The sequence below is a fragment of the Sebastes fasciatus genome, chromosome 1, assembly GCF_043250625.1.
Source record: "Sebastes fasciatus isolate fSebFas1 chromosome 1, fSebFas1.pri, whole genome shotgun sequence".
NCBI classification, from domain to species: domain Eukaryota; kingdom Metazoa; phylum Chordata; class Actinopteri; order Perciformes; family Sebastidae; genus Sebastes; species Sebastes fasciatus.
In genome coordinates this window covers 3,226,979-3,348,874 of record NC_133795.1, presented here as the reverse complement: position 1 = coordinate 3,348,874, position 121,896 = coordinate 3,226,979, and the positions used below count along the sequence as shown (strand labels likewise).

The following is a 121,896-nucleotide window of genomic DNA, read 5'->3' as shown; positions in this document are numbered from 1 at the left end:
ACTCAAGGCTTCAGTCCACAAACTTCGTCCACTTCTTATATACACATTCTATTGTTAACCATGAGAACTGGATACAGTGTTGGAGGCGTGGCCCCATTCATTCCCATCAGAGTTGGTCAGTGGTGCATGGAGCCAAAAAGTTCAACTTCCTGGGTATAAAATTACCCAGATCATCCGCATCTATGGAACCATAGCAAGCGCACTACCGTTTCCTTTAACCCCGCCTCCCAGCCACTCAGCATTGGACTCGCTCACATGAACAACAGCATGGAAATAACTCTGGATTCAGCTATTAGTGAATTTTACAACTTTTGTTGATTCACCAAAAAAATTAAAAATCTGCTGAGTTACACACGTCTTTTTCCCAATGTAAGTTTATGGGAAAAAGTGTTTTTGGGCCCAAAGGCATCACGTGACGACAAGGGAGTTGTAATTACACGGTTTGGCCACTACGTCAAATTGGCTTTAAAGTCCGGTGTTCTTCCTGGGGGGCTTTGGTCACAGCTGGTGAGGGCCATGAAATCAGTCCAAACAGGTGAACAGCCAGTCAAAATCCAGGTAAATCCAGTTTATCAGATGCCTTTTCTTTTGCCGACGTTTGCAGGGACGGTGGCTCTGAGTGGTCAGACAATCCTGTTTTGCCTTTGACAGATGCGGAAATACACAGAAAAAAAAGGAACCTGTTCTGAAAACTTTAATGACGGACTAAAGTTTTGGTGTCTGTTTGTAAATGTGACGGATACAACGTGAGGTCGTATTTGTTTTTAAACTTGCAACAATTTCAGAGAAAAATGCATACTTGGTGTGCGAAAGGCCTTTATTTTCAGAAATCTGACTCTAAATTTTCAGAAAATAAAAGTTCTGACTTTGTTTTTGCCTTTGAGGACTCAACCTGAATCACTCAACCTTGATGCTCAGTCACCGGAGATATGGAGTACACATTGTTTGAGCCTTTCTGTTAACGTTGTACCTCATCATCTGGTGAGTCAGTAATATAGGACTGAACTATGAAAACCACTTTTGTTACACAACCTATTGTATCCTGGAGTTGTATATTGTGTGCTGCTAGTTGAGTTATACGTGTAGATGGCTCCACAATGATTAATCGGCTTCACTTCAGTTGGATTTGACCTTTAGGCTCATTAGATTGAGGACTTGGAGACTTGAAATGCTTTAAAAAGGAACTCATTTCCATTTTTTGGATGTGTTAAAACAGGTAATAGACAGCCAGCCGGCCAAAATCCAGAACAGGCAACATAAGAAAGCAAAAAAACAGGAAGAGATGAGACACAAAAGGCTGCAACTCAGAGGCATGAAGCACATGGCAACTTTGACAAACTGGCCAGGAGTGTATGGAAAAGGGCCGGTTATAAATTGCAGGACTGATGAGGGAAAGTGGGAACAGGTGTGTAGATGGGCGGGGCAGTCAGGTGACGTAATGGGGAAAGGAGGGAAAGTCTGAGGGCATCTAGTGGATGAATGGAAAATGGCAATAAAGAGGCCTTGGGAGTATTGGGAATGTGGCTGAAGAGAGGGACAGAGAGGCAGGATGAGCAGCAATATACACAAGAGAGGCAGACATTGTGATAATGTGTTAATTAGTGAGCTTTAGAGGTGTTGGACAGACCCAGGCCAGCTGTATCCCCAATGCTCTATACCAATCAGCTCCTCGCTCTACCTCCATATTTAGCATATAGACACGATGGTAGCATCTATCTTCTCATCAAACTCTTATCAAGACAGCAAATATTGAATTATTTGATTGCTCCATCGCAGCTACTAAACAGACCTTGTGGTAAGATTGTTAAGTCACCCTACACTACATTTCCAAAATCAAGAATGAGCTTTCAATCTCAATAAAAAAAGAAGCTCTAATCTCTGTTTCAAAAACAGTGACAGTGCTCAGGGAGCACATTTTCTTCCCAATTCAATTCTTATTTATTGGTGCTTGTCGGCAAGGTATGTAATCTTGTTAAATGGACCAATGCAGTAAATTTACATGATTTAATTGCTCAAAACGTTATACAGTAGGTACAGACCTCAAAGCTTGTCATATACCAACCACAGTCTTGTGTTTCACCGTGGCTTTTTCAGTCTTTTTTTTTTTCGGCGTCTATATTAAGGTTTTTTTTTGTTGTTGTTTAAACACCAATATATTTTGTTGAACTGTTGTTTTTGTCTTTTGCACCACCAACCAATCACATCGTGTAAAACGGGTTGAGTTGCACCTATATTTATGAAACAACAAAACAGAGGTTCCGTAGTTTGAAACAAGACGGCAAACTTTATTACTCCTTTCAACCTTGACAAAGGCAGCGCAGACCAGATCCACTCCTTCTGTTCTTACTTTCTACATTAAAAGGCCTAGACATATAATATTCGCAGCCGAGTATTTTGCATTTTCGTGTCGTTTATTTGTCACGCCCCCAGTGTGTAAAGGCCTTTAAGGCGTCCTTCACAACCCAGCTCAACCCCGGGCAGGGTATTCCAGACGTCCCTCTCCCACAGCAATGCTTTCCGGTTCTTCCTGGGGGACCCCGAGGCGTTCCCAGGCCGGACGAGATACAAAAACTCTCCAGTTCTGGGTCTACCCCGGCGCCTCTTTCCAGTTGGGCGTGCCCAGAAAACCTCCAAAGGGAGTCGTCCAGGAGGCATCCTGATCAGATGCCCGAACCACCTCAGCTCGTCCCTTTCGACACGAAGGAGCAGCGTCTCTACTCAGAGCTCCCTCCGGATGTCTGAGCTCCTCACCCTATCTCTAAGTCTGAGCCCAGCCACCCTACGAAGGAAGCTAATTTCAGCCGCTTATATCCACGATCTCATTGTTATAGTCACTACCCAAAGCTCATGCCATAGGTGAGGGTTGGAACGTAGATGGGCCGTTAAATCAAGAGCTTTGCCTTCTGACTCGTGTACAAAACCCTGAGACACTTGAACTCCCTTACTTGCAGCAGTGACTCACTCCCAAGCCAGAGGGCGCAATCTACCGTTATCCGGCAGAGAACCATGGCCTCAGACTTGAAGGTCATGGTTCGATGAAGCCAACAGAACCACATCATCTGCAAAGAGCAGAGACGCAATTCTGAGTTCCCCAAACTGGAAACTCCCCCCCCCTCAGCATCGGAGACCGACGCACGGGGTACCCCTCTTGCGTTACTTTTGGACGGACCAGGGACGGCATGTTTTCACAGGAAGTTAGGTTTAGGCAACACAACCACTTAGTTAAGGTTAGGAAACAGTCGTGGTTGACATTAACTTCACTGAATAACGACTCACGTGGGCTGACGTCTAGAGTTTGTTTGACCCATCCACCACCCCTACCGCCCTTAGCGGACTCTCACATTATTAATACTACGTCAGTTGCTCTGACCGTCGAATAACACCGTGGGTGGGTTTACATCGGAGTTAGTTGAAAGCCCGGTTCGTCGCATACTGTTGCTAAAGGGTGCTTCCGTGTGTCGGTTTCCAATGCCGAGGGGCATTTCACACGAGTGAGAACGGGTTGACCTCAGCGACCTCTGCCAGGGATTTAGATAAGTCTTCCCCCAAGTCTTCTAAGTCTTCTGCCTCCTCCATGGAGGTTGTGTTGATCGGGTTCAGGAGTTCCTCAAAGTGTCTTTATCTATCTGGGTCCACAGTTCTCCTCCACTGCTAGTCCAGGTCCAGGCATAACCTGTTGATGGTTGGAGAATTTGTGTCAAAATCTGCATGGTCAGGATGAATTTTTGAGTGTGTCAATCTAATGTCACAAGATTGTAATACGTGTTGACGTGCCTCTTGCCTTTCATTTCGAAAAACTAGTCTGTCACATGTCAGTCTATAGATTCTGTTCCAGACACTTTCTCAACTTGCTAAGAGGGAATTTCTCAGGGAAACACTGGGATACTTTCTTTTCCTTTTCAAGATGAAAAAATGTTGGCTAACGGCAGTTTGAATCCCAAAATAGAAGTGGAGCTTGTATCTGAACAGATGCACGTGTGCGTCGTTTCAGCTACTTTACCACAAGAAAAAGCTCACGTGCTCGTACGTACACGCACTGGAACACACTCACATGCACACAGACACACATTGACGGGGGAACAATAGACGTAGAGGGGACACCTGCTCGCCTGATACAGCCTCCTCCTCCTCTTCATCCTCTCTCCCTCTCCTCCATTAGGATTCAGTTCAGGGTTCGTCTCCGTCTCCGTGAGTAGGTTAGCCATGCGTGTCATGGCGGAATCCAGTGAATGATAATGAACTAAGCAAGTGTGTGTGTGTGTGTAAGGGAGGAGGTGGCGTGCTTGCTGTATCACTCCCTCCATCCATCCATCTATTCCTCCTCCACCGCTTCCTCGTTGGCGGTGTGTCGGCTGGAAGGACGGCCCCCGTGCTCTGACACACTCGCATACACGCAGACACACACCTCCGCGATGTGTCACTACCCATTCCACCTGCCTCTCTTCCCGTCATTCCCCGCTCTCCGCTCCATCTACCTACGCTTGCTCTTTTCCCTCCTTTTTTTTTTTGTGCTCTCTCTCAGTCTTTCTCTCCAGCCCTCCTTGTCCTCAACCTCCCCCCCACCCCACCCCTACGCTGTGTGTCACCGCTGCCGGGGAAGAAAGAAAAATGCTCCGGCCGACAAAAGTGAGAAGAGAAAAAGGGAGAAAAGAGTCAAAGAGGAGAAGATAGCGAAAGCTGGAGTGTGATTGGAGCGCAGCGATGCCTCCGTCCACCTTGAGCCAGACTCTTCTTTGATGGAATACACCCCGGACAGCGGAGGGCAGCGGGAGGGAGAAGAAGAAGAAGAAGAAAAAGTAGAGGACTGACAGAAGAGGACTGAGAAGGCAGGACGACCAGCGCTCGCCTCAGGAGGGTACGGTGACACAAAACAAAAAAAGAAAGAACCAAAAAAAACATATGCTCTTGCCAATCATGTATCTAACAACTTCAGCTTCTCTGTTCCTTTTGGCGTTTTTTTTTTTTTTTTTCTTCATTTGGCTTTTGATCTTCTTCTCTCTCGCTCTCTCTAGTACACTTTCTAGCTCGCTCGCTCTCTCTGCTGAGTTGTGTCCACAGGCTCTGTTTGGGATTTGGACTAATTGTGAAACTATTCTCCGGACTCCGGAGCGGAGAAGAGACTTTCTCTTCTCTCCATTTCTTTTTCATTCTAATTAATTCCCCCACTATGCAAACCCTCAAAGAGCCTCTCTCTCTCTAACTCTGACTCTGCCTCTCTCTACCTCACTCTCTGTTTTCTCCCCTCTCTCCATCTGTCTGCCTTTGAGAAGCAAATAATTGGATGTGGAGATTGGCTTCTCTGTGGCTGAGCCGGAGGATTTGAGTCTGCACGGCACTTCACTCACACACAATTACACACATACACCTGGAGCTCTGGGTGTGTGTGTGTGATTGTGTGAGTGTGTGAATGCTGGTGTGAGCTGGACACAGATTGTTTGTGTCGTCTTTAGAAGGATAAGTCTGGTGCTATTTTATTTTTTTTTGTTGTCGTGAAATCTCATGAAAAAGACCAAAACCAACAATCTGTGAGTGCGCCTTTTAGTACTTCACAACTTTTTTTTACTCTAAGCCAAAAACGAAGAACGAAACAAAAACTTACATTTTAAAAAAAAGCTAAATAATGTCCTTAAACAGCTGGGCACTGTAGTTTGTAGCAAATATGATTCAAATGGGGAGTAAATACTGCTTTTTATTAGGTACTATTTTCTGCCGCGGATGAATACACGTTTGATGCTTCGGTGAGTTTTTACAGGTGTATGTCGGATTGACTATGAAGGGACATGTCGGTGTTTTTTGACAACAATTTGGCACAGAGAAATAAGATATATGAGACTTTGAAGAAATACTTCTAATTATTTTGGATAAATTATTGTTGGTTTTGGTCTTTTTTTCAGCTTTGAATCTGTAGCGTAGTGACTGACCTTCTATTCAAGTTACGGACACGAACTTCAAAAAGACTCTTGAAACAAGACGCGTTAAAATATCCTTACAATACTGGCAGAATCTTTTTACTTGTTTTACTGAAATACGGTTTTAGGACTCGACAAAAATGAGTTTTTTTTAGAGTGCAAAGCTGAGTGAGAATAAACTGAAAGAAAGAGAGAAAGAGAGAGAGAGAGAGAGAGAGAGAGAGAGAGAGAGAGAGAGAGAGAGACCTTTGAAGAGATTAGTGGCAGAGGTATTTCCCTGGAGAGACAGAGAGAGAGACAGAGAGAGAGTGTGAGGGGTTTCTGGCACAGCTTCACCTACTAGAAAGAGACAGAGAGAGAGAGAGAGAGATGAAGAGGACGAAGAGGAGGCTTGAGCAGCTTCTGAGACAAGAGGTGGACATGAGTTGTGTTGTAATGCTAGCGAGGCTACAGGCTGGAGGACGCACACATCAACACTTTTAGAAGAGAGATGTAGAGCCGCTCTCGATACACTTTCTGCTCCGAGGCAGGGCGCCAAGTCTCAAGTGACGAACCGGAGACCCTCCAGAGCCTTCACACACACACACACACACTCACTCATGGTCACCTTTACACACTCAAGACACACACGTATACACAAAATGGAACAAGAGGGACTCCATTGGGACCCTTTTCACATTTTTTTTTTCCAGCCACTTCTTTTCTTCTTCTGCTGTATTTCATTATTCACCCCGTCTCTCTCTCTCTCTCTCATTCTCTCTCTCCTCTTCACCTTCCCGCCCAACCACACATCTCCCTCCTCCCTCCCTCTCCTCCTCATTCTCCTCCTCCTCTTCCTCCTCCTCCTCCTCCTCCTCCTCCTCCTACTACCGCTGCTTAGCTCCATCCAGTCCAGTCTCATTGTCCTCACACACACACCTCGCCTCCCTCCGAGTGTGAGCGTGCACGCGAGTTGTGTGTGCATGTGTCTGCTGTGTGAGGACAGCCATTTCTACGCCACAGCAGTGCAGCGGAGCGCCGGGTTCCACTCTGAGGTGAGTGTGTGTCACCTCCTTATCTGATAAACACACTTTTTTTTTTTTCCACTGCTTGTAATTTAGTTCCTCTTTAAAGTGTTGTTGCACTTGTGGAGGATGGTGAGGATGGTGTACGGAGAGCGTGTGTTGTTTTGCGCTAACAGGGGTCAAAGGTGCTGGCGGTGACATTTGAATGGAGGTAGGATTGGATATGGAGCTGCTGAAAATGTGGCTCAGGCTCGTCCAGACTGCTGGTGTGATTGTGTGCGTGTTGATCCGTGTGTGTGTGTGTGTGTGTGTGTGTAGCCAGAGGGTGAGCTCGGCTCAGTCTGTACGTGCTCTGCTTATGAATTGCTAGTGACCACGGCTTGAGTCTTACTCCCCACTAGTTCACATTGAGCCTCCCTCCTTTGGGTTTTTTCCCGCTTTCCCATCTATCTACTTCTTCCTCTTTTCTCATTCTGTTTGATTTGACTTCAGTGACTTAATTGGCATGCCTGCGAATAGAAAACCACGCTGCCAACGCCGTGTACCAAATGCAAATGCTCAAACAACCAGCCAACAGTATAAATATATATATATATATATATATAAAAATTCTCTCTACTTTCTTTCTTTCTTTCTTTCTCTCTCTGTCACACACACACACATTCCACGGCAGATTTAAATATTCCCCGGCGGGGTTGGAGGGTGAACAGAAATAGATCTAATTCTAAATCAGGATGGAGAGCTCGGCTCAGGCAGCCTCGCCACCCTCCCTCCCTCCCTCCCGTTACAGCCAGCAGCTACAACACTCGCACTCCAAAAGAAAAAGAAAAAAGTTCAAAGATTAGCTGCAAATTTCACCAGTGGAATTATAAGAGGAGTGAATATGCTGCGACAGTATGAAACGCTGCCAAACCCTCCACACACTTTATGGCCTCGATGCTGGACATATAGGAGGCGTGAGGACAAAAGGGCGCATCAGTTTGGGAGATTTTTTCCGAAAACAAAGCAGCTTGCAGGAATTATCAGTTTTGCAGTGCATGCGCCACCCACAAAATAATACTAAAAATAAACACAAGGGATGCTGAAGTGCCTGATTTGCTTCATAGTTTACTTTTTTTTGAAGATGTCAGGGAGTTTAAGCTGTATGGATTTGTCTGTTGCGGCTCTTGGCTGCTACAGTAGCTGGCTGCGCTGGAAAAGAAAAAAAAAAGCAGCCGGATTAAGCCTCTAAGACTGGAGTTAAGATACAGATCTGGAGTTGATGAGCTCTCCTATAGCTGCCTGTCTATCTGCCCACCTGTCTGTCTGTCTGCCTGCCATGTCTCCAGAGCAGCGATAGGATAGGTCATGGCCTGCCAGCTGCCTCCAGCGGTCCCGCGGAGGGATTGAAAGATGGAGATGTGGAAAGGGGGTGAAGCAGGAGGAGGGTTGGTGGAGGGGTAGAGACAGGGGAGCAGGTTGAAGGAATGTGTGTGTTCATATGTCAAAGTGTGAGTTTGTGGCGGCAGTGTGAGAGATAAAGCAGGATGGGGCGGAGGGGTGTGGGGTTGGGGATAAGATGTGCTGAAGGCTGGATAAGCAGCACCTGGCTGGAGAGAGAAAATAAAAGATAAGGATGCACAAAGAGTGTGAGGGTGGGGGGGGGGGGTTGCAGAGGTGGGTGAAGCCTCCAATATCTACCTACAGACAGGACGGACGTCACATCGAGACCCACTCATCCTTTACCTCCCTCTCTCCTCCGTCTCCCTCACTAACCGCCCTCTTCCGCTCTCCTCTTTCTGACAATGAGCCGACAGCAAAGAACAAAAGAAGACATAATACATGCAAACCCTCCTCTCTCTGCAGTCAGGGAGGAGAGGAGGAAGAGGAGGAGATGGGAAAGAGAGAGGGATGAGTAAGGCATAACATGTAAGGCGGTAATCAATTATATAAAAAAAAATTAAATTAAAGAAGCTGCAGAGTCGTTGTTCCAGAAAAGACAAACTTTGAAAAGACAAATAAGTGGGTGAACTTTGTGATGCAAAATGTCATTTAGCACGAGTTGAAGTAAGAAAGTATTTCCACTGACTACTCTCTACATTTCACACACTTAGATGAAGATCTTCTTCTGCATTGTGAATTACGTTTCAACGTATTATGTCGCAGATTACGTTTGTTTTTGACGTATCACAAATACAGATCTAATGATAGTTCGTGGAAGTCCGTGTAGGCAGGAGGTCGGGACTTTCTACCAGGAGACTGTTGGTGCCCCGTGTGAAACCAAAAGTCAACGTTAACGTGTTTTTATTTACGTCAGTGGCGTAAATGATGCAACAAACGTAGTAATTTTAAGCCAAACCATGACGTTTTTTTCTAAACATAACCAAGTAGTTTAGTTGCGTTTTGTTTTGTTTCAGTTGACAACTAAACTGCGACCGAAATCCCTCAAAATGTAATTGGGGATGCAGTTTAGTTGTATGGGAATGTCATTTTTGGTCGCTCGAATAATAACTTCACTCTCTCATAAGCAAAGGTGAAAGTAGCGTGACGTTCTTGTAGTGCCAAGAAAACCTCCAAATGAGGAGATTGGACATTTCCTTCTGGATAAAAAGTGTTGGAATTTCACAAAGGAGACTGATTTGCACATTGGTTTCTTTTAACAACCTTTCACCAAGATCTCTCCAGAATTTGAATCAAGTAGTTTTAGTCACCTAAAGTTAACGAAACTTTAATGAAACCTAGTTCATTAGAACTTGGGTTTTATTTTGTAGCTCTGGTCATCGGTTGTTTAGTCAACACATTCTCACTCCAAAAAATACCGCTGCTTGGTCAGCGCCCCTCGGCGTCGGAGACGAGGTACCCCTCTTGCGTTGCATTTGGACAGACCAGGGACGGTGTGTCACTACATGCTTGTTACATTCATAGTGTCCTTTCAAAATAAACTTCTGTTTTCACAGGAAGGTTTAGGCAACACAACCACTTAGTTAGTGTTAGGAAACGATCTTGGTTGACATTATCTTTGCTGACTCGCAACTCAAGGGACTTTCTCAACATCAGCGCCTGCACCGAGCGTGACTGGCTGGAAAGAGCTCACATGAGAAGAGATGCGTAAACACAGACATCAGATTCATCTGGAAATTAATTAGAATAAGACGACGCAGACTAAAAACAGCTACTAACTGTTAGCCTCACAAAAAGGTCAAATTATCGTACGTTATGGAACTTTTGGCATTATTGATCGCACGTCTACAAAATGATAATTATCGTACATCGTACATTTTCAAAGGGGTCCCTTGACCTCTGACCTCCAGATCAGTGAATGTAAATGGGTTCTATGGGTACCCACGAGTCTCCCCTTTACAGACATGCCCACTTTATGATAATCACATGCAGTTTGGGGCAAGTCATAGTCAAGTCAGCACACTGACACACTGACAGCTGTTGTTGCCTGTTGGGCTGCAGTTTGCCATGTTATGATTTGAGCATATTTCATGCTAAATGCAGTACCTGTGAGGGTTTCTGGACAATATCTGTCATTGTTTTGTGTTGTTAATTGATTTCCAATAATAAATATATACATACATTTGCGTAAAGCAGCATATTTAACCCCTCCCATGCTGATAAGAGTATTAAATATTTGATAAATCTCCTTTTAAGGTACATTTTTGGACAGATACAAAATGTCTGATTCATTTGCGATTAATCATGATTAACTATTTTAATCAATTGACAGCCCTAGTAAAAACTAAAACAGTTCATGCTATAGATGTAAAGTAGAGTAATTGTATTTATATACAGTTTTAAATGGCTAATTCGTGCATGCTGGTATTAAAGTATCTACAGGATTGCTTGGCTCGTCCCGTTAGCCGGCCTCGCTTATTCAGCCTACTTGATAATTAATGGTTGCTGTGTATTACACATATTAGAGACCCTCCCCGCCCCCCATACACACCCATGCAGTGATCACACTCTGGTGATGATCTCAGCTGCGGTAATTAAAGAAGTGTTAGCAGTGAGTGAATAAAACATGCATCAATCCCTCTTCCCTTCATTTGAACTTCCGTCCCTCCATTCCGTTCTCTCCTCTGGTGTTATTTCTCTCCCTTCTCTTTTATCTATTTCCCTCTTTTTTTATTCTTTTAATCATCCTCCTCTCGTCCTCCTCTTCTTCATCTTCTCGTTATCTCGTGTTGTCCTCTTTTTCTTTTCTTCCTCCGCCTCCCATTATTCTGCTTCTTTCCTCTCCTCCCCCCCGTTTCCCCTCTTTTATCATTGTCTCCCTCCTCTTACTCTTCACCTCCCCTCTCACTCCATCCTCTCCTCCTCTCCTCTCCATCATTCCCCAGAGGTGAACCAATGTGTGCAAGCTGTTGCAGCAAGGGCAGTGCACACAGAGCTATGGGATGATGAGATATACAGTGTGTGTGTGTGTGTGTGTGTGTGTGTGTGTGTGTGCACACTCTTTCTAGCACACACACACTCGTAGACACTGCAGGTGCTGCATCAAGATAAATGAGCCGTCATTAGCCAATCAGGTCAGCCGGTGGGAGGGCGATGGAATAGCGAGGAGCGAGATCAGCTCGTGGAGGTCAAGCCTCTGACAGGGGAGATGTGTGTATTAATGTGTGTTTCTCTGCACAGAGAGACGGAGAAGGAGAATTCCCTGATTAGATGTGAGCTCTCACTAAGTTTTCTTCTTCTTCTCCTCCTCGCTGCACGAGCTTCCCCTCCCCTCCCCTTCCCTTCATTCCTTTCCTCCATTGCTGTTGTTTTTTCCTCCTCTGGGAAGCGGAGGAGTGCTGAAGATTGTTGTGCTGCCGTTTTGACGGCCTAATTGGTATCTCCGAGCCCGTTGTTTATCTCTTCATCGGCGACTCGTCACAGCGACGGAGACAGAGGTTGAGGAGGAATTAAAAGCTTTTTTTTTTTTTTTCTAGCTTGGAATTTCTGCAGGAGGAAAAAGTAGATGTCATATTGTGTTTTTTTTTTAAGTTCCCCAAAGCACTTTCTCCGGGGAAAAAAACCTATGAAACCAATTAGAGAGAAAGTTAGACTGGTATATATTCTCATTACAGCACCGTAATCAATCAATGTGTGTGTGTGTGTGTGTGTGTGTGCGGATGGGTGTTTGCCCTCTTAACATTTACACTTCGGCTAATGCAAATGGATTTATGCATAAAGTGTTCATTCTCACAGCCAAAGGTGCTGCTGGGAAGGAGGAAGGTAAATGATTAACCCCATGGAAAAAAACTCTAATCTCCCTCATTCTCTCCCTCTCTCTATGAATGTGTGTGTGTGTGTGTGTGTGTGTGTGTGTGTGTGTGTGTGTGTGTCGGGGGCTTTCAGGATGGCCGGTGGCTTACTTTGATCACTAATCCTTTCTCTGGCCTGACTTTCTGTCCCTCGTTCTTTTTTTCCTCTGCCCATCTCTCTCCTCTCTCCTCTCATCTCCTCTCTTCTCCTCTTGCCATGTCTGCATTGTGAGCAGCTTACAGGCGGATATCTAGGGCAGGGTGCCTAACTCTCTCTCTCTCTCTCTTTCTTCTCTCCGTCGTTCTCCCTCCGCCTCTCCCTCTGTTTTCTGGAGTGCTTAAAAGAATAGGTTTGGATTTGCACTATTTTGATATAACTATAGTGCCATGCCCGTCCAGAACGGGCCGATTGGTTGGCCCAAAAAAAGCTCTGCTTGCAGCTCTGTGGAGAACCGCGATGGCTGCTTTTATCCACCGAGCATGACGTTGATTGGATGAACAGTTCTTGAGATATGGGAAGGACAGTCATATAGAAATGGTTTGTTTTTGTGGAACGTTATTTCAGCAAGCCCCCCGGGAAGAGCGCCGGTCGTTTCGTAGTGGCCAAGCGGCGCTACTAGAACTTCCGTGTCCATCACGTGATGCCATTGGGCCCAAAAAGACTTTTTCCCATAGACTTACATTGGGAAAGAGACGTCTGTAACTCAGAGGATCATTTTTTTTAGGTAAATCATCTTCCCAGTACGAACACTTGAATAGCCCTTATTTAAATCATTAGGTCCTAAAGGCTGTAAAACGCACTAATAGCTGAATCCAGAGTTATTTCCCTTCCTCTGTTCATGTGAATGAGACACATTTTCTCCAACACTTTGCCGATATGGTCAGACTATTTTTGAGAAGTCCTTCTTCCTTTTTTTGCGTTGCCTTGCAGTGTATAGGCAGCTGTTGTCAATGCTGGAATAGCAACTTTTCCTGCAGGATATTCTGCCGTTGAATCAGGCTTTCAACGAAAGTACGTGCATGAGCATCTGCATTTGTAGAACAGCCAATAGGAAACGCCCTGTCAAGTTTTAGGTTTAAGTAGTGGACCCAAATGCAGAGACACTAGGCAGACCGATACATTCAACAAAAAGCGAGCTTTAATCTGTTAAGATGGTCTGCTAAAAACAATTCAAACAGGAAATTAAAAAAAACTAAGAATGTAGGCCGAGGAACAAAGTATAAAAGAAAGAAAACACCAAAAACTAAACTCAGAACAAAAATACTGAACTGGGTACAGACTAGATGACACAAGGAACACGAGGAACACTGGCAGGATCGCAGGAGACACAGAGGTAACAAGGCAGGTGAAACTCAACACATGAGGAGCGGCGACAAACTCACAAAGAAACAGGGAACCACACGGCTTAAATACACGAGGAGGAGTGCAGGATGATTACACACAGGTGGAAGAAATCAGGGCGGGGCAGACAATCATAAAAACACGCCCTCTGAAATGACTTGTGATTGGCCAAAGTCTCCCCTCACAGGGCTAGATTTCCTGAAAAGAGCCAAGAAGGGTAGCGTCTAGAAGGGAACCCGCCATTTGGGGAAACTCTCGCGACATGGCTAAAGTTAGGAAGGCAATGATCTGGAATAGTTACGTTTAGGATAGGTCATCGGGCATCAGGAGTTTGGTGAGGGTTACCTTCTAGACACAACCTCCAAGAAGGGGTGCAGAAGTCTATTTTACTCTCAGACCACTTGAACTGTACAAATGAACAAGTGGGTGCTTTTCAAAGTTACAGCCTTTTTCTGTACAAAATTCCATTTCTGTGTTTTCCTGGACTGTCTTCTCGCTAAACTATGACGGAGGGCAGTAACCCTACATACACCAGGGTGAAGAGACACACTTCATTTGGCTAACTATTAGCTTCGACTTAAGACTGGATTTCGTCCTCCGTCCGATTAAAGTCACCAATATTGTGAGAATTGTTAGAAGAAATAGACCTGAAAATATTGTAACCGTTTCCTTTAAACACAATTTGTCTGGAGTGATAATCATTCAGCGGTCTTAATTGTCTCTCTTCTGGTATATCTTCTACGCTCCCCTTTCTCTCTATTCCATCTGTCTTTCTCTCTCCTTGTCTGCTCTGAGATCACTGTGACCTTTCTGTCCTCTTGTCTTCTCTCTCGCTCGCTATATATTTCTTTTTCTCCTCTCAGTTTCAGGTAATCTGTCCAACCAGCTGAGGCGAGAAATCTCTCGGCTGCAGCGCACACACACACACACACACACACACACACACACACACACACACACACACACACTCTCTGTCTGTCACTCTCTCTCTCTCACAGCTCTAAACCCCTCTAAGGCTCCGGTGAATACCTTACAGCATTATTATTCAGCACATTCATAACTTCATAGAGGAGCTCTGAATGGTTGGCCGGGCGGTTGTAGTTGCTAGTGAGACCTCATAATCCCCCCCGCTCTCTGGCCGGGCCTCGTTAAACCGTATTCCCCGCTGGGAACCTGGAGGTTATAATTAACGAACCTCTGGTAGACCTCGGGAGCGCCTCGCTGGCTCTCTGTAGTCCTGGAGTCGCTCCACGAGGGGGCAAGAGAGATGCTTCTAGAGGCCAACAGACGACGGTTATCCGCAGCCTCGGGGACGCTAAGAGACAACTATTCTACTGTTACAGATGCTGAAGCTGCATCCAAACATCTACATTTTTGGACCCTCTTTTGCCCCACAAAAACTCTTAAAATGGCAGTGAGCTATTCTTCATCCCCTTCCAAAGTACCTTGAGGGAAATCATCTTGCCTGCACTGTCTTGTGTCCTGTACTTGCCTGTCACACGTAGACTTGAAGGAGGATCTACTGTATCCCACAATGCAAAGTGCTGGGCCTGCTACAGGCTATGCTTACAACAACAACAGCAGCCAAAAACGTCTTGATTTTTTACATTTGTTGTAGCTATTTCATTACTAAATTCACTTCGGAACATTTTTGAGGCGAGAAATCAACTGTGTAGATTTTAATTATTGGCAGTTTTTACGATATTAGATGATGAATCGAACATTTGCTCCAACGTTTTCGGAGTTCAGAAGCTCCACAAACTGCGGTGACAGCTAGCTAGCGCCTGCCGGGGCTGGTAGCTCACCAGCCGGGCGGTCACGCTCACAGACCGCTATGAGCTGGCTGGAGTTCTCTCTGGAGACCGGTCTGTTGACGAGAGGCTTTTATGTCTTTGTTGACGGATAGTTTGTTTAAATATCGCAACACAAATGTCCATTATAAACTAACAGGATCAAGCCAATCAGAGCAGACTGGACTTTTTCAGCAATGGGTCTTAAAGAGACAGGTGCTTAAACGGAGCGTTTCAGACAGTGGATGAATACAGGTATATTCAGACAGAGAGGATGAGAAAAATAATGTGTTTTTTGAACATTAAAGCATGAAAACATGTTCTAGTAAAAACCCAAAATACAAACATGAACCTGAAATATGCATGATATGTCCCCTTTAATCTCTGTCAGACAAACAAACACAAGCTTTGCCATTAATTAGAACACATGGGAGGGAAGTCCCAAAATACATGAACCTGGAAGTGAGCATGATATGTCCCCTTTAAAAGCCAGTATAACAACAGAACTAATTCTTACAAACTGTCCGACCACGTCTGAAGGAAAAGTGTTTATTTCTGTTGCGAATGGCCACACCTGAAGGCAGAAGAGCTGTGAGGGGTGAGACGCAATGAATCTGACAAATGAGGATGGCGGTGCACACTTTTGTACTCTCAGAACTGTTGCACAAATTAAGTCATTTATGAAGAATTTTAAAAAAGAGCTTTAGGGAGTATTTCAAATCCTTCCTACTTTGTCACACATCTGTGCAACATCAAGGGCCTGCATGTTGGATTGTTGTTTTTGGAAAATTGTGGGACACAGCCCTGATTGTGACGTCTGAACGGAGTGCAGGGAGTTTGTCTTTATACCACTTAACCCACAGAAGTCAGGGCAGCAAGCTTTTCCATCCAAACAAGTTTATCAATTACTCAATTGACAGAAAATAAATCAACAATTTTGATAATCGATCTCAAGTCTCAAGTCTCAAGTCAAACATTTGCTGCTTTTCTTTTTTGTGTTGTATAACAGTTAATTGAATCTCTTCAGGTTTTGTACTGTTTGTCAGACAAAACAAGCCATTGGAGGACGTCACCCTGGACTCTGGGAACCGATCATTGGCATTCCTCATTATTTTTTTACACTCAGGGCGCTTTCACAAGCCAACATTTAGTCTGTTTCAATCAAACTGGTTCATTTGGGCATTTTTGAACGCAGTAATTGTACTCTGCGGAGCAAAACAACGGAGACCACTTGCGAGAGTTGGTCTCGGACCGTTTCCAAGCAAACACTAGTGCGGTTCGATTGCAGTGAGAACATAATCCGACCCAACTGCAGGAAGTGAACTAAAATTCAGACTGCCTGCACGGGCATTTGTTGAGATGGACACAGGTAAACGACAGGTTGACATGAGAGGACTGACTGATGTTTGTTTGACATCCGGGCCAAAGAGAACATACAGAATATGATAAATTAAATCCACAAAAATAGTGAGTCATTCCAGATAAACTGGAGGAGAAGGGATTCATGCGCACAGTAGATCAGAGCCGAGTCAAAGTGAAAAATCTTTGACAGCAATATTTCAAAGTTTGCATAGAAGTGGAAGCTGTCGAGATGTAAAAGATATATTTGCTCCTTCGTGCACGACCCCTCAGCAAATTATTTATTTATTTGGTCTGCTTTAACTTGTGCAGTGTGATGGTACATGTTCACAGCCTCCGTCCTTCGTCACACATCCCAATTCATTGTCTATGTAAGCAGCTGTGCAATGCATTGTGGTAGCGTGGCGGCGCGATGTGAGAGACGGGGCATCACTCATCATTTGCATAAAGTTGAGGTTTAGGCTACTTTATACAGATCAGGGGCGTCCAGGGCGACTCGATGCCTCTGGAAACTCCCGAGAAACTTTTAAACTAACCATTGTTGATCCAATATAAAGACTGCAGCAACTGCATGGAATGGGGTAACCCTCTTGCGGTGATACGAACACCGGTCTCCTGGTTGAAAGTCTTGTGTTTGTTTGACCCGTCCACCCTGAACGGACTCTCACGCTATTAATACTACGTCACTTGCACCGACCGTCGAATAACGCCGCCGGTGGGTTTACATTCAATCATCAATATTAAAGTAAGTGACTTTTTAAAAAAGGTTATTTTTCGCATCTTGCGAGACAAAATGGAAATATCGACGTTGAGTATCGAGCCGTCCTGGGAAGAGGGCAGATATCTCTGGTGCAGGTGGAGTGGTGGTGGTGTGTGTGTGTGTGTGTGTGTGTGTGTGTTGGGGGAATTTGGATATGTGTGTGTGTGTGTGTGTGTTGAAGGGGACAAGCACAAAGCACTGGCCTGTGGAGAAGATAGAAAGCTCCTGTGTGTTACTGAGTCAATAGGCTCTTTGTTCACTAGGACTGGGAGACAGTTAGCCATGAGGACAGACCGAGACTCCAACGCACCGTAGTGTACCTGAACCTGCACACACACACACGTACACACTATTCAAATACCTCAGCCTGACAGGACGGCATTCAATCTCTGTCCACTGTTCCCGCTTTACCTTCTTTATCAGTTTTTTTCCCCCTGACTTTCTCCTCTCTTCCTTTATCTCTCTTTCTATACATCCATCCATCTTTCCCTACCTCTTCATCCCACCCACCCGTTGGCGTCTTTGTGTTGGAACAACAGAAACTGTTTCCCTGTTTTTTTTTTTCCAGCCCTCTCAGTTATCTAGACCGGGGGGGGGGGGGTTGGTTTTACCTGAGAGCAGGACAGAGGGCATTTTGTGTTGGACGAGGGAGCGAGCGGGTAGAATGGCGGCGGCGGGGGGGTGGGTACAAGAATGCAACAGATACAGGTAGAAGCTTTGTGCGGGTACCAGAAACAAGTGCAGGAATCCAGGAGCGGTATTAATGTCCATGTGATGGTAAAAGAAAGAGCTAGAAAAGAAGAACATGGAGACAGGAAATAAAAGAGGATCTTGATGAGATAAGAGGAAATGGTTCGTATGTGGTCGCACAAAGACAGAGTGAAAGGCGGAAACGTGCTGCGGACACGAAGATGTAAGTAAAAACCGAATCTTCAGACATTTCTCCAATTTTTATGAGCTTTTAAAACGTAATCTGTGAATCCTGTGAGCTGCTATGTGCCTCTCAAGTGTACCCCCTACTACATGAAAGGGAGTGCTTGAGGATTTGAAATATTCAAGGCCACTGCAGAGTAAAACTTCTCTTTTACACACCAGTTAGAGCGTCTTGTTGTTGCTTCGTTGACGGGAAATGTTCCGGACGGGGAGGTTTTCTCGGTGGCTACTTATATACTCCATGAGTAGAAATCATGCACATGTCAGCATGAATCACACTCACATACTACTGTTTCTGCTTTGTATGTGTGTGTCCGAAGGCAGGAACGGTATAAATAATGGATACAGTTTAATAAGCTTCCTGTGGAACGTCTCTGGGCTGTTGACCATCGGGATCAGCATTAGGATTCTGTCACTCAAACTCAAAACGGCAACAACACTGAGCTTATCTGCTGCTTTACGCACACACACACACACATGTTCAGCTGCACACACAACATACACGCGTGCGTTCTCGCTCACTCAACGCAAACATGGATCGCCTTATCTCGCCGTCCAAACAAGACGATAACAAATATAAACCACATTGTCTGTTTCCACGGAGGATCTCGATAAGACACAAATCAGCTTATACACACACACACACACACACACACACACAAACCGCGCATTAAACACACACGAGGAAGCAGAGCGAGTTTTCACAGGGATGAGGTTGAAAAAGACGGACTAAAAACAAGGATGGATGACTTTCGACATTAATCCTCAAACTATCTCTGAGTGCCCCGCTCGCTTTTATTCTTAAAGCCTGCCTCTTTATCTCAGTTCCTCTTATCTCTGCATGTCTTTCCAGCCCTCTGAACTTCCCATTCCCATGCTTGTTGCCAGAGCTGTCTCTCGAAAAAGGAGGGATTCCCCTCCAAACTGTAAAGTAGCTCTTTGTTCACCAGATACAGAGGAAATGTGTTGTGTTATTAGCAATCTCGCAGGTGTGTATATGTCTGTTTTGGCCTTTTATCTTAAAGGAGTTCGACATTTTTGGGAAATGATTCACTTTCTTGCTGAGAGTCGGATGAAAATCAATACCTCACATCTGAAAATATGAAGCTCAGCTTAGCTTAGTTTAGCACAAAGACTCAAACCAGGGGGAAACAGCTAGCCTTGCTCTGTTCAAAGGTTAAAAAATCTGCCGAACCGCACCCCTAAAGCTCTTGAATCAACACAATATATCTTGTTTGTTTCATCATCTAACTCTCCGCCAGAAAGTCAATAAGTGTATTCCCCAAAAATGGCGAAGTATACCTTTAAGGGATATACTGTATGTTTCTATAGGCTGTTTCCCACATGCTATGACGGGATCAGACTTGATAATATCAACTGTTATAACTAGGGGTGTAGCGGTACACAGAAGTCACGGTTTGGTTCGGTTTAGGAGTCACGGTTCACAAATGCACAACATCCTCTTGCTGGGAACTGAGAAACATTTTGCCCACTGGCAACTTTAGTATAACGTTACTATTTTCATCATAAAAATAAGGAACATTTCAAATATTTCTGTATGTAGGAACCCTGATCACACATTTTCCCAAAAAGCATCAGGTCACAATAGACTATAAAACTGAAAAGCATCTGTTATGCTATGAAATAAAAAAATTAAAAGTTGCTTTTCCTGTGGTGATTGACACGTCTGGGTGATGCCGTCGAATGTGCGTTAGCATGTGCTTCCATTTACATCCCCTACGACGGTGGAGCAACGCCGACACACCGCCCTCGTCTCATACACTACTCTCTCTCTCCGTTGATGTTGTAGCCGACCGGGAAACCTGCAGACGGGTCTTCCAGCATTTCATTTGCACTCACCGTAGTGTGACTTACTTGCTCGCATGCCAATCAGCTTGTTGTGCTAATCTCAGTTTATGTTACCAATGGCGTACAGGTAAAAGTTTCAGGGCGGAACTCGGGCTTGTGAACTTTGATTTCTGCATTACGTGCATCAATCCACATACCGTGTATTCTGTGTACCGTGACGGTTCGACACAAATACACAAACCGTTACAGCCTTAGTAATATCACAATATCACAATATTTTTGCCTAATCTGACACAGTGACCATCTTGAAAGATCCGTAGTCTGATCCGACATTAGAGTGTTTGTGGACGATACTGTATTATGTGTTAAAATTCACTACGTAGAACCAAACCGATTAGAGTCTGATCCAAATAGTCCAAGTCTAGTATCGTCCATACAGTCATACATTTTGGGCTGCATGCACACAGTCCATGCGGGCGTGGATATGTAAAGTGTAATTTAGACATAGTTTGTCCACCAGAGAGCACTGACAAGTATCTTGGTCACATTTTGAAAAACTAGAATTAAGAAATAATTATCTAAAGTGTCCGTTTATGTAAAATAAAAAAATAATGTTGGTATATCAGTATCCGATTTTTTTAAAACTGAGATTTCAATATCAGTCTAAAATGATTCATTATGGAGCCTTACTCCCATACACTGCTTCATTTAATGTTTATTATTATTGCGAGAGGTCCCGGGTTCAAATCCCGGATGAGCCCCCAATTTGTCATAGACATTTTATAGGGTGACTTTTTATATATTCAAAACGTATTTATATATATTTTGTTGTTGTTAATCGTTGTTATTAGCATACATTTAATTTCAAGTGAAGTTTATTGTTTAAACTTTTATTTATTTATTATTTTTTCAAATGCAATGTAACTATTTATCCTTATGAAAATTTATATTAATGTGTTTATTTAAAAAATTATCAGTCAATAAATTGTTATGGGTTTATTTTAAAACACTCAAATTCCAATATTATAATGCATTAATTGCAGGGGTTACAGTTTGATAAAGCAGAATGAGCCGACCAGGGATTCATTGGTGTTTCTATGGGGATACTTAGGAACATCATTACCTTGAGATGAATGATTAAAACTTTTATGAAAGTATTAAATAATTCAAATTCATTTGCTTTTTCCCTTGGCTAATATCACCAACCCAAAAATATCGGTCTAACCCCTCGTTTGGATCCCACCGCGGTCGGTTCATGCACGGTCGGCGCCACGCTGTACTCGGGGCCTGTGGCTCCTCATTTATGTGTGTATTTGTGGATGCACGTGGGCCGCTTTGCCTCCCTCTCCTTCTCTGTTAACGTTGACTCATCCATTTTCAGCCAGTTAATAATTCAGAGGGGTCTGCAGGCTGTGTTTTCATCTGTCTCATCTCCGCGCTCAGCCTGTGAAAAGAACCCCTAGTAATTACACACCACCAAAACAAGACACTGACTCCGATGGCTGGCAGCGTGGCCGGGGATGGAGGAGGGAGGAAAAAGCGGGTTAGAGCGAGAGGGGGGGGGAGGAGGAGAGAGATCGGAGGATTGGAGGATACACAGGAGACAAGAAGGATACACAGTGGAGAGAGGTGTCTCAGCACTGTTGTAAATCCTCTGCAGGGCCTTGTAAGCTGTCAGACAAGCTGAGGGTGTTAAAGGCATGAAGTGAGAGCTGCACACACACACACACACACACACACACACACACACACACACACACGGCGGCGGCGGAGAGAGAAAAAGTTTACTAGTTTCTATCGGCTTCACTGGCTCGCTGCTGTGTTTTATGGCTTTCTATTCCTATGTGATTTTCTCTGGCATGTCACATAGGGTCTAAAGCCATTGGGTACAGAGTGGGAGATCTGCAGATGAGGATTAGATGGATATATGAAATGACAGAGGAGGGATTAAAGAAGAGCACATGGAGGTTTAACAGCATACACACACACACACACACACACACACACACACACCTACACTCGTCCACACTGCATGGCCCGAGGCGTTTTTGTCTCCGCTTGCAGGCAGCCTGGAGTCTGGCTCAGCTAATTGCCCCCATATGAGACAGGTTGAAGCGCATATCAATCCCTAAAGCCACACACACACACACACACACACACACACACACACACGCATGAATGCAGACACTTTATGTTTGGTGTGCACTTTTGTCACCCACTCTCTCCACACACACACACACACACACACACGGTATCCACTCCCCCAGCCAGACCTGCTGGTGCTGCTGACTCAGGTTGGTATTTAATGAAGCTCTCAGTTTCACCTCGCGTCTCCCTAATCTCAGCGCTCGTTTGTGATTGGCTGCCAGCACACTAGTGAAAAATGTTAACGTTGGGAGTTTAGTGAGCCTTAAGTCTAGCTCTGTGTGTGTGTGTGTGTGTGAGCGACAGAGAGATGGAGTAACTGAAGCGGATGGGAAGAAAAATGTGAGATGAAGAAGAAGCAGAAGTAATGGCGGTGTTTCTCCTCCTCGCTGAGTGACGGCGCTCAATAGACCACCGTGCCAATCTTTACCGCAGTGTATGTGCGAGTGTGTGTTGACTGACCTATTGACTGAACCGCAGTAACTTTCTCTGCATCGAGTTTCTTCCCGAGAGCGCAGCAAAAAACGTTAAAGACGAACACACACACACACGCAGCCGTGAGCATTATCGACAGCTGTCTGCTGTATATCTACCGGATTAGAGTAGTTTTACAGCTGAAGGGCTGCAGTTGATATAAATGATGGTAAATCTCAGGCGATTAAGATTCGAAGCCGTGTATGAGGATACGTTCCTGAGCGTGTAGCCTTCCGGGTTGACCGTGACACCAACGCTGTCAGGATCAGTGCTTTAGTTTGATTCCCTCTGGCACCTCCAGACCGGGTTCCCCATAGCGGCTCCTATGAATGTCAGTCACAATCTGGATTGGAAATTTCAGCTGGGGATGAAATTCATACCTCTCCTGTAGAGTTCCATAGTGGGAGGATTCATTTTAGGCTTCTACCATTTAGGGATCCAAAAGTAAACGTTTATTTTAATGTTAGGTGACGGACAGGTGGAGCACAGGTGGAAAAACTTTGATAAAAAGTCAAAGGTACAAACAAGTGGTCTACCTCCAGGTCTGAAAAGTGAAGCCAATGCTGAAGTGCCTTAAACCTGCATGCTCTCTAACAGCCAGCAGGGGGCGACTCCTCTGGTTGCAAAAAGAAGTCTGATTGTATAGAAGTCTATGAGAAAATGAGCCTACTTCTCTCTTGATTTATTACCTCAGTAAACATTGTAAACATGAGTTTATGGTCTCAATCACTAGTTTCTAAGCTATGGTTATGGTTTATGAAAAGGGGAATGTTAATTGCAGGTCTGTAATGGGATGCAAACACTCGTCTTGGCATGAGACGTGCTGCATGTAAGCATCCACCGCAACCGTAAATTACGAGGTGTGGAACTGTCCAATATGAATGTAATTCTTAGTGATACTGGTTCCCATTGGCAATTCCTGAATTTGATCGACCTCTGATTCATGATTCATGACCAGCTTCTTCTCAGTAGCAATGATGGCTCATGGATATCGTAACATTTAGTGCCATTCCCCAAAACCAAACTGATGGAATAAATTAGACTTTTCAGAAAGCTGATGGCTATAACATAAACCTATAGTTGGCATCATTACATTTTATCTATGCTTCTATAAGGAACATTCATTAAAATATCCTCTGAAATGTTAATTTACAATGTCGGAAAAATACTCCCTGAACTAGATCTCCTGCAGAAGCAACTAGAGCTGCAGCCTTTTCTATTACAAATGAATTATACAAAGATGCACACAATTAGCATTTTCATCCCAGAGCTTTCTCTGATGTGGCTCACATTTGTTATATATTTGGCCCGTCATTAGTCGCTGCTTTGACGGCGAGAAAAACTAGCTCAACAAACTAAGTTGATGAGTACAAGTTGAGTCCAAAAAAGAATGAATCCCAGAGAGAGCAGAAGAGATGGCACACCATTGAAGATGTTAATGTTTGTACAGCTTCATGTTTTATTAAAATATCATCGCTAACATGTTTCAGCCAGAGACCGTCCTCAGAGCGGAGATTTGATAACGTATTGGTCGTGTATGCGTGTGTGTTGATACCACATTTAAATCCCAGTTCATTGGGTACAATTTGAGCTGTACAATAATAAGATCAGTGGTAAACTTTGATGCCTGTATTGTTCTGGGAGGCACTTTAGCTGGAAGCATCCGCCGCACAGCATGATGCGGCAACTGCTGGCTCGACTTGATCACATTTTTTTTTTAACTCTAGGCGAGTCCTTCAGGCAAACTGTAAGTGAAGCAAATGAAGCCAAAAAAGGAAAAATCTTTTCATCATAGAGTTCAGTTAAAAAGTTCTATCAGGAAACTCACTTTGCCTCAGTGTGTGTACAAAAAATAAAAAACCCTTTCTTCTTCTTTGATTCCAGATATCCATTTGTGTTCAAAAGACTCGTGAGCTCACGAGGAGTGTGATGTCTTGGCAGATTTCCAGATGAAGGAGAAACCGTTTTAAAGCTTCAGTAGGCAGAAACTTTTTGGCAAAAATCCCATAGTAACCTTTCAGCATATTGTAATTCATTTACAACTAAACTAGACTCCTGCTCCTCCTCATGGCTCTGTTTTCAGGCTTTAGTAAATCTAGCCCGTGACGGGAGACTTTGACCAATCACAGGTCATTTCAGACAGAGAGCGTTCCTATTGGCTGTTCTCCGGCTGGTGGGCGGTGCTTGATATTTCCTGAACTGTTCTCAACACATGGCTGCCGGGTCACAAACTTTCTCATTTTACAGCTAAACCGTGCACTACAAGATGTTTCTGAAATCATCTGAGGAGAGAAATAGGCATTACAGTAACAGAATATTGATTCATATTTGATCAGGTATGCCTAGTTTGACCGTTTGATCGGAGTTCGCGAGTGATTGACAGCCAGCTCTCAAAGTCGGCAGCTGGATGGCAGACCTCAGATCAGCTCTTACTGCTTGTTTTCCTCCGGTCTGTGTAATCTTGCAGATGCCGTTAGGAGTACCGAAGGACACCGGGGCACATGATTTTTTTCAGATTACCTGTCTCATGCACTACTGTCAGGATATAGTGACCGTTCTATAAAAATAACTTTCTTCATAATCATATCTGCTCCATTTCTGCCCACTGCAGCTTTAACGCCTCCCCCTCTTCTTCTCGTCCCTCTCCCTCCGCAGGTTAACGTGGATGCGGTGCGTCCGATAGGCCATGCCCTTCACCTGCGCCTGCTTCTGTGGCCTGAACGGCTTCTGCCGCCCACGCAAGAAGAAGAAAAAGGAGCAAGTGGAGGAAGGGCAGGGTGAGGTTGAGGAGGCGGAGCGATGGAGGGATCAGGAGACAGTGGTGTGACGAGGGCTGCGGCTCTCCTCACCTCCAACGGGGGTTTTATCCTTTAACAGACTGGGATGCTCATATACAGACTGTCTGATATTATGCATGACGGGGATACAATAACAGGGATGGTAACGGGGCTTCAGGAGAAACAGGCTTTTATTAATAATCCAGAATTCATTTTTGAACCAGATCTTTTCCAATAGTATCTGTGACTGTGGCTACGCATTTTGACGACGGAGTATTAGGGCCACGTTGAGGGAAAAAAATTAATCTGAGATTACGAGAATAAAGTCATAATATTAAGAATAAAGTCAGAAGTTTAAGAGAATTTTTTTTAAATATTTTGATAATAAAGTCATAATATTATAAAGTAGTAATTTGACGTGTTATTTTAGAGGGGAATGAGGAACGTGGAGCATCTTGTAAAGTTATACTTTAGTTTAGGTTTCACAGATAACCAAATACTTCATCGTTTTGCTCATCAGCACCACATTATCATCAGTATCAGGACCTTGAAAAGAAAGTTTATTCCAAAGAAAGAACCACACGGACCTGATGGGGAAACTGCCTCTTTACAGGAGGGGGAAATTACTTTTTTTCGCATAAAGTTATGACTTTATTCTCGTAATATTACGACTTCTGTTTCTTGAAATAGTATGACTTTATTTTCATTAAATTACAACTTTTTTCTTCTAATATCACAACTTTTTTCTCGTAAAGGTATAACTTTATCCTCGTATTATTATGACTTCTCGAAATCTCTGATTTGTTTCCCCTCGATGTGGCCTTAGTAATACTCCGTCGTACATTTTCTACTTTTTAAGCTGCATAAACTCAACAAATGGAATTTTCCTCAACATGAATCAGATTGATGAAAATAAAAGCCTGTGAGCTCATCCCCATTAACCATCCTCTCTGCACTCTAATTCTCCCGTTGGCAGCTAACTGAGAACTGCTTCTGTTGATGTGATTCCCCCCCACCAAAAAAAAATATCTTATCTGTTTGATTCATTTCTTGCCATAGCTGGTGTACTGTATAAGGTGTGAAGAGACGACTAGAAATCCATTATTTCTCTCCGTCACACTTCTCAGCGAGGCCGCATCGCTCCCTTCTCCCCCTTAATCGCAGCTCCACGGAGGCTGAATCGACGGAGCTGCCTCCCCCCACCACCACCACCACCCTCACAACCACCACCCTCACCTACCTGCTCATGTCAGATCAACTTAGTGAAAACTTCAGCCGAGTGAGAAAAGTGTACAGTAATTTCCACAGTCACCCATGGAGGGCTGGAGCCCATCTCGGTGTTCACGCTGAGCTGGGCCCAATCTAAAGCAGAGCAGCTGTCCAATCAGCAGCTTAGCTGGAGTGTGAAGATAGGAGTCAAGGGTCAGAATGAGCAACAAGGTTTTTGTGAGAAGTCCCTCCTCTGATGCCGTGGCGTCTCGGTCTCATTAATAGGCAGACAAGTAATTACAAACACACACACTCTGATGTGATGCAGGCCCATCCATTAATGTCCCCCGGTGGGAGTGGAGTGTCTGCCCGTAAATGCCACCGCGGCGCGCTTCCAGCTGTCACCTGTGCGAGTGTGCGACTCCGAAAGCGTGCGCGGTTGCTTCTCGGTTGCAACAATAAGACTTTCAAACCTGAAACAAGTGGTTAAGAGATCCATTCAGCCTGCTATAGGACTGCCTTTTTTTAGCATGCACATCGACACACACACACACACACACACACACACACACACACACACACACACACACACAGGTCTCATTAGCGTACGTGATTATGCATGGCACGTCCAGTCAGGCAGCGGAGATGTAATTAACCTTTTCCAGCAGGAAACAGATGCCTGGATGTCACACACACACACACACGCACACACAAACACACACAATGACACACACACACACACACACGTCTGCTGTCAGGGAAACAAAGCCAACGTCACGGTGTCACGGAAACAAAGCCCCAAAAGCGCCGCCTGGCACTCTGTGATAATCCCCTCACGCATATTTACATTCAGGGCTTAGAATACGCCTCGGTGCCGCCGTCTCAACCCTCCGCCACCTCCTCGCATCCATCCTCTCTCTCCTCTCCTCTCCTCTCCTCTCCGTCTACCTTTCGGCCTTCAATTACATTCACCCTCTTCCTCTCCTCCTTCTTTTACATCCCAAAACTCTCTCCTTCATCTGTTTATTATCGGTGGATCGTACACGGCCTTGCATGGCGTCTACCGCAGATTAGCGCCCCCCTCCTCCTCCACCACCACCACCACCACTCTCTGTTTCTCTGACTCTGAATATCGGGGATTTCTTCAGGCGGGCAGAAAGCTGCTTTACGACAGATTAATGGACGGCCCTGATTGTGTCTGTCTGTCGGTGTGCGTCTGTGCCTGCGCGGAATAGATTGTCTGTTTACTCATTCTCCCTCTACAAGCGGCGAAATGAGACAAAGCTAAAGCCATTTCACAGTGTAGAGCACCTATTATGATTCAGTGTGTTACGACGCGGCCCTAATGAGAAAGGGAGAGAATGAGAAGGAGGAGGATGGGGGGAGGACGAGAGGAAGAGACGGTAATGAGAGCGAGAGTTGGATACGGACGAGGGGGGCTAATGCTAGACAGAGCAGTCATGCTAATTGGCTACAGTGGATAACTTTCTGAGGCGGGGGATGAGTATGTGTGTGTGTGTGTGTGTGTGTGTGTGGGGAGGGAGAAAAGAACAGCCTGATCTGTCGGCGTTACACTCGTTTAGCGCTCTCTCCATTTCACCTCTTTAATGAGAGGAATATTCGCTCCAGTAATGGCGAAAGACTTGAAATTGGTAACGATTTGTTGCTCGCTCACACACACACACACACACACACACACACACACACACACACACACACTTGGAGGTTGTAAAGGGAGGGAATAATGTCGGCGAGGGTGGGGTGTGCGTTTTCCCTCAAGCACCCAGTCCTTTATGGATCATGGCAATTTTCAGGGATTGTAACTCAAGGACAAACAGCTAAAAATAGAGGGGTGGTGCACGACTCCTGCGACAGCGGGGGGGTGGGAGGAGCTGCGTGTGCGAGGGTGGGGGGACGACGGCGAAAACGAGTCCTGTCGCATTAGATTTGGGTCAGAAAACGAGGGGAAGAGCCGGCGAAGCGGCGAGTGTTGCAGACGGCGGGGAGATTCATCACTCGCTGCCGCTCTCCGTACCTCTCGCTCGTCTCCTTCGACCCCCCCCCCCCCCCCCCCCCCCTCCTCCCTCCTTTCCAGCAAAGATGGTAAACCGCTGCAAAGACAAACGAGAAGTAGCAGCAGAGAAGAAGAGGGAGACGTGAATATGTAATGTGAGCGAAGGAGAGCCTGAACCACAGCTAGATAACATTATAATATTAATATATGCCACTCTAACCGAGGCTCTTTGCTCTATAATGAGTTCATACATACTTTGGACGATCCCAGCAGGGAAGGAACTCTAACGGAAGAGCCTTCCTCTTCCTCTTCCTCTTCCTCTTACTTCTGAACTGAGTCTTTTCCCAGTTTAAAGGAAGAGTTTGACAGAAACATGATTATTTACCTTCCTGTCAAACGTTAGATGAGAAGAACGATGGGCTCCCATTCATTCTTATGGGAGTTGCTTAGTGCTTCAGCCTCGGTCTGGGTCTCATTCACATGAACGAAGGAAGTTCGGCTATTAGTTTACATAGCAAACATACACAATACATTTATTCAAATGTTCATACTGGGAAGTTGAGTTACAGACGTCTCTTTCCCAATGTAAGTCTGTGGGAAAAAGTATTTTTGGGCCCATTGGCATCACGTGACGGACACAGAAGTTGTAGTACCGCTGCTGTTGTTTGGCCAATATGAAAGTTGGCATGAACGACCGGCGCTCTTCCTGGGGGCTTGGACAGCTCCCCAAAAGTGAAGCCAAAACGTCTTGTTCACCCCCTGGTGGATGGCTGCAGTATATCTGCTTGTCTCACAAGCCGTGTTTCCAGTCAAGCAAATTTGATTTGAAATGTCGCAAAAAAAGAAAAGCGAATTAGGTGCGTTTCCATCAACTAGTTTGGTGCGAATAAACTCAGCTACAGCGTAGTTTGGTCAGAAGTTGGCGCTATAGGCTACGTATTGTTGTAATCCACCAGTAAACAGTAGAAGAAGTGGTGGTTACGAACCAGAAACAAAACAAGTCGCCTTGGCCATCCAACTCATCTACGATAGAAAAATGGAGAGAGGTTTCATTGTCCTTTCATGCTGTCCGGAGACAAAGACAATTTGATGCACTGATTCTAATGAACGAGCCAGGGGCCGCCGATGGCTGATGATGAGAGTTTAATGTGCGCTATACGTCAGAATTTATTCAGCAAAGGCGTTTCCATATCCCATTTAGTGCATCAACTCTTTTTTGACAAAGGCAAAAAAAACACCTTATTGAATTTTCATACAGCTAACGTGATACTTAAAATTAAATATGTGAATGGAAACACGGCTACTGAGGAGTTGAATCTCTTAACGCTCGAGGTGCTTTCAGACACCCAAATGCTGCAGCTGCGACTGCCACCCGGTGTCATCGCCTTAACTTTGAATATGCGGCTCAGGGCAGTTAGATTCTTGGCACTGCTAGTACCTTTCTTTAGGGACAGGAACCCACAACCCTGGCAGTGTCGCTGCAGCACCATACAGCTCTTTCTCCCCTCCTGTGCATCAGACTGTTGTCCCTCCATTACTTTCTCCTTCCCTCACCCACATCTGTTCACTTTTCCTAATGAAGGGGAAAGTGATGGTCCCACCAAGGCTAATTAGGAGGACTGAGCTGCAGAGCGCTGACAGACTGGCGATAGAGTCAGGAGGGAAGCGCCGTCGCCGAGCGCTTAGAGCTCCCACCAGTCCTGGAGCGTCGGAGGAAGGGAATGGGGGGAAAAGGGATGCCGGGAGAGGAGATGAAAAACGAGCGTAGAAGGAGAAGTGAGATATATGGCGTAATTGAGACTGTAATGGGTTTTGTCAGAAGCACCTGTCAGGGTCAAGTTAAAACGACTACGGTGAGGGAAGAAGAGAGGGATGAGAGGACGGGAGAGAGGAGAAGGGGCCAATTGGAGTCAGGATCCCGGTGAGGAGAGGCCCTCGTCCATGCCAACCTCACCTGATTGCCAATTTGTGCCAGTCTACAGACATCAAGGAGCCACGTGCACACACACAATGATTTGGGGAGTGCTAACCGACTAAAAGCACCCATACACGTTTCGCTCGCCACACAAACTCACGCTGTCAACCCACCTACGCCGGCTGATTGGACACATCTAGCCACTTAACAAGGTGTCCACGGTGCAGACCTGAGCCGTGTGATTGGAAGATAAAACTGCCGGCGTTAAATATCTAATTCTCCCCCACGTCTAGATGAAAATAAGGTGCAGCGCTGATTAGATTGCAGCCTGCTGTGCCAACCTCGGATCTGCGCCATGTTCATTACCAGCCCTCCCCCGCCCAACCCCAACCCCAACCCCAGCCAATCCTATCTGGGTCCGTGTCCTGCTGCCAACGGCAAATACTCTGTTTGTGATGGAAAAGCAATTCTGACACCCTGGAGGGGTTGAGGTCGATGCCTGAGGAGTGATGAAATTAAGTCGAGTAAAATGTATTTATAAATGGCTGTAGAAGCTGCACCTGGCAATTCAACATGTTGACAGCCCCCCCCGCCCCCCTCGTCGAATGGCAGCGAGACATAACTGATTGAAATTTAGGACCTCAGTGCAGAGAAATTCTGTTAAAGTGGTGTCAGTAAATGTCTCGCTCTTCGGTCCGGAGAGGGTGTGAGGTGATGAAGAGGTTCAGCCGTCATCCCGGGGACAAAGTTCTCACTCGGTGCTATTTAGGATTTTACTTTTTTTTTCAATTCCATAGAAGATGTTTGCTGCCATCAAACATTTTGACACCAGAATTTAATTTAGGCAAACAGTAAAACCTCAACATTTTCCCCCCTTTGCTGATACAGCTTCAACACAGGTGCTTCTTATAAATCAAAAGCCATACATCGGATGTAAAAAACTGTTTTATCGTCGAGAAAAACAGAAGGACAATCAGCTTTTCTAACTATGTCAGTGTGAAGACATGTCCTCTGTATTTGTGGGTTTTAGGAACCTGGGGGAAGGTTACGTTACGATATTTTATAGGCTGAATCAATATATTTTGAATTCTGACTATTAGTTATTTACCCACCAGATTTTTTATTCCGTCAACAGAATCAATGTTCAGTGAAAACGTGTTTACAAGTTTGATTATTTTCAATTTCTCAGATAAACTCAACAATTAAGTGTTCCTTTACTTATAGTCGTCTGGATAAATAAACCATTTAAATAAAAACTTTGGATTATCTGAGAACTGCACGCATGTTATTCACAGATCAGAAAGTCTTCACGTCGGTAAATGAAATGTGCAGACGATGTTAGTGAACGGTTAACTGAATATATTATATTAAAGGGCCACTCAGAGGTTTAATGTTGCACTTCCTTAAAGTCGGGGACATTTTCTCTCCTGTTTGGGTCAAGCTCCAAAAAAGCCATTGGATCTTACAAATTCCCATAATGCAACTCAACAGCGTCTTACATTAGACCCTCCGAACTGCCCGAAATGATGACATCATCAAGGTTTTCTCAGACTTTAGAAAGAGAGCCATGTAATACAATATACAGTGTTTTACTAAACTGAATTTCACATATAAAGTGAATACAGTGTCCCTTAAAATCTAATCCGTGCAATTAATTCAACATCAATATATTTTTTTGAAAGGTTGTTTTTGTCATGAGTACTTTCACACAGAACGCAAATATGCGGAAAAAAAGTGGTGCAATTTTTTTTCGGAATGAGGTTGATTTTTCTGAGCTTTCACACTGCGAATAAAGGCATCAACCAATCATGTTGTGCCGAATGGACTATAGTGTACAACACTAGTCTGAACCAAGATGGCAAACTTTAACTTTATTTATTGCTCCTTTCAACCTTTACAAACGCAGCGTTCTGTTGTTACCTTTCACAATAAAAGCCTTAGACATATACTCTAAGTAACTGTTTACCAGAGGCAAATTCACTCAGAGCATCTTGTGAAAAGGAAACTAAAATAACTTACAGTAGTTTAGACAGACAGACTGTCAGACACTGCTCTGGGTCAAAAGGATCCCGATGGTTGGTCCTCGCCCTGCACGAATCTATTCAAACCTATTATCAAAAAAATGCAACTGATGCAAATTCACATCGCTGCCGGTATGTAGGTTCTGATGCAAAATATTTGCAGGAGAGTTTTTTGCATTGTCATTTATTCGTCATGCGTCATGGTGTGTAAAGTCCTTCAAACAAATGTTTAGTAGTTTTCTGCAAAATATTAGTTTGGTGATTGTGAAGTAGAGATTATGAAATCATCAAGGTGTATTATTATTATGTTTTGCATAGCGACAAAGCAACAAAAATGAGCTGCTAACTGGGAAAGTTGATTTCTGAGATTATTTTTTTTTATATATATATATTTCAGTGTAGTATTTATTACTTTTTTTCTGTACAGTAAATACTCATCAGGACCATTACGGTGACACTTTTGGTTCAGTGCCACCGTTTGGGTTTCGGAGCAGTTTTGCTTAATAGTCTTAAAGTGTCAGTATTTATTAGCGGTGAACATTTTCCTTTAAACCAGACTCAGCAGCAACTTACTCTGCCAGAAACATCCCCACTTTACGTCCAATTTACGAGTTTGAACGCTGAGAATCTCCTGCAGCTGTATCGTGGGCTGTGAAGGTTAAAGGAGCTGCACATCGAGACGGACACTATGTTTTTCTCATCACCTTTAACTTGAATCCTCCAACAACTCTTAACAACTTCTACGGCCGCTCCGGGCGATCTCTCTCAGCGTAATGCTGTTTTTTTTTTATACTTATACCATCTCAAAAATGGAAAAAATAAAATGTATATCGAGCTGTGTTTTCAACTGAACTGAGAAAAACTTTTCTAATTGGCCGGCGGCTGTAAACAGGTCATATCTGATGCCAAATCACCATCATCAATGGGAGATAAAATCAATTTCTCCACTTTTTTTTTTCTCCCCTCAGCCCTTTCGCTTCATCCTTCTCCACCTCCTGTTCTCTCTCACACTCACACTCGCACTCACACTCACAGGAGAGCTGGTCGATACCGGAGCGGGTATTGAGCAGTGGCTGTGGTCTAAATGAGAGATTGATTTCTCGGGGGGTGTTAGCCCCTGTAACCATGGTGTTGAGTCGCCATCAGAGACCTCTTCGCCAAACGCTCATTGATGAAGTGCATGTGTGTTTGTGTGCCACGAGCGCCCGCCTTAAACACCTTTTGATTTAGTTGTGCTCAAGAACAATACTTTTCATTAGAGGCTGATAGCATTCATTAAGAACAATTCACTAATGAGCTGAACACTTCATTCTCCTTGAAAAACAATGAAGCGTGGCATCAAACAAACACACACACACGCACGCAGAAAGACAACACTTGTCCTGATTGCAGCTCGAGTCGATTGTCTAAAAAACTGTTAGTTCATCAGAGCTCCGACTAAGTGAAAACGAGCCGGCTGGAGTCTTTGTTTTTGGGGAAGCTTGAAGCCTTTTTTCTCCTCAAACTGCCAACACGCTTTGTATAGTTTGAGCCGATTCATAACATTTACTGAGCCGCTCGCGTCGTCTGAACCAACACAAAGCGTGTGCCTTCGATCCGAAGCCGAGCTGAGCACATCACAGCCAACCGGCTTCCAAAATCCGCTTCGCTCTGAGCGTCCAGACTTTTGAGTTTTGTTTGACAGGATTTGTTGTTTCTAGCATCTCTCAAATTCTCTCTCATCGGCGCAGTTTGAACTTTAAGGTTAAGAATCCAGAGGGAAGGTAATGTGTCCAACACAGAGAGGTCTAGTGTATTGTGATGCTGTGTCGCCTATGTATATTACACCTCGTCAAGTGAATAGGACGCGAGCGAGCGACAAAATCAGTTTGATTGCATAGTTTTCTACTGAATGTCGAGCGACGCAGCGCCCTTTTTGAGCTCAACTTTTGTGAGACGCCCTATTCATGTTTGAAAACCATGAGGAACGGCTGATTGGTGAAGTTCAAATGAGTTAAGTTATCTATACGATACCTCCTCATGTCACTACAGAAACTTTTAATTAAGGTGACAGCTGGCTGGAGGGAGATCGCCTGAATGTTTCCTACTTGCTGTTGCTTATATTGTATGTCATTTCCAGTAAATATCACAATATTAAATGTGTGTTTTCAGTTTAAAAAGTACAAACGTAAGAAGATAGCGAGTATCACCCACCTTTTAAGTGGTTACGTCTCCAGTCTAGGAACGTGGTTTGTTTACATAACGTAACAGAAAGTTCATATTTCAACAGATTCAGTATGGACGGAGATGTTATTATAAGTAAATAACTTCTCTTCTTGTTGGTTTCTTATTCTGTCAATAAGAAGACACAACAAGGTCGATATTATTCATCATTACAATAAATTATTAGTTCTTTGTTATGATAAAAAATATAGTTATTAGGGCTGTCAAAGTTAACACGTTATTATCGCGTAAACGCAAATTTGTTTTAATGCCATTAGCGACAGCCCTAATAGAGATATCCCTACATACATTTTGGGCTACGGGCTCTAGGGGGTTCAGTGAGCCCCGTGAACCAACGCAAACTGCACCCCTGTTAGCCTTCGTCGCTCGCCAGCAATGCCAGTTTATCGCCATCTGAATGTGCCTATCTCCTTTTACAATGAAGTTTTATATTATTCATATCTCTGGGCCTTTGCGGCGGGGAAGCAACGATGGAGAGAGGAGGAGGAGGAAGAGGAGGAGAAGGGACCTTTGGCAGAGCAGCATTGACGAACAGCTCGACATAGTGAGATACATAAACATGAGGTCAGAGCGGTGGGAGACGGAGAAGGAAGACGGAGAAAGGGCAAGAGAAAGAAAGAAAGTGAGAGTGAGAGCAAAGGGGGGGGGAGGATGGGAGAAATATACTGCATCAGAAAGGTTGTTTCTCATTGACAAGCTCTCACTCTGTTCAGGAAACCCACCAATCAATGCTTCGGCACGGCAGGGCACACACACACATCAACCTGCGAGGTGTGTGTGTGATGGAGGAGAGGACGGTCTGCGTGCTGCAGGAGTGTTTGAAATGCAGAGCACGTCAAGAGTCCTAGGGAGCTCCTTTTTGCAGCAAAGCCTCATTAAATAGACACTTAAAGCAAGGATATACTGCCAGACCACACACACTCAACACCAACACTAGAGATGCACTCAGGCAATGGGAAGTGACACACAAACACACACACACACACACACACACACACACTGAGGCGTCTTCAGACAAATCGAATAGAAATCCCTGTGAAGAAATAAACGTGGAGCAAGTGGAGGAATAAATGCGGTGTAGTAAATGTCCTCCACTCCAACCCCCCCTCATTTCCTCTCCTTGTTCTCCACATGAATAAAGTTGAATCCCCCCTCCCATCTCGCACTAATATTATATTCATGTATATTTGATTGTGTCAACTCTGTGGAGATTGACGACGCTGTATCTTGTGTGCCTTTTAAAAAATGCATCTATGAATAAATAATGTCTGTATCCGCTGATTGAAAAAGCCATATTGCCAGAAAGCCATGATGAAATGATAATGTAATATCTGTCCCTGCGTTGAATAAAGCAAAGCACCCCTTCGTCTTTTCTTTTTTTGTATTATTATTCTCTCAATAAACGAAAGCTCTGCACCTTTACACCGCCTGATGACATCCCTCTTGTATGGTTTTGCAGTGTGTTTTAATAAAGAGAAAGCCTCTTTCTATACATCTGAGTGCCGTGTGGTTTTGTTTTGGGGGATATTAATAAAGAGCAGCGAGCCGTTCCCCCCGAGCGCCTCCCCCTGCTAATTGACAGTGATAGCAGAGACTTGTCTCCTGGGCTGATGTTGGGAGCCTAATAAAGATGCATTACTACGAGGATATGAGAATGATGCAGATCGCGTGTCCTCCTCCTCCTTTTCTTCTTCTCCTCCTCCTCCTCCTCTCCGAATGCAGGCTGATTAAACTGATAAACCGCGCCAAAAAGAGGCAGAGAAGGGGGGATGTAAATAATGAAAGAGGAGCGAGTAAAAGGGAGAGTCGGTAGGGGAGGTGAGAGGAGAGCATTGAGATGGAGAGAGAAATCCCATTAGGAGCAGCTCCATGCCTAATGAATAAAATGCTAAGTTTGATATCGCCCGCTTAATTTCACAAATTCTTAATTGGCGTGACATTTCAAGTTAAAAGCTCTGGCCTCGCCGTGACCCCGTGGTGTCAGACTGTAAATAAAAGCACACACACACACATGCACACTTGACAGGCAGCAGCTCGCCGCTCGCGCTCATCCTCTCATTAGCATAGCAACAGCGAGCTGACCATCCGCAAGGGGATACGGTAACCAGGGCAACCAGAGCTGGCCAGTCCAACTCTGGTAAAAAACCAGAGGCACAAATGGAGCCCTCCTCCCAGTTCTCCTAATGCATCACACAACACTCGCGGGTCTGAGCAAACACGCCGCAATCGTTTACACCCATGGGTGGAAGCAATGATTTGCAATTGTTACCGCAAGTGAGCAGCGTTTTTTTTATGTGCAGCTCGAGTCATTTCACTTTCTGAATCACATGTTGTGGTTTAGCTGCATTTTAAATAGCATCTAATATCTGCAGGCTCTCCACAAGAAAGTTATGAATTTACATGGAGGTTAGAGAGGCGAACAACACTGGATGCACTTCATTTCTTGAGGTGCATTATGTTTGTTGTGGCTGGGTGTTGAATTGCAGTACTTTGTTAAACAAAATGTGTCCCTAGAATTGGATATCAAAGGCGCTGAATGCTTTGACTGTCCTCAAATGCTGAAAATGATCTGTTAAACAATCACAGATGTAAAAGTATCACCAAACAACGACTCTACAAAACATTGGATTACATACAATAAACGTTTTTTACGCCCTCTGCTTAATATTTAATATTCAAAAAATTCCTTTTTGATATCTTAACCTGTTTCTGGCACCTGACAGTGTGTATATACACCGATCAGCCATAACATTAGGTCAGCACAAACTGCTCCTCACTGTGTGTCCTGACATCTTTCTATCAGAACCAGCATTTACTTTTCCAGCAGTTTGAGCTCCAGTAGCTCTTCTATTGGATCGGACAACACGGGCCAGCCTTCGCTCCCCACGTGCATCAATGAGCCTCGGGTCTGACCCTGTTGCCGGTTCACCGGTTCTCCTTCCTTGGACCACTGCAGACCGGGAACATCCCACAGGAGCTGCAGTTGTGGAGATGTTCTGACCCAGTCGTCTAGACATCACTGTTCTGCCCTTGTCAAAGTCGCTCACATCCTTACGCTGGCCCATTTCTTCTGCTTCCAACACAAAGTTCAAAGTTCAATATATTCACTTGCTGTCTAATATATCCCCCCCCCCACTGACAGGTGCCATGGTAACAAGATAATCAATGTTATTCAGTTCACCTGTCAGTGGTCTTAATGTTGTTAATGTTATGACTGATTGGTGTATAATCCCTCCTGTTTCCACCCGGACAGCAATAGAGCCCACCAAAAGTCGTTTCCTGGCGGAAGAGAGCAGTCTATACGTCTGCGCGCGCCACAGCGTTCAGCGCCAAAAGTTGGGCTTTGCTCGACGTACCAAAAAGACATAGTGGCCGACGCTAGTCATCAGAAATAACGTGTTTCAGAGCGCAGTGGTGGCGTTGTCGCGTTGTGTCTGAAAGGACCTTCAGTGAGTGAGAGACGGAGAGAGAAATGGAGAGAAACAAGAGAGTTTATGCTAGATATTCACGTGCCAAGTTTACGCCAGAGGGGGGAAATTATTCAGTTTTCTATCCTGGGAGTTCATGGTAAAATTAAAAGTGTAACATAAAACTGCTGTTGCAGTGAACCAGAATACAGGAAACAGAGTCTCTGAAACTCTAATGTTTAAGGTCTCAAGGTTGGCAAGTATGATGACCAATAATAGAGCAGTAAATTGTGACATGTTGCTGTGAAGAGTTGATTTTGGAAAGGAAAGCTTTCACAAGCATCTTTATTTACTAAATGAGTGGTGAGAGCTGATCTGAGGATGTGGCAGAGCGGAGCTGTCGGCTGGGAAGCAGACTGGTAAAGACACCGGGCGAGGCAGAGAACGGACCGGAGGCACAGGTAAATACTAATGATTCAAAGTTCAGATAAACACCAGGATTACAGAGACCGTAACAAGAAACTGGCCGTACAGCGTTAGTACTACGTTGGTAAACTGAACGATCTGGTGAGACTGGAGTGCAGAGTCGAGGTAGATATACTGCAGGAGCTTGATGAGAGGACGGGTCTCAGATGTGAAGGTTGATTAGCAGCAGGAGTGAGACGGAGAGCCACGCCCAGACAGACACACAGAGAGAACAAACAAGAAACACAAGGAAGGGGTAAACCATAGAAATAAAGTATTACATATATTCTATTTCTACGGGGTGAATAGAAAACACTACGAATGAGGGAGAGGCCAAGCCGGATCAGGACACATGTAGAAACAACACGTTCTCGTCACAACTCGTCACGTACTGACGCTTTATCAGACCCCTCAGAGTCGCTCTTTTAGGTCGCGGTAAACACGTCCTTAATGTTGTGAAGTAAACAAAAATACTTGCATAAGTTCAGGCAACAAAACCACTACAGTTAGGTTTTGGAAAAAACAGCATGGTTGGGCTTAAAACTACTGTTTGTACAGTGAAAATGTGACTTGACATTTTGAACACGGGACCTTTAAGTAACACCACTTCTGTAGATATTTTTACCCAAACCACGATCTTTTACTAAACCTAACCAAGTAGTTTTGTTTCCTGAGAAGACTGAAGTTGATTTTGTCCCATATTGCTGGACATTCGTAGGAAAACGCACAAAAACATGAGGAATAACTTTTTGTAAGATATCATACGAACAGTTGTATGAGGATCCATCGGGGTGTCAGACGGCGAGGGCCGTGACAAAACGTCGGTATTTAATGCCCTGTGTATGTGAGACCGGTCTGGTTCAGTACGTTTGAAACAAACTTCCTACACCTGTGTTGTATGAGCGCATGCAAAGACGTTATACCTGTTGTGACCAGCCGTCTTCTCGATGCAGTGAATTGTACCAATGGTGGATGAAGGTGTGAGCTTTCAGACAGCCTCTCTTGGTGGTGTTTTCACTCCACTGTACACTTGAGAAGTGATGGAAGCAGCTGTGTTCCTTTCTGCATCACTTTTGACAAATGATGTGTACCACAGTATGCTCTGTTTCTTCTGGCCAACTTTCTCTCCGAGTCCATTTTGAACTTCTTTCCCTAAAAACTTCTGCTTTTTTTTTCTCCACACCATTTTTGACTCCGGCTCTATTTTTATCCTTTTCTCTCTCAAGGGGACGTTTCAGCCAAACAGCTCTTCAAATTGAGTGAGACATCGTAATAATCTCTCCACCCCTGTTTATACCCATACACCTCAAATACCGAGTCTGCACTGGCAGATGGAACAGTGTCAATCTCTCGCCGTCATTTGGCATGGAAACCTCGCAGTTTTTTGAAATGCATATGGTGGATCCTGCACAGATGGATACCTCGCGCCGGCAATTTTATTCCACCTGTCACCAGTGTCTATCCCACCTGCCTGACACACACACACACACACACACACACACACGGATGCATGCCGTGGAGCAGTGGAGGCGGCAGCGCTGTGGTTAATTAGAGTTTAACATATCAAACTGCGTTTTTCCCAGTACCTCGTTGTGTGTGGGGGTTAATTGTGTGGGCAGGGTGACTCGCTTGCATCGCTGTTTTTGTTAACTCAATACAGAAACACAGGCTATGTATGGGAGCTTCTAATAATAGAGGCACGGACAGATTGGAAAAAAATCCTCTGCACAAGCAGAATAAAAGTGCTTTAACTACGTCTCTGGTGCGAGCAAAGAGCCAGTTGGAGAGAGGAGGAGGAGGAGGAGGGGAAGTTGAGAGAAAAGGAGGAAGAGAGGGATTGTTTTTGCTCTTTGTGATGGTGAAAAGTGTTGCTGTTCAGTTACGGACGCGGTGGAGGTGATGCAGCAGGCTTTTTTTTCAGTGCATCGTCTGCCTCTTTGTGTGCAGACCCTCTGCAGGCCTCCCAAAGACACAACTCTTTAATGAGCATATCGATCAGGGTTTCTCACACCTTCATTTCCCCCACAGAGAGAGAGAGAGAGAGAGAGAGAGAGAGAGAGAGAGGCAGGCAGGGAGGAGAAGAAAAGGGAAGAGGAAAAAAAAAAAGCGATGAAGCTTTTCTAAAGCTTTAGACTCACAAAGTGGGGCTTTTTTTCTAAAGACCACAGGGGAGTCGGCTTTGTGCCTGTAAAATTCAATTTACCTTTTCACAGATGGGCTATACTGCGGCTGGTATTGAGGTGCACGACTCATAAGCCGCCCTGGATGTGTGTGTGTGCTTCTACGTGTACTGTATGTGCGTGCACACCGTGAATATGCATGCGTGTGTGTGCTCGTATGCTCATTTGTGTGTGTGTGTGTGTGATCAGAGAGTAAAGCAGCAGTGTAAGCCACCCTGGTGTGAACCTGGGTTTTCTCTCGGAGCTCCGTCTCGCTCCAGTCGCTTCTCTGCATCACATTACCTCTCCAACCTCCGCCCACCCAGCGCCACAGACAGAGACGGAGGGGAAGAAAAACATCAAAAGACAGCCAATGAGACCGTCGTAGCAACTTAAACCGCTGGGGTATGACTTCTTTGTTGACTTGAAGGAGAACAGTCAATACTCTACTGTACAGGGTTTTCTTTTTGGGTGGGTTGCTCACTTCAGAAAAACCGTCCCTGTGTCTCCCGGGTGCCGTGCTGCACTTAAGCAAACACCATGTTGAGTGATAATAATACGCTGTGTCAGCGGAACATCCCATTCCGCTTGGTACGCCACCGTAGGACTTTCAAGTGACACTCTGCAGCAACATTTCCTCCTAAAATCAATTCCTCTCAGCGCCTGATAGGCTGCTGGGTTTGGGGGGAAGCAGCTGAGAACATATGCGGACTACACGCTTGTCTGTACTGGTGACTTTACTGGCGTAAGAATGTTGGCTTGAATCAAAAAAGGGAAACTTTCTGAGGGAAAAATAGACCCAGCAATTTATTTGTAGCCCCTTTGAATTTACTTACCATAAAATAAATCTAGATGTAGAAAGGTAGTTGCGTTTGGCACCGGTTTCAACAACCCGTCCTCACTACCAACTCGTCAAAGCCCGCTGTTTGGTCAGCGCCCCTCGGCATCGGAAACCAACACACGGAGACAACCCTTCAGCAACAGTATGTTACGAACAGGGCTTTCAACTAACTCCAATGTAAACCCACCCGCGGCGTTATTTGAGGGTCGGAGCAAGTGACGTAGTATTAATAGAATGAGAGTCCGTTCAGGACAGGGAATGGGTCAAACACAATAACTAAGTGGTTGTGTTACCTAAACCTAACTTTCTGTGAAAACGGATGTTTATTTTGAAAGGATACTAGGCATGTAAAGAGCGTATATTGACACGCCGTCCCTGGTCCGTCCCAAAGTAACGCAAGAGGAGTACCCCGTGCGTCGGTATCCAATGCCGATGGGCGCTGACCGGTATTTGACGAGTTGAGAGTGAGAATGTGTTGGTTTTCAATTTTATCAGAGGATTGAATGTGTGATATCAGCCTCATGGGTTAGAATGGGTCTGTAGCAGCATCATTCACAGCATCTATTCACATGGTTGATCACTGATACAAATACAAAGAGACAACGCTGACCTCTAGTGGCCGTAGTAATTATGACGGGAGTAAAGAAGGAAGTCAGGTGACGTAGTATTTTATAAAGAGCGGCAAAATCTGCATCATGTCCCGTGTGAAACTAAAAGTCAACATTGACTAATGTGATATTTTCTAATAAGCTCACCCGAACCCGCCCGACCCACAGGTCAATCCACGGGACCCGCGGGTTGTGGGTCGACCCTCGCATCATTACTAGACGCAGTGTCAACTCTATTGTCACAAAAGCACTGACCTCTTTGAAAGTCCCCTCTGAGCACTTAATATTGCCGTGGATGTGTTCACATTGTCGTAACTTGAAAGCCCGGTGTGTGTCATACAGACGCTAGGTACCTTGTGTGTCAGTATCGCACGCCGAGAGCGCGTGACGAAGTGTCAGTATTTGACGCCCTGTGAATGAGACCGGGCTGATTAAACATGAGAGGGATCCATGTAATGCTTCCAGCTATAGTCAACATTTGATCCACAGTCTTTAAATACATTCGTAATAGCTAATATCTTTCAGAATAAACAAACCTGCAGTTAGCTCTAGATAGCGGGATGCCTGTAACGTGCTATCACTGATTACTGCTGCTTTCCATTCAAGGTTGAACTCCAAGAATTAATTTATTAAACTCTGACTGAGAATACGAGAACGCCCTTGAGATGTTGAACAGCTTTGCTAATGACAGATTGTGAATGTATGCACAGCAGGTTTCATTTGGTGTGTTATTTCTGGCTGAATCAGTAATGAAGTTAAACATAATAAGAAAAGTGGAGGAAAGGAGCAGGAAGGACAGATGAAGCGGTAGAGGAGGGAAACTAGGAACGCAACAGTGAAAAGGTGAGGATGAAGACGGAGGGAGATGAAACGGAGATAAGATGAAACGAGAGAGAAGCATGTATGTGACTGTGATTGCTCTGTCAGGTCGCGTTAGCGTAGCTGCGTGTTTATGTTTGTGTATTTGTGTGTGTGTGTGTGTGTTTGTGTGCACACAGCTTCTCTTACAGCGTTTTAATGAGGAGGAATATTCTCTCTTCGGCATCCCGAAGTCTCTGCAAACTCAAATATGAAAAGAGAGAGAGAGAGAAATAGTAGTTTTCATACAATTACACCGACTCTCTCCCCGTTCCTCTGGTAGCACCGACACAGAGCAGCTCGGCAGCAGCCACAACACCTTCTTTGACATTTCAGAAGCGGAAAACGAAGAGAAAAAGTCGCTCACTCACGTCGACAGAGCCGACGTCGGAGTTGAAACGCAGTTACAAGAGCAGTGGGGAATCTATTGCTTCTGTCTCTGTCAGTCTCCGTCTCTCTGTGGGTCCACCTGTCTGTCTTAGTCTCACACTTTGTCTCCACACATTTGTGTTGCTATACCTAAAGTACTCGGGCTGGAGGCTACCCAATGTCTGTTCGAATGAAGCTTTGAATGTCTGTCGTCATATTTCATGACGTCATCACCTTAAAAAAAGGGGAAGAAAACGTTTTTTTTGATAGTGTGGTTATATAAATGTAAATATAGTGTTGTTATTTTGGTCCTAGACCGCCCTGTTAATACTGTTAATACAGCTGCTTGCCTCCCTTTGTGTGTCCGTTTTTTACCGCAGTGAAAATGTTATTTTTGAAAGGCTAAACGCCAACAAATATCGATTGAAGCAGATTATTTGGTTAGATAATAAATATAGAAATAACTACATCTATTAGTTATTGGAAATGTTTTGTTCGCCAGTCGGAAACAATCCTACGCAGCCACCACTGGAATCTAATTCTACAAATAGTATAATACTAATAATATTAGTTTGTAACCTAATTTTTATCTGCAACTGTGCAGAAATACCGTGTTTAACATGCAAGTTGCATGCATTAAAATTTTGATTTAGAATTTGAATGCCAACGTTATGAATGAAGCTTCGAAGTACTCGATGCAGCCCTACCTGAATCTTTTAACCAAATTAAAGTTAATACATATAAATTAAAAGTGCTACATGTACAATTTTAACATCAACAAATCACTGACTTGTTGGGTTGACACATTTGTATATTTACAGCCCGTTCTCATTCCCAGAGCGTGAAATACCAAGGCTTTATCACGACCGTCGGCGTGTGATACCACCGCATAAGGCACCCTTTAGCGCCGGTATGAAATGGCGTTCCATTAACTATGATGTAAAACCAGCAGCGGCAACAGTGAGTGCTCCGAGAAAGTGCGCCAGGAGTGTGGTGACTTAGTTTAAAGAGCGAAAGAGACACACCGAGCGGACGGGAAAGGAGGTAGATGGGTCCAACAACCACACGGCTTTCATCCAGGAGACCGCTGTTCGTGTCATGTAAGTTAATTTTCACTTTCCAATCAGCTGTTCGTTCGTGTCCCGTGTTCACAACGTTCAGTTTCATTTTCACTTTGCAAACGTAGTAGTTTTGAGCCCAACCATTGAGTTTCTTCCTAAACCTAACTAAGTGGTTTTGTTGCCGAAACCTAAAGTGACCAAGCGGCGGTATGTGACGAGTTGGGATGACAACGTGTTTATATGTATCATTAAAAAAACAAAACCATTACTAAGGAGATTTGCAACTTCAGTGTCTCATGTTGGGCACTTGAATGTATGTGGTGGAAAATGTTAAATCTACTAAAAGTGTGTTGCCATTGACTTTTTTCGCTGATTTCATGCATACAGTCTCTTTTAAAATTAAACTTCCAATGTAGTTTTACTTACGCAACAAAAGTACCAGTTAGTTAGTTTAGGAAAAGATCGTGGTTTGGGTTAAAATAAGTATCTTTGTTACGTCAAATGAGTATGTTTGTTACGTGACTGCTGTTAGTATGTAAATTACGTAACAAAACTACGGTAAAACAAGTCAACTATCTGTTTAGGTTTTTGCAACAAAAATATTTGGTTATGGTTAGGGATGTTTTAGGTGAACTCTTTGGCTGCCAATAACAAAATACAGTTTAAAAAAGGTTTCGTACTGTAGTGTTGCAGCGTGAATTAGCTCTCTAGCATTTGTAGAGCGTAGTGTCCCACAGACAGCTGTTAATTTAACAGCCCATGTAGATATTTTTTGACTGAACCGTACATGGATCTGCCACAAGTTTGTATTTATGACTTACAAACTGGTCTGCTGGAGCAAACAGTGGGCGCATTAAAGCAGCATGACTCTTCCTGCAAATCACTCCAGGGCAACCTGAGGTTTGTAAATGAGGAACACATAGAGGATAATGAAGTAAATATTGGAGTTATGGACCCACTGTGCAATCATTTAGCTTCAAGGTGTTGGCACAAGGTGTTTGGAGTATTTTTATTCACTATTTGCTTTGGATGGAACTCCAAAAATAATGGATTTCACCACTTCTGCTGTTTTGGAAAAGGTTGAACTACTGATGCAGCTCCAGATTACTCTTTTTTTCACACAAATTTCCCCAGAGTTTCGGCACAAGGATGATATCTTTCTACTCTTTTTAGAGACTGTCCTCGCCAGAAAAACAACTTGCTTAGAATCGTCTATAAATGCTGAAAACAACATGTTTTTCCTAACGACCTCCTGCAGTCTTGTAAAAAATGACTGTCCTCTATCAGTAGCAAAGACAAAAATCGTGCTACGGTGACTTCAACACTGCAGACTGTGTGCCTCGTCTTTGACCAAAAGTCAGTGATGTTGTTTTTTAATCATGAAGGCAATCTATCCCAAACCTTAAACCTGCAGTAGCTGATCTTTTTGGGAAGCAGAAACAAGCTGTAGACACAGTATTGACCCATTCTTATCTCCTCAAAAAGTTTTTATGGCTAACTTGTTAGCAAACAGTTTATTATTGAGACATCCAGCAGATACAGAGCAACATTATCACTCATTTGGAGACGTGTTTTTGTCCACCTGAGGAATAAAAGTCCAATACTCACTCTTTTAGATCTGATTTTGTCTTCATGAACTCCTGAGGTAAACATCTGGCTCGCACACCTGGCATTAGAATGCGTCTCCAGTGACCACTTGTGATCCGATCTCACTTCCCCGCTCCATATGCAAATAAACACAATACAGCAGACGTTGTGGCGTAATATTATACGAATGTCAGTAGTAATATCCTTATCTTACATATTCGTGAATTTTTATTAACATCAAAATATTATATATATATTATTTATTATTATATTATATATTATGTTAGGCAGGTTATTGTCTACCTCCCTGCCGCCGCCACCGCCACCTTTACCAGGCAACAGCAGTGTACGGGGCTTCAGAAGCGGGGATGAGGGCGAGCGAGCTGGCGCCGACACGTCTCTGACAGAGTGATAATAATGCACTTCCTGTGTCTAGTCTGTAGATATGTAGCCTATAGATAAGATATGTAAGTGATAATGTACAGCGAGACGGTCATTGTTGTGAAATAAACAACACGAAGCGGAGGAGTCTTGCATCGACCTGGAGGGGTTTATTTTACTGGCTCGCTGTACAATCAATAATTTGACACAAAAACGGTCTGCCAGAGTCCGACATCAGAACTGCGCCCATAGCAACGGTCTGCTATTCAAAGCAGTGATCTGCTATAAAGAAGTAATAGACCGTAGAACGCCGTGATTGACCAATCAGAATCGAGTATTCAACAAATTGTTTTCAAATTGTAAATAAATTTTAATAAAATAAAGTTGTACCGACAGAATACAGGAGAGCACAGGAGCTGTTTCCACGCTGCGAGGCAGACCAGCGCTCGCGTCCGCCTGTCTATTCACCTGAGGAGCGCAGAGACCCGCGGATCCTCAATGCGTCTTCAGTGCGTCCAGACCTGTACTCAGAGCTGTCCACTTGTGATCCGATCACTCAGGATGCATGTTAATGCCAGGTCTGAACAGGGCCTATGTTCATCATCTAGTCAACATATTGGTCTTATGTGCTGAGCACATATATGCTACAGGCTGTAAAACCAAAACAGTGAGCTGAAAGACAGTAAAAAGCTCTGTAGAGCTGAAGGGAACTGCAGGTGGGAGATAATTTCCCCAACGAGCTCCCCTTTCACACATTCCACTTTTAATATAAAATAAGTGGTATAGCAACTTTAACCCAGTAGTTTCCTCTGTCTTCATCCCACTGATAGGTGTGCCAGGTGAGCAAAGCACTCTGGGTCGTTTTGAATAACAATTTGTCATTTAGTTATGCCGGCTTGTTGCCCTGTTGTGATATCTGGTCCTCATAATGATGGGGGGTACAAAGACATACAGAGGATAGGAAAAACAAATAGAAAGGAGAGCTGCTGGATTTCATTTAGACTTCCTGTCCATTCACCTGTTCTGCAGGCGTTCTGGGAGCACGGAGGACAAAACCTCATCAACAAGAGTCCACAGACATCCAGAGGATGTTACTGGTGGAGCAGGGACACCCAATGGCAGCTCGCGGAACTGCAACTGCTTCAGAAAACCAGATCCTCACTTTGACGCTGATGCAGTCGGGCTGATTTAAATCCTCTGAGACTGAGGTTGGATAAATACAATCACTCCTCAATCTAGACGTAATCAATCTGCTTTTATCAAACTTCTGATCACTACTCTGTGTGTGTGTGTGTGTGTGTGTGTGTGTGTGTGTGTGTGTGTGTGTGTGTGTGTGTGAATATCTGTCAAAGCCGGAGTCTCTCTGACTGCTATCAGAAGTCTGATTCCAGCCCCGGCTGTCTCTGTTCTCTACAGGCTGTGTCAGCCGCTTGGGAGTTTGGGCAGACAGTGTTGTTGCGTAGATATCCAGACACCAGTCCGGGGCTGAGAGGGGGATTCCCTCGGGAGATAAGGGGAGCTTGACGGGTGACTGCGTCGCAGCATGACAGGGGCCAGTCTCCAGCCGTGGAAGACGTCTGGCTGTAAATTGTTCTTCATCTACAAAGTTGAGGGTCAAAAACTAAAGTTGTCTGGACTCACTGAGGGAGAGACATGCTCACATTTTAAACTATTTGTGCTCTCTATCTTTTATTTTAAAGATGTAGACATACTGAGCATACGTACTGTTCATTATATCTTTATTACTATAATCAGCGAATCAAATGACTTTGTGATTGCAAACCACATTCTGAATACGCTGTATAGATGTCCAAATAATGCTCCTAAAATCTAAATAATATTGTCATATCCCACATGTCTTATTTGGAAAATGCTCCATTCGGAATAAGGGCCCTGACACACCAAGACGACGGTCGGCCAGTTTGAGGTCGTCGGTGAGCGTCTATCGGTTTAATTTTTGCTGTGTGTTCCGCACCGTCGACTCTAGTCTGCCCGTGTCGGAGGCTTTTCGGTCCCCTTCGGTGCAAGAAATCACTCAAATCACAGCGAATCAGTGCACGACAAGTGAAACTGAAGTGAGGAAAGCAAGCAAACGAGTAAAGTCGATTGGAAAAACACAGAAGGCTCTTCTCATTTTTCATCTTCATCTCATCTGATCATTCCAACAACACGGATATTTTCACAACGACATGACCAATCTGGAACGGAGCTAAGTGGTGAGTGAGAGTGGTGTGAAAATGGTCAGCAGTCTCCGCTTTATTTCATGCACGTATCATAACAACGGCTTGTATATCTGCCATCCTCGGCCTTAAGGGTCTCCCTTTTTGAATGATGAATACAGACTACCACCGCCTGCTGGTGTGGAGAGTTATTTCCTCTCACGCAGGCGCAGAACGTACGTGTTAACTGGCCGTCGGCTGTCGTCTTTGCGGTGTGTTCGAGTGCAACTTTTTGGCCACAATCAATATATATGTATGAATATGTAAACAGTCAATATATACATGTACACGTGTGTAGAAATGAATACCACATAGCTTCATCTAAACACCATATTTGTATTTTTTAGTGCCGATTCTCTTGTCTTCTTCTCATCGCTGCGCCTGTTAGATTTATTGGAATGTCTCTTCCCTCGTTTCACTGTGGATTCACACTTCCAAGGACATAAAAAGACAGAGTCTGTAATGATACATCCCTCGTCTCCCAGCAAGCAGACAGGAAGGAGATTTCACTGTCTTTCCAATTCTGATGCAATGTCTTATTCATTACAAGCCTATTGCAGCCTTTGGAGTGCCTCCCTCTCTTTTTTCTTTTTCCCTTTTTAAACCCTCGAGGGAAATGCACATCTGATATGGACTGGAATTAAATTATTTTTTTTCAGGAGCTGACAATCTGGTGTTGTGGTGTGGCACGCCTTTAATGCGCTAAAATGGTAAAGCTCCCTATGGAAGTAGGTGCGCGCCGATGGAAACAATTCCCCCGGTGCTTCCCCTCATGCTGGGTGTTTGATTTGCTCTGGTTTTGTACTCTTTCATCCTCCCCTCTCTGGTACGTGGCGTGTACCCCATTCTTCCACCCTCATCTCTGTTTGTTCTGATAACGAGCATGGCGGCGCACACGGCCTGCCCGCAGAGAGACACACAGAGAGCAAAGAGAGAGAGAGAGAGAGAGAGAGAGAGAGAGAGAGAGAACGCTCGCTTTTCATAGGAGACTCCTTGTGTTCCACTTTTTGCCATAATGGCCTATTTGTGTACGACAATCTCCCTCCAACACCTCGCCTGTGATGCCGGGTTTATTTTAAAACAACGCAGAGCGCGCTTCCCCAGATATAGTTATGCGCTCATTGTTTTAATGTGTGTGCCTGCATGTGTGTGTGTGTGTGTGTGTGTTTTTCCGACTATGTGGGAAGCCGACTCCCGCGCCTCTCATCTGTCAGCTCAGCGGGGTTGCTATGGGAACGACAAGAGGGCCGACGGAAGTAATGAAGATGCTCGAAATTGTTGCGAGGTGACCTTGAAAAAAAGCAGGAGCAGGTGAGATGCGCGAGATGCAGCGTTGTCCATCATGTACACCGTCGTGGACTTATTTAAGAGAGGTTGCTGCTCTGAGCCGTTCAACCCACAATGCACTGCGACAAGTGTCTCTCTTGCTCGTCGAGTCACCGAGCTTGAACTTCTTTTAAAATGCTTCAGAGATGAGACGAGCAGATTCTTGTCTTCGCTGGGAGCTGTTCGCTCATAAGCAGCAGATGCTTTCTTTAAAGTTACTGTGAGGAACTTTTAACTGGTTATGAAACAGTCTCAGTTTAATACGGAAGCCTTCATATGACCTATATAAGTAAACCATCAGTTAGAAGACTGGCTATTTCTATATTCTTAATGCTCGTCATCGGTGCCACCGGGTCGGATTCCGGCGATATTAGATGCAGGTTCACCAGAAACTCCTTCAGCTCAGACTCCAGCAGTCGTCGTAGTGTGAGTAACTTGACGTCATATCCGTTCCGTATCCGACTAAACCGTAGCAGCAGCGAGCTGAAACGAGAAAATAGAAAACGTTGGAGGGTCAGCGTGGATACGACCTGCACCCTCACATGTTAAATCCAGCGTGGTAAACACTACACATCCAGTAAAGGATGGAAACACTTTGGGTTTCACACATTGACAGGAAAAGCAGAGCTAGACATCACGACTAAAGCTGCACGCTAACTCTGTCACGGACAGGAAACGTTATCGTATCGCGGTAACGTTACGGTCGAGCCGGCCGTCGCTCTCGTCTCCGTGGTCAAATGGGCCGACGCTACGACTGTAGAGCACCCAGATACTGACATTTATGTTCTCTGCATTGAAACGGCCCCGATGGAGCTGACCATGGATGGATAAAGAGAACGGAGCTGACGGGAGAGCTAGAGACCACCTTGGAGAAGTTACAGGAAGTAGACACGTGTGACTACATCCGTTTTTCAAAATAAGGTGTTATCAAAGGGAACTGTATATATAAAATACATCTATGGAAATCAGATTGATGGATTATATTCACCAGAAGTATAAAACATTACATGTCCCTTATAAATTAAAAATAAAATACCACTAATCTGTGATGGAAATGTCTTTAATGTTTGATTTTTGGGTTGCTAGAAAAAATTATGTAATAAATAATGCCTGACAATGACTGATATATTTTCCAGCCCTTCGCCTACGACCTGCAGTCGGCGCTTCGCCTCGCTGACCTGCTGGGAGCCAACACCGACACCACGCTGCTGGAAGCCCAGGCCGTATTGCTGGGCCCGCTGGAGGGGAAGGGGAACCAGAACCAGGACTGCATGGGGCAGACTGTCAGACCCTGCTGCAGTAAAATGAGAAGTTTTCTAAAAGGGACTCTGGTGCTTGGAAACACTACCGCTTTTGTCCACAGGGACCGCCAAAATCCACACAAAATGAAAGTTCCTCATATTAAGTATTCAAAATCCTCCTTCCATCTCAATCCGAGGCCCCGTTTTTACACACAGGAGATCACCAGAGTGCCGGGTATTAACACTCAGCTTCTAATCAGAGGCTGATGGAGTGGTGTGGCAGCCAGGTGGCGGCTCTTTCTGGAAAATAAAGTGCCATTAACTGATCAAGTAAAGCAGCCGAGATGCACGGCGACGAGAGGCAGCTGTACTCCCTAATGGAGAGGAACTGCTAATAAGTCTGTGTGTGCATGTAGGTGCCTGAGCGCTGCGAGCATGCTGTCGTGTATATGTGTGAAAAAAAGCTACATGCTTGTGTCTATGTGTGTGTGTGTGTGTGTGTGTGTGTGTGTGTGTGTGTGTGTGTGTGTGTGTTGGCAGAGGAAATGAGGAATTGAGGTCAGAGCGAGTGCAGACCTACTTTGAGAGATTCCTGTTCGTTTGTTAATGTCAAGCAACCACTGATCCCACCTCCTCATTGTCTTGTTCAGATTGACCTCTGTGACCTCTGCATGTGTGTGTGTGTGTGTGTGTATGTTTACGTGTGCATGTCCTCGCTACCTCCACACCAATCAACCACAGCACCGTTATTGATTGCGCTGCACTCCGTTCACCTTTCCACTTGTTTACTTGTTTCAGTGATTAGCCTGCCCCCCCCCTCTAAAACAGGCTGAAGCTCATCACGACTGCTTTCCAATGGAAATGAAGGGGGGAAGCGCTCCGGGTAGGAAGGTCAGGGGAGCTGTGATGAAAAGAGAGGAGACGAGGGAACAAGGAAGTGAGGGAGTGAGGAGAGGAGAGAGAGAAGGAGGCGTGAAATCCCATGATGGATTCTGCTCAGCATCCTGAGGATTACAGCAACATCCACAACCTCCGGTGCAGCGGAAGGGAGCGCTGCTGATGTACACCAGCGCTTCTCAAAATGAAAATATCCAGCACTGGAAAGAAGACAGACTCTCTTATAAGATGGTTTGTTGAATATGATTAAATGTCAGGATAGGTCATTTTAATATAACTGCTGTGGTATTGATCCATTTAATCAGACTTTAATCACAGAGTTAACGGTAGAAAACACCAACTAAACCACATCACATTCTTCTAAAGGAATATTTTTGGAAATGTTCTTTTAAACCAAAAGTGTCATTTCAATGTCCTTCCTTTCCTAAAACTATTTTGAATGTTTACATACATACATGTATTTATACTATTATTATAGGTCCCACTTCTCAGCATTTTGTAATTACACTGCGGTTATATATTGTATGTCTTTAAGCCCTAGGGTGCTGGAAGGTGTGGTTCACCTAGATAACCAAAATAAATCAAGAATAGCTCCACAACTAGCAGGTCTATCTGCATGATCTTGGTCTCTATGGATAGGTAAGATCTCAGAGAATTCATCCCCAGTGTCAGTAGCATTGTGACTGTTACTATGCCTGAGAAAACTGTGATGAACCAAAGGGAACATTCAAATTGTTCTCGCCTAAAATGTTTTCTAGATCAGACAGTGGATAAAACCATTATAGCAATGATGCCACTGAATTCATTCAGCAACTCCTTGACTACAACTGAGCCAAAGCAGATATAAATAACACAAAGAACATAGATTCTACAAAGGTTTTAGTGAGGATAGGACCAGGAGGACTCTACATCTGGCACACTTGGATACCCAAAGTGTGCCAAATGGGTTTTCTACCTCTTGAAAGGGAATCTGGCTCTAAAATGCAACTGATATCCACTACAGGAGGCGATGTGGAGCCTTTGGCCATGACATTTACCCTGTACATCATCACATTCTACCATTGTGCATCATCACATTCTACCATTGTGCATCATCACATTCTACCTTTGTGCATCATCACATTCTACCATTGTGCATCATCACATTCTAACTTTGTGCATCATCACATTCTACCATCGTGCATCATCACATTCTACCATCGTGCATCATCATATTCTACCATCGTGCATCATCACATTCTACCATCGTGCATCATCACATTCTACCATCGTGCATCATCACATTCTACCATCGTGCATCATCACATTCTACCATCGTGCATCATCACATTCTACCATCGTGCATCATCATATTCTACCATCGTGCATCATCATATTCTACCATCGTGCATCATCACATTCTAACTTTGTGCATCATCACATTCTACCATTGTGCATCATCACATTCTACCATCGTGCATCATCACATTCTAACTTTGTGCATCATCACATTCTACCATCGTGCATCATCACATTCTACCATCGTGCATCATCATATTCTACCATCGTGCATCATCACATTCTACCATCGTGCATCATCACATTCTACCATCGTGCATCATCACATTCTAACTTTGTGCATCATCACATTCTACCATGGTGTATCATCACATTCTACCATTGTGCATCATCACATTCTAACATTGTGCATCATCACATTTTACCATTGTGCATCATCACATTCTACCATTGTGCATCATCACATTCTACCATTGTGCACAGTGTGAAATCAATAAAGAACAAGTAAATTGTATAATTTTGACTCCAAATGGAGTAGTTTTATTATAATAATGAAATATGATCAAGTAGATAATAACAAATAATATCAATAACAATGTGCCAAATGGGTTTTCTACCTCATGACGTTTACCCTGAGCATCATCACATTCTACCATTGTGCATTATCACATTCTACCATTGTGCATCCTCACATTCTACCATTGTGCATCATCACATTCTACCATTGTGCATTATCACATTCTACCATTGTGCATTATCACATTCTACCATTGTGCATCCTCACATTATACCATTGTGCATCATCACATTCTACCATTGTGCATTATCACATTCTACCATTGTGCAACATCACATTCTACCATTGTGCATCATCACATTCTACCATTGTGCATTATCACATTCTACCATTGTGCAACATCACATTCTACCATTGTGCATTATCACATTATACCATTGTGCATCATCACATTCTACCATTGTGCACAGTATAACATCAATAAAAAACAAGTAAATTGTATAATTTTGACTCCAAATGGAGTAGTTTTATTATAATAATGAAAAATGATCAAGTAGATAATAACAAATAATATCAATAACAATGTAAATAAGATAACAAAAAAAGAATCCAAAGTCAAGTATGTACATTCAATATAAAAACAGTCAAAATATTATAAAGTAAAAATATGTTGATTTTGTAACTAAAATATTGAAATCATTGGCAAACAAGTGTTGTTTTAGTAGCGTTAAGGCCTCGTCTTTTAGAGACAATTCAGAAAGAAAGACAGATACCACAGCATTTAATGAAGTGTTTCAACACACAGCTCAGCAGAACCCAGTACCGGGTCCGTCAGGTAAAAGAGATTAATGCATATATCTGTAGATATTTCTTTCTCATTCTTATTTTTATTATTTACTTATATTTCTCTACATATATTGTGTTGTATATTGTAGCATTATGTACATAATTTACATGTTACTTACTCCTTTATTTCTATTTTCTTTATGTTTATATAACTAACGTTAAGGGATCAATAAAGTATTTCTGTATTTGGCACGTTTCCTCCACCTGTAGATCAGTGGAACGGAGTCACTCATAGAGAAACAGCTCCATAGCGCTACTAGAGGTCCAAAACGTCCACAGGGAACCTTTAATCTGTATAATTTAATTACATTCAGATATTAAAGATGATATCAAAGGAGAAGACTGAGAGCACGTGGTGTGTTGTTGGTGTGAGTGCTTGAGTGTGTGTGTGTGTGTGTGTGTGTGTGTGTGTGTGTTGTCATGGTGAACAGACAGCAGGTGGTCCTGAAGCTGGTGCAGGTTGTTACGAGTAGCTGCTCTTGTAAACATGGATTTTTGAATTCCTCTGAGAGTACAGTAGGAACAGAAGCATAAACAGTAGTCAGGTTTTTAGAAATATGGAGGTCATGGCTCCTTATTCCCCCCCAGCAGAAAGTTTGACCAGACGCCAACCAGCCCAGTCTCCAGGAAGAAATGTTGGCATCGAACGTTTCTGCAAACCACGGATACGTTGAATGTCGACGTTTTTTTTGCAGAGCGACCGTTACTGAAAATTACATGGTATAATAACGAGTTTGACAAGCAAGAAATTCCACTAATGGTGGGTTGGAGAGGATGGGTCAAATAAACACAGGACTTTCATACAGGAGACCGCTGCTCATGTCCAAAAGTAAAACAGTGACTCTACGCTTGTTATGTAATGTTACATAAGAAAGTCTGCCAAGGGCTTGTTATGTATTTATGTATTTACGCTAGTTACAGATCAAAGGCTGCAACAAAAATGGGAGACCAGACGAATTTTAAAATAGTAAAAGGCATAATTTATTTAACAAACTAACAATAAATAACTAAACAAATGTGGAAAGTCAGTAATCAGTAATGAAGGCATGTGAGGCTGTGTGAAAATGTCTGCAGCAGCAAACAAAACCAAAACAGCTGTGCCTGACAAGGACGAGAGAGACATCTGTGGGAAGATAGGGAGCTTTTATATCATCACCACGCCGAGTCCAGGTGTGAATCATTAACCTGATGACACTCCGCCCTGCAAAACAAAGAAGAACCGGCAAAAAGGACCTTGTAACACCTAACCCTAACCCACCTTAACCCACCCTAACCCACCTTAACCCTAACCCAACCTAACCCACCCTCACCCTAACCCTAACCCACGCTAACCCTAACCCTAACCCTAACCCACCCTAAACCTAACCCACCCTAACCCTAACCCACCCTAAACCTAACCCTAACCCACGCTAACCCTAACCCACCCTAACCCTAACCCACCCTAAACCTAACCCTAACCCACGCTAACCCTAACCCACCCTAACCCTAACCCACCCTAACCCTAACCCACCCTAAACCTAACCCTAACCCACGCTAACCCTAACCCTAACCCACCCTAACCCTAACCCTAACCCACCCTAACCCTAACCCACCCTAAACCTAACCCTAACCCACGCTAACCCTAACCCTAACCCACCCTAACCCTAACCCACCCTAAACCTAACCCACGCTAACCCTAACCCACCCTAACCCTAACCCACCCTAACCCTAACCCTAACCCACCCTAACCCTAACCCACCCTAAACCTAACCCTAACCCACCCTAACCCTAACCCACCCTAACCCGGTCATCACACAAACCGTGATTTATTTTTTTCTAACCATAACCAACAAGTTTTGTTGCCTAAACCTAACCAGTTGTTTACCACGTGGCATTGTGTGTTCCTGCAAGTATGATATGAGGCTGAAACGCTGACATTCAAATATCCCGTAGTTTTCAGAAACGTACAACACCAACATTTTTTTTCTGGTGACTGGGTTGAGACAACCAAACTGTACTTGCAATTCCCCATTTTACTGCTTCATGTACTTATTCACTTTTAGAAATCTCCCTACATTATGGTCTAATCGTTTTAAAGCCTTTTCTACATCGTCTGGTATATAATTCCACTGGAGAATACTAAATCCTATTCATTTGAATTTTCTCAGTTATTTTATTGTATTTCTTTGCCTAAAAACAATCCAGTTTGAAGATATTTAGTCTAAATGTATTGCACACTGAGTCCAGCTTTCAAAACACTCACTGCTGTTTAGCTGTTTGCTTTCTATTTCGCTCTTCAGTCCTGATTCATCACCTCTTTGAGGGGCAGACGAGAGATCACACCCGACATCAGAAATATCAGTAATTTGAGTTGGCCAGCCTTGGTGACCTGCTTGGTAAAGTTATAGTCAAGGCAAGTTTATTTATATAGCACATCTCAGCAACAAGGCGATTCAAAGCACTTTACATAAAACATCAAAAGCATCGAGACAAAGAGCAAAAGAAAGACATTATAAAAAGGACATTTAAAAAAAATTAAAAACAGTCATTAAAGATCCAAGAGAATAGAAAATAAGCTTTGTTGGAGCACGTCTTTGAGAAAATAATCTTACACCATGCAGTTTGGACAGTGAAATTACAATTAACCGAGTTCACCAGAATACACTGTAGTTTAACACGGTCAGTTCGGAGGAAACTGGGGTCAGGACACTACTCAGCTCCACTACATCAAGCTGTTCCAGTGTGGAGTGTTACGGACGTCTTCAGGGTTGATTAGGATGTGTGATGAAGCTATTTTGGTCATTTCAAGGTAATCATGATTATTTCTACACGCTGTGAACATACGTGAGCTCGACGGGGTTTCCTCTGATTGACACTCGTGTACAAACCCACTGAGATCAGCTGCACGGATTACAACCAATTAGGCAATAGGTGACGTGAGGATTGCTCTCGAGGAAAATGAACAGTGGAAGAAGAAAAAGTTGTTCTTGGTGGAAAGAAGCCAAGTGCTGCATCTAAAGCAGTGATTTCTCATTTAGAAGAGTTTTGTTCTTCTTTATCTTTTTATTTCTCTCTTATGGTCTCTAAGAAAATACAACTTTTGGACATGCACTGCTGTATCTGACGCTCTGCCAACCTCCCACAAATACAGGAAGCTGAACTTTTATGTACCAACAGTCTGAAAACACTGTTTTATGTTTAGCAAATTTACAAGAGGCCTCAATCCCACGAGAAGCAGAAAGTTAAAATACAAGCACGGATTGAAGACCAACCAGGGAAGGTCATCATTTTTACAGCTCTAAGCGATCTATAAACCTCTAAAGAGAGCAAGATCAGATCATGAAGCATCACATTATTCAATCATTAAACACACATGAAACTTAAAGGGACTATTTGTAAGATTCAGAAATGTTTCTTAACAGCGACACCTGTGGCCTTGAAATCAACGAAAGTCAGCGTCGAGCTCGCGCTTGCTCACTCTAAATAGACATGAAGGAGCATCGCTCAACACAGTGAGGCGACACACGTCAGCTAAAAGCACAATATCACTCTATATTTCAGCTGCTTGGCAGTAATGTTAGCTGACCAGACCAAGGTCTCTCCATGAATCAATGCTGATCCTAGTGTTGGCTTTTCCTGCTCAGCGCAGGCTGAGGCAGCGGGGCTCCTCAACGAGTTACGTTATCGCCTCCCGACCGCAGCTGGCAGCCGAAGACACCGGCACCCGGTCGGTAACGAGATGATAACGTAACTCGTTGAGGAGCCCCGTCACTTTACAAGACATGGAAAACCTCTGTTGGTCTGGAGGAGCTGCAGCAGTTATTTCTACACAAACGTCCACTGAACATTCACTAGATATTCTCAGAGCTAAACTAACTCTTCTGCAGTGTGGAGTGAGCGCGCATTCAAGTCTAGAGGTGGAGCAAGACAGCGAGGACGCGCGCGCTGTCTGAGTGAAGGAGAGCAGGCAGAGGAGACGAGGCTCCGGCCATACGCGAGTGCGCATATGCGAACGCGCATGTGTGCCGACCCGCTACATTTATACGCTTAAAAAGTTACAAATAGTCCCTTTAAGTGTAATTTTAATCTGTAAAACTGCCATCTGAATGATGTGTTTGTCACATCATTCTATAGTTCTAACATCATCAGGGCCTCACATTGTTCTTCTAACTCGTAGCGACAGCTGATATCTCTGCGTACGATATCTGAAGGAGCCATAGTCACCCAGGTAGCTGCCGTGTAAAGGGAGGACATCAGATCCCAGCCGGCCCGTCTGAGTCCTCACAGGAGAAAAGGCAGATCAGTGTCTCTTGTCAAATTACTTTCTCATGTCAGATCGGAACAAAAGCTGTTTGACTCGAACTTGAAGGTCATAACGGAGGAATTTATTTCGTTGTTTCATCTCCGCCTGGGACAGAACAATTACTCCTGTATATTCTAATCTCGCCAAGCATCCATGTACACTTCTGGTAAACTTCAAAGAGTTGTTTGAACCCCCCCCCACTCCCCACCTCCATAACAAATTACCATACAAAAGTCTCCCAGCACACGACGCTACGCTACGCTGAAGCTCTTCACAGATGGAGCTCCGCCGGATGATTGAAGTCGAGCTCTCCTGAATTTCCTCAACTCGCCTCCGTGATCAAAGTGGATGAAGGCAGGCGGTTAGCAAGACGGGCCCAGAAGTGAAGCTCTGCCTGGGGCTTACTCTGTTCGGTGCAATGGGGGAAAGTCTTCTCTGCCTTGTACCCGTCACTCTGCACAATACTATGCATTGTCTAGAAGAGCTCACACATGGCAACGCCTCGGCTCTCTCCAGCTTTACTTTTACCGGTTGCCGCTGGACCGAGTAGCTAGTAGTTTATCAGTGTTTTAATGCTGCCCCTGCACAGACAGATTACTCAGTGTATGCTTCTGTGATAAGCGTCTGAAGTGAATACATTATTAGAAGTGTTTAAAATGCAGACAGTGACAGTCAGATGCCCCTCCTGCCTCGTCGTGATTAGTCCCATCTGAGGCATGAAATGTGACTGTAACGTCCTTCAACATTTTACAGCTTCATATTAGTATTCTGCAACCAAAACATGCTTTTTATCTTTCTTATTTGCATTCATGTATGACCTTTGCTTTACTAAATGTGTCTCTTTTTCTATATGCTGCTGGACGTTCACTCTGTTCTGGAAGTCACACTACAAGGTCAAAAGTAGTGGACCCCTGAACATTATATCTATATGTGATCGTTTAGCATCTCATTTCAAAATCATGGTTATAGAGTGTTACAGGAATTTGTCCTAAAACCCGGAAATTAGTTAGCATTTTAGCACTTCCTGTTCCCTCGTCTGGAAGTCAAAGGGTTTTTAGTTAGATGCCTGAAATAAGGTCTGCGGTTAAAACAAGCTGAAGCGATTTTAACGTTTTGTTCTACGATATAAAATACGTCAATAAATATCCCACTTGTGAATTTTGAAGCCTTTATGTGTCTTAAAAAAGGCTCCAGCGCCGATCGGCAGTGATGGAAACATGACACCCGGGTCGCCGCGCTCATTTTCGCCCCTTTTCCTGTGCGATGCTATGTAACAGTAAATATATAATAAATAAAATCAACATGGATTTAGACAATTAGTATAATGTATTAGCGTACAAAACATTAAACAGATTTTTTTTTAAAGTAACCACTGTAACATTTCCACTGTTTACTAACACTGCTTCTGGTTACTGGACTTTAAATGTGACACACCAGGGAAAAAAACAGAAAGGCCAGTGCAACGGCACGGCATACTCGCCACGGGTAAAGGAGTCTATCGTCTATTTTTAGCGTGTTTTCCCCATGTTTTAAAAACCTGCATATATGCACTAATTTTGGTAGGAAAAGAGTATTCGTGAAGTCCAACACTGATGTTGGGCGATAGGGCCCAGCTCACAGTCTGTGTTCATCCCGAAGGTGTTGGATGGAGTTGAGGCCAGTCAAGTCTTTCCACAACAAAGAGGGCGTTTCTTTATGGACCTGGCTTTGTGCACATGGATATTATCATGTGTAAACAGTACTGTAAATGGACAAACACAAACTGTTTACACAAAGCTGGAACAACACTTGTCTAAAATATCACTGCATGGTTTGAGTGCTAAGATTACTCTGAAAGGAAGAGTACCTCATTCGCTTTCATGCAGAGTTATATGAGAAGATCAACACTATAATCTCATGTCTCTGCATTAACTATGGAGCCACTCCAGTTTCAGAATGAGAATCACCCTCAATGAGAAAGAAGTCTCAAAAGGGCCTGAAGACCAGAGTTTCTGGCTGAATCTGCTAAAATTAAGTTTTCATTAAGGCAGTCTCAGAGAGCCCAGGGTGTGTAATTCCCCAACTTTCTAAAGCTTTAAAGAAGAAAGGGCACCGTCACACCAAGAGGACAAATGCACCAAGCTGCTCTCAATTGTTAATTAGGAGCCATCAGCCCCCAACCTGCTCAACAGGTGATCTGAATAACCTCCAATCAACTCAGGGGAACCGTGACATTCAGCTCAAACAAAGTACCAAAGAGTGAGTAAAAGAATGACGTCCGAAGCTCTTTCAGTGACGGGCTGCTTCAGGATTATCTGACCTAACGTGGACAACCGGTGAAAAATGTCACTTCATTACCAAGGTTGGAATTTAAATTAAAATTCAATAACCTATAGGCTACCACAAAGGTTATATGATAAATTATTGAGTCATTTTTGCGTTATGGTGAAGAACCATTAAATGTATATTTCTTCCCGCTCCTTTTTCGTAATAAGGAAAAGAGAGGGTTGGAAAAATGTAATATTTATTTAAGTTGATTATTTGTTTGCTATATGTTTACTGTTCGTTTTATTTGTTATTGTTTTGTTTTACTTATTTATTACTTGTTCGACATAAATAAATAGAAATAAAGTGAAACGAAATGAATCCCAATTAGTATATGACTGTATGAAAATATTATGCAAGATTGAGCATATCGTTTGTTTTCATGAAAGGCAGAATGTGTCACTTTAAAATTTGCGGCCGCAAGGAATTGTGGGATGTTATTCTCTCTTTTCCTTTAGTAAAGGATGGTCCAGTGTATCCTCTGCTGAAGGAGATAATAAAGGAAGCATTGAAGCTCCTTTCCTTAGCATTTAGAGGATTCAAACAGCTTGTATCACGGCTGCTACTGAGCTACTTCCGGGTCATTTCACTCCGTTAGGAACCTTCCTAAGCAAAAAAAACATTTTGACTGCAAAGGGCGGGTCCATTATTTTTTTTACTTTATTGAGGTTACATCATTCTGTAGCTTCCCAGTGGTGCTCCTCATGTATTCAAATCTGAACATTAAAATTTTGGTCAAAGTAGTGTCAACTATTTTCCCTTCAAGCCCTTCTAAAAAACCTTTTCCCACGTCACTTGACGTAGGTTTCTGCATGATGACGCTGCTACTTGTACAGTATATAAACATCCTTATAGTCGGTGTATTAACGTTACATACAGTAACTTTGATGGCGGTCGGATTGCTCCCAGTTTGGAGAAGCAGACAGGAGTACCGGCACGGAAGCTAAGCAATGTACTGCTGTGGACGCCACGTTAGTTCGGATCCGAAAAATGACTGTTTTTGTGAATGGAGTCTGGTCTGGTCATGAAGACTGAAGTGTTATTTTAACCCGAACCGCGATCTTTTCCTAAACCTAACTAAGTGTTTTTTGACACGTAGCTTCTGTACTTAAGTTACTCCACTTCCGGTGTTATTTAACCCGAACCGCGATCTTTTCTTAAACCTAACTAAGTAGTTTTGTTGCCTAAACCTAACCAAGTCGATCTATTTCTAAACCTAAGTAGTTTTATTTTGAAAAGACTGGAGCAGAAATTGGAACGTGCGTCACGTGTTGCTGGACATTCGTAGGAAAACACACGAACCAGGACAGGACCTCCTCTCCACACCAGATAGATAGAGCCCGAGCACCACGACCTCCTCACCACGCCAACCAGATAGAGCCTTAGTAACACAACCTCCTCTCCACACCAACCAGATACAACCTTAGCAACACAACCTCCTCTCCACGCCAACCAGATAGAACCTTAGCAACACAACCTCCTCTCCACGCCATATAGGTAGAACCAGAGCAACACAACTTCCTCTCCATGCCATATCGGTAGAACCAGAGCAACACAACCTACTCTCCATGCCAACCAGATAGAGCCAGAGCAACACGACCTCCTCACCACGCTATATAGGTAGAACCAGAGCAACACAACCTCCTCTCCACACCATATAGGTAGAACCAGAGCAACACAACCTCCTCTCCATGCCAACCAGATAGAGCCTTAGCAACACAACCTCCTCTCCACACCAGATAGATAGAGCCCGAGCAACACAACCTCCTCTCCACACCAGATAGATAGAGCCCGTGCAACACGACCTCCTCTCCACCATGAACCTAGAGAGAAGACCATATTTTTGTTTTTAGTTCACAGTTGCTTAGTAATATAAACATATGTTACCCATAACAATACGCCCCCTTTGACTTATTGGACTTAATGAAAGTCGTGCTGAGCGTCACAAAAAAAAGGGAATTCGTGTCTACGTACACAAATCAAATAGATACAATTTCGCGACTATTTCACAAACTGCTGTGAGACTGTGTTGGTTGTAATGTTGGAGCAGGTTTGATCCAGTAACAGAGAGAGATGCTGGTGTAGACAGTTCTCTCTGGAGCAAACTGTCACAGTGTATAGTGTTTGCTGAAGTGACAGCAGTGGAGCTTGTGATCTGCCAGGGACAGATGGATCAGTTTGGTTCTTGAGTTCTCATCATTTAATATGTAAGTTGACCAACAGAGTGTTAACTCTGAGTGAGGTTTAGCACAGTCTAAAAAACACTTTGACCCAATTACCGCTGCTGTTAACCTGGTTATTAAGCCCTCAGTAACAGTTACTGTACCTGTGCCAAATACTATAAGCTGTAAGTTTTGCCAAGTAAAAAACTGCTGGCTGCAGACAGTTTGAGTCTCAGCTGAATAATAGATGTAGCGGTGGACGGACCAGAGTTCTGCTCCAATGGAAACATCAGAGATAGAGAGTGACACGTCGACAAGCCAATTATGTGACTGGCCAGCTGTCATCGGCAGCGATATCTCCACAGTCATCTCTGTCTCCGACTCAGAGGCTTCAAGAGAGAGAGCCTGAAAACCCAGCGACAGCAGACCACACACACTCAAGGCTCTTAGAAAAATAATAATGCAGTTGAAAAGGCATATCCAATGAGCTGTAAAGTACAGATGTGCATCGAGAGCAGTGTGTGTTTCTCTGTGTGTGTGTCCAGAGTTGAAAGAGAGAGAGAGAGAGAGAATGATGGTGCTGTAATCAGGCTAGGTCCCAGGAGGGCAGGCAGCAGTGCCTGACAGCGAGTTGGTACTCATCTTCAGAGCAGGATTTCTGGGCCACAGTCCCTCTGTCTGTCTTTTAAAAAATAGCAGGAGGGCAGAGGATGTGGAGGCGCAGATGGGAGGCAAAAAAAAGAGACCCGAACGGCAGAGAGAATAAGGGGGGGTTTGATTTTCTAGAGGCAATGACAGTAACACAAAAGCTGGACTGTCTAAATCACAGAGCCTAACTGACACAGAGGAGATGTGTATGGGGACGGTAGTCACCATTACTGCCTGACAAAGACAAAGAGAGAGAGAGAGAGAGAGAGAGAGAGAGAGCAGTAATGACAGAAACTGTGAAGTTTGAAGGCTCTTAGTCCAACTGTGTAACATACTCTGTATATAAATGATAAAAAACATAACTTTATGCCTGTTTAGGCTGGTTATTGATCGTTGTTTCAGACTTAACATAAACATAAATAGATATTTAGATACTGAACAATCTAAAGGATGCTACAACTAATGAATACTTTCATTTTTGATTATTCTGTAGATTATTTTCTCGATTGATCGATTAGTTGTTTCTATAACATGTCGAAAATGTTGATCAGTGTTTCCTCAAAGGCCAAGATGACGTCCTCTAATGTCTTGTTTTGTCCACTACTAAAAGATATTCAGTTTACGGTCATAGAGGAGGAAAGAAACCAGAACATATTCACATTTAAGAAGCTGGAATCAGAGAATTTAGACTTTTTCTCAAACCGATTATCAAAATAGTTGCCGATTAATCTAATAGTTAACCAACTAATCGATTTATCATTGCAGCTCTGAATTGATCCTTAATTTAACACATTAAATATATGATTTAAGGTCGAGATGAAATGAAAAATGCCCTTTTAACCCTTTTAAATGACATCATATTGTGCACCATACAGTATTTAACAATATATGCAAAGAAAATGTATATAAAAATCTAACAATCTCTTCTTCCTGTAAAACAAAATATGATATCTGCTTATGTAAGCTTGTACCAACCAATTTCAACCGATAATATCATGACATCCATCCATCAATCAATCTGCAACTTTTAACGACGAGAGAGTAGCATAGAAACCGCTACTGCAACGCAAGGTCATCTATTTAATCTGATATCTGTGGAGGATGCGGCCGCGTTGTTCGGCCATATGACCTCCTCAGAAATGTGGATGTGTGTGTTCCAATAGCAATAACAACCGGAAGCTAACAGGAAAAAGCAGAAATTGAACAATGAAAAACAGGGAGGTACGTATAAGATCAATAAGCCCCGTCTGCTCCAACAGCAGCACTGTGGATGCAATCGGGTACATGGCCGTTTCAAGCGTAGACAGTGGGAAGGGCACCGAGGAGGCATTGTTGAATTTTGTAATTGATCTCAGTCTTTCACACTAGTGTCCAATGAGTGTTTTCACTTTCAGTATCTGCTCACACTGGACTACATAGACTCTTTAAGGGGACGTATGAGGGTTGACGCTCACTGACTACATTTACATGCACAAAATATTCAGTTTTTTCCCTTATTCAGAAAAAGACAATATTCCTACTGAGCTGTTGACACGGCTAATGATCATGTATATTCCACTAATATTCCTGTTCACATGCAGCCGTGCATACTCCGATTAACGTAAAACGTCCCCGTGACGTACGTCCTGCTGACCTACAAACAACCCATTTAGCTAAACAAGTCAGCTCACTACCTAGTTGTCTTTTCCCCCTATTCTTCTCTTCTTACACCATCATCATCATCATCATCATCATCTGGTCCATTTGAGGAGCTCAGGGCATGATCACACGTCAACACCATTCTCGGTTCTGTTTGACACGGGTCGATGCCTTAACGTGTCGTTTATCACGTCACAATATGGAAAATGTAAAGTTTTTTTCAAAGTTTTCCACCGGTGGAACTTGTTGGACGGTGCAAACACAGCCTCCCTCTTTCACTCCTTCATCCAACTAATTGAAAAGGTCTGCGATGCGATATTTGTGCAGATCCAAAAACCTGTTGACATCCAAGTCTTTCCTAATGTTTTAAAGTAGATGTGGGTTTCTCCTTCTTTCCTTTTAGGGCATGCATCTCTACAAACTGTCGGCTAGTGTCCAAAGAACGCTCCTAAAACCTGAATATTATCAACGTATCCCACATGTCTTAATCAGAAAATGCTCCATTTAGAATAAGGTCTAATTCAGAATATCCGAACACAATATGATGTTTACATGACCCGTATCAAATTCAGACTATTGTCATATTCTGAATAATGGTGGTATATTAGTGTACATGTAGACATAGTCATTGACACCACCATGTTTACACAGCTGTGTGTACGAATCATACAGAGATATGAGATCTTTATTTTTTAATGCTACATCCATTTTTTCTTTTCTTAATCTTTTCCTGTGAGACAGTTTTTCCTGATTTGACATGTCAGAATGTTTGCTGTAGACAGACTGTGTTGTTGATGACATTGACAAGAAGTTGAGTGAAGTTGAGTAGAACAGAATGAAACTAAAAATCATCAATAATTATAAATATTATAATGAAAATATCCGTCCTGTCTATACATACAGTGTGGACCTACTGTATGTCTGGCCTTTAGGGCAGCAGAATGATGTGCAGACATGTTGCTTTGTCACCAGGAGAAAGCTTAAAGTCCGTGTAAAGCAATAATAAATCTGCATTCTGGGTTTGTAACTAACCACCCAGCCAAATTTGAATGATTAAAAAAATCGGCAAATATATATAATTAGCTTTCAAAATCATGGAAAAATAAACAGTATTCTCTGCTCTGAGACGCTGGGGGCGTGTTCGCTGAAGGCGCTGAAACCACGCCCACAGGCGGGGAAGGTTCATTAGTAGCGGCGAGCGGAGAGGGAAGAGCACTGCGCCGAATCCGCTTGCCCGGTGTCGCTCGGGGGCATGATGGAACGGGTCCACCGCTTTTTATCGCAAGGGCACGCGCCGCTTCCAAGCATTGGACGCTTGGTGGGCTGCCACTAGACACAATACACTCAGCAGCTGATTGATCGAACGCTTTCCCTCCGTGGGCTGCTGCTCCAAAGCTTTCAAACCGGAAACAACATGGAGGCTCGTTTGGAAACTTTCTTCTCTTAATTCACGATAATATTTCACTGAAAACATTTGAGAGAAATAATCCGTGCAGTTGCTGAATCTGTCTTTATTTTGGATCAACAACGTTATTTTAAAATTCTCGGGAGTTTCGAGAGGCGGCGAGTCGCGTCGGACGCCCATGATCTGCATGAAGTAGACTAGATCTCAACTTTATGCAAATGAGGAACGGCCGTCGTGACGCTCCGTCTCTCGAATCGCGCCGCCACGCTACCAGAATGCATTGCACGGCTGCTTACATAGACAATGCATGGGAAGCGTGGAAAGGACGGAGGCTGTGGACACGTACCATGAGTCCTTCTGATCGAGGCTCAGTGGACGGTGTGAGGCCGGTAACGCCGGTGTTCTCGGAGACGGGTTGTTTGGGAATGCAGCCCAAAGCGGGTGGTTAACTCCATCTAAGGCTACGAGACCGATAGTCAACAAGTACCTTAAGGGAAAGTTGAAAAGAACTTTGAAGAGAGAGTTCAAGAGGGCGTAAACGGGTGGGGTCCGAGCAGTCTACACAGGGGGATTCAACTCGGCGGGCTAGGGACGGCCGCTCGGTGCGAGAGGATCCCCTCGTGGACTGGCCCCCGCTGGGTGCATTTCGTCTGAGGCGGTGCGCCACGACCGGCTATAGGTCGGCTTGGAAAGGCTCGTAGCGAAGGTGCTTTACACCCCGGGGCCGTGGACAAAGAGCTTGCTTTTGTGGTCCTGGTAGTCTCCAAGACATTCGTGTCCCTGGTTTATCCATACTCTGACACTTTCTCATTTTCCTGGGCCTCTCTTTTGCCTTTTAAAAACCCAGTTTGTGAAGACGGGTGGGGTCATGCTGAAGACGGCTCGAGCCGCATCATCGAGCCATGGTTTAAGCCCCGCCCACAAAAAAATCCTGAACACAAACCTATCTTAAAATAGTTTAACGTCTAACTCCACAATCCAGAACTACAACGTTCACATTCTTTTCACGTGTTTTCAGTCATTATTTTCCAACATTTATAACGTGTTTAGAACCAAATCTCTGAATTTCCTTCACAGCGCCTTTAATAAAAAACTCCTTATATCCTCATGCTGTTGTATTTATGTCATCTTTTAAATATGTAAACAGTAACCTCACAGTAAACGCCCACTAACATATCTCTTTCATTGCTAACACATGAAACAGTGTCAGTGGGCTCCTCTGTAGCAGATCTAGGTTATCACATCACATCACCCAGCTCTCTCTCTCTCTCTCTCTCTCTCTCTCTCCGGATTGTACCATTTTTTTTTTCTTCACTTGTGCGATGAAAGCTGGAGATGAATACTTCATCCCTGACCCACATAATGGCGATATAGCCTCTCAGGCTCGGTAGAAGAGGAGTCTGACTGTCGACTGTCGCTCCTCCGCGGTGCAGCGAGGAGCTGCTCAGAGAGGTGCGACTCTCGTCTCCATCATCCTCTCCTCTCCTCCTCTGCTTCCTCCTCTTCTCCTCCTCTTCTCCTCCGTCTCCGCTTCCAGGAAGAGGAAGGAGGAGAAGCGACTCACGCCGACAGAGAGGCGACTGAACCGGGTAAAGTAAGTATCAGGAGAGAGAGGAGAGATGGAGAGATGGAGAGGTGGAGGAGGTGAATTAATGGATCAGTTGTAAAGTAACGCTCGTACTTTTCGCTCGTTACTCGTTACATGTCGGCTTCATGCTGCTCAGGAAGTCTCTAGAAAGTTCCTGTTTTGTGAACTTCAGCTGGTTCATGACAGATAATCTAGTGGTGCCATACTGTTACTGCAGACTAGTATTTAAACTAGTATTAAAAGAAGGTGCTTCATTTGTTTGCTGTAATTAAAGTAGAATAATGGGCGACATCAGCTCAGCCTTTATGTGGTGCAAGTGTTGCTCCTCTAGCTAATTGACTGTGTGTGTGTGTGTGATAATGAGCTGCTTTAAAGCCTCCATTACTAATGTTCAGATAAACAACAACATGCATTAAAGTGCTCCTCCCCTGGTGAAGAGCAGAGACCTACTGTAGCACCATTTAAAGGGACTGTTTGTTACTTTCAGAAATGCTTGTTAACAGCGACACCTGTGGCCGTTAAGTTAACGAAAGTCAGCGTCCTGTTGCTCGCGCCTGCTCGCTCTACATAGACATGAAGGAGCATCGCTCAAAACAGTGAGGCGACACACGTCAGCTAAAAGCACAATATCACTCTATATTTCAGCTGCTTGGCAGTAATGTTAGCTGACCAGACCAAGGTCTCTCCATGAATCAATGCTGATCCTAGTGTTGGCTTTTCCTGCTTCAGCCACGGAGACGATAACGTTTCTCTCTGCGGAGCCCCGTCACTTCACAAGACACGAGAAACCTCTGTTGGTCTGGAGGAGCTGCAGCATTTATTTCTGCACAAACGTCCACTGTACATTCACTAGATATTCTCAGAGCTAAACTAACTCTTCTGTAGTGTGCAGTGAGCGTGCATGCACGTGAGAGTTGGAGCGAGATAGCGAGAACGCGCGCGGTGTGTTAGTGAAGACAAGCAGGCAGCGGAGAGGAGACTCCGGCTACACGCTAGCACGCATATGCGAGTGCGCATTGGATCCCAACCCGGTAGATTTATACGTGCAACAAGTTACAAACAGTCCCTTTAAACTAAACTGGGGAAAAAAAGTTGGGAAACTTGTGTTTGGTGGATTATTTCTCTGTTGTTACAATGCTAATGGTCATTGTATTTTACATCGTTGGAAAGACTGTTTATTTACCTTCACAATGATGTCAGACTTGTAAGGATCATACATTTGTGGGATGAACAGCACAGCTGAATATTTGCCAAAATGCTCTGCCAATGGTAAACAGTGTATTCTCCTGTTGGTATTGACTCTTGTTTTGAGTTGTTTGGTGGATTGGATGATTGAACTCTCTATCAGTAACAAGGAACAAACAAGACATATTGGCAGAGCAATTTGGAAAAAATTTCTTGGGCGCTCCCCACATAATCAGCTGTGCTGCTCATCCCACAAATGCATGATCCTTACAAGTTGGACATCATTAAGAAGGTAAATAAACAGGCTTTCCAACGATGTAAAATACAATGACCATTAGCATTGTAACAACAGAGAAATAATCCACCAAACACAAGTTTCCCAACTTCTTTTCCCCAGTTTATTATTAAAAGAAGGTGACGCTTTATTTTCCCTAATTTGTTAGCTGTAATTAAAGTAGAATAATCGGCGACATCAGCTCAGCCTTTATGCGGTCCAAGTGTTGCTCCTCTAGGTAATTGTGTGTGTGTGTGTGTGTGTGTGTGTGTGTGTGTTTGTGTGACTGTGATAATGAGCTGCTTTAAAAGCCTCCATTACTAATGTTGAGATAAACAACAAGATGCATTAAAGGGTTCCTCCCCTGGTGAAGAGCAGAGACCTACTGTATGGTAGCCTCATTTAAGAATCATATTAGGGTGATGGAGATAAAGAATATTAGTGATATGATTGGAAGTAATAGCCTACTACAAAGTGCCCATTGAGTGGCACTTTGTTGTAGGCTATTAGAAGTCTATCCACATTATCAACAATAAGAAAACAGGCTGCAACTAATGATTATTTTAATTTAATCAATCAATCAATCAATCAATCAATCAATCTTTATTTATATAGCAACTTTCAAACAAGTCAAAGTGGTGGACAGATGATTGACAAAAATGTAGAATGTTAAAAATGGATTTAGAGACTAATGCACACCAAAACAACCTATATAAAAGTTCATTGAATAAGAAAGCAATCAAAGATGGGTATTTAAGATAATAAAAGATAAATAAAATACAAGGAAATAAAATTAAAATAAATAAATAAAAAAGTATGAAACTACACAAAATAAGCAGATTGTATTAAAAAATAATGACATTTTAATAAAATAAAATGGAATAAAAGAGCTAATAATGATCAGAAATAAATTATTGATTAAACAAAACAGAGTTTTATATAATTATAGAGATAGATATATAGATATAGAGATAATTGTCAGTTAATCTGTTGATTATTCTCTCAATGAATCGATTAGTTTGGTCTATAAAATGTATAAAAATGTCAATCAGTGTTTCCCCAAAATATTCAGTTTACTGTCATAGAGGAGTAAAGAAACCAGAAAATATTCACATTAAAGGAGCTGCAATCAGAGAATTTTTTACCTCAACTGATTAATCAATTATCAAAATAGTTGGCGATTAAATTATGAATCGATTAGTTGCTGCAGCTCTAATAAGAAATGCGTTCATAAAATACTTAATTTGCTACAGGAATGTGATTTATTGTCTACCTTCTCTATTTTTTATATAAATTTTATTATCTAATTTCTCTCTTTTTATTTTATTTTTTATTGTATTATTATTTAGGGCTGTCAGTCGATTAAAATATTTAATTGTAAATTAATTGCACATTTCTTTTATCATTATCTGTTCAAAATGTACCTTAAAGGGAGATTTGAAAAGTATTTGATACTCTTATCAACATGGGAGTGGACAAATATGCTGCTTTATGCAAATGTATCTATATATTAATTATTTGAAATCAATTAATCACATATCTTGAGGTCAGAGGTCAAGGGAGCCCTTTGAAAATGGCCATGCCGGGTTTTCCTAGCAAAGATTTAGCATAAGTTTGGATCGTTATTTAACCTCCTTCGCTTAGTTTAACTAAGCTTGGCATCAGTTGTTGAAAGTGATTTAGAGAGATGTTTCTAGTATTTAGTCTGATATCACTTATATATAAAAGGGGTGGACAAAATATTAGACATACAACACGCCGTATAATTCAACAGCACCACAAATATCAGCCTCTGTAAAGTGGAATCAACAAAAACTGAACATTAGAATCTTCACTTCCTGAAGATTTATTGCAGCGCTGTTGCATTAGACTGCGTTTAGCTGCGTCTGCCTCATAAACTGGAGTTTAAGACCCTCGTTTGAATATTATAGGATTGTTTACATCATCTGTCATAGTCCAAAAGGTTTATAAAACTCCTTCCACCAGCCGGTGAAATGATGATTGATGATGATGGATCTATTGTTACGGCCCTCATGACAACGCCGACAGTGAATATAAAGACCATCCAGGCTTTATCTGAAAGGTCACTTACTCAATATTCACCACACTTGTGTCTGTCTTCAGCCTGTCTCGGTTCAGGCTGAGCACACAGATGCATGTACAGGAGGAAGACTGACATTTCTTTGTCTTCTCTTCCTCCCTGAGGGAGATTGTCACGCTCCTCTACTGTCATACTGCTGCTCCAAAGTTGGAAAACTCAACTGAACTTGCAATTGCACAGCAATATGAGGTAGACCTTTGTACTCCAATCCCCATCAGAGAGGTGGGATACTTACAGCAGACAAGCAGCAACATTAGCATTCATTTTAGCATGTGTGTCCAATATTCACTCTCCTCTGGTCTCTTGGGTAAAAGATTTGTCTCTGTAGCTGCTGGATGTTTGGCTCTCTTTAGTTTGCTAGTCGCTAACGTTGTCTGCAGTTTGTGTTGTGCAGCTAACACACAGCTGTATTATTAGGGTGCTGGAAATGGGGTTGACAGTGGGGCTGTTTGAAAGTTGTCCAACACTAGTGCCGTTCAATACTTGAGAAATACTTTGAGAAATATAAACATGTTTTTCTACAAATCCCTTTTTTCATTGTCTAAACACCAGCAAGTTTGATTTAAATCAGATCCTGAACAAGTAAATATCAGGGCTGTCAATCGATTAAAATATTTATTTGCAATTAATCGCATGATTGTCCATAGTTAGTCACGATTAATCGCAAATTAATAAAAGGAGATTTGTCCAAGTATTTAATCCTCTTATCAACATGGGAGTGGGCAAATATGCTTTCTTTATGCAAATGTATGTATATATTTATTATTGTAAATCAATTAACAAAAAACAATGACAGATATTGATCCAGAAACCCTCACAGGTACTGCATTTAACATAAAACAATATGCTCCAATCATAACATGTCAAACTGCAGCCCAACAGGCAACAACAGCTGTCAGTGTGTCAGTGTGCTGACTTGACTATGACTTGCCCCAAACTGCATGTGATTATCATAAAGTGGGCATGTCTGTAAAGGGGAGACTCGTGGGTACCCATAGAACCCATTTATATTCACTGATCTGGAGGTCAGAGGTCAAGGGACCCCTTTGAAAATGGCCATGCCAGTTTGGAGCGTTATTTAACCTCCTTCATGACAAGCTAGTATGACATGGTTGGTACCGATGGATTCATCAGGTTTTTTAGTTTCATATGATACCAGTATCTTCACTTTGGCTTTACAACTTACGCAAGTTGCGCTAATGCGTTAAAAAAATAAGTAGCGTTAAAACAAATTTGCGTTAACACGTTATTATTGCGTTAACTTTGACAGCCCTTGTAAATAATAAGAAATCGGAGGAAACATTCAAGCAGCAATTTTACTTGAAAGATTTTGATATTCAGTTCCGTGGACAGATTTTGTTCTGAATCCAAATGGAGGTTATGTATATACCCAACCTTAGTTGAAGGTGATGAGATCAACCTTAAACCCAATCAAATACTCATTCTACCACCTACCACCACACCTAATTACATTCTCAAATAGAACACTTTAAAGTTTCTTTAAATATGTTTCGGTTACTTTTCAAAATCCACATGAACCTCTCTTCACATCATCATAAATTAGATCCACTGCACAGCACGTATTTAAAAAGAAAGAAAAAGTAAAAACAGTGGTGAAGAACACCAGGAGGAAAATGCCAGGAGTTGAGTTTTCATTCAAACAAACTGATGACTGGTGTGTTAACTGCATGTGAAATTAATCAGAGCACACAAAGGCCAAACTGCCTCCTAAGCAGGAGGGAAAGTAGGCCGGTACGGTCCGGTACTCCGTACCACTAAAAGATTCAGTACCGGGATGAAAGAGGGAGCAGCTGCCTCAAACAACAACCCGTCACTCAGGATCACATTTACAACAACGTTAGGTCAACAAACAAGGAGGTTGTGTTTTCGGCTTGGTTAGTCTGTTTGTTTGTACAAGCATTAACATTGCAAGATAAGGTGTTTTTGCTGCATTCATGTACTGTCAGATTATCCGGAAAAATGACTTCCCGACTGGGAAAATTTGTGCGAACGCCCCCTCAAGTTAAAACAACAACTCAAAAACAGCTAACGTTTTGTTGAAGCAATTCAACACATCTTCTTTCTAGTGTCCATGTTGTTTCTACTTTACGACTTAAACCTCATGAACACACCGAGCTAGGAAGAACGCCTTCCCAACTCGGGAAATGGGATGATCTGAAGAGGACCTGATTGTCTACGCTCTTCTAGTTTTCTTATAAATTACCTTTAAATCGATTCGGTGTCTGTGACCAGCACAGACCTGCAGAGTTTGAATCCGTGCTGAAGGGAACCCCGCTGCCTTTCCAAAAAAACTATGTCTGCTGGCAAACGTCAGCTTCTGCTGCAGCTGACGGTCTGCCTGCTGAAAACCCACAGCACATGATATCAGTCGTTTCCTGCAAAAGTCTCCACGTAAAATGTCAGACAAAAATAAGTTGTGATGTTTCATGATGTTCAGTTTTATTCCAACAACACGGACAGCAGATGTGCAACTTCTGGAACTCTGCAGGCATAACAGTGTGCGTGCACAACTTTACTTCCTAAACACTCACACAGTGCTTGTAAACTGTTGTTGAAGCTGCAGTAGGTAGAAATGGAGCTAATATGATTGTCAGGCTATTTTGTGAACACGTGCCAATGACAACAACAATATGTCTCGTGTGGTTTCACATCATTTACCGTGTATTTCGTGCATGTGTAGTTTGGAGTCCTCATCGAGGATTCCTCCAGTCCTGGTGAAAGATCTTGTGACCTCCTGTTGCCACTCAGTCATGTAAAATGAAAACCACAATGACCTCAAGACTCCCGATTACAAGACAGCAAGTTGTGTAGTGTGAACAGTTCAGTGATCTGACAACTTTGAAAGTCATTTAGTGTGAAGTTGGCATTACATCACTTCCATCAAACCTCACGGAGAACAATAAAAGCAAAACAACATCACACAGCTGTAACTGAATATTCTCTGCAGAGTGAATGTCGGGGAAACACTGATGTTGGTGTGCAATAATTAGGTATATCGGGTATCGGGTCCGATACTGTGTTCATGTACTCGTACTCGCAAAACGGCTCCGATACAATGGCACCGATACCACTTTACGGCAGCGTGACGTTAACCTCTCATCACCATCTTTCGGGTCGGCGCGGGCGAGACGGGCCGGTGGTGCGCCCGACCCCGTGGAGCCAGGGTCCCACCTCAGCCGGCATGATGGCCCTCACTTTCATTGCGCCACGGGGTTTTGCTTGCACCCTCTGACTCGCGCGTGCCTTAGACTCCTTTGTCCGTGTTTCAAGACGGGTCGAATGGGTTGCAGACATCGCCACAGACCCGTGGCGCCTTTTGCATGGGCCGAGTCCCGCCCTTGGGGCACGACGCGGTTTGGGCGCATTGAGGACAGTCCACCCCGGTCGACAGTCGGTCGAGCCTTTCCAAGCCGACCTAGAGCTGGTCGCGGCGCACCGCCTCGTACGCGGGACTCCCCATTCTGCCGTGTGTCGCTCACACCCTCCAGCTGGCTGTTAGCGAGGGTCTTTTGGCACAGAGAAGTACTCGTATCGGGACTCGGTATCTGCGAGTACCCAAATGTAAGTACTTGTACTTGTACTCGGTCTGAAAAAAAGTGGTATCGGTGCATCCCTAGCGATAATGCTCTGTGTTGTAGAGTTTATAGTGTCCTCCTCTTCACTTCACAGGTAACTGAATCGCAGCGCTGAGAAATCATCGAGGGGTTTCCTGTCTGGGATTCCAACCCTGAAGGTGCAGTAGTGTCATTGATTTTCTTTTAGTTGAGGAGCCTCACCTCATCACCTCCTCTTCCCACGCTTTCCTTTCCACTCCTCCCTCCTCCCTCCTCACTCCTCACTTTTTACTTCCTGCTCTCATCTTTTTCTCGTTTCAACAAGCATTGATTACCTCCTTTCACACACGCTCATTTCAGTAAATTGCTATGCATAGTGTGCGGCGTTATGTTGAGTCGATGCGGTTCGATGGCGGCCTCGCTGTAACGTCAGCCCGCTCATTTTCTCATAAGACAAACAGGATTCAGCTCCTTCCTGTCAAAGTTAGGAGGAAGTTAAAACCTGATATAACGTATGTGTGTCAGCCCGGGCTGAAGGGATGACGGGCCATCCTCTTTCTGACAAGGTGAGTGACATTTTCAAATTTCGAACTGGCAGCGGTGCTGCAAAGTCGCAGTTTGATTGACGACTGGTGGAGCCTGCCTGCAGAATACACCGTCCAGACCTCCTGCTGTCTTATGATCCACACACAGAGGAGGAAAACACACTATTTATGTTTCTATATTACCCGTTAACCCACCTGCTACCCCTGAACTAAGGCTACAGCCACACTAATATGTTTTCCATCCAGACAAGCGTTTTAGACCTAATCAAGAAGCGAACGTGAGTGTCTGCGTCATCGTTTTCAAATGTCTCCGTTTCTGTCCGTCCAGACTAAAACACAACCCCAGAGTTTTAAAAGTAAAACGGGGTCAGCAGCGTTTTCAAATGTCTCTGTTTTAGGGGCTCGAAAACGCCGGAGAAGTGTGGACGCTAGGTTTAAACGTAGCAAAAGTGTGGATGTAGCCTGAGGCTGTAATCGAAACTGCGTACTATACTAGTAGTACAACCTCATACTATACTAGTAGTACGTACTGATTTGGTCAAAAAGTAGTATGTACTGTAGTATGCAAACAGAAGCAAAATCTCCAGTATGCCAAAAATACCCGGATGTCGTATTGATTTGGAAAAATTCTCCAGTATGCATCGGACCAGTCTACCTCACCTACTGTATCCCACAATGCAAAGCGCTGGACAGGCTGCGGTTACAACAACAACAGCAGCCAAAAACAGTTTGTTTTTTACATTTTTCGTAGCTATTTTATCACTAAATTCACTTCTGGACATTTTTGAGGCGAGAAATCAACTGTTTAGATTATGAATATTGACCTTTTTACGATATTATATGGCGAAATCTAACATTTGCTCCAATGTTTTCAGAGTTTAGAAGCTCCACAGACCGCCTAGCTAGCGCCTGCCGGGGTCGCTACCTCGCCAGCCGGTCAGTCACGCTCACAGACCGCTATGAGCTGGCTGGAGCTCTTTAGAGGCCGGTCTGTAGACGAGAGGCTTTTATTTCCTTGTTGACGGATAGTTTGTTTAAATATCACAACACAAATGTCCGTATTAAATTAAGAGGAACCTGGTTATCTGCCTTTTTGGAGCTCCACAATCGCCCGCGGGCGTAGCTCGCTGGAGAGCCGGCCGGTGACACTCACAGACCGGCTACAGAGAAGTGGCGAGTGAAAGAGCTGCCTCTAACGATGCAGAGAGATATCTGCTGACGCAACATGATCCTTTTTAATATGACTCTAATATCTGGAGGGAGATCAGTCCTCTGTTTTGTTGCAGTAACTGAAAAAGCAGTTTGAGTAAATGTTGTCGAGCAGTTTTATATTTCCCGTCTCCCCTCGTTTACGATCCTGTTTGTCTCACTTCATTTTTTGATAATAATGCAATAGTGGTAGTTTGTTTTTTTATCCAGCACTTTAAAAGGTTGTTTAAAGGCTAAAGCCTGGTCTAGCATACTGCATAATAAATCACTTTAACGGTTCCATACTGCATAATACTGAGGAGCACAGTGTGCTGCATGTACTGCATACTGCATTCGGCAGTAGTAGGCGGTTGTAAATACAGCAGAACTCTCTTATAGAAGTGACGGCGAGGAAAGAAATGCCCTCACTATCATGCACAAACGCTCTCACTCTGAAAGTCAACCATTCAAATCTTAAAAGGGTAAAGTACAGCAAACACACACTCACACTCACTCACACACACTCATAAAAGCGTGGTGCAGTGAAATAACCGTTAGGGAGTTCATTCCAATTCTGCTGACAGTAGATAGGTCTTACCGTTCTCTTTCTCTATCACATAGTAATTACTTATAAGGCCACAGGGATTATGATGTCCCTAACTCCCCTCTGTAATAGAGCCCGTGCTCCATATAACCCGTTAGCTTTGCTATCACCTCCCTCATTAAGCTGTCCCTCCCTCTCATTATTCTCCTCCATGTAATATCCTCCATCCATTAACTTAGCCCACTTCTTCCTCCCTCCTCTCCTCCATCCTCCATCCTCCATCCTCCTCTCCTCCATCCTCCTTCCTCCATCTTTCCTTTCCTCAACACTTCTTCCTCCATTGCTCTTTTTCTTCACTCGAGCCTTCACAGCTCTGCCACGCTGGATCAGCTCACTCTAATTTGACTCCTACACAGCAGTCAGTGAAAGGAAGCAGAACCACTATGCCCTGAATATACGAGTGCTTGAGTCCGGGAGGGTGGGGGGGATGCTGTGCTTCAGGGACACAGTGGAAAACCGAATATACATTGTCCTTATGTAACCAAGCATGTTCTTTGGTGCACAGGCACATCATGTCCATGCATACATCAAGAATTGTTTTCTCAGCTCTGCTAATGTTTGCTTTCTCCTAAGCGCCGGTATCTATTTCCGTCTCGTCTCCATGGCTCCTGGCGTAGCAGCAACATGCAAACTGCAGCTTCTCGACTGCTTCCACACTCTCACATTTCATCTCACGGAGATGTTTGTGCATATAAGAGCAAATGGTGCTTGTGGTGTAGGGATGTGAGCGCTTACTCTGAGCTTTACCATCGGATGGCTGTGTGTCCAGTCTCTCCGGTCCAGCTTTTACTGCAGGGTCGCAGGCCGTGCACACCGGCTGTGACCGCTCCCTTCTCGGCACGGCAATTACCTCATTAACATTATGGTTCCCTTATAGCATGGGTCAGCAACCTGCGGCTCTTTAGCCCCTCTCCAGTGGCTTTAACAACATCATTGCTGGAGGCCTAAAGTGTTTCTTACATTCTCCAATTGTAAAAGAATATGTAGCCTATATAACGAATACAAATTGTCATCATTTAAATCAACTAAAATGTGCGTCATACCCCTATGTATGTCTGCGGTCCGGCGCTTCATCCTCTAATTTTGCCAAACCGTAAGAGCTCAATAGGCGAGCTATGGATTCCAAATCCCCAAAAAGAAAACTCTTTGAGTAATCTAATAGTACGTGGACAGATTCGACAACAAGAAAAGTAATATTGAAAGACATTTTCAGAACAAGCACTCTGCATTTGGAGCTTCCAGCCAAATCTCCTGAGATGTTTCTTCAATGTCCTGTCTCTCATTTGGACTGGGCTCTTCACTGCATTAGACGTAATAGGCTGTGTGACCTTCATTAGGAGGCTCAAATATCTTTTGCGGCTCCAGACAGAGTTCTTTCATATTTTGTTTTGGCCAAAAAATGTCTCTTTTGATGGTAAAGGTTTCTGACCTCTGCTTTATAGCATCGGGTTTAAATCTGAAGTATTGCCAAATAGGTGCTTTTGCTTTTCGCTTCGCATCATCTTCTCTGTCAACTCTCTCTCGTCCCGTGTGTGAAATATGATACCTGCTACTCTGAGCTGAGTCTCCATATGGAGCAGACTCTTTAACTTTCGGTTTGTAGCCTCCGACTATGTATTGATAACACGTCGCTGATACGCAAAAATGAACTAAATGGGTTTTATTTCTGTAAAAAAAAAGCAAAATGATGCTTGGGGGCGGTGGGTACGTAATGTAATCGGCGTGTGCCCGACCACCGTGTAACACCAGTAACACCGACTACCGTGACAAGCCCAGTGTGGTGTATACACCGATCAGCCATAACATTATGACCACCTGCCTAATATTGAGTAGGTCCCCCTTTTGTCGCCAAAACAGCCCTGACCCGTCGAGGCATGGACTCGCACATTCCATGGTTGCTCGATTGAAGGCCGAGTCAACACATCCAACTCGTTGCCATCTAAATGATGTAAACGAAAACGTGACTCATCAGACCGAACCACCTTCTTCCATCGCTCCGTGGTCCAGTTCTGATGCTCATTGGAGGCGCTTTTGGCGGTGGACACGGGTCAGCACGGTGCATCTTGACCGGTCTGCGGCTACGAAACTGCTCCTCACTGTGTGTTCTGACATCTTTCTATCGGAACCAGCATTTACTTTTCCAGCAGTTTGAGCTCCAGTAGCTCTTCTATTGGATCAGACAACACGGGCCAGCCTTCACTCACCACGTGCATCAATGAGCCTCGGGTCTGACCCGGTCGCCGGTTCACCGGTTTTCTTGAGAGAGAGCTGCAGTTGTGGAGATGCTCTGACCCGGTCGTCTAGCCGTCACTGTTTGGTTCTTGTCAAAGTCGCTCACATCCTCACGCTGGCTCATTTTTTCTGCTTCCAACACAAAGTTCAAAATGTTAACTTGCTGTCTAATATATCCCCCCTCCTCCCCCCCCCACTGCCAGGTGCCATTGTAACCAGATAATCAACGTTATTCACTTCACCTGTCAGTGGTCTGAATGTTATGGCTGATCAGTGTATATACTGTATATTGTTTTTCAAAAGGTGGTTAACCTTTGACCTTCAGTCAGTGATCACCACGAGGCTGTCACCTCCCCCAGTAATATGATGAAAAGACAGTTCTGTGTATGAAACAACAGGAGCTTTCTTTCTGTTTTCTCTAAACCTTTATAGAACACATACTGCTGGAACCGACACAACAACAGATAGATGTTTCTCTAGCGGCGTCCTATAGGTGAATGTTCCTATATCTAACTATTAGAGCTGGACGATACACCGACATTATGTATCTCTCCATTCGTTCCATCAAGATACAAAAACACGTCATCCCTGCAGCTCTCTATTCTTTCCTCTTCAACATGACGGCACACTCGAGTTGCTACGGTGACAGTGTGCTCACTTTTACAGCATCTGTTTGCTAAACACATACACACACAAAAACACATAAGGACTGCCACACCGATCTGGAAGAGGGGAAGGGGGGAGGAGAGAAACAGAGCGGGTTGTTTGCCGTTTAAAGGCAGATAAGACAAAACGCCAACTGCTCCTCAACAGCCTCAGCCAACAATCAGCCACAACTTATTTAGTCTCAGCTCTCTCATTATAGCAACCTGGACCCCGGCGCTGCCAGATTTAGCCCGCTAATTCACTTCATCAGTACCAATACAGACACGGGAACAGCTGGGCTGGAGCGTTTTTGCCATTTCAATCTTGTGTAAAATATGTAAATGACAGCGTTCAGAGTGAGGTGGCCAGCAGCAGCATCAGCAGCATCAGCAGCAGCATCAGCAGCAGCAGCATCAGCAGCAGCAGCAGCAGCAGCAGCATCAGCAGCATCAGCAGCAGCAGCAGCAGCAGCAGCAGCAGCAGCAGCAAAGCAGCAAAGCAGCAGCAGCAGAGCTAAGAGAAGCTCTAATGACGGCAGCAGGTCATTTTCCTGCTCCGGGTTGTGGAACCATTATTATGCTGCATTGTTCCTTCGAACCATAGAGTCTGCTGATGGTGATTTATTACAGATAGCACACTGTGTTTACTGTACGTGTGCACGCTAGAGATAGGATTAGCAGAGAGAGCAGCCATTGGCCCGTTCGCTCTCCGGAGGCCGAGGGAAGCCGTCTCTCCGAGGCTGGCCTATTGATCCAGAGGTCAGCTCAGTCTCAGAGGAGAGGCTTCTTCTCGGTTGAGCGACTCTTTGCAGCCCGCTAACCGTCAGACTTTAGCTCTCTGCCCCCGCTCTGTTAAGGCAGCACATTCACCCCTAATCCCGTCTGGGCCATTAGATGGGTTGGAGCCGGTGCAGCCAGGTAACCCAGAGCTTCGTCTAATCTCGGGGTTGACCGGCGGCGGGATGTCTGCAGCTGCTGCCGGGAACAAGGTGGTGATTCAGCTCGGCTGACGGGGAGCTGAGCTGTGGGTCTGTCAGCCGGAGAGGCTGAATGCGTTCACACTGGAATGTGCTGTATGTTCACACGGTGGAGAGCTTGGAGGTATTACAGCTAAGAGGCCGTGTAAATGTCATGTACAGTGCTGTGTTGGTCTGAAGGAAAGCAGAGAAAATGAGGCCGGTCCTGTCCAGTGAATCCCAAAGTTCTCCTTTACTTTGGATCCTTAGTGCTCAACTCACTTTGCTCTAGTGTTTCTGCTCACTTTCCAGACTTCACCTGTCACCTCACCTGAAACTGTGTAGGTAGCATCTCTTCAGATGAAGTTACAGCTTCTTTAGGTTTCTTTTAGGGCTGCAAAAGTTAACGTGATAATAACGCGTTAACGCAACATGTGATGTTTAGGTTGTAGCGGGCTCAGTTTTAAAGCTAGAGTGAAGATATTGGTATCATATGAAACTAAAAAACCTAATGAACTCATTGGTACCAACCATGTCATGATGGCTTGTTGCAAAAAACTGGCATGGCCATTTTCAAAGGGGTCCCTTGACCTCAGACCGCAAGATATGTGAATGAAAATGGGTTCTATGAAGGGCTGTCAATCGATTAAAATAATTAATCGCACATTTTTTATCTGTTCAAAATGTAACTGAAAGGGAGATTTGTCAAGGATTTTATATCCGTATCAACATGGGAGTGGGCAAATATGCTGCTTTATGCAAATGTATGTATATATTTATTATTGGATATCAATTAACAACACAAAACAATGACAGATATTGATCCAGAAACCCTCACAGGTACTGCATTTAGCATAAAACAATATGCTCCAATCATAACATGGCAAACTGCAGCCCAACAGACAATAACAGCTGTCAGTGTGTCAGTGTGCTGACTTGACTATGACTTGCCCCAAACTGCATGTGATTATCATAAAGTGGGCATGTCTGTAAAGGGGAGACTCGTGGGTACCCATAGAAGCCATTTACATTCACAGATCTGGAGGTCAGAGGTCAGGGGACCCCACAATTTAGCCCAAGTTTGGAGCGTTATTTAACTTCCTCCGCGCCAAGCTAGTATTGGATGGTTGGTACCGATTGATTCGTTAGGCTACAACTTAAAAGTTGCAAGTTGCGTTAAAGAACCAGGCTGGCGTGGGATATATATCATTACTGACTTCATCAGGCTGCCAAAGCGATGGCTTTTTGTAAATTCAAACACAGTCCGTTACCTTTTGTTCCTTACGGCTTCATTCAGTCATGAACAGAGAGAGACGATGCTCTCGCTGTGTTTGACCTTGTGAGCGTGAGACGGAGCAGAAAGAGAGAACACTGTTGGGGAAACAGTAATTATATGAAGGAACCAGACTGTTGTCTGTTCTCTCACTGAGAGATGTGAAGCATTTTCCTTTTGAAGCCTTAATTCATGACCATCATTTTCTCAGTGATAATATATAACAATAATAATTAGGGCTGTCAAACTTAACGCGATAATTACGCGTTGGCGTAACCTCGATTGTTCTTGAGTTTGCCATGTTATGATTTGAGCATATTGTTTTATGCTAAATGCAGTACCTGTGAGGGTTTCTGGATCAATATCTGCCATTGATTTGTGTTCTTAATTGATTTCCAATAATAAATATATACATACATTTGCATAAAGCAGAATATTTGCCCACTCCCATGTTGATAAGAGTATTAAATACTTGACAAATCTCCCTTTAAGGTACATATTGAACAGATAAAAAATGTGCGATTACTTCCCAATCATGCGATTAATCGCGATTAAATATTTTAATTGACTGACAGCCCTAATAATAATACATTTTCTTTTAAATTTCATCACTTAGTAGCTTCTATTTAATGAATTCTGCTGCTGACGGCATTCGATTCAGACTTGTGCTGCGTTGACAGTGATGCAGGAATGTTACTGTTCAAATTGCCGTTGTGACTTTTACGCAAAAGTGGCGCAGACAGACATATTAGACACAAGACCGACCATTTATATTTACGTAAAGACACACAAAAGGCTTTAATGCATTCATACTGACTGCAGTGATAAACTAGAACTGCTGTGTCTTCACTTTCCTGACTCTATCTCTACTTTGAGAAGATTCTTCCTCCCTCCTAAAGTTGAATGGATCTGTATCCATCACAGGTTGTCACCATGAAGTAGCTGTCCTGTGCTGAACTTAACCAGATCGGGTTTGCTTGAGCCAAAACAGTTCCAGTCCTGATAGTATCAGACTCAGGGAGGAGGAGGAGGAGGAGGAGGAGCTGCTGTTGGAGCTCTGGGGGATGAACTCAGCGTTGTTAGAATCAGGCCAGTGTGAAAAGCTGTTTGTCTGATAAAGCTCGGGTAACTTCTTCTGCATTTTTATACACACATCCACACAAGTGCACACACACACACACACACACACACACACACACACACACACACACACACCTGCAAGCATGCACTAACACATTTTTGGCAACTTTGGCGGTTAACTGAGGTCAGCTACAGACTGCAGCACAGATGCTCTATTTGAAGACTGCAGACTAATTAAACACAAGTCAATAAATGATCCCTTGGTGAACAGCCTGCCTGAGAGAGAGAGTACAGAGTACAGAGGAGGCCTGAAGCAGGCGGCTACCTCCGCTTCTGAGGAGTGAAGCCAATGATGAAGAGCCTTAAACTTTCATTTGGTCTACCAGCCAGCAGGGGGCGACTCCAGAAGTCTGATTGTATAGAAGTCAATGAGAAAATGAGTCTACTTCTCACTTGCTTTATTACCTCAGTAAACATTGTAAACATGAGTTTATGGTCTCAATCTCTAGTTTCAAGTCTTCTTCAATACAGCATGATGTTCATTTAGTAAATTATGGTCCCATTTAGAGTCAGATAGACCATAAAGCAGGGGATGCTTTAGGGCGGGGCTACGTTGTGATTGACAGGTCGCTACCACAGCGTTGTCCGGTCTGGGAGTTGTCCGTGTTTTTGTCTTACAACTTTAACCCTTTCACGGTGTGTTTTTACTTCATCAAAGTTGGTTATAACCTTTTTGGTAGCCTGAAAATATGTCTTATTCAGCGTTCGTCCTCTAATGTCACTTCTGTTTGCAAAAATTCGAATTTGAGATTTCAAAACGGCAATCCACAAACCAACGGGTGACGTCACGGTGACTACGTCCACTTCGTCTATAGGCTGGACATGAATATTTGACTATTCTGAACCCCTCGGGATTACAAACATGCAGAAAATGCTTCTTGTTAAATAACAAATAACAGTACAAGCAACAATACTATAGAATAACAGAATCCTTAAAAATTAATGCCTTTAATTAAACCGAAAGACGCGTGTTACAGCGCTATGCCGTCTACCTCAGCTGAGAACGGAGAAATGTCTGGCCGAGTCCTTCCCGAGTCATGTCATGAAGACGAGCTGAGCCAGAGCCAGAGCCACCGTTGCTTGTGTCGAGCATTCTACCATGTAACCCCCCGGGGTTGCATAAATGCTTAAAGACTTATTTATAATGAAAGGTTTTCCTATCATTTTTTAACCATCTATTGATTTGCTCTGTATGTAGTTCTTTATGTAAAGAATAGGGTGCAGTGTAGTCATTTATTAATGTAAGTTTATCCCTCTTTGTCATTGATGGATTGTGTTTTATGCGTTTGTTGTAAAGTAACGTGAGTTTTGATAAGTGCTATATAATTAAACTTTATTATAATTATTATAATGAGGCGTGGTGCAAAAACGCTGCTGCTGCTCTGTATATTATGCATATATATATACAGAGAACCTGATATGGAGAGGGCAGAGAAGAGTGCCGGCAGCTTGTGAGAAGTGCCGGTGCACAAGAGAAAGTCACGGTACGCCGAAGAGTAAAATGTAGGAGTGCCGGTACTGCATCCCGGTGGGTACCGGCCCACTTCCAGCTCTGCTTTAGGGGGAGAGGGATTGCAAATGTGACTTTGTCGCTCGCGCACACACACAGAGGGATGAGGAGAGGAGAAGCTGAGCGCAGACAGAGGCGTCCACGCGAGGTGTAACATCAGCACTCCTGGACTCGTCATGACACATTTTGTTAGAAAAAACATGTGTGGGGGAAAATGTCTGAGCGTGTGACGGAGGAAATGTGCTGCTGTGATGACATGAGGCGGTGCTGCCTAATAACCGAGAGGTTAAGGCGGGTCCACTCCCGCTGCAGGTTGAGTCCTCCCTCCCCCTCCACCTCACCCCGGCCGAAGTAGACCAGAACAAAGCATACCAGGCGTTTTATCTGACCTCTAAATAATGAAAATAGGTTACTGCACTAAAAATAACTGGCGTGGGTTATTGAAGCGTTTTCCCCAAATCACAGCCCGACCTGTAAGACGGACTTGAAAGGAGGATGAAAGGAGGATGAAAGGAGACGGAGGGAAAGAGGTTGTTTGTGGTGGTCAAAGCTGTAGCCAGGATTATGGTCCTCTTCATCATTTCAAACCTCAGTGAATCGTTGACTCCATGATGTCCGTGAATTCACTTCTTTTTGTGCCCGTTTGCAGGATTTTTTCACTTTGCAGATTATCCTGTAAAAACAAGCTGAAACAAACATGTGAATGCAGATCAGGCACAGGAGCAGTGCAATGTTGGCACTTGTTTTGGCATCAGATGAACAGACCAGGGTCTGAAATTCACCTTTTGTTCACTGCCTGCCTCTGTGGCAGGTTAGTGTTTAGTATTGTTTTTATTTGCCACTTTTGAAATCTCTGTGTTAAATAGAGGAATAACATTTAAGATGTTTGATATACTTTACATAACAAAACATTATATGCATGGTAAATTACAGTGGGAGCCCTATGTTTTGTGGGTCGTAGGGAGGGTATTGTACACAGCACTGTACTTTGTTATTGTCATCTATGGTGGTTGTTTGCATAAAAGTGGTGCCTTCAAATGGGGTCGTATTTCCCGTGTTTACGAGTTGGGCAAAGATATCCGGACTTTTTAGTCTCCAAAATGCAGGATCCTTTATTTCCCACAAAGCAACTCAATAGCATCTTTTATTAGACCCCTTCTGCCTGCATGTCTCTCAATCTCTACACCCCCCCCACGCAGGCGTTCTGTTATATACTTGTAGTCTCAAGGCCCATGCCAACATCAACAGTTTTTTTTATTGCAAAAAATGGGTCGATCACACCTCCGTGCACCGAGTGCCTGCCAGTGATTTTGCTTCCTCACAGTTTGAGGGAAATGATCCGCATTGAACTGTAGACTCATCTTGTTTTACCATTCCAATGTATGGGACTGCCTTTCCAGCTTGTTGGCATGTTGTAACTCTCTGCATTGGTTGCTGTGGTAACGACCTAGATGTGTGTATGTACGCAAACTGGTGGTGTGATTTATCAACATAGAGCGAAGACAACAAGCTGCCATCTAGATGGAAATGTGTCCTCTCAGTCTACGTCACTGAAACAGACAGACAGCATCAGCATACAGTTTTTGCAATACCATAATTTACTAAATGAACATCATGCTGTATTGAAGAAGACTTGAAACTAGTGATTGAGACCATAAACTCATGTTTACAATGTTTACTGAGGTAATAAATGAAATTTTCTCATAGACTTCTATACAATTAGACTTCTTTTTGCAACCAGAGGAGTCGCCTCCTGCTGGCTGTTAAAAAGAATGCAGGTTTAAGACACTTCAGCATTGGCTTCACTTTTCAGAACCAGACGTTGCCACTTGGCGTGCGTAAAGAAGGAGGCACACCCAGCGCACAGCGTGCTAAAGGATAACTTCGGTGTTTTATGTACTCCCATGTTATGTTATGTAAATCATTTGGGGCAACCTGGTACTGTCAGTTTACGTCCACAAAACATGGTTGTTTTTGCCACTGAGAGGCTCAGATTGTTATTATAAGCCTTTCGCTAGATCCGGTCTGTTTGTTATTGTGTGTTTCACTCAGAGAAGCATCACTCTGAAATCTTGCGTCGCATCCACATTGTTGAAATCATCTTAATATTCACCCATGACATTGAAAATCGTTTAGATAACACTAAGCTACGCTTTCTGTACACCAACATGAGAAACTCTGACTACACCGGCACTCCTCTCTCCAACTCTCACTCGTGTTTCCGCCATTGTCTCTTACGGCAACAAGTCACATGACAAACGGAAGGCGAAAGATAAGAAAAACGTTTTAATTCTCTGTTGGGTCCTTTCCATAATGTTACCAGACACTTATAATAACAACCTGAGCCTGTAATGGCAAAAACAAGCACTTTTAGTGGACGTAAAATGATGGTACCAGGTTGCCCCAATTGATTACATTACAGCTTGTTTAGCGGTTGCCAACTGCAGCGTTCTCCCTCAATACTTGACCAATTTCAAAAATTGTTGTCCCTATTAGTCACTTAGACACAAAAACATATGTCCAGGTTGAAAAATACCGAAGTTATCCTTTAACTTGCAGCTATTCTTGCTAGCTGGGCTCCTTACCTACTTGCTAATAACTTATTTGAAGAGTTGAGTGATGTGCTAACTCCAGTTAATGCATCACAAAACTAGACTTGGCTCTGATTGGTTCCCATTGCTAAACAATGACTTAAAGGTCCCATATTGTAAAAAGTGAGATTTTCAGGTCTTTTATATTATAAAACAGGTTTAAGTGCTGTATAAATACTATTAAACTATCAAAACACTCTATATACGGAGAAATACACACAGCCCGTATTCAGAAATTGTGCGTTTGAAACAAGCCGCTAGGATTTCTGTCCATTTGTGATGTCACAAATATACAATATTTAGACCATTACACTGTTTTAAACATAAACATTCTAAATGTGTCCCAGTTTATTTCCTGTTGCAGTGTATGTGAATGACATCAGCTGACAGGAAGTAAACATGGACCCATGCTGTTGCCTAGCAACGCAATTTCATTGCAATGCACTAAAACGGAGCGTTTCAGACACAGGGTGAATACAGGTATATTCAGGCAGACAGGATGAGGAAAATAAAGTTTTTTTTTTAACATTACAGCATGTAAACATGTTCTAGTAGAAACACAAAATACAAGTATGAACCTGAAGATGAGCACGATATGGGACCTTTAAATCAATCCAGTCGGGCCAGTTTGTAGCATTTGAAATGGAGAACTTCTCAGCAGGTTTACCTTTTTAATTCAATACATTTTAACCAAAGAACATTTATTTTGAAAATGTTATTCCTGATACATCTGAAAACAACATCATAAAAAAGGAATAATATCTGATTCCCTAATGTGAGTCTTTCCTGGGGAAGTGTAATGCTGGTTTCTTGCTTCCAGGTCGGATTAATAAAAAGGATTAACTCACATGCAGTGCAGTTGGATCCAGTTTAGTCATCTCAAATATTCCAATTTATTGTATCAAATGTTATTACTGGCTGGATTTGTGCCTTGGCTTCAGGTTAGCTTCTGCAATCTCACTATTTGCATATTGATGTGTCTGAAGTCCACGAGCAGCAACAACCACATGTTCAGATGTTCCTCCCACACTACAACCTGTTTACCATAACCAACGCTTATTGTCATTCAAACTCTGGATGGAAGGTTGATAAGACGCTAATCAATGATAATGACACGGAATTAACATGCACTTCATTATGCTTCGTTTAATGAAAGAAGCTTTCTGTGGCTTTACATCTCGAGACGGTCTCCGCGTGGAGGGAGAGTAACTATGCAACCTAATTAAAAGTTTCAAGTTGGAGGCATGCTGATTGTAAATGACTTGAGATGATGCTGGTGGGCTTACTGTTGATCTCAAGCTGTTCAAGCAGTTAATTAAAAAAAAAAAGAAAGAAAAAAAACGACGTGGCGAACCAAATCGGTTACAGATTGCAATTAATGCACTCTGTGAGCCGGGGCGGGAGGGAACCACCCTGCCTCGTTAGCGAGCGCGCGCGCGCCCGCCACGGTCAGCCTATCGGAAACGCTTGTTTGTTTTTCATCCTTTTTTTCATGAGCCGTTATTAACGGCAAACCAAGCGATGAGCAATCACAAGGAATGAAAAAAAAAAAAAAAAGCTGCGCCTCTTGGGAAAAGCCTAACTGTTGCTATGGCAACCGACTGAAACGGGGGGGGGGATTTTATTTTGAAGGACAGTCCTCTCTTTATATTCACCCTCCGTCCTTTATCCCTCCATCTGTGAGATGATCAAAGGTATGACAGGTAGATAAAGCGTGGCAGTAAAACGTAGGCAGAGACAGGGAGGAAACCAGAGAAGGAGGTTTGGAAGGAGGGTGGGGGGGTATGAGTTAAAAAGAGATGTGAAGCTTTAAAGGATAAACTGCTGAGAGACTGTGTTAAATCACAGCTAGGTAACTTCACTTAAATCTCCTCCCTGTGACCTCCTGGAAACACACCTGACTTTGGCAGTAATGAGTGGCGTAATTCCTCCCCGTGTGACACACCAGGTCGGGATGCAGGGTGCATTTCAGGTGAGGTAGTCTGTGATGTAGCCAGAAATTTGGTTTTGCAGTGCACCGTGGGTTTTATTCTGGATGCTTCCTCCCATGTCAGTGACAGACTTCCTCCCCCCCGTCCCTCTCTGGAAACCGTACGTAGGCGGGAGAAGTGGGCTACACGCAGGAAACAGAAAGCTGAGGGATGACACAGGAAAAACAACAAACACAGCGGCGGCGCCCCGACATCGCAACGACGAGGAGAGGAAACTTAAAAAAGATGAGAGACGGCGTGTCAGTTCGGTTCCACTAGACTACAGCTGCTACTCATCTGAGCGAGGAAGAGGAGGCTGTTTTGATTCTCAGTTACACACGGGCAAAGTGATGTAGTGTTAAAGGGATAAGGTGGGTAAAGTGTAACTTATAGTCGGTGATTAGTACGACTCTGCAAAAGTCTTTTATGACTTAAAACTGTTCATTTAATGTTTGACAAGACAATCCAGTATGTTCACTAAGCAGTTAGTGTTGTTCTTTTAATTAGAAGAGGAGACCTTGTAGCAGCTCCAAGGATGGATGCTTCATTATAATGAGACGCACGTCTGCTTAAAGGGTAACTTAGGTATTTTTCAACCTGGACCCTATTTTCCCACGTTTTTGTGTCTAAGACCCCCGTTACACCTGGCATTACAATGTGTCTCGTATCTAGATGTGATTTAACCTGATTACCTTTAAACCTGGTATTAATATGTGTCTCCAGATCGCTTTGTCTGAAACGTCTGAGAGGAAGCCCCCGGAGGCTGCATATACACGGGCTTGCAGCCAGGCACTGCCGGAGTGGCGGTGCGTAGTATGCGCGGACACATCAGCCTCAAAACGCCGCCGTTTAGGGGGAGAGGGCCCGCAATCGTGACTTTGAGGTATGTCACTATGTCACACAGAGGGACGAGGAGAGAGGACCATCTCTCAGCGGGTAGAGCGGGTCGACCTTGAACCACAAAGGTTGGCGCTTCGATCTCCAGCTCCTACCGTCTGCATGTCGAAGTGTCCTTGAGCGAGACAAGTTGCTCCCCGCGGGGCGTTTTACAGCAGACCACTGCTCCTCAGGATGGGTTAAATGCAGAGGTCAGATTTCATGTATGTTCCTGTATGTATATGACAAATCTAATCAAGTTTTTTTAAGTTTAAGAGGAGTGCAGAGAGCGAGCTGCACACCCGGCAGAAGCTTTGAATATTTACTGAATATAATGATTTGAATTTGTTGAATGTGGATTGAAAACGCAATTGCTTTTACACTTGTGTTCAATGTGGTCACAATGCGCCCCTGACCACATCCGAAGGTGGTTTGGCCGATAGGATCACAATTAGAGGTGTAACGATTCATCTACTACATCGATGTATCGATTTATATTCCTACGATCCAACTACATCGATGTGTGCTCGGCAAGTTGTCCTTCACGGGAGACGTACATCGATATAAAATCAATTTGAAACTTGATTGTATGGATACTAAGGATTTACACATTGTATTTAAGGACGACAAACTTTATATGAAAGTGTGTTTTAGCACTTGTATTAGTAAAGAAATGTTAAATGTTACTCCAGTTCACACTCCACACATGCAGCCGGAGAGCAGACGGTCGATGGGACAAATAATAACGGGAGTAAAGAAGAAAAACAAAACAGAAATTCAACTAACGTTAGTCTAACGTAGTTTTAAAATGTTTTTCAGATGTTTTCATGAATGAAAAGACCCCAAATGAACACTCTAGGTGGACTACTGGATTATTATAAGCAGATTATTTAAACACCGTTTGCAGAGGAATGAATTAGTATCCCCAACTATGTAACGTATCGTTACACCCCTTATCCCAATCCGTCCTGCATTGTAATGCCAGGTGTAAAGGTTGTCTTTTTTTTAAATCTGTCCAGTATTGAAGCCAGAGCGCTGCAGCCGCAAACCGGGCTGCATGTAATCACTCTGAAGAACTCCTCAGCGTCAACGTACGTCCTCTCAAAGTGCTTGTTTTTGCCACTGACAGGTTCAGATTGTTATTATAAGTGTCTGACAACATTATGGAAAGAACCCTACAGAGAAATAAAAGCTTTTTTCTTAACCTTTCACTTGATCCGGTTTGTTTGTTATTGTGTCTAACCAAGTCTCGCTCAAGGAGAAGTCTGGTTGTGAAATCTCACGAGAGGTGACTTGTTGCAGGAAGACAGCGGTGGAAACATGAGTGAGAATCGGAGAGAGAGGAGTGTCGGTGTTGTCAGAGTTTGTTGTGTTGGAGTACAGAAAGAGTAGATTAGTGTTATCTAAAAGATTTTCCATATCGTGGTTGAATATTTATCTGATTTTGACGATGTGGATGAGGTGTTTGAATTCAATGTCACCTCTCTCTGTTGCTTGTCATCGAGGTTCATGGTAATTGTATCATTGTTTGTGTTTTAGGGAATTTCAAACTATTTCAGGCTAGAAATGGTGTGATATGAATCATTGGTCCATTGGTCCTCTTTGCACTTTGCATGTATAATCTTAATCAGCAAAGCAACCAGTAACTGGAGCTGTCAGATATGGCTGCAGCTAACGATTGTTTTCATTATCGAATCATCTGCCAAGTATTTTATTGATTCATTTATTAATCATTTAGTCTATAAAATGTCAGAAAATAATGAAGAATGCACATTTTCCTCAGAGTCCAAGGTAACGTCTTTAAAATGCTTGTTTTTAACAACAAATAGTCCAAAAATAATCAATTTACTAAAACAGAACGAGGAAATCGTCATATTGGAGAAGCCGGAACTACTAAAAATTAATCGATTGATGATCAACATATTTGCCAATTCATTTTCTTTTGATCGACTTATCGATAGATTGATTAATCATTGCAGCACCGCCGTCAGATAATTGTGGTAATTTTAGAAGTAGAATATTTCCCTGTGAAATGTAGTTAAACCTGCAGGGCTGGACTTTTGTCTCCCCCTTACGGCAGTGAGAGTAATTACACAAACGCCAATGTTTTATTCACTTTGACTCTGCACTGATCCACTCTGAGCACAAATCCCTTCTCCTTTAGTTTATTTTTTTATAAACGTCACTATTTTTGTGGACTTTATTTAGCCTACTCTGTATGTTCTCTTCGGCCCAGATGTCGAGCAAACATCGGACTTCTGCAGAAGTCCAGGTCAGTCCTCTCATGTTAACCTGTCGTTAACCGGTGTCCATCTCAACATCCTGTGTTTTGGCTCGCATGGAAACAGTCCAAGACCGCCTCTCGCAAGCGGTCTCGGACCGGTTGTTTTGGTCCACAACAGAGTACGATTACTGCGTTCAAAACCACCCAAACGAACCGCACCAGAGTTCGATTAAAACGGACTAAATGTGCTCTTTTTGATTGTTGTTGGGATGTAATGAGAATTTCAACATCACTTTAAATGTTTGTGAAGAAGACTACCAACCTTTAAGTACCTCAAAAGTACCTCATACTTGAGTAAATGTACTTAGTAGTGTAATGGAAGGTAAAGTAATAATACTTTGTTACATTACATTACACATTGTTGTTAATCCATCTGAAAAACTGGATCTTGCTCTTTATATTTAAAAAGTTGTGGAGACCTCTTTCTTTCTTCAAGTGTGATGTAGCCTCCATTTTAAGGTGGTGTACATGTTAAGAGGAATAATAAGGGCACAGTCACATGTGCGAATGCAAGCGAGTGATCATTGTCTGCTGAGGCGATATTTCGAGCTGAAAGTTCTGAACTGCATTTCCAATGTAAAGATGCAAATCTGTTTCGCAACCGGATGTGTTTGTGTGACCGCCCCATCGACTTTATAAATCTCAAAAACGCTTTTTTATTAACAGCATTTACTTGTGCTTTTACTTTCAATAATTATGTACATTTAATATTAGAACATTTCTTTTGATAAAAGTACATTAAATATCAAACATTTTAAGATTTTTACTCAAGTAATATTCTAATAGGTGACTTTAACGTCTACTAAAGTCATTTTCTAGTTAGATATCTGTACTTTTACTTAAGAGTGGCTTTCAGGTACTTCATCCATCCCTGGCACTCAGTAACTTTGCTGAACAACGTACTTTAAAACATCAGAATCTTTGCTTTAGATGTTCCTGAGTGTTAACATCTCGTAAATGTCCACTCTGCATACACTGCTCTTCGCTGAAGCTTTTAACAATGTGTTCACGTTTTCTTGCTCCGCTCTGCATATTTCTCTGCTGAAATCCATTTTCCCTTCATATCTCCTCCTCCAGGGCCCGGCGTGAGGCGGCGGAGCGTCCCCAGGAGAGGAGAGTTCAGACTGGCCTTTAACTGATCCGACACTCCTACGGCTCACCTTCGCTTCACCTTACCAATTAAGAACCTCCCCCTCACCCCTGGGGGCCCTGATTCCAGTCTCTCCCAGCTCTCCCCCACATCACCATCTCCTCACCTCCCCACACCCCCCCTGATCAATCCACCCCCAAACCTCCCCTGACTCTGGCCTCCTCCCTCCTCCCTCCCTGCCTCGGTGAGTCTCCCCCCGGGTCGCCGAGGCCATGGCGGTTCCTTCAGCCCACGAGTTTCACTGGCAGAGCCTGGCACGACTGTCAACCGGCCGTGTCTACCACACTCTGTCTGAGGTGGGGGGGCAGATGTACATGCTGGGGGGCTGCGACGCTGCAGGGAGGCCCTGCCCGGCCCTGGAGCTCTACTCCCCCGAGGTACCAAACTAATGCAACATGGACGCTGTATCTGATGGTTCATTTCAAGTACAAAGTCACTAGAGACGTCAGAGCAACAATCATTTGGTAAAATATTTAACTATAAAGTGTGGAATCTCTGTCTGTGTGTCCATCGCATATCTCGAGAACCGCTCACCCGATCTACTTCACATTTGTCAGGTTTATTGCTCAGGAGCCAAGGAAGTGCAGTGTCAAAATTGGCGCAATTTGGCCAGATGGTGGCGCTATAACAATAAACTTTACATCTTGGTCTGTAACTTATGAACCGTAACTCTCAGATATATCTATAGATCTATATAAGGCGCGCCCATTTGCGTCCAGTTTGATTTTCCACCATTTTGAATTGTGTCTAAATCTGTTGTTTTTTTGCTACTCCTCCTAAACATTTAAATATACATAACCTTTATTTAACTAGGAAGTCACATTGAGATCAAAACCTCTTTTACAAGCGAGACCTAGCCAAGACAACATCAAATAGCAGCATCCCACACATAACAAGACAACATTGAGTCACGACAGCAACAATAGGTACGACAAAATACATTACATCATCATACAGTGTATTAACAGGGCAGCATGTTGGTCATGTTGTTTGCTATTTAACTGAAACAACTGCAGCTTCCAGCTCCCAGTTAAAATCATTTAAAGAGATGGTAAATGGTAAATGGACTTGCATTTATACAGCGCATTTCTAGTCTAGTCTAGTAGAGATAAGGGTCTCAAGTTTAAGCTTTGCCTGCAGATCATTCCAGGACCAGGACCGTAGTGGATCAGGCTGGTTTTGCCAGCTTCTGTACTGAAAGAAGGAACTTAAAACTGAAACAATTTATGTGACCTTAGATTATAACTGTTTTGGAGAATTACAAACTTCCGGCTTAAGTAAGTAGGAAGTTTGCCAGAGATGATCTTATAGACTAATCGTCACCAAATTTGGTACAGAACATCTCTGGACCAAGCTGGAAAAAGCTGCTTTCTTAGTTTGTTGATGTTTCATACAGTGTTGCTATAGCTGGCCCTCAAATTTAGCTCAAATGTTGTGGACAGGACTAATATCACAAAAAAATGTCACATCTCCTGAATGCTTTGTGCTATTGGGACCAAATTTGGTGGACATGTGTAGATATGATGTCTGAGGGGCCATGACAAATTTGGTGCCATTTAGCCAATAGGTGGCGTTGTAGCAGCATCATCTATCTATAAAGGAAGGGATGTCTGTGTATGTATGTATGACTGTTCTTCGCATATCTCAAGAACCGTTCATCCAATCAACTTCATACTTGGCAGGTGCAAGCAGTCATACCGTAGTTCTCGACAACACTGCAAGCAGAACTTCTGGGGTCCAAGCAATCGGCCAAAAAAAAATAAGAAAAGAAAGCAACAATTTATATTTTTTCATAGTGATAAAAACCACAACAACAAAAAACACACATTCACAGATACGCTCAAATGTGACGGATGAAATGTTACATTTCCCCAATGCACTGAAAAATAAAGATGCAATATAAATATAATAAATATAATGTTCCTGGCAGATCAACAGCAAAGTACTCTCTGTACAGTAGCTGCATTTCAATTTCCACTCTGCAGATTTACCATTGCACACACTGCACATTTAAGCCCCCTGAAGACAGTGTCACAAATCAGTTGATTTAAATTGGAAATAAACTATCCCTATATATATATATATATATAAAGCACTGAGGAGGTTCACCAAAGAAAATAAAAAAAATAAAAACTAGGACAAAAAGTTCAACCGAACACTTAGAAAACTCAGCTGCTGGTCTCTGGTCTCTGTGTTTGCAGGGGGACCGGTGGATGACCTTGCCTCCCATGCCCACCCCTCGTGCCGGGGCAGCTGTGGCGGTGCTGGGAAAACAAATCCTGGTGGTGGGAGGAGTGGGAGAGGACCAGAGCCCCCTGAAGGTGGTGGAGATGTACAACACAGAGGAAGGGAGGTGGAGGAAGAGGAGTGCTCTGCGGGAGGCCTTGATGGGTTTATCGATCACTGTCAAAGGTACGGATTTTATCATAATAAGCAGTAACACTTTGAAAAAGTGTGCAATAAAGCAGCCCAAACCCAGGGTTTATAAATTGTGTCCTAATTAATAATAATAATGAACTTGTATAACACTTTTCCAAACATAGTTACAAAGTGCAATAGTGCAAACATCAAGATAAAAACAATACAGAAAAAAAACATAGGCCAAAATAAAATATTGAACATCAGACTGAATAAAGCTGTGTGTACAAAAAGTCAGCAATAATGAAATTAAAACAAGGGATTGCTATTAAAAGGCCTTCCTGTAAAAGTAGGTTTTGAGGCATGATTTAAAAGAAGAAACAGAGTTTACTAGCCTGAGTTCCTCTGGTAGGGAGTTCCACAGCTGTGGGGCTCTAACGGAGAACGGCCGGTCTCCCTTTGTAACGAGGCGGGTTGCGGTAACACCGAGGAGGTTCCTACCTGAGGAGCAGCAGGCAGCGGCTGGGCTCGTAGGGCTCGAGTAACTCTAAAAGGTAGTTTAAGGGCAAGGCCGTGTAGGGCTTTAAAAGTCATTAGTAAAATTTTAAAATCAATTCGATACCTGACTGGTAGCCAGTGAAGTGCTGCAAGGATGGGTGTGATACGGTCTTGACTCTTTGACTTTGTTAATAGTCTGGCTGCCGCATTCTGAACAAGTTGGAGACGGGATACAGCTTTTTGGCTGAGTCCCGAATAAAGGGAATTACAGTAGTCCAATCGGGATGAGATGAATGCATGGATGACTTTTTCTAGGTCAGTTTGAGAAAGGAATTTTTTGACTTTTTAGATGTTCCTTAGTAAAAGAAAGTATGATTGAATTACTTTGGGGATCTGTGAATCAAAGCAGAGCTCAGAGTCAAAGACCATACCCAAGTTGCGGGCGGACTGCGTGACGTTAGACGACAGGTTGCCAAGATTCTTTACTGACTCATTAGTCCGGTTTGGGGGGCCAAATAGAAGGACTTCGGATTTAGAGTCGTTGAGCTTAAGGACATTTTGTGACATCCAGCATTTTATGTCTGAGAGACAGTCCATTATATGAGAGAGTTTGTCTGTGTTGCATAAAGTTGTGTGTCGTCTGCGTAACAGCGGAAACTAATATTGTATCTGCGGATTATCTGACCCAAGGAAAGCATATAAATAGAAAATAATAAAGGACCAACAATTGACCCTTGGGGGACACCACATGAGAGGGGGGCTGGGGATGTGGAGAATTCACCCAATACAACTGAGAAATGTCTGTCAGTGAGATACGAGTGAAACCAGGCAAGCGCGGTGTTTTTAATACCAACACAGTTTTCTAGGCATTTGAGAAGGGTTTTATGGTATTTGCACACTAATACTTTAGTTCTAGTTTCACAACACTGGTACGGTGGGAGGTGCAAAGCTGGCAACAATGAGACCAAAGAGGTTAGTTAAAACAATTAGCTGTGTGGGGTTGAACCTAATATCAGTTTAACAGAACTTCTCTTAAACATAAGAACTTTAAACTGTAACTGCTGAACTGTAAAATCACCACAAACATTCCACTTTCAGAAAAACTATCCAGACAGATATCTGACTACCAGTCAGTAGAGTATCTCATTACCTCCGCCGAGGAGGTTACGTTTTCAGTTCGGTTTATTTGTCTCTTTGTTAGCAGGATTACGGATAAACTACTGGCCCGATTTTCATGAATTTTGGTGGAAGCATGTAGCATGAGCCGAGGAAGAACCCATTACATTTAAGAGCAGATACACACGTTATTTTTCATTTGTACCCTCCGAGTGCCCCTTGTAGTTTCATCAAGTTACTTATTTAACCATTCCCAAATTCATGTGCATAAAAAACATCAAGCCTGAACACGACATGGGTTATTGATTATGTCAAATATATCATTCATGAATGCAGCAGCAGCTGTATTACATTATTCTGCTGGATTATTCAGCTTTTTTTGTGGATTGAATCACACTTTTAAATGTTCTTTTTCAATTCTGAAAAAAATATAGAATTACATATGGTATGGTATGTTAAAATGTGTGAGAGGCTAGAAGGGGAAACAACTGAGTTCAGAAGTATGGAAATAAACATTAAACTCATTTTAGTGGTGGATGACTCTGACCTTTCGCCACAGAGATTTAACGCTTTAAAGAATATAACCATAATTATAACCATAGAACACCAAACACGACTTCCATTTGTCAAAAAACACTTAGCAGACATTTATTTAAAGGAAAATCTTCAAGGTTATTACTTTAAGTAACTAGTACATTTTCTGTGCTATTAAACATTTTGTAAATACAACTCTAAAAATTCCACAGAAGGACTCGACAACTTGTTTGATTTCATTTTTATTGTTAAAAAAAATTGCAGCTTAGTTTGCTGTCAAATGTGCTTTCATCAGCATGCACCTGTGTGTGTAAAGTGTAGAGAAGATGATCAGTGTAACTGCGCTCCACAGTGAACTTTAGATAAGTTTGAACTCGGGCTGTCAATCCATTAAATAGTTAATCGCTGATCTGTTTATCTGTTCAAAATGTACTTTAAAGGGAGATTTGTCAAGTATTTTATACTCTTATCAACATGGGAGTGGGCAAATATGCTGCTTTATGCAAATGTATGTATATATTTATTATTGGAAATCAATTAACAACACAAAACAATGACATGATATTGTCCAGAAACCCTCACAGGTACTGCATTTAGAATAAAACAATATGCTCCAATCAACAACAGCTATCATAAAGTGGGCATGTCTGTGAAGGGGAGACTCGTGGGTACCCATAGAACCCATTTACATTCACTGATCTGGAGGTCAGAGGTCAAGGGATCCCTTTGAAAATGGTTATGCCAGTTTTTTCTCACAAAAATTTAGCGTAAGTTTGGAGCGTTATTAAACCTCCTTCACGACAAGCTAGTATGACATGGTTGGTACCGATGGATTCTTTAGGTTTTCTAGTTTCATATGATACTAGTTTCTTCACTCTAGCTTTAAAAGCCTGAGCCTGCTACAAAACTTTTATTGTAACCAAGAAGTCTAAGTTTTCACATTTGATTTTTTAGTCTGTGAGTCTGTAACGCTCACATTTATTCTCACATTTTGGGGTCAATCCAGCCGTCTGTACAAATAAACAGTCTGTTCAGAGAGCATGTCTTCAGCCCTGGATGAGTTTGTGCTCAGTCCAGCGGTGCATCTGTCAGCGTCTGCTGGAACACAGATAGATGCCGTATACACACAGACTTATTGGCGGGGTATGGGCGCCTCTCTCCAATCTCCCTGACCAATCTTCAATCCGCGGCCCTTTTTCTTGCCGCTTCATCCCCAAACTCATCCCCAGCAGCTGAAAAGGAGATAAATAGTCTGACAAAATGATCGATAGGACCAAATTAAAACTAATATGGTATTTTCGAAATGGATAGTCAGTCTCCGATTTGATTATCGACATTTGTAGAATCATTATTTTCCAGGTATCAGATAATGAGCTGCAGGTAATGAGCTTTTTCTAATCTCCAAAATGAATATTTGAGAAACTTTTTCTCATTTTCTTATTTATATAACGTGGATGCATTGAGGTTAGGATTTTAAGTAATAATTTATATAGAAAAACTTGAAAGAAAAGCATCATAAAATGCAGCCTGTTTCCCTGCAGCTCTTTTTCCTCTTTCATTCTTCATGCTGCATTTTCGCTTGTGTCAACACTCTCACCCACTTCCATTCTCTTGGTAGAGGTGTCATGCCAAAGTGCCAGACGTGGACTCTTGCATTTTATTATTCTGCTGCTGTACTCCCTGTCCTCCCCGTGTCTGCCACAGTCTCATACTTCGTCACGAACTTCACCAACCAACTCTCTGGCTTTGCAGATTTTTAGCACTTCATAAGATAAATTGCCAGCGAGGTGTTTCCATCTGCTGGGATTGGTCTCTCACAAGCTGATTACTGTTGAGCAGGTTGTTATTGTTGGACTCATTTTAGCAGCATTTCTGTGAAGGTTGTGATGTACAGATATTTTACATACTAAACTAAGGGACTAAAGGATAACTTTGGTATTTTTTAGGGATGTAACGATATGTTTTTACAACGATACGATAGTATCACTTTCCATGGTTCTGATACGATTCAAGGACGATATTTGGCTCATCTAGAGCGAAACGATACGATGTGATACGTTACGATGCGATGAGATACGATGCGATAAGATGCGATACGATACGATGCAATGCGATACGGTGCAGTACGATACGATACGATACGATGTGATACGATACGATGTGATACGATACGATGTGATGCGATATGATGTGATGCGATGAGATACGATGCAATACGATGCGATGCGATACGAAACGATACGATACGATACGATGCGATTCAATATGATACGATGCGATGCAATACGATATGATACGATGTGATACGATACGATGTGATGCGATGTGATGCGATGAGATACGATGCAATACGATGCGATACGAAACGATACGATACGATACGATACGATGCGATGCAATACGATATGATACGATTCTCCCTTTTCGCAAAAGCCCAAATGTTTCCACACGCTGGAGCTCAAACACGGCTTGACAATCTCCCGCCCGTCTGGCTCTTCCTTGCCATCAGCCATGCTTCGCTTTGTTGTCGGCCACGGGACACAACTTTTGCTTCAATTTCTGATATTTTACAGATATCATATGATGAATACGGTGGGCCTACACAGCTTAGTGTGATTATAAGTCATTATAAGTGCATGTGAGTGAATATTGGCGAGCAAATTACTTTCTACATCCCATTCATTGTATCAATTCCATGATGCAAATGCATCAATTTGGCTGCCGGAGGAGAGTCGGAGGAGAGTACCAACGTTAATCAGAGATACTCCTGGCAACTAACAGGGACTTCTGTCATGAAAAAAATATATATATATATTTGTATTTGGTTTTCTAAATGTTATTCAATCAATATGACCATACAGGCATGTGCAGAATATATATTTAGGAAAAGTCAGGGCATGAGGGAAACATATCATACACAATGACGGAACCACAACGCTAAATGGCGTGGACCATGGCGCTCCAAGTGTTTAATCCATAAAATCCACGTATTTCATGAGAATTGTGGTCTGCTAATCTGATACTTTCTAAATACCTAAAAGCACTCAGATGGAAACTCTGGTTTTGTGTGTGTGTGTGTGTGCGTGTGTGCGTGTGTGTGTGTGCAGATGGCCGGGCTCTGGCTGTGGGGGGAATGGGTGCTGACCTGCTCCCTCGTAGCATCCTGCAGCAGTATGACCTTCGAAAGGACGTGTGGGCGCTACTTCCTCCCATGCCGACCCCTCGCTACGATGGCAACACACATCTGCTGGCCAACAAGCTCTACGTGGCAGGTACGAGCTCACCGGTGTGGGTGTGTTTTACAGCTTCACTGTCTGTATGCCCTCTATAAACATCTATAATTATTAGTATTCTTTTCATACAATCTTTTAGGCGGACGCCACTGTAAGCGACCGGTGAAGGCCTTCGAGGTGTACGACGCAGAGACGCGTTCTTGGACTACGCTACCCATCATGCCTTGCAAACGTTCGTATGGGGGCGTGATATGGGACGAAACTGGGAGGTTGTGTCTGCTCGGGGGACTGCGGCAGGGAGGAGGACACCAGAGCTCCAAGTTCACCAAGAACGTCAACATTTTTGACACCAACCAAGGTACCAAAACACATTTCCATTTATGGGCTTCCATTTAGTTGTAGTTAGTAGATCTCTATTTTGGTTATAAACATTAATAAACCCTGCCGCTCCTCCCTTGTTGAGCCATAATTCATAAATTAGAACACACAACACATGCTATGTGACAAAAGGTTGTTCAAACCCTCCGAACTTCACCCGAAGATGCCAGATATGTCAGAATTAATAGCACAGTAGTGCGCATGAAACAATCCAGCTGGAACTGCAGATACAGTAAACGCCAACTTGACTTATTTCACTTAATAAAAGCAGGATGTGACTTCAGTGAAGAGTTGGAATGAGGACAAAATATCAAGAGGGTTGAGGACTGTGAAGGCATTTATTCATAATTCTGCTTTATATACAGCTCTGTATCCCAAAACTATAAATGATCAGTTATGTTGAGGTCTGTCTGAGGTTTGTCTAGAGGGGGTTTGTCTAGAGGGGGTTTTAGCTCTGCATTATGGGAAGTATTCATATTTGCTTTCTTTCAGAGGGAGAAAAGGTTGACTTGTCTTAATTGAACTGGCATAGAGAGTGAAGGAGGGGGAAACAGTTAGCCTGACTGTCCAAAGTAAAAAAAAATATGCCTCCCAGCAACCCTGACTTGCACGACGTTTCTTGCTTGTAAAACTCGTACAAATGTAAAAAATGACAATTTGTGATTTTAGGGAGAGTCATGCTCGAGCTATTTCTTGATGAACGATTGGTACTGTCCTTCTGTGTAGTGCTGCTTGCCAGATGTGGTTGGTTAGAACAAGATTTTGGATCACAAAGGTACCAAACCTGGCAACCTCTCTTTGATGATAAAGCCTTGTCTACACCGGGAATGTCAGGAACGCGTGGTGGCTGCGTTACCTGTTGTTTTTTTAATTCGGCGTCCGTGTTCACAAGTTAGAGCAGCCACACTGCGCGGCTCGGCTGTGTCTCAGCTGCGAGTCTTCTAGAGATTTGAGGTCTGGCCTATTTTTGACGCAAGGCACGCGGTTCACAGCAACAACAGACAGTGAAGGTGATCTATTGACTGTATATTGACATCATATCAGCTACATTACTACAGTTTCAATGTCTGTAGAAAATGTTACGGAGATGAAAAAAAAGTAAAGACTGCTTTCATTTAAAAATAAAAGCCCTCAAGCGTTGTTTCTGTGGACAGAATTCCTTCATTTGTCAACACGAGGCTTTTATTCTGAAATATGTGCCGGACATTGTTGTAGAACATGCAGTGACTTGGAGAGCTCCATGATAGAATATAGTACGGGTAGTACGGGTATAGTAGCCCTCTCGCTCCTCATCTCTGCTCGAGGCTACATTGGCTGCTGCTAGCAGGACCGTTCACATGTTGCGTCTGAAACGCTTGGAAAACGCTTTCCTTTATATCCAAGGTGCTTGGGAGGTTGCGCTCCTGTCGCGCCTGATGTAAGCAACCAAAACCTGCGCGCTGCGATGACGATGATGATGATGAAGTTACGCTAATTTCCAGTTTTGGAGCGTTATTTAACCTCCTTCCTGACAAGCTAGTATGACATGGTATTAATGGATTCATTAGGTTTTCTGTTTTCATATGATACCAGTATATTCACTCTAGCTTTAAAACTGAGCCCTCTACAACCTCCGAAAGATCGATTACATTAATGCGTTAAAGACGTTAACGCGTTATTATCTTGTTAACTTTGACAGCCCTACTCTCGTTGTCTCCTTCTGTTCTGACAGCATCCGTCTTCATTTTGACTTTATTGTCAGACAAACTCGGCTTGAAGAGAAATGGTTTTCCTCTCTTAATTCTGCACACACTCTTTGTCCCACAACACAGCGAAATGACTTATCCCTCCATCCACCCCCCAGAGTAACAGGTGAGCAGATTGAGGAGGGACCGGAAGGAGAAATGGGAGAGCGAGAATCGATAAGTCATCTTAGACAAGCTGGATATACGGTCGCACGTTCGGGATCGGTCGAACGGAAGCCAAATAAAGCCGAACGTGGGAGTGATAATGTTAATGTATGATAATGGGGAGAAAGTTTGCCTCGTGTGTGTGAGAGATAGAGGAATGAAGAAAGAATGAAAACGCAGACACAAACACGAGCGTGCAAATACTGATGAATATCCACGTACACACACATAACGGAGGAGGAGTGCAGCCGTACCCCGTTTTCTCCAATCTAATTTAGGTGGAGATGAGATGGGAGATGAGCTGAGGAGGGAGGGCCGGGGATGAGGAGCGCTTTAAATTACAAGATCCAGAAACAGATTGCTTTATTATCCGTCTGCAGCAATATCTCTCCACACACACACACACACGCGCACGCACACACACACACACACACACACACACACACACACACACGCGCGGCCATGCAATCTGCTGTCACACAGTGATATTCTATTACTGTTCCATTCCATATCGCCAGCGTTAAGACACACACGCCTGTTAGGTGATGTTTTCGACATTGTGGGGCAAGCTGCAACAAGTGCGACCGAAAAACACAAAGGATGGAGCCGTGAAAGAAAATGAACACGGAGAATGAAAAATGGCTTCAGAATATAGTATAAAAGGTCAGTTCATCCAAAAAAAACAAAGTTCTCAGTTTCCTCTTGCGGCATCCAGAGATGCAGATATTTGTGCCCAGGTTTTGAGGTGTCCGTCTGCCTCCACCACAATACAACGCTTTCAGTGCTGTGAGCACCACAAACAAAAATTCCATTCAGCTCTATTATATCATATTGTGGCGGAGGTAGTAATCTCAGAGACGGATATCTGACAACTTGGACAAATAAATTGCTGCATTGCTGGATACTGCTCAATTCCACCACAGCAACTTTTCCAGTGACCCTGGAACTGTTTTAAGCAAACCTGTCTCTGTTAACTAAACTGCTGCATTCTACATTACAATTCACGAAAAAACGTATTTTCTCCCAGATTATGGTTGCCGTTTTAAACCGTTTTAAACCGTTTTAAACAGTTTTAAACACGTTGTAAATTGAAACAAAACAAAACAAAAAAAGCAACAACACTACTTGGTTAGGTTTTGTAAAAAACATCATGGTTTGGTTTAAAATGACAACATTGAACTTTAGTTTCACACGGGACACGAGCAGCGGTCTCCTGAGTGTTTGTTTAGCTCCTCCCACCCATCCTAGTGGACTTTCTCACTTGTTATACTCGTTATTATATCACGTAACTTTTTTATTTTTTATTTTTTTTTATTATTTTTTTTTTAAGTTATTTTTTTGGGGGCATTTTCCATTTTTATTGAGAGGACAGTGGATAGAGAGAGAGTGGATGCGGAAAGGGCCACAGGCCAGATTCGAACCCGGGCCGCCGCGGTCAGGACCAAGCCTTGATACATGGACGCCCGCTCTACCAACTGAGCTAACCCAGGCGCCTATATCACGTAACTTTAACGGTTGCTCGATACACTACGTCACCTGGTCTGCGTGGCGCTCATTGCTGAAGCCTTCCACGGACTACTTCAAAGTTTGCGGGCCATCTCCCCCTAAACGGCGGCGTTTTGAGGCTGAGGATCCGTGCGTTACGCACCACCTCTCCGGCAGTTCCCGGCTGCAAGCCCGTGCGTAATCTAGCCTCCGGAGGCTTCAGCTCGGCCAGTCCGAGCCCCCCCCCCCATGGGTTGCATTGGAAAGTAATACAGTTTTCATTATTTATCAATACATGTTTATCATATTTAGCCTTATGCTTATTATCATATAATGAATTTTATCCCCCCCGTGCCTCCTGCACTGGTTAAGTTATCTGTACATTCGCTCATATGCAGTCAAATGGAGTTGTTGATGGGACAGAGGATTGGGGGAAAGTGGAGGCAGAGGGTCCACCGGCCAAGAACCGCATACATATGCTCGCACACTTTCACTTCGAGCACGAGCAATTGGCTCGCCAATGTGCAGGCGCACCTGGCTTTCGAAGGGTATGGGAGATGACACTCTGATTGGTTTCATTCCTGTTACGCCCAAAACACACCTATGATTAATTAGGAGACTAAATACGACCCCTTTTGCCCCTTTACACCTTACTTTGCGCCTAGATTATGCGCCATATAACCAGTAAAAGTGGAGTTTGACACGCCCAAAATGCACTCGCGCCATGCACTTTAGATCATGCGCTATAGATTGTTAAAATAGGGCCGGAAAGCCGTGTTTTCATTCCAGCTATCAATCGAATTTTAAGCTAAATTTTGAAATGTCGCAAAAAAGAAATTTGAAATTCCATCAACTGGTTTGGAGTGAATAAGCTTGGTTCTAGCATAGTGTAGTAAAACGTTGGCGCTATAGGCTACACATGGCTGTAATCTGCCAGTAAACAGAGGAGAGGAAGAAGAGGTTGCGTCCGTACAAACAAAACAAGTCGGCTTGGTCATCTAACCGTCTACAATAGAAAAATAGAGAGAGGTCTTTAAGGATTGGTTTTAATTGTTCTTTCATGTCAGCTAGTATCGGCCATGTTTCATGCTGTCCGTAGACGAAGACGAGTATTTGCCCGTTTTGTGAATAACTGAGAAGACGCCAACAGCGGAAACAGCTCATCAGTCATGTGAGTTAAATATTCGCTACGTCAGAATGTATTCGTCGTTTCTATATCCCGTATCGTGCATCAACAGAACAAACACCTCAAGCGAGCAAGTGAGGAAGTTTTATTGAATTTTGTCGTTTCCATACAGCTTTTTTAATGCTATACTTGTACATAAAAATGTGTGAATAGAAGCACGGCTTATGACAGTTACAGTCATAGTACCTGTGTGTGAAAATTGCATCTCAAGCTCATCTTCATGCGGTGAAAACTAAAACAGGGATGCACAAAGGGCACTCTCAGTTCCTGATTCATTACCTGGAACTTTTAGTTGGAAAGGGGAGTAGGTTTTTTGAGTGACTCAGCGCTTTAAAGTTGCTTTTCCGTTACCTAGAATAATGAATTCTGCTTCCTTTACTGAATCCAACAAAGACTCACTTTCATCAGAAGCTTCTCTGGAGGCTCGTCGAACTCGGGCAACAGAAACACAAATGATGCGTTCCCCCTGCGGCCAACTAGTAACAAATGTATTCCCACGTTGTCCATATTTTGATTTGTGTCTTGCTTGAGATGGTTAAAAACAAACTCCCCCAAAAGACTTCAAAGCAGATGGAATCAAGCAGAAATGAGAATCGAGCAAATGTGCTCTTGTTCTGGAGGCCAATGTGTAATTAATGAAAATGCCAGAACATAATGGTGAGATTCTGTCCAAAAGGATCATCTGTGTGGTCAGCAGTGTTTGAGATCTCACACGAGACAGACAGAATTCATCAAAGACAGAGAGGCAATCAGCAGCCTTTTCTAGTTTCAATCACAACGGACAATTACAGAGGAGAGCTGTGGACGAAATTACTACCACACAGACTACAAAAGCCTTCGTCTTCAGAGAATCGCCTCATCTCCCTCATCCTATTGTCTCTCTGTCTATACTCTCCCTCTCCGTATTTCCTCTCTCTCTCCATCTCTTTATTCTCCCCTGCCGTCTCCCTCCAGAGCAGAATAATGCATGCTGGTGTTTTCCCCGCATCCCTACAAAGAAAATCTTGGCGCAAAGACTTGTGTAATCCCTCCAAAGCAAATAGGAATAAAGCTTGCAGTCGAAGCTCCGTCTCAGAGGATTGAACCGTAAGTCGGTGGTGTGATGTGTTGACACAACTGTAATTTAAAGAGGAAAATCCAGCCAGTAACGCTGTAAGCACTGTTTAAAATACGAATTATTAGTGCTGTAGCATGCATTCTGCAGCACCTTTGGAGGTTTAAGTTTTCCATTGGTTGATAAATGGAAAAAAAAACAGATGACATCACAGTATGTTTCCAGGATCTAGTATCTATCTAATCTAAGGAAGAATATGATGTTGGTTTATATAAGTTCCAGTAACCAGTTATTACAGCTGTTACTAAATATTCCCACCTACTAACTGCCCAACCTGTTCTCATCGGAAGGCCCAATTAATTGAATATTAATCTCGATCATGATTTTGGCTTCCCACAATTAAATAAACATCATTGACTAAGATATTGACGTTTAAAAAACTCGTAGAAAACTCTGCTGCATATCAAATCAAGCGCTTCCTAAACTAACAGCGAACCACCAGCCGGCGATGGAGAAGTTTTGGCTTCACTTTTGGGAAGCTGTCATGCCGCTGCGTGCAAACCCTACAGCGGCAACCTGTGAGAAACTTTCCTGAATGTTGCGGCTGTAGTCCAGAGGAGAAGAGTAGTAACTGTATATTACTTCATCACCATTCATGTCTATACAACCACTGTGTTTATGATTAAATTGTTAACGAGCACAAAGTTCTTCAATGATCATAGCCTCTTCATTTTGCTCTCAAAGTGCACCAGATTGATGCATTTAACTTTAAAATGTGGAATACAAAATTTAGGGTCAATATTCCTGTATTTTTTCACATTGCAATATATATCGCAGGGGAAAAAATGGTTTTATTCCAGCATGGTGCAGCCCTAATTTGTACATTAGCAGGAATGTAGCACAACATGGACGTGAAAGCAGCTCTGTTTATTCAAATGTGAAAGTGCAATACAAATATTTTGTTGCTAAAGTCAATGAATAATTGTGATAAATAATCATGATCTCAATATTGATCAAAATAATTGTGATTATCATTTTGGCCATAATCTTGAAGCCCTAGTTTCAAGTGATTATTCACTAAATTAAAAAATATATATTATTACATTTCTGCCAATAAATCCCCATAAATCCCACTCATGGGTCCTTTAAGTTTTAATAGTGCGACCCAATCAACTAAATCACTAATTTGAAAAGTTATATTACACTTGTTTCAAATGTTTCTATACAGAGTTTCACTAATAATACCTTACTGACTTACTTTGAGGATATAAATATGTTTTAGTACAAAACCATTTATTCATTTAACAAGAAAAAGCAAACATTCAATGTCAACTTTCGGAACATCACAGTTTTTGACACCCGATGCTTCGTACACATTTTAATCACTACGCCCTGATTTATTGACCACGCTGGAATTTATTGAACGTCGTCTCAGATTGATGTTGGATACCAGTGTGAAATATCTGCCAGGAGGATTTTCCCTCTGGGGAGGAAACCGAGCGGAGTGGACAGCCAGCTGTGATCTCTATTCTGTTATCTTCAGTGTAACCAGGCTGGAGCAGCTCTTCATTACACACTGCTGCATCACGCAGGAAGGCTCACCATCTGGCTACTTATCTCTCTTTCATTCCCTCTACATCTATTTGTTTCTCTCCGCCGTGTTGTCTCTGCCTCTTGTTTAAGAAGAAGATTGAGAATAAATGAGAAAGCGAGGGAGACATAACAAGGCTAAAGGAAAGAGAAGGCAGACAATTGAAAAATAAGTATGAGAAACAAACATTGGAAAGAGATGGATCCAGAAGACAGACAACAATAAAGAGAAAGATATTTGTTGTACTTTTTCTCTCTCGTTGTGTCTCTATCTTTCTTTCCAATTCTCTCTCCCTCTCCCGCTCCCTAATGAAGTTATCTTTCTTCCTCTGTCACGATTCTCTCCAGTCTGGGATTCCTTCAGATAAACAAGGCTTGGCACCAACAAAACCTAGAAGTAAGAAAGAAAACTTCTGCAGAGTCTTCTGGGGAGAGAGAACGGATGCGTCTTTATTTCCACTCTTTTGTTTTTATCATCTGGAGTGCTTCAGCTTGTGAGTGTGAAGGGAAACGTCACCTCTGCTACCACCGCATCAAATCTTTAGAGAACTGTCTTCATTGTCAGTGTTGAGCTTCAGGTAATTAGACTCAAACAAATCTGTAGAAAAACAGATAATGTCCTGGCAGAAAAATAGTGTGTTTTCAATTCATAAAAGTTAATAATAACATTTTGGTCGCCTAAAAATGTCTTATTCAGCGTTCGGTTGTACTTAACTCCACCCTCTAGAGTCACTTCTGGTTGCAAAAAAACAATGTGGCCGAACTCGAGGCTTCAAAACGGCAGTCCACAAACCAGTGGGTGACGTCACAGTTACTACGACAACTTCTTATATACAGTCTATGATTTAAACTAGGGCTTTCAAAGTTAACGCGATAATAACGCATTTTAATTTCTTTAACGCATTAATGCAATCGATCTTTCGGAGGTTGTAGCGGGGTCAGTTTTAAAGAAGAACGCTAACTAATGCTCCAAACTTAACTAGTGTAATCATGGTAAGGATGGCCTCTGAGCGAGGCGAATGGCGTTACCACGGTTTTGCACTCAGTGGCTCACGTTACCACAGTCTTGGAAAGGGAGGAGTGAGTGAAGGGGTTTTCAGTTGGTTGCAATGTACAACTTCACCACTAGATGCCGCCCAATCTACACATTGTACCTTTAAGTTACGTAACGTTACTTTACATAGCCTACTTAACTACGTAACAAACATACTTATTAACCCAAACCTAACCAAGTAGTTTTGCCTAAACCTAACCAAGTTGTTTCCTGTGAACACGGAAGTTTATTTTGAAAAGACAGTGTATGCACGTAACAAGCGGAAACTGACATGAAAAAATGCACAACTGACGCTAGAGGAGCACGTAGAGCATCATAGTTTGAAGCGAGAACGTGTTGAAATATCATACTGGAAGTGTTAACATGTTCCTTTCAAAATAAAAGTCCAAATAAAATCCACATACAGATTTTACAGGAATTTATAATCCCCTGTTCTTAATTAGGTTAAACAATATATACACTACTTAGTAGTGAGACTGTGAGTGTAGTAGTGACTACTACACTCACAGTCTGACTGTAACCACTTTAGCTCATTTTGGATGCTTTTGTGCAAACTGTCAGACTTCAGAGGTCAGAACAGCCATCTTGGACCTACAGCCCGCTCCGTTCCACGCTACACAGGAAGCAATGAATTCACATTTTTCATTAAAGTTCAGTCATGAACATGTTGTGCCAACAGTATCCCCACTTTCTCTGCCTCGTAGCATTCTGACCCTAACTCCAGCCTCCCTATCCCCTCTCTGTCCGTTTGTAGTCTGTGTTTGTGATAACCTCTGTGTGTCCTTGCCAGGCGTGTGTGTGTGTGTGTGTGTGTGTGTGTGTGTGTGTGTGTGTGTTTGTGTGTGTGTGTGTGTGTGTATGTACTGTACATGTCCTGGCTGCAGCTGGCGCGTGGTTGACCTGTTAGTGCAGGTCACAGTCTGAAAACAAAGCTCAGCAGCATCCCGTCCAGCCAAAAGGACGACTACGGTGCCACTGACCTCACCCCTCTGTTACTTCATAAGCTCGTGCACACACACGAGCTCACGCACACATCTGCTCACTGCAGCTGTCGTGTCTTCTGTAGGCGCCTGGTTGAAGTCGGAGGAGACGGTGGCGATGAAAACAAAGAGGGCTGACTTTGCTGCTGCTTTCCTGCGTGGTCGGATGGTTGTAGCGGGAGGACTTGGTGAGAGGGACGCACTGGAATCTAAACCTTCTGTTTGCTGCTTTCACACTGCACTTTATGTTGATTGAATGTTGCTGCATCCAAAGTATATAGAGAGGTGAAGTCCCGCCCGTTCCATGGGACCTTATTTCGGAAAAACGGTAGTCAACGGTGAGAGACAAATATTTTTTGATCCCGTTTGAATTGCACCATGAGTAACACATATATGATGTTTGTCAATTTAAAACATCATTTTGCAAGTCATGAAAGTCTCAGTTTGTCGTTGTATCATTTAGTTTTGGGTGAAACCGCTCAGAGAACTACATCTCTCGTCTCGCACAATAGACGTCACCAACTTAGCTATGTTCCACGCACAGATGAACCGTTATCTGACCTGATATCTTTTATCCAGCGACTCCTGGTCTTTTTATCTGCTGGGAAGAAAAAGAACGCGTCAGACGTGTTGCTGGTGTGAGTTCATCCCAGTAGGAAACACACAGACATCGTAGCTTCAGAGAGAGACGTCACTTTTGGTCGTGTAGTCTTTCTAATTACTAGGGCAACGCCTAATTATGTACTTTCACAGTCTTATAATTCCACAGTTTTACAACAAACTATGACTTTCTTGATTTGCAAAATTATCTTTTAAATTGACCAACATCGTCTGTGTGATTCATGGAGCAATTCAAACAGGATCCAAACAATATTTGTGTCTCTCCATTGACTACTGTTCAGATTGTTTCTGAAATAAGGTCCCATGGTGGTCCACTGGGAGGGGCAGGACTTCGCCTTTCTAAAAGTCATGCCAGAACAATCTTATGGGTTAAAGTGAAACATGGGGCCTTTGATACGTCTGATACCTTTGTGTATTTGCGTACGTTCTCCAGGTCATGAGCCCTCGGCGCTGGACACGGTGGAGGCCTTTCATCCCCAGAGGAAGAAGTGGGAGAGGTTGGCTCCTATGACCTTCCCCAGATGTTCCACATCCTCCATCGTCATCAGAGACCGATTCCTGGTTGTGGGAGGAGTCAACCAGGTACACTTTAACCGTTAAGGTCCCGACACACCAAGCCGACGGTCGGCCGCCGGACACTTTGAGGCCGTAGTTGAGCGTCTGTCGGCCTAGTTTGTGTGGTGCGTCCACCACTGTCGCTCTAGTCTGCCAATGTCGGAGGCTTTTGTGGTCGAGTGCAACTTTTTGGCCAAGAAACAAACGACGGGAGGCGACGCAACTGGTGGCCTTCGCCGCCGTTAGTTCTTTGATGTCGTGTTGGTGTGTCTTGGCCTTTAATGTCAGAATCAGGTTTATTTGCCAAGTACATACATATAAGGAATTTGACTCCGGTTTTATACATCTCTCTAAATGTACTTACACATAAATATAAAGAACAACTAGGAACAAGGACAACAAACAGGACAAACAAAGGTGAGGAACAGACAGGACATTTACACAAGAAGCAAATGCACAAATGTCCATCCACTGTATGCACAGTGAGTAGGACTCATATTGACAGATGACAAGTACATATTACAAGAATCTGTGCACTAAAAACTTCAAGAATCACAATCTATGACGGCGGTGACGGCGTATTGACAATGTTATACATCTACACATACATAAACAGTACATAATTACAGTAACTCAACACAGCTGAGCGATCAAAGACGTCTATTATCCGCGGTGACAGATGTTTCCCGCTCAGTGACAAGTGTGTCCCGCAGTTTACCCATTTATTTATATCCTCGCCTCAAAGCAGAGAGCCCTCCGCAGCTGTGAGAGTGATTTCATGTGGAGCGATACTCTGTAGTGAGGGAGCTACTGGAGTAAGTAGGACTGTGTAAGAATGACCAATAGTAACTTCTCTACTACAGGTCAGCTTGTTTCTACAGGCATTATATGAAGGAATGTGAAAAAGAAGAAATGTTGAATTTGTGCCTCCTCGTCCGGCTTGTGACCCAGAGATCGATCTCAGCGCTCCATCTTGAAGGACGTCAATTCATAAAATGCATCTCAAGGATGCTTGCCGGAGGAGCTCTAAGCGAGGGCTACATGGCAAAGAAAAATCTGTATCTTACATGTCACAGTATGAAAAATTGAAACATACACACAAAGAAAACAGCAACCAGAACAAAGAAACGTTAACCTGCAGCAGCCGTTACTTTCCGTGCCTGTAGGTGGCAACAACAATAATACAACTGATCAGAGAATGACTGAACAGCTCTACCTTGGGGACAATCTGCAGCCTGCTAACAGTGACTGAGTGAGTTTGTATATGTCATAATCCAGTGGGCGACCTCTGGGTCTGAAAAGTGAAGCCAATGTGGAAGTGCCTTAAACTTGCATTCTTTCTATTACCTCAGTAAACATTGTAAACATGAGTTTATGGTCTCAATCGCTAGTTTCAAGTCTTCTTCAATACAGCATGATTCATTTAGTAAATTATGGTCCCATTTAGAGTCAGATAGACCATAAAGCAGGGGATGCTTTAGGGCGTGGCTACCTTGGGATTGACAGGTCGCTACCACGGCGTTGTCCGGTCTGGGAGTTGCCCGTGTTTTCATTTTACAACTTTAACCCTTTCACAGTGTGTTTCCAGTTCATCAAAGTTGGTTATAACCTTTTTGGTAGCCTGAAAATATGTCTTATTCAGCGTTCATCCTCTCATGTCACTTCTGGTTGCAAAAAGCCAAGATGGCGGCGGACAAAATGCCGAATTCGAGAATTTAAAACGGCAATCCACAAACCAATGGGTGACGTCACGGTGACTACGTCCACTTTTAAGTTTTTCCATATGCAGCTTCAACAGTGTTTGAGTAATTACTCTTACTGCCAGAGGGGGGAGACAAAAGTTCCACACTCCACCTTTAATGCCCTCTAATCAGAGGCGGGCGGCCCACCTCGCCCACCTCGCCCAGCCACCGCTTTCATTCCCTTGCCCACTTTTCTTCAAAATGATGCAGTGGGTAGAGTTAGGCTCAGATCTGGGGGGAAAGTTACACTTTAAAGGTGCTAAATACAAGATTGGGAGCATTTGTAGTGCCTCTCAACAGCTCTCAACATGACGACAGCTGAGCCGGCGGCTTGCAGCTAAAAGTGCTAACAGCGCTGACAGTACAAAGCGGAGGGTGGGAGCTACACTTCCACAATAGCGTGATCAGCTGTAACCGCCGTATGAGAGCAGTGCAGAGAGGCGGCCATGACCTAGTCAGTGGGCCATGCTCACATGCACGTGCATGAACGTACACTAAAAGCATGCACGGCCGGCCCGACGATGTCAACAAAGCAAGCAGAAGCTCAGATGACAACATACACAGAGGGACACAGAGAGACTTCATTCTCTGCTCAGGTAGACACTACTCCTCTATATCATTACATAGACAATAGTTGTTTGATGCTACAGTATATTAGTGCTCTGAATGTCAAATTTAGCACATTTAAAGGAAAGAAACTGTGCCTAAATGATTTAGTTTTTAGTCAGTTAAACCCTCGGTCAGTTTCTCCTCTGAGTTAACGTATCATGAAGTATTGTTTCTATGGTTACCAGCAGTTTAAAATATTCTACCGTACACTGATTTAGAACAGTAGTGGTTGTGAGATATGAGCCCCCCCCAGACAAACAGACAATCATCATCATTCATTCATTTATTTAAGGTATCAGATTGAATTAAATGTCAGTATGGAAATACTTCCAACCTTTGAGCACCAATCTTATCTTAATTTCTCTCTCTCTCTCTCTCTCTCTCTCTCTCTCTCTCTCTCTGTCAGGTTCCTAGCTCGGCCCACGAGATCCTGTATGTAAAAGAAGAAGAGTATCTGTAGCCTGCAGATCAGCGATTCCACTTCCTCTTCTCTGTACAACCCCTCCTGAATCAGACTGTAGTGCAATATTTAGGAAGCATTGAAACGAGATGGGAGTCTGAGTGATGTGATGTAACAGACGACACTGCCCCCTGCTGGGCCGTATATATACTGACACTGAGCCCCACAAGTAAGCACACACATGCACAATGGAGGAGCTGGCTCTTTCTTTCTTTATGTTTTCTTTATACTGTTCAGTGCGTGACACTTCTGCATTGTACGTTGCAGTGCATACATGGAGAAGAAACTATTTTGTAGCTTATATGTCTAGTAATGTAGACACGAGGAAGAGCTGTTTTATGGCGTATATATGCAGTTCATGTTTGCGTCTTCGTGTTGTAGATCGAGTGATTCCCACATTAATTAAGTTTGATGACATGACTGCAATATTTGTACGTTATTTAATATCATCTAGCAAAAAAAAAAAAAAAACTCACTAGAAAGTGAGTAATGTGCGGTTAAACTGTACTGTAACAAAATTTGCACTAAAGCAGTTAACACTGAGTGGGAGTTGATTTTACCATCAATAATTTCTAGTGTAATGTATCGCAGTAATTACACTGAGAATGCTGTACGATCACTCTTCTGTGCTGTAACAGTGCACATTTGTGTGTATAATAGATATGATTTAACACATTGCATAATATGAAATGAAACTGTATTAAATAACAATATGTTGTTTAGTTTAAATAATTACCAGACTGCTGTTGTAGGCAAAGAAATGGATCCACGTTGACTCTGAGTGATTGTACACAATTTATTCCTGCAGCAATACCAGTTCTTTTTTCTTTAGTGTTTCATTTGTGCAACATGTACATTGCTGTAATAATCATCAAGATAACACTTTATAATAACCTTCATTTATACATGGTAAGCTGATTAATTAAACTTAGTTATTTTACTGTTAGCAAACAATTAACTGCAATCAGCTGCTTCTATTTCTGGTATTTTAGCATTAGTTTGTGTAATATGATATAATATAATATTTATTGTTGCACACATTATACCATTTTATATACTGTATTAAGTATTTGTTAATAATTACCAAATGATTTTATACCTTTAAGAAATAGTTAGTAAAGCATCTATAATCATTACATAGATAGACGGACCAGAAACCAATTATTAACCATTAACAAAGTATTAACTATCTATCTAAATAATATTTATAGACGCTCTACAAAGTATTTATTAACCATTTAACAAGTAAGGGATAATGTACAGCGACCCGCTAGCTGTACATTATCACGCTCATTACACAGCTACTTACTTAAGAAATCAATAATTTGACACAGAAAAACGGTCCTTATACATGGTGTTATACATAGCAACGGTCTGTTATACATAGCAACGGTCTGTTATACATAGCAACGGTCTGCTATACGTAGCAATGGTCTGTTATATATAGCAACGGTCTGTTATACATAGCAACGGTCTGCTATACGTAGCAACGGTCTGTTATACATAGCAACGGTCTGTTATACATAGCAACGGTCTGCTATACATATCAACAGTCTGCTATATGTAGCAATGGTCTGTTACATATAGCAATGGTCTGTTATACATAGCAACGGTCTGCTATACGTAGCAACGGTCTGTTATACATAGCAACGGTCCGTTATACATAGCAACGGTCTGCTATACATATCAACAGTCTGCTATACATATCAACAGTCTGCTATACATTGCAACGGTCTGTTATAATAATAATAATAAGTTTATTTGTATAGCACTTTTCAAGCACAAAGCACATAGTGCTTTCCAAGGCAATTCATATAACGTACAACAGAATACACTGAAACATAAATAATTAAATAATAACAATAGGATGGAAAAATAAAGAAACAAGCATATACATATTCATACAGTTACATATGCACATATATTTACATGAGCACACAAGCATACAAAAGACTAAAATGCATCTGATTGAAAAGCAATTTTATAAAAGTGGGTTTTTAGGCGGGATTTAAAAATTGTGACCGAGTCTGCTGATCTAATATCAATTGGAAGACTGTTCCAGAGTAATGTACTGTTATACATAGCAACTGTCCGTTATACATAGCAACGGTCCGTTATACATAGCAACGGTCTGCTATACATAGCAACGATCCGTTATACGTAGCAATGGCGGTCTGTTATACATAGCAACGGTCTGCTATACATAGCAACGGTCTGTTATAAATAGCAACGGTCTGCTATACATAGCAACAGTCTGTTATACATAGTAACGGTCTGTTATACGTAGCAATGGCGGTCTGTTATACATAGCAACAGTCTGTTATAAAGAAATAACAGACCGTAGAACGTTGTGATTGACCAATCAGAATTGAGTATTTAACAAAGCCGTGTAATAAGGTATTATAATAATTATAATCATCAGTTGCAACTTTATAATAGCCACCCAAATAATGTTTATAGACGGTTTATAAACCAGTTATTAACCATTAACAAAGTGTTACAAAAATCTATCTCTGTAATGTTTATAGATGTTTCACAAACAATTTATTTCTAAGGTTTACAAATAATATATTAATCATTAACAGATACTTATATATATTTGATTTAATAAACTGTTTAAATAACAAATAATAGCATTACTAATAATGAGTAAACATTACTAATTATCATTTCATGTTTTGTTAACAGTAAAATAACTATTAACTGAGTTTAATTGACTATCAATTTACCATTTATAAATGATGGTTATTATAAAGTGATACCGGTGTTATGAGCCAAGCTCAGGCTGTTGTGTAACAGGCGACTAAGCTGTGAAATATTTCATTGTGTTGAGAGTTTGATTTCATCCTCCAACATGATCTGTCCTTCACCCAGTCATGTCATGTGATGTATTGAGGATATGAGTCGTCATATTCAGTGGAATAAATGGGATCTGTAGTTTGTATTGTTCTCCACTAGATGGCAGTGATTACACACATGAATCCACACTGGAGCTTCAGTGACTCCGTACACTGTCTGCTGCAGACTGAAGGAGTATAAACTACTATATTATTACATGTGCAGGTACACTGTCTCAGTCAGATCAATTTCCTTATTTTTTACAAAATGACATATTCTAAAGTTAATCACCAAACTTAGAATGTACAAGCAATACCAGGATTGGGAAAAGAGGATAAAGCTATAGGCCTGTCACGATAACTACTATTGTTGGATGATATATTGTCCCAGAAATAATTTCGATAAACGATATTATTGCCATTTTAAGACCATTTTATGCAACTGATATAATTATAATATAATAGCGTAATAATGCAAGTACACCCTTTCAAAGAGCAATGAATTTAAATTCTTAAGAATCCACAGTCCACAAACTAACGGGTGACGTCACGGTGACTACATCCACTTCTTATATGGGATGCACCAATACCACTTTTTTCAGACCAAGTACAAGTACTAACATTTGGGTACTCGCCGATACCGAGTACCGATACGAGTACTTCTCTGTGCCTAAAGACCCTCGTTAACAGCCGGCTGGAGGGTGTGAGCGACACACGGTAGGCTGGGGAGTCCCGCATACGAGGCGGTGCGCCGCGACCGGCTCTAGGTCGGCTTGGAAAGGCTCGGGGCGAAGGTGCTTCCCGGGGCCGTGGACAAAGTGAGCCCCAACTGCGTCGTGGCGCCAGGGTTCTGCAGCGATGTCTGCAACCCACCCGACCCGTCTTGAAACGCGGAGTCTAACGCACGCACGAGTCAGAGGGTGCAAGCAAAACCACGTGGCGCAATGAAAATGAGGTGGGATCCCGGCCCTGCAGGGTCGGGCTTACCACCGGCCCATCTCGCCCGCATCGTCGGGGAGGTGGAGCGTAAGCGCGTGCGATAGGACTCGAAAGATGGTGAAGAGAGATTAACGTCACGCTGCGGTAAAGTGGTATCGGTGCATCCCTACAGTCTGTGGTTATGTCACATGTCTTTTTGTGTTTTCTTGGAAACTTTGGCCCCTACATGCTACACCTTGCATTGCTGCATTGTACTGTATGCATTGCTGTGCGTTGTGTGACAGGTGATCACATTGTGATCCTATCTGGTTGTTGGCCAACGGGTCATATTCAGTCTGAACACAAGGATTCCAAACGTCTTACATAATTTGCGGCGGGACCAAGTGTATTTGCACATTCAAATGCTGCTTTTGCAGGAATGTCCACAATGTAAGTCTGTCTGTGTGTATGTGTGTGTGTGTGTGTGTGTGTGTGTGTGTTTATCAGAGGACGGGTGGTGCACGGTGGTGGTGGCCGTTAGGACAATGGTAGTCTGGTCAAAGTGCACGGTGAATGCTGATATCTAACAGTAAAGAGTTCAGCAAAAAATTACATTTTACAGTACAAAAGTAAAACTATGAAATACTGCACTAGTCTGACTAGTTATGCAATATAATGGAATTGTCATACCTGCCTGGTTTGATAAAGACAGAAGAGTATAGTAGATACAGTAGATACAGTAGAGACCGGTCTGACTACAAACAATCGTGCAAGAAAATGGAAGCGTGGAAGACACACACACATGCACCAAGATAAATAAAGTATTATCATATGGATGTAAAACCCATGCCAAGCAGCCCTTAACATCCTTTCATCAGCCTCTAGTTATTCAAGGTATTCTAATGCTTTTGCAGACAGTATTTAGATTACTAGAGGCCATTTTCAAAAGACTGTCTTAGGTTGTGTTTTTTGTTTTTTTTCGTTACAGGCAAATATTTCCAGCCTGCTATGGAAATTAACTTCAAACTCTCTTGAGTTACTTCATAAACCAGGCGTCAGTGTGTAGTACTGAGCTACTAGACAATGACAAAAATAAAAGCAGGCAGGTCTCTAGTCTGATCCATCCATCCTCTGAATGCTCTAGGTCTCTAGTCTGATCCATCCATCCTCTGAATGCTCTAGGTCTCTAGTCTGATCCATCCATCCTCTGAATGCTCTAGGTCTCTAGTTTGATCCATCCATCCTCTGAATGCTCTAGGTCTCTAGTTTGATCCATCCATCCTCTGAATGCTCTAGGTCTCTAGTTTGTGGCTGTAAAGTTTCACGAGGCTGTGATTATTCTAGAGGTCACCACAGGTCATTTTATACAGTGAGGTCCATTTAAAAAAAAATGAAAATGAACCTGCTAGAGCCTCTGAAAGACAGTAAAGTCGGTCGGGGGTCTCAGAGGGTTAATGAAAAACAACGGGATCCAATCCAAATGGGCAATGGTCTAAAACTTGAAAAAACACTGGTGTGGTCCTTTAAGCTGAGGCCGGTCCACTCTGACCTGCACACAAACTATTCTAGTCTCCATTCAACAGTTTTCCATCTCTCCGTGATTTGATGATGATGTCTGTTTTGTTTAATGGGTGAACTATGTATGAGCTGCCTGTGGGAGGTTACTCTTCACCCACCCTACTGTCTGAATGAGTAACTT

General features: G+C 43.1%; 2 protein-coding genes and 1 long non-coding RNA gene across 7 annotated transcripts; 2 read left to right on the top strand and 1 right to left on the bottom strand.

Moving 5' to 3' along the window:
- The first annotated feature begins 4,434 nt into the window (after nt 1–4,434).
- blacat1 (BLACAT1 overlapping LEMD1 locus) lies at nt 4,435–31,616 on the top strand. 2 transcript variants are annotated; one of them, XM_074640375.1, is made up of 3 exons: nt 4,443–4,855; nt 6,790–6,943; nt 25,412–31,616. In XM_074640375.1, exon 3 carries the CDS (start codon nt 25,443–25,445, stop codon nt 25,581–25,583), a length of 141 nt encoding a protein of 46 aa, XP_074496476.1. In that variant the 5' UTR covers nt 4,443–4,855; nt 6,790–6,943; nt 25,412–25,442; the 3' UTR covers nt 25,584–31,616. The 2 variants fall into 2 exon arrangements, with proteins under 2 accessions (XP_074496565.1, XP_074496476.1); XM_074640464.1 differs by lacking the exon at nt 6,790–6,943 and having other exon boundaries at nt 4,435–4,855.
- An 18,558-nt stretch (nt 31,617–50,174) lies between these two features.
- Nucleotides 50,175–53,247, bottom strand: LOC141776996 (uncharacterized). The gene is made up of 3 exons (XR_012595827.1): nt 53,077–53,247; nt 52,211–52,338; nt 50,175–50,679 (listed from the first exon to the last, which is right to left on the bottom strand). It is a non-coding gene; the product is annotated as an uncharacterized LOC141776996 (long non-coding RNA).
- A 15,369-nt stretch (nt 53,248–68,616) lies between these two features.
- Nucleotides 68,617–118,103, top strand: klhdc8a (kelch domain containing 8A). Of its 4 annotated transcripts, XM_074641669.1 has the most exons (9): nt 68,617–69,008; nt 76,253–76,316; nt 95,028–95,477; nt 97,302–97,512; nt 102,714–102,878; nt 102,979–103,197; nt 112,542–112,643; nt 113,510–113,658; nt 116,389–118,103. In XM_074641669.1, the coding sequence occupies exons 3-9, from the start codon at nt 95,313–95,315 to the stop codon at nt 116,440–116,442; spliced, it is 1,065 nt and encodes a 354-aa protein (XP_074497770.1). In that variant the 5' UTR covers nt 68,617–69,008; nt 76,253–76,316; nt 95,028–95,312; the 3' UTR covers nt 116,443–118,103. The 4 variants fall into 4 exon arrangements, with proteins under 4 accessions (XP_074497770.1, XP_074497849.1, XP_074497936.1 ...); XM_074641748.1 differs by lacking the exon at nt 76,253–76,316; XM_074641835.1 differs by lacking the exons at nt 68,617–69,008; nt 76,253–76,316 and adding an exon at nt 84,593–84,704.
- The last annotated feature ends 3,793 nt before the right edge of the window (nt 118,104–121,896 follow it).

What these genes read in the sequence shown, in the direction of transcription:
- blacat1 (XM_074640464.1), top strand. Translation starts at nt 25,443, where the DNA reads ATGCCCTTCACCTGCGCCTGCTTCTGTGGCCTGAACGGCTTCTGCCGC.
- klhdc8a (XM_074641748.1), top strand. Translation starts at nt 95,313, where the DNA reads ATGGCGGTTCCTTCAGCCCACGAGTTTCACTGGCAGAGCCTGGCACGA. An exon ending in GGTTGTAGCGGGAGGACTTG is followed by an intron (nt 112,644 to 113,509) that starts GTGAGAGGGACG and finishes TACGTTCTCCAG; the next exon opens with GTCATGAGCCCTCGGCGCTG. An exon ending in TTGTGGGAGGAGTCAACCAG is followed by an intron (nt 113,659 to 116,388) that starts GTACACTTTAAC and finishes TCTCTCTGTCAG; the next exon opens with GTTCCTAGCTCGGCCCACGA.